This window comes from Lissotriton helveticus, chromosome 3_1, assembly GCF_964261635.1.
Source record: "Lissotriton helveticus chromosome 3_1, aLisHel1.1, whole genome shotgun sequence".
Taxonomy (NCBI): Eukaryota; Metazoa; Chordata; class Amphibia; order Caudata; family Salamandridae; genus Lissotriton; species Lissotriton helveticus.
In genome coordinates, this window is record NC_136061.1 from 1564134568 (window position 1) to 1564278746 (window position 144179).

At 43.4% G+C, this 144179-nt stretch overlaps 1 protein-coding gene across 1 annotated transcript; it reads right to left on the reverse strand.

The window, feature by feature from the left end:
• Positions 1-1109: 1109 nt before the first annotated feature.
• Positions 1110-114222, reverse strand: POU2AF2 (POU class 2 homeobox associating factor 2). The gene is made up of 6 exons (XM_078683408.1): positions 114198-114222; positions 110587-110706; positions 106539-106684; positions 45874-45916; positions 6220-6518; positions 1110-1600 (listed from the first exon to the last, which is right to left on the reverse strand). Exons 1-6 carry the CDS (start codon positions 114220-114222, stop codon positions 1193-1195), a joined length of 1041 nt encoding a protein of 346 aa, XP_078539534.1. The 3' UTR covers positions 1110-1192.
• Between the last annotated feature and the right edge of the window lie 29957 nt (positions 114223-144179).

The window sequence follows — 144179 nt, forward strand, 5'->3', positions numbered from 1 at the left end:
TGCGGAGGTGAGAGGACCATCGACAAGCATGCGGACGTCCTGCGGGGCTAGTTGTCGTAATGTCCTCGGTACCACAGCGGGGGCATGCCGCGTCCATGGAAAAGGGCCGCTCCCATGCAGCACATCCTGCATGTCTGAGCACCGCTTGCCTTGCACCAGAGGCGCAACTAGAGCCAAATTTCGAGGGGGGCTGAGGAAACATTTCGGGGGGAGCTGAACCTTTAATCAATAGGCAGAGTGGAGCTGCAGGGGCTCTTAGAAGGGGTGAAACAACAGCAAGGCCTCATTAACATGTAAATGGTCTTAAAGACCTGTGAAGTGCTCGGGTGCGGCGGTGTGTGTGCCAGGGAAGCTGTCTCATCCCGGGCTGCCACACACAACAGGGGGGGGCGCTGAAGCCCATTCAGTGCAATGGGTGTTGCGCGCCTGCCTTGCACCATGTCGTGCATTGCACATGGGGCACAGAGGTAAGTGGGGGCGCTACATGTGCCCCCAGGGACACTTTTCATTTGCCTACGATGGCCAGGGGCCCTTTTTAGGGACCACTGATCTCTTTCTGACAACCTTTTCATGGCGGAGTTCCAACCATGAAAAGGCTTTCAGAAAGTTATATCGTAATCCTGCCGGCGATGCCTCCCTCGGCAACGCTGCCATTCCTGGACGCTCCTCCGACTGCTGCACCTTTGTGATCTCTGATCCTGATGGAGGTGACAGTGTTGCGTCTGAAAGCTGTGGGTCCAAATGCCTGTTTCGTGATACGGTGTTCAGACCGAAGGGTGGTTGATGGTCGGAACACCACTGAGGAGCTGTTGGCAGTCTGACCGCCAGCATCGTAATGAGGCCCTTAAAAATATCCTTGGGATTAAATGTCCTGCTCAATAGATAGCAACTAAATAATTGCAGCATTTTGATATATCCAATATTCTTAATGTAGAATTAGTATGATTGATTTTTCCATGGTGAAAATGAACCCAATATTTTGAAGACTTCTGTTAAAGTAGCCTTGAAAGTTAAGGTCCACTCTGACAAGAAAGAAAAAATAGAATGAAGAAATATGGCTTACAACACCTACATTCAAACAATCACTTAAACAAATGAATAATCTCCATTAAAATACAACGAATTGACACTACTCTGCTGTTATTCACTAACACAACCTGCCCCAAAAAAAACCAAAGTCCAGTAATATTACTTAGTAGTTTCGCCTGAATTCATAGGATCCCCAAACAACACTTCCATCTTCCTTTGGCCAGGAGGAGGTGTCATGCAGTGTGCTTGCCTCAGAGTTCTCTTCAGATGAGAAATGGGACATTTTGGTCGTTAACTCATTTGGAACAGTCATAAATGGCGAGAATGAATAAGACGGTGTCGTGGAAAAGCTTGAAGGGTAGTGTCCGTCCTCGAGGGCATGCAGGGAGTACGTCTGAGTCCCAGGGAGGGCAGAACTCCGGCTTGAACTTCTGTACGATGAGCCGCTTGCTGGATCATGATGAGGTGTGAGGCAATTGGAGGTGGACGATGATACTGTTTGCAGGGTATCTGGACATAAGACATCTGATTGGCTGATGCTGTCTGGAACCGGCTGCTCCCAGGAATCTCTCTGTTGATGTAAGTGTAAACGTCAGTCATATGGGAGAAGCTGGGATCAATTACAACATGGAAAATATGTCTACCCTTCTTGTAGATGAACGTTAATTGTAAAGAATATGAATTTGATAACAGCAGAGAGAGTCAGTTGGGTATAGGCAAGAGCAGAGATGTTTCACTCTGTAGAGCTCTGGTACAAAGGTATAGGTAGGCGGTAGACTTTTTAAGGTATAGATATATAAGATATATTAGTGCATAGGTACGCTTGGAGTTTCTTGGGTACAGATAAGGCTTGAGCTACTTTACTGAAGGTAACATTAGATGAGAAAAGATAAGGCAAGGATGTAGGTTTGGGTGTTTACAATAGTGTTTAGCAATATGATTGTGCTAGGAAGAGTTTGGGGAAGTAAGATATTGTAGGGACAAAGGAACTAGGGTACAGACTGGGGAAGAGGTAATAGGATGTAAGTAGGGGTAGAGATACCAGGTTAGGATGGTGGTGGATGAGTAAAGATGTAGAAAAAAGTACAGATTTGAGGGAATAAGTGAAAGAAACAGACTTGAGTATTGGTGCAGACTGGGAAGAGGAAACTGAGGCGCACTAAGAGTTCCCCTTCTTATTATGGAAATAAGGTATCAATGGGAATCTGGAAAAATCAACTGCGTGGAAATGCATTAGGAAAAAAATCAGAAAATATGTTAGAGACGAATTATTCACTGGAACAGGTTTCTTGCATTTTCACCCTGAATGATATAGAGCCCATACACATCTCAAAGGTATGAACGGAAGAGAAAGAGGGTGTATTCAGGGTCCCACAATAAAATGGAAACAAGGGAATTATGGGAACCAGGGAACCAAGGAACCAGGAAAAATTAAGTACAGGGACATTTTATTGGAAACGTGGACGCCTATTAGAGATTCTCGAGAATGAGTACATTTTCCTGCAGAATCACCTACAGTCTATCAAACATGGGTTCATACAGCAAGTTACTGTGGACCCGAAAGAGAGTTTGGTTAACCAGTTATTCTATCACAAAAGTTGCGAATTATCCCATCCGTCATATTGTAAATACGTTATTTCGAACGCACTTTTAATAAAGCAGATAGAATATGTCACGTTTGTGATAAAGCACTCTTCAACCAGACTTAGAATGAGGCCTTTAAGCTTCTTCCGTGACTGCTCGAAACTCTCCTTGAAACCAACAGTAAAATAGTTCTGTCAAAACGTTGATTACAAAAAGATATTTTTACAATATGCAATTAAAAGTTACTTCGTATTCTATAGTACAATTGTTTTTTTGTTTTTTTTGCCTTCAGTCGCAGCCCACTAATTTTATTGCTCAGGTACAGAATGCAGATTTGCCAGATTTTGTACTGCAATATTTTGTACGCTGCATTCTAAATATTCACTTCAAATTGATTACAGCCCAGAATGTCTCATTTCTTATGGCAAACATCAGGGAGTGTAAGATTTGCTGAAGTGTTTACTCTTTTTTGGACCATCGTGTTTATTCCTGGGTTTAGCAAGAATGTTGGCATGAGTAGAAGGCAGCTTTCATTGCGGCTGATCAATCATTTCTTGCTAGTTGAAGTATGGAGCTTTACAGCCGTGTGAAATAAGGTAATGGGCACAAGACTGTGATATAACCTAACTGTAACTGTAATTGTAATTTATATTTAGATTGTGTTTACTAACAGGCATTGAAGCACTTTATGGCGAGTAAGCACCCTACTCCGGAATCTAAGGTTAGAGGTAAATAGGTAGTACATTAGTAGTAGGGGTTTCCGTTTCCTTGTAATCATTACAATGTGTACGAATGAGGGAAGCTAGTTCCCCTCTCATCCAAACAGTTGTGCCCGCCATCAACAAAGAGTGGTCGGGTGGGTAAAAAAAATTAAAAAAAGAAAATGTACCTTTTGCCGCCTGCTGCTCCAGCATCGCGTCTCCTCTTCCTGTCTGCTAGTTCCAGCAGCCCCCTGGGCCAGACTCCCTGTCCAGTCTCTGTGCTGCAGAGCAGCATAGGGATTGGTCTGAGCAGGCAGAAACGACGCCCTGCTCAGACCAGGGAGTCTGTGACGTTTGTCCAGCTCAGCTGCTTAATGCAGTTTTGCTGGAGAAAACCTAAGTGCGCATGTGTATTTTGGTCGGCCTGAGGCAGCCAGCCAAACACACATGAGCCCCTAGGGAGTGGAGTGCATGCAGCATTCCTCCTCCCCCTCCCATGCCTAGACGCTGCCCCTCCCTACACCGCTGGCTAAGAACCGCCAATTGTAAATTAAAACGATGTAAGAACATTCTTTTAATTTACATTTGCTGGCTCTGAGCCAGGCAGTGAGGTGGCGCTTCTCCGCCATTGCAGAGGAGCCACCATTACATCCAGAACCACTCAGCCAACTTGGCATCCAATAGTGTTGAGCCCATTTACTTGAAAGGTTTTCTACTGCTCCTATGTTCAGTGCTCTACCGCCGTCAGAGATTATGGTTGTGCTATTCAAATACTTAAAATTAAAAATAATTTATATAAAGTGTACACCTGTAATTTGTCTGTGTATTTATGAAAGCCTCAACCACTTTTTGGAAAGCAGGCCTTCTGCTACAGCCAGGTTCCTTGCCGTAGGAATAACTGTCAAAACAGTGTAACAGAGTTTGCTACATTCTGACAGCTGGATTGTGAGTCAATTGATTTAGCAGAAGGGAATGAGACTGTTTATTTAAGACAGAAGTAAACCACGTGAACAACATGACTGCTAGATATTTCTCATCTGAGCCCTGAACCATAGTCCATTGTCCACAGTGTCACATGCAGGTGAGAACTAAAGGAGGTTAACCCATTCCATGCCCATTAATTCACAATTTTCCTGATTTTATCTAGCGTCAACAGAGGTGGACTTAGTTCCTCACTTTGGACAAAAGCCACTAGCCAGACGTTCTCGTCCTTTGTCTGTTTCCAAAAGTCAGACAGTTGCCCAGAGACCAATTTTTTAAGGATCTTACTGAAAACTAAAAGAAGGGTGATGGGTCTATTAATACTGATCTCAGGGGTATCTAAATTAGACACTTGCAGAAATTGCATTCATTATAACCCTACTCTTCGAGATGTAAGATAACCAACCCAGCCAAATCACTGGTATTAAAGATGTCGCGTAAAGTCGAATAGTTGTAAGGGCTCAGAGTTTTTAAAACCATCTGGCGCACCATGTCCTATGTACTCTCACTGAAAAATGTTTACAAATGTCATACAGTGGTGGTCATTGATCCAAAAATGCATTCCTTAAACTAAATAACTATATACATCGTTTGATATGGTAGTGCGACGCCTCTCCTCGGCCCCTCTCAGTGCTTACTTGTGTGAAGGGCCTTGTGAGTTCACCAGTTTCAGTTTCAATGTGGAATTAATGTTTTCTCCCTGTTAAGTGTCATCTTTGCTGGTAACAAAATGAATCATCCTATGTTAATATATATGTATAACACAAAGAAAATATCAGATTAGGGGCAAGCATGTTGTGCCTGATTCAGTAAGAAAAATACACAAAGCCGGAAGTCTACAGAGCACATATTTCCTAATACAATTTGCCTAGACTTCCCACTGCTGGGGGATTTTTAAAAATCCAAAGGAGTACACAAGAAAATCTATTAAAATGTTAAATTTCCATGCATATTTTTTCTCTATATGTACTGCTGTGGATCCTTCTCGTACCTCGCTGAAATGACTTGGAACTCCTTGCCTCTACACCTCAGGCAATCACCATTGCTGCTGCAATATAGGAAAGAACTCAAGACCTGGCTCTTCGACTGATCCGCAGGCCCAGTCCTATCCACCCACCCAGCGTCTTGAGACTCTCAAGGGGGAGTAGTTGTACTTTACAAGATTCTGATTGATTGGATTAATCACAAAGCATGCGATCTGGAGTAGTGAGAGAGAGATATGCATTTGCACAGTACATAATATCCCTTTTACGCCAACCTGTCAATGTTGAGTAGACTTTCTACTACATCCCTTGAAGTATTCCATACCTTCATCCAGTTTTAAAGAACACTTAATCATTCTTTTTTGTAGAATTAACCATATAGGTGCTTCTAGGAACTATTTTAATCATGCTGGAGGACAAGCACCTTGTAGGTTAAGTGGGCCTATGACTTGAATTAACAGGCTAGCAATAGTCATGCAAATTGTTAGTCATTACCAAAAAATGTATGACTTAGTAGGCATTCCAACACATACTATAGCCACCTGCTGAAACTCATCAACTTTCCTTTTCCTGCACCTACTCTTAAGCATATGTATATGGAAAAATGTGTGGTTTATTCATTGCAAGTGAAAGTTGTAGTAAAAACAATCCAAACTCATACATTTGTAAATCAGGATTTTAGTTTTCCAATTACAGGTTTACCTTCTTGAGCACCAGAGTGGAACTTAGATGCACCAAAGGTATTGTGAATCTACTCCCTTGAGAGCAATTATTTGGGACCTATTACAACCCATACGTTGTTTCATATATGTAAGTATGTAAGACGTGGAAAAATGACTTACTTTACTTCACATGTTTATATTCAATAGCACAGAAAAATGGTGTGAAAAAAAAATGATCTACCTATTCAATTTTTACAATGCTGATAGGGAAATTCTTACTAGTAAGAAATGTGGCGAATCTCCAGAGAAGTGTGGCAGGATTGGTGGTAGTGCTGTTGTGCTGAAGACAGATCCAGTGGTAGCTGTTAGCGATGTGCTACGGTAGTCTCCGAAGGACTCTGTGAAATAAGGGTCCAGCATGGGTGGGTAGCCTTGAACCGAGGAAGTCTCACATGTTAATGACTTTGTGCCCAGTGCTGATGAGTAGATATCATTCGAGAGCTGTTTCCCTGAATGGTAGTCTGAATCGCATAGGTACGGCCTTCGAACACCATAGTAGCTTGACAAAGCAGGCGAACCTGAGGATAGAAACAATCTGTGTGACACAGCAGAATTGATACAGCAAAAAATGTGACTCAGCAAGTTGAGGAATTTGACCTGGAACCAACATGCATCAATTGCCAGATCCTGGCTGATATATAGGGACGTATTGAGCACACATTCGAATAACAGTTTTGCTAATTTCTCCGTAGAGTAGTATTGAAACTTCAAAATATAATTGATACATGGAATTTTAACAAGACATTTTAGGTGTTGGAAATTGCCCTTTCTAGGGGGCTTTCCCTCGAGCTTTTATTTTTCTCCTTCCCTGTTTTCTGCTGATCTAGGTGTTAGCCTTAAGACTTGAGCACATTTAACACTGCCATTCAGTGTCAAAGCACTGTGCTTGTCATATACATACTGGTGATTGGTGAATACATGATTGACTGATTCGTATTACCTGTAAGTCCCGTATCTAGGGGTAAGACATGTACCGAGGGGCATGTGCATTGAATGCTACTCCGTGGGCCTGCAGCACTGGTTGTGCCATCAATGGAAGTAGCTTATTGATGGTGCCACAGGTTTTCTCTGGTTGGGGCCTATGTGTGCAGGTTTCTGTTACTCGGCTTGGCATTTAAAAAGTTATGTGGCAAGGTTCTGCATGTCTCTTGCTACATCTGAGTACTCCCTGGGAACAGGGTGCGGTGGTGAGAAGAGGTAGGGCATATGCACATTTGCGTTACATGCAAGGGTCATGACTGGCACCGCTTGGTGTGTTTGGTACAACGGGGACAACTTCTAACATTGGATTAGAATGGGTGAATGTAGAGAAAAGACAATTGCCTGGAAGTTGCTGACCTATATCCAAGTGACAACTGTTGTGGACCGAGTCCCTAAGTAATCTCCAAAGGCAGGTTGGGTGGCCTACTGTCCACGAGATCCCAGGGGCACAAAGGATCTCTCAGTTTTCCATGAGATCATAAGGATTACGCAGGGTGTTGCATTATCAGGTGGAAGTGATCATCGGTTGAGACAAGGAATATCCTGATGTACATCGTCATCACAATGTGCAGAGGAGTGTGTTTGTAAAGATCAGCAGCCCACCTGAGGTGCCGAGGAGTGTGGGGGAAGTTTACAGAGTCTGAGGGACCCGTGCTTGTAACCAGGGGACCTGTTCTAGTTTAGACTCCAGTGGGTGTGGTGTCCTAGTTGTATTTGGGGACCTGGGCTGGAAACCGAGACTGTCTTTGACCTCCAGATCAGGAAGAAGACAGTGCCTAACATTGTGGCTTCCATCTGAGGTTGCAGGATCCGACTCCCTAGACCCATGCCACAGGGTACTTTGCTGTGGAGAACATCATGATCGGCCCAAGGGGTATTTCCTATGTGCAGAATAGTAGCAGTGTACTGTATGATACTGGTGATTTCATAATGACAAATCCTCTCTAGTAGTGTGAGTGGATCCAACATTACGCATGTGATGATGTTACTTTGGAAAAGTGGGCATTTTGATGCTCTTGGCTCTGTGTGCCTGTCTCCAATGCAAATCTGGATGCTGGCGGGACAGCTACATGTGTGCAATCCTGAAAAAAGGACCCCATACAGTAACTAAAGCTGGCTGTCAGGAGCTACATCAGCTTGCACCTCCATCTGAGGGGCAACACTTCTCCATACTTGGAAACACACAAGTTTCCTGGGTCACAACCTTTTGTCTAGGGGGAGACTAGTGATCCTGTATTTGTGCAGGTGCCACCAGGTGCCTGGTTGTCTAATCCAGATGGATGAAACTAATTCGCTGTTTCTTTCCATTTTAGGAAAAAAAAGTGTAACACAGTACTCGCAGTGGCAGGCTGGCTGGACTGGCGAACCAAAATCAGCTTTTGTGAAATTACTCAAACCACCCATTCTTCCTTATTCCCCCTTTCTCGCTCTTTACATCTGTCTGCTATCCCTTTCTCTCTCTAATCGTCTCCCCCCTCTCCCATCTCTTTCTCTCTAAATTCTCTTGAATTACCACTATCCCTGCAATTCTCCTTGGGAGCTGAGGAAGTGAGATGCACCTGCGATGGGCTTGGGATTTCAAAGTCAGCTTTCAGCCCCCCTCACTGTATAGAAGAATGACCATTTTCAATGTTGAGAGGTGGAGCATCACAGATTCCCTAGCGGAAAAAGCGAGTTCCAAGATGTTAACAAAATGTTTATTGGGCAAACTGCCAAATAAACATTTTGCAAGCAAATGGCAAGTTTGAGAAAGAAGCTACAGCAGTTATAAAGTGCACCCGAGATGATTCAAGATTGAAGGGACACAATCACATTCATTAGGCTTGCTGAGGAATCTCAACAACCATTAGATGTCAGAAAAGTATGCAGCAACCCTAATCATCTACTGCCTCAGTCTTTGCTTGGTTCTACAGGGGTTGGGAGGTAGGAAGGTAGTGATGGATGGATAGCATGCACCAATTTTTGATATCACCTTCTGCTCTCATCATTGTATGCTTCCCATTTGAAACTCATTCATATGAAATTATCTGTACTTGAGTTCCTTCCTGTCCAGCTTACTCCAAACCCCAGCAGTAGCCTCCAGTGACAAGCTCTTGCCTTTGGATTTTGGGGTTCCTAGGCATTCTGATTATAACTAGACATTCCTTAGTAAAGTTGGGCCAGTTCTAGCATTTGTGGGGCCCTGCACAGAACAAGAACATACAAGGCCCCTCTAAGATGTAACATCACAGTACGTGACATCACAGAAAGCGACATCAATTGAATATTAATTTTCGGGCATTGTTGAAGCAGCTTCACAAAATACTACTTACCTATTGTGGATCTCATTAAAATGGCCACAAATATAATATCTATGATCTCTGGATCTCTAGTCAGGACATGTGTAAGAAAAGGTCCTACTGGGAGTGAGATTTCATAGAAAGATCAAGAGGTGTAATAGAGTACACAGAGAGCAGACTGTAATTCAGCGGACACATTAAGGATGGTTCAAGATCAAAACCCTGTGTGAAAGATGATACATGCATCTCAAAACTAACATTTTGCTTTTTTACATTTCTAACAAAGAAAATATAGAGATAGTGTATTGAAAACTTTGGCTGAAGGTTCAACTGACTTAGCAGCACACATTGGTCCAAAAACATCCTAATCTCTGCCAGTCTCTTGTTGTTTTTGCTGATTCAGCCTACTTGCTCTACTTTCCACCTCTTCTCTTGCCCAACTATGACCTACTCATACTGGTTCAGCCCCCTTGTATATCCACTTTACCCCAGCACTATTCCCTCTTCACACCTCATCTCACCCCAAACATCTTACCTTCTATCTCTGATATTGCCACACTTACATCCACATTTTCCATCAATGCTCTACTCCTTTCCTCTCATCTTTCTACCAAGCCTCTCACCTTCTCGTACCGCAACTTTTTTTAGCTGGTTCTGCCCCCTTTATATCAATCTCTCTTTTCTCCCCAGCCTCTTGTTCCTGGTTCTGCCCCTCTTACATCACATCTCCCCTCCATGCATTGTTCTTCACCACTCTTCTTCCACTAGCCTTTTACTTTGTTTCAGTCGTTCTCTTCCTTTGCATCCACCTCTCCCCTTCCACTCTTCAACTCTCTGAAAGGTTTTTACATTTTTGAAATGGTCTTCCCCTCTTCTCAGCTCTTGGAACCTCAAGCTCAAATGAGCTCAGCTTTTACAGGAGGAGATGTGGTCTAGCAGATACAGCTGCCCACCATGCATCATGGGGAGCCAGTCTCAAATCTTGTCCTTGGCTCATCCTCCTATGAATCCACACATATCTCTGTGTTGGAACAAAAAATAAGTATTCTTTGTTGTGGAGCACTCATATGTACATGGCAAGGTTGTGCTATTTAAAGCTTCCCAAACTACAATGTGGACCCTGCCTGTCATCCATGCTCTATTCTCATCAGCCAAGATTTACATACAAAGCCTTAGAATTTAAACTGAAAACGAGATACCCATCTAGTGGCTAAATTGCACAGTGAGAAACTTGAAAATCTGGGATCAATCCCAGCGTTCCTGCTTGACCAACTTTAGTGAGCCTAGGCAAATGCTTTATTCCACCAATCCCAATTTTGTTTCTTTATCACACATCAGAGAACTTTCAAATATGTGCATTCAGAGTGTGCATTGTACCGACACGTATGGTGGTTGATTTATATCCTATAACTTTGATCTCTGTTTAAAATAATCCATCCCGCATATAGGGTGCACATGAACCCCAAAGTACCTTAGTCAGGGCCACATAATTATGTAGTTTTGCAGTTGCTGCATTTTACACATAATTATGAATTGCCGACATTTGCCACATAATCCATCTTCTGCATAATCTACAGCATTTAACAAAAATATTCTATATCATAACATCATTTTGTTTCCAGCTCAAATGGTCGAAAAGTTTCTAAAAACAGGGTGTTGTTGTAGAGTGGAAAGCACATCTCAAAGTTTGACTGGTGATCTTTCCGTTTATTACTGTATTTGGGTATCATATCGGTACTAATGGGATTATACCTTTGCCCAGATAGTAATAACACTGAATAAAATTACCAAAAATATAATATGTCAAAATGTGCTGCATTATGCTAAATAATCCATCTTTTCTTCTTGCATCAGTAGGTAAACTGCCACATAATTTGGTCTTTTCCTTTTGCATAATTACAGTGGCCCTGCTCTTAGTTCACTAATACCAATATCAGGGCTGGGGCAATAATGTTTCTCAGTTCATATTTACTAGCTCTCACTTTTACTGAATACATCTAAATGCAGTGATATGACGGATCACTGACATAATATCGAATTCACAAATATAGAATTAACAAAATATCGAAGAAAAAATATAGAATGCAAAAATATCAAATTCCTATCTGCATATAAGTAAGCACAAAATTATCCAATCAAAAATATAGTTTTAAAAAATATAGTTAGTCAAAATATCGCTTTTTTTAAATGTCTTGAAAGTAATTTAAAATTAATGAAATAAAAAAATATAACATTTACTATTAGCACTCCAGTGAGTGCAACAGTCGGGAACGCGTTGGATGGCGTAGGGGTAAAAATGACTATTCCCACTCCAGAGAGTGCAACAGTAGGGAAAGCGTTGGATAGTGTAGGGGTAAAAATGACTATTCCCACTCCAGAGAGTGCAACAGTAGGGAAAGCGTTGGATAGCGTAGGGGTAAAAATTACTATTCAATATTAAATTACTTACCTTCATTTCGATATTTTTCACCACTATATTCTGTCCATTCGATATTTTGTCCATTCTATATTTTGACTTCGATATGTTGGTAATTCTATATTTTGAATTCGATATTTTGTCTTGTTACCGATATGACCTAATGTACTAAGGTAAAACGCTATTGTGTGAAATTTGCTTTTTTGAATCTTGAAATTTAATGGTGTCAATAAGCTCCTCACAGAACGTGACAGTACTTGGTGGCGGGTTACCGCGGTACCTGCTGGCAAGGCATCGGTCTTCACTGCGCAAACACCTATACAACAGCATTGGGTTCCTGTGAAGGGTTTGGGAGGGAGCAGGACAATGGCGCTAAAGCAGAAGATTGAGTAGCAATGTGGTGGTAGGTTTGAAGCAGAAGGTATTACTGTGCTGCTAGTGCAGAGGAAGACCCTAAACCTCTGGATGAGTGAAGGGCAGGAGCCCCTAATCCGACAAAATATACAACAGGTACTGGGCACACGTATAGGTTACACAGTATAGATACAGTGAAATCACTCATAAGAAAGTTGACACCGGTAGTTCATTGTAGGTTGTTTATGTAGGTTGTATTCATTAGAAGGAAAAACAACGCCAGCCGACACGTGTTTCGTCACCAGGTCAAAGCGTGTGACTCTTCAGGGTTGCAAATGATACAATGAAATGAGAGCCAAATATATACATCAAATCATACTACATTCATGTGCATGGTGTGTCAGGATAGACACAGAAGAGTGATCACATAAAAACACCCTGATTAAAAGTGGAAGCCTTAACAGCCTATGATGCAAATTAGTGGTGATAACGTTAGGTGGTTACAAATGGAATGGACCACCTGAATGCATACAGTGAAGATTGTGGGGAAAAACCCCCCAGAAAACAACATGGATAAATATAATAGAGCGGTAAATCTGTTTTTAAAGCGAAGGATAAAACTTTAGAAATTATTAACGATTCTTTGTACATTTTAGAATGGTCTGATACTAGAAGAAGGTAAGCGCTGTATTTTTTTACCAAGAGACAAATTTTAAAACATTCTTATTTGGTCATATCAAGGCAAATGGAACGGGCAAAAACAAGAGAAACAAAGCGTCACATGATCTGCTGTCGAATTAAGGAAACTAGTGAAAGCAATAATAACATGCTACCGTCGGTCACCAAAAGCATGATGCAAAAGAAACAATGTGAGATAACACCTACTGGATTGGACATTTAAAAAAATTACCTAATGGTTCAAGTAGTTAAAAAACAAGGTTAAGTCAACACATCATGTTGGTAATGTTTAAAGAGACATATCGGTAACTCCAATTACTGCATCGAGAAACGGAGAACGATGGAGTGTCACAAACATCATGCATCAAGAGGTCACAGAGTATTGCATGTGGTCAATGTAGGCTAAACTAAAACATGATCCTGGTTGGTGCAGCGTGAGGTCGTGTGGAAACGAAGGTATTGGTGGGGCAGCAAGAAGAAAAGTTGATTGAAAACATGCATGGATGCCCAAGTGAAGAGGGTAGGGACATCTGGAGTTAAGACGTTTTACCTGTGCTTGCGTGATAAATGAATCTGAAAAGGAAAGAATGGGCACAGAGCTGTGATGAGTATACGGGTGACACCTGACAGTTGCAAAACAAAGGCTGGCAGGTTGGGAAGTTAATGGCGTTTCTGAACTCACCGTAATACCGGTGATAATTCCGACCCGGTGTTCGGGTTAAGAGTATAGCCGCAGTTGCGTAGATCAGGATCTGAGAAAGAAGGGGGGCAGGGATCCGTCAAGAATGTGCGAAAAACACACATGAATGGTAATGGGCTAGTAATTGCAAGTAATAATTACAAACTACTAGTGTTTAAGGAACTCACCGTAGTGCCGGTGATAATTGCGACCCGGTGCGTGGTGACAGCGAAAGCCTTGGGTAGGGCAGGTAATGGATGCAAAGAAATGGAGCATGAACACGTAAGTTCCTGTGCAGCTTGGACCTGTAAGATAAGGGAGTGCGAAGGTCAGCACTCAAGAGAGGCTGTAGATAGAAACTAAAAGAACGTGACATGGCGGCAGGCAGTTACCTTGAGGTGCCAGGTCCTTACAGTGCTCGTATTGCCTCAGAGAATGGGAGGCCGAGCATGTAGCGGAAGTCCAATTTAAGCAAGGGCGTGTCTAAAAGACTGGAGCGATAACCTCCATCACAGTCTCTAACCAGAAGTGAGTCGGAGGCCGGAGTAGGGCATGCGGAAAGTGTTGGTACGGAAACTAGGTATGTGCAGGAAGTAAGTGAAGTATTAAAAAAACAGAGCCAAACCTCAACGATGATCTCGAGAAAACGTTGCGGGGGATGGCAATCCAGGATGAAGTGTATGGACGAGGGGGACACAGGATCATGTTTGTACAAAAATTAAATTTCCTAGGAGACATGTTAATCATATCAGAAAAAGCACCGATCACGATTGGAAAACAAAACATAATTAAGATCACTTGCTTCTGGTACATCATATATGTATTGATGAACAGGTTGTTAACAGTCACATGGGTAGATAATCATTCAAGTTGATAAGTAACACTGAACATGAAGGAGGTTTGAAAAAGTCACAACATAGCTCACAGCAAAAGCTGACATCGAATAATTCAGAATGTGTGTTGAGACCAGGTCTGGTGGCCTGCGAAACGAGAGAATCTCAGGAATAGAGCTCACTCACAACTAGGAGATGAAAGTGGCATAGCTGAAGGTGAGCATAAGGAAAATTCAATAAGTCTAGTATTCAAGGCAGAAGTTAAAATTTGAAGGGATGAATGAGTGTCATCGAGTTGGAGATTAATGAAGTGTTACTATTCCCTTTCTTTTGAGAAAACTTTGATCACACCAGCGGCGTGCTGTTACTTTCGAGCAGGACGGCAAATTGAGAGCACATTTCCAAAAATTAAAAGAAAGGGAATAGTAACACTTCATTAAGGAGCCTACCTTCATGGTGGTGTATCACATATAAGAACGCCGGTTGGCGGCAGTCGACAATAGCAAGGTTGTCCTGCCTGGCCACGTTTAGAATTATTCGGTTTGAAATCTTTTACGCCCCAATGCCCTGCTCTACTTTCAACCAAGTTTGATACAAAGAATAAAACAGCCCTGATGAGAGATCAGCGACATTGTGCCTGATCTCGAAACGCGTCGGCACTTTCATAGGGTGGAATAAAATGTCATCTCCACGATACTAGGACCGGCTGGTCCAGTATTGATTTGTTTAAGAGCCATTCATTTGCTTATGATTCCCCCTAGGATTGGTTTTTCCTATTTTTCTCATTTTTGGATTGTAATGTTTGTTCTAATGTTGTTTGTGATGTATTCTTAGTTTTTTGTAATGTTTGATGCAAGGAATTTTCTTTTTGTACTGTGTAAAGAATTTGTTTCTCATGTATGTACAAAGTATATATAGATGTGTAAATATTTAATGTATTGTTGTTTTCTGTCATATAGCTTGTCATAACTTGAAAAAGATAAAAAATATTTACACTAAGTAGGATGTCGAGGGTGATCACAATAAATTGATCTTTTCCCTATTAATAAGCTTGTGGAGATTTTGTTGTTCGGGCAATTTGTGTTATACATTTTATAAAAAGGGTCTAGCCCCCACCACGTGTTTATGGACCTATCCCCTTTTGTTCTTAAAATACAAAATGAAGGCACGTACGGTGACGCTGAGCCGGATGGCTTAGGCATCAGCGTGCACCACAACGTCCACAACATCCAGGACCCTTGAGGGAACACGTCACAGAGGATTGCATGGAGGAATGGCAGAGGAGTTGTGAGAAGGTAAGACAGCACGTTCAATGTACGTGCGTTGTAAACTGCTCGTGCCATATTTTAAATGTCAATAAGCAGTTGAACTGGCACAAGTTAAGGGGCAGAAACTAAAAAAAAATTTAGACACACGCATGGCTCATGCGAAAAGTCCTCAATCAGCACAACCCAGGCGTTGAACTGTAGGTTGAGAAGCACCACCTGCTGACGTGAGCAAATCCTCATTCCTGCCCATTTTGCTCTCAATCAACCGGCACAGAAAACATAGTCACTGAAAGTGAACTGCTCCCTTTAAACAGCCAACACAGTGAGCCAGTGATAGTCATCAGGGTCAAATCGAAATCCAAATGAGGTGCCAGGCGCACAGCACAAGTTATAATTCTACCAGAATGCCTCTTGATACGAAGATGAAGAAATCCGAGCAGGGAGCATTAGCCCAGTCAATGGCAGCATGGTGTCAAAATGAAGACATTAGATGTTGTCAGTAGAAAGGGAAACAAAGCACTGGAATTGAGGCCAACCAGAGTCGCAGGAACTGGCATGCAGGCAGGAATCGTAGGCAGAAACTGGGTGGCAGCAGGATCTGCAGGTAGGAACTGGCACTTTGGAGTTGAGGGCGACCAGTGGAAGGTCACTGGTGGGGCTCTTGGTGCCAGTAAGCTTGATCTGCTTTTCAGAGGGTTTCCTTTATCTTGAAGTTCCTTATCTTGAAGTTTCTTGAGGGTAGAAGTGCAGGTTCTTTCCAATCGTCGTCAAATGAAATAAGTAGAAGATGTAGTCTAGGTATAGTAGTTAAGTAGGTTTATTGATAAAGTATAAGTCCTCAGTACAGGATTACAGAAAACCCCACCAGGAGCAGCTCCCTTGCTGCTCAGCCCTTTCTCTCAACTGACACTCATCCATCAGGAGTCCCCAACATTCTATCATGTCATCACACATACCAACATTCCACTGATCACCCACACTGGCTGAGCAGTAAGACAGATAAACAGGGAAGATGCATTGCACTTAAACCAAGATAGAACAATGGTGTAATGCTGGATTGGACTATGGCAATTAAAAAGTTAATGCTGAGGGTTAGGTGGTGGGGGACACAATGAGGAGAGGTGCTGTCACACAGAGGAGTAATGGGGACAGGTGAGCCATTAGAAGCTCAGCGGTGGGAGGTTTAAAACGTTTAAAATCGTATGGGGGAGTGGGATAAGCACGGACAAATTAAAGGAGGACAGGAGCAATATCGAAAGTATGAGGGAAGCATCACATGAAGGCGAGATCGAAAAAACCACATGCATGTGTGTGGAGTGATGAAATAAAAAGAGAAAAGCAAATCCCTGAATATATTGTGTTTTAAAGAAGGGACAGAATAAACCTCAAATAGTAACTCATTAAAAAACATGAGTGATTGACAAACCTAATAAAGTAAAACTATATTTAAAAGCTAGGTAGACCACGAGTCTTTTGGGCAGAGTGTACCATGAAACTTTGTCAGTTTACGCTAATGGCAAACACCTCATTGTCCTAAATGTCAAAAGAAACATCTGCTGATTACTTTTAGCAGCCTTAGTCAGCGGGGAGATGCCAAGCGTGGGGTTAATGGATTTATATATACTTTATTCCTGATTCCATCAATTTTGCATGAAAAAAAAACTTCCATCTGAGTGGTGTAAACAAAAAATCATTGATCTATCAATGGAAGGTACGCATGCGTATTTATACAGTGTGAACTTAACTGGCCAATAATGGACCACTGCACACCAATGGGAGAAGGAGTGTGGAGAAACGGTACAATGGCAAACACATTAATTTAAGTTTACACATTTCAATTGCACAATGCCCTTTTACATATTTACAATTGCCTTACATTTCACTCATCTTTATGATTGTCAGCACAGAGATATTGTGAGTTTTTCCAGAAATCACAACATTTTCAGTCAAGTGCCAGCGAGATTTAGAACTCAGGTCACAAAGTTAGCAGTTGGACCCTAAGATCAAATCTAGGCAACTGCTCTAAATATATAATTAAGTTGTTACTGAAATGACTCTGCAGTGGCCTTACAAGGAGTTTTTATGCAAAGAGGGTGGTACAAGGAGCAAATTCAGGTCCAAATGTTTACTATCACATTTAAGGTTCAGAAGAGTTTTTAAAGTTTAAACAAGCCTGAAGACATTTTGTGTGTGTTTTAGCTTTAAAGGAAACATGTCGTTCATGACAGAAACACTAATCTCATAACATAATGCAGAGAGTGTTGGCTGGATGCCAACAATGTATACAAATGATCAAAGATGACAGAGATCTAAAAGTGGATTGCTATTTTTAGCGATTGCACTCACCTGTTCTGCATGTTCAGTCTAATATTTTTCAACTTTCACTGGAACCTATTTTATATCAGGACTTTGTGCACTGTAATTCTGTCACAGTGCATGTGCTATCCTCCTAAAATGGTGCAGTCAAAATTAGTTTCACCCAATTGATTTATTTTACGTTCCTATAAAGCTATGGGGGGGCCGATTGTGCTGAAAATGCATCCATGACATAGGTGTTAAATGTTATAGGTGGAAGCTATGGTGTGTATTCACACCACTCACATATATGACAGTGGTGGCTACTGGTTAAAATATATGGTGGGGCGCGATGTCACCAAACTCACCATAAAAGCTGCACTTCTTCTCCCCAGCATGGCACTTCTCTCCCCAGAACGCATTAGCAGGTATGGAAGGACTTTCTTCCTGCTCACTGGAACGCAAATCCAACCAATCTTGAAGCTCCTCTCATCATTATGAGAACACACCAGGATTGGTGGGAGCAGGCTAACAGGCGCTCATTTTGAGGCTGGGGGCCTGAGCCAGCAATCGCTGGGTCTACGTGGAGCATGTTGGGCTGGCTGTAGGTAGCCAGCCAGCGAACCAAACAACTGCACTGAAAGGGGCAGCAGTAATCCGGGAATAGCAGGATTCAGCCCTGCTCCCTGCCTCACACTCACTCTGTACACATCATAAGCTGGTGTCAAAATAAAATGCCATTATTATGCCTTTTAATGTATGTTTTTTTGCCTGCTGCGCTTGCAGCAGGCAGGACTATGCTAATCTGCTCTTGGAGATGAGCCGCCACTGATATATGATAAAAAATATATGACAGTCAGGAACACCACGACACTCGGTGGGTCTGCAGTTTAAACTCACTGCAATGGCACAGGGAAGGGAAAAGTGCCCTTTGTTATGATGGAAAACCTATTTTATATAAATGGTATGTCACCCCTAATATGTGCCCTATAAGCCCACAGGGATGTGTGTTTAATATAAAAATAAAGTGGAACACTACATATTGGATTGCTTCTATTTAGGACCCAATTACAATGCGATTAGGAAATCTTCCCGATCTAATTGGTTTGGAAATGGTTTGCGACTGACTCGGATCGGGAGAGTCCGACCGACCGAGTATGATGCATCTGGGTGCTTCCAGATACAATTTGTTTGGACTCTCATTGACTTCTATGGGAGCCTATGTTCCTAACCACATCGTAATCTGGCCCTCGGTCGGGAAGAACGTTCCCGATCCGATTCAGAAGGAGCAAATGCCGTTGGGAGGCCTTCCAAACCGCATCGTAATCTGCCCTAGATGGGAATGCTTTCCTGACCGCATCATTATCGTGCCCTTAGTGTTTGAATATCTGGAAGCTCATTTTCACTGTCTAGTTTTTTCTGGGTTCTCCATGAGCAGGTCTTGGTTTTATTAAAACCCTAATGCATATCTTGGAAAATGAGAGAAAAATGATTCAAAAGAATTTTGCACTCAGTTTTCAAAATCATAGAGGCTGATTCACAAGGGTAATCTGAGAAAAAAGTCTAACAATATGACTTTTGGTATTCACAGAGATCATTTATGAGTCGTATCTTTACGTCTGCAGTAGGGCCGTACTGTCCGTACCCGGGCCGTACTCTCTGCTCCTGGGCTGTATGCTTCGGCTCAGGCTGTACTCTGCTGATCGTGCCGGATGAAGCGTAATCAATGGGCCAGAATGCAATATTTACAAAAGGGACCATTGAGAACAAGTGATAAATGGTAGAGGAGGTCATGAAAATCAGTTTGGGCAGGGAAAATGGTGTAGCTGGACACTACATTATATCCCAGAAAAGTTTGCTTCTTTGTCACATGTACACCTGGTGCACAATTTGTGCTCCACTCAGTGTTGATTGTAGTGTCAACACTCCAGTCAACACTAAGGGGAGCACCCTTAGTATTGACTGGAGTGTTAACACTACAGTCAACACTGAGGGGAGCGCAAATTGTTCCATGATGCAAAGGAGCAAACGTTTCTGGGATATAATGTAGTGTCTGGCCAAACTCTTTTCCCTGCCCAAACTGATTTTCATGAGCTCTACCATTTATCACACGTTCCTAATGATCCCTTTTGTAAAAATTGCATTCTAGCCCAATGATAACATTTCATCCTGCCCAAGCCGGAGAGTACTGCCCGAGCTGGAAAGTACGGCCCTGGTATGGAGAGTACGGCCCGGGTGCAGAGATTCTGGGCCAACTGAGGACGTAAGGATACGACTCGTAAATGATCTCTGTGAATACCAAAAGTCGTAAAGTTAGACTTTTGTCTCAGATTACCTTTGTGAATCGGCCCCTAATTTCATGTTGAAAGTACATTTTTGATACCTTTAGTGAAAAAATATACAAAAAGTGATGGAGGGAATGCTTGACTTAATCTTAGCCACTGATAATTACTCTGGCCTCCATCCCAGTCCATAGTATTTTGGCTCACCATGTCACCTCAGCGTGGAACCAGCCATATGCAAAGCAGTCTTGACACTTCTCCAACCCAACCTGCCCTACATGGTCCTCTCTGAACCAGAATAGAAGCAATCCAGAGGCTCTCCAGAATGATTTGCATATGGGTGTGCCCAAACTGAGGTGACATGGTGTGCAAAATCACAATGGAATGGTATGCGGCCGAAGCAATTACCAGTGGCTGAGATTAATTCAATCATTACATCCATCTCTTTTTGTAAACTTTGCAGAGAATAATGGTGTGGCTTCTTGGAACAGGAAGGCAGATGTGTTATTAAAAGCTTGCCACTTAACAGAGGTTAGTCCTGTGAGTGGGCAACTGAACAGTTGGCAGAACAAAGAGAGTCTTTACATTAAGCCTTCACACTACCTCATTTGACTTGGAGATGCCAAATGGACCTGATCCAATTAATTTGCAGGGCTCACCTTGACTTTCTGGGTCTAGGCTCAGTAGGGCAAAAAACAATTCTTGGCCTGGATAGAGGGAAAAGATCAAATATATGCTGGGAAATATTTTTGTAACAGCTAGATCCCTTTCTCATGGATGAAGAAGTTATCTATGTTTTATTTAGAATTTTTGGGAATTCGAAAAGGAACATAGAAAGGAAGTGCTGCAAAATGAGGTAGGCCTAGAGTGAGGAAGTAGACTGGACTGGGTACAACAAATTCTCCAATCACTGAGAGTTATACAGGTTACGCCTTATGCCATCACCTCTTCAGAACATTTCTGGATCTGGGAGGACTATCTCTGAAAATGAACTTCTTGTTGGAAGAAAGAAGTATCAGAAGCTCCTCACTCGAGCTGGCTCATAGGTACTGGAATTGCTCTCCAAGGGTTACATGTCTGGGCTCTGCTTTGCTAGCTCCAGGGACATAAAAAGCAGAACAATGCAGGTCTCCAAGATGACAACAGAGGACGGGACCCTGCAAGAGCTCTGGCAATAGAGAAAGTTAGTCCCCAGAAGTTTTACCAAAGGAACTGGAGGCTGCTCAAGTTGAAGCAGGGTCTATTCACCTTTGCCCTGGGCATGGGGCTATAGGGATTCCACATCCCAGGGCACAGTTTGACAACTATGATTATTTTGATTCCCAAAGGTGTTACTGTGACGGAGATTTCCAACTATGTTTGCTGTTGGAACAAGCTATATTACAACGTTTTAATTCTTCTTTTATTTTTGGAGATAATGGATTTCTTCTTAAAATGTCATACAGGGATGGCAATATATTTTTTAGGCTCTTTTCTTTATTTGGAGTTCCCTTCTTACCTCAGCTGGAAAACATACAGCATGCATCAGTAATAGCACAACTATTGAAAGGCCTATTGCTATTAAAAAGAGTTTCAATTGTAGAATGTGCTGCACACACCTCCTCCAAGGACTATGTATCATGAGGTAAAGAATGTATTGAAGCAGATGTAAAAAAAAAAAGGCAATATCTTCAGTAACTGGTTGTATGTACACAATGGTTCAATTTGCTTCTACTCCACATGATATCATGATATAAAGATAAAGGATAATGATATGTACTATGTCCCTAAGTATATTATTGAAAAAGGGTGGAAGAAAAGGAAGAATGGGAAAAGGGGAGGATGAAGGCAAACAGAAGAGGGAATATGGATAGGCCCAAATGGAAAGATATGTTTATCAATGATAATGCTTGTTTCCATGGCCCGTCTTTTTCATGGTTTATCACTTGTAGGATGTGATCAGACTGTTTTTCTAAATGCTGGTACTAAGGTTAAATTGGAAAAAAGGGTACTTCCTCTACCCTAGGCAACTTTTGGCCCACATGAAATGGACTTCTTCAACATAGCCCTCTATTGAAACTGCAAGTACGTGTTGGTACACCGATCCAAGAACTGAAATGTATAAATTATTGCCAAATTCCTCCTGAAGGAGTTCATTCCGCACTTTTAAGTGCCTATGCTTTTGTGTTCTGACAATTGACCACCGTTCATCTCACACGTGATTGAGGGGTTGTGCAAGGGGCTAGGAGCTACACAGAGACTACAATGTGCCTGTCATCAGCAAGCAGGGTGCAATGTTGAGAGAAAGAACTGAGTGTTGAAAAATCATATAGGGAAGATTTGTGCATCCACTGAACTGACCTGGATTGATGCACTTCCACTTGCTCTGTTGTCCATGAGTAGCACTGCAAAGACTAACATTGTTAGGTTCTGTAAGGCTTTCCTGAAGAGGGGACACCAGAATAATATATGGCCTCTAGCCAGATGACTGGGTCTGGATAAAAGCACACACCAGACAACACTGCCTCCGGCCAGGTGACATCCTGGATCCACAGCTCCCACACCAAGAAAGGAGCAGGGCCAGACAAAGGAGGGCAAGCTCGACCTGCACCAATAGTGTCATCTGAGGTACTCCACAGGTACAATATTCACTCCAGCAGGGCAGGCCTCCATCAGTAAGCTCAATTTGACAGAGGCATATCCCTGTTCGCTGCAGGCCAGGCCTCCAGCAGGAAAGCACAACTCAACTGAGGAAGCTCCCTGCTACCCAGAGCAGGCCAGGCCTCTGGATACTATCATCCAAGGACCCCTACGTTCTCTTCAAGTGCTAGTGACTGACTTCCTTGATCCATGGTTCTCATTCAAATAAAGCAGTGACTCCGCCGCAACAAGAAAACCTCTAGTGCCTTCCCCTGCTTCGCATCCAGGACAGCCTCATTACAAACTGCGTCCCATGAAAAGTACCAAGTGGGAATGGTATCCCAAGCTCATCCTGATGGGTTGCACGTGCTACACAGCAGAGAAAGGAAGAGTGTAAGCGGACCCCAACGATACATCACCTAAAGACGTCTGGAACTTCAAATGCCCCAACCCCTCATTCTACAAGTTGTGACAAAATATCTTTTCCTTCTTCATCACTTTGTTTTCTTCATTTTTGAAAGTGCCTAGGTAATTGAAGTGCTTGAAAACCTCTCAAATTACTTGAAGACAGGCACCAACGGTTACTTTTTTCTGTTTACAGAAATGATCACTGAAGCTCTGCATAATTTTTCAGCTTAATTTTGAAAAGACTTAAAATACAGCAGAAGATAAGACATTCTTCCAACTAGTCACACTAACCACATATACCAACGATTGGAACAATGCCTCAAGACTTTCAGAACAATGAGTAAAAATGACAATGGGTGCTACTAGCAGTATTGAACACTATTACTGCCATTATAATGATTATACATGTATTATGATCACAGTGCTATACCTATGATACTGCTTAAATGACACAGAGATATTGTACCAAATTGAATAAATAGCCATTGATAAAGATGGGACAAGGGGACAGGTGACAGGGCAGGATGTTATGTTTGCACACACTGGCCTACAGACACAGAAAACAGCATGTGTCATACTTGTGGGCTGTGTCCTAATGAGCATTATGCTCTTTAGCCAGCACCCCATGTCCGTAGAACTTCCTGCACTTCGTGAGAATAGCAGATTTAACACGGGGAGAGCGAGGATAGAACAGGGAATGTGACCAACTTAGCACGTATAATTTTTGTTCAATAAAGAAATGAACAAAAGGGGGGAGATGAAGCAGGGTCTATTTTTTACCCCAGGCCAATTCTGCCCACCCCTGAGGCATGAGACCCTGTTAAGCCCCCACCAGATAGCATAAAAGGAATCTGTTAAATTGACCAAATTGTCCCAGCTGTTCTTTTTCTATGAATAGGCCCCAAAGTGTCTCTCTCATACAAATCTTCTCAGCGAGGCTCAGCTCCCCCCGACCCCCCACTTCCTAGATCTGCACCTCTTTTCTTACACCCACGTAGATACCGCAAGAAAAGCAATACCAAAAGAAAAGGGAACTTCCCGAGCTAAAAGAGACTTCACACAATACCTGATGGTTGGGGCCACGTGCCATCTGTCATCTTTCATATTATTGTATCTGTTGCTAGCTTTAAGGTAACTAACACATGCCACCAATATCTTCCTAAATGTTCCTCTTTCTTATAAAGGTTTCCCTGAAGTGACGCAAATCCTGGTCAATAGATGTTCAATTTCATTATGATTCATGGTCAAACATCCTGTGACCTTTTGAGAAACTTTTTGTAGTGTGGGTGGCACTTCTGTTTTCTTAAATATTTTCCAGACGTGACCAAAATGTGTCATGTCCTATAGGTTAAAGACACCTGATAATGTCGTCATTTTGTGGTCAATGGTTCATCATTGAAAGAGTATAAAGATCTGCTTCTCAGTCCATTCGATGGACTACCTCGCTGCAGTGACCCCTTGGGTCACTGACGCCTGTGTGGTCTCCTTCAGCCCTCTATCTAAGCATCTTTGGCTGAAGCTCTAATTGTTTCTAGCACTTTAAAATTGTCCTTTTCTCTCTCCTCTGCGTTGCCCTTATTTTAAACCATTATTGCAATTTCAAAGCAATAATGTTGTTCCTCCTAACTTAACATGTGCATTACTAGCATTGCAGTCAAGTGTAGTTTGCATTTTGAAAGGATTTCCATTGATTTAAAATATTTTTGCATTGCCTGAGTTTCTCCTTCACTCCAGAAATGTGTGTTTCATTCCCTAAATAATTTAAATTGTGCCTTTTTAATAATTCTGGCCCCTCGCATTCTGGGTCTCTTTAAAACGTTTAGCCTGCATGAATAATTCTCTTCAGGAAGGCTTGTTTCAAGTTCTCTATATTTTCATAGAATGTATTCTGTGTCTTTCTGAGTCTCTAGCTGATTTAAATGTGATTTTTAATGGATCCTCACTCCAGCTTGCCTTATAGTTCTTATCAGAAAGCCTTGATTATAGGCACTATAATTTTATAACAAATATATTCAATATCTTTGGATCTCTAGCAGTTTTCCCTTATGCCTTTTTTGAAAAGTCACTTATGTCAGCGTGCCTTGCAACATTGTTAGCATTTACTCCTGACAGATTGAAGTCGGGATTTCTTCAATGGCTTTTACTTAGTAGTATGAAATGATATGCATTCATTGTTTTGTTAAAAGATACGCATTTATTGAACCACTTGTGCATTAATAATAAACGTGCCACTTCAACATGAGTTTTCGTCATCTCATATCTGTGTTCCTTGTCTCTCAGTGAAGTGTTGCGCCGGTGGCTTGTGACTCACCTGTTGACGTGACCACACCCAAAACGGGCTTCAATTCTCCCTTTCTCAAAGTGACCAGAAAGAAGTTACCCAGCATTTTTAGAAAAGTGGAACTTGGCCATTATTTCCCACCTCCAGAGGACCTGCATAACGTACGGAGATCTACCAAAGAAAGCACACCCTAGGTGGGAAAGAAATCTGATTTGTGCCATTTCAAACTTGTTACAGTGTTAAAAACTGGTTCAGCAGGACTTCATGGTCAAGGCATCTGGCCTTGTGCTTTCAGCCTTGCCTCTTTGGTGGATTTTGAGAACCAGAAATGTGACTAAGTCCTAAGAGATTAGCTTGAGCTGGGGGCTAATCAATCCCAGTGACAAAACTCACTCAGAAGCTTTAAAATGCAGCGTGGTCCTGCTGAAAGCCTTTGGAACCTTAACCAATGGCTTCAGCTGCAGCTCAACAATGACATATCCACCTTCAAGTGACCCCTGTCGGCTCTGCCTTGGAGGACATGCGGTGGTGGAAGACTTTGACTTCCAAAAAGTAGACTAAGGGCTTGATTTATATATTAGCAATGGCAACGAAGTATGCTCACCACCAACATAATGGTCTGCCTGCCGAATTTAGATGAATGAGAACCCTTGGCTTAATCACATCCGAGACTATTCTGTCATTAGTAGGGAGGGCCATCAGAGGCAGATTTCTAATTCTTTCTACCTAATTGAAATGGGTTCCGTGAAAAGCGCTAAATGCGCCCCTCATCGTGGGAGCATTTTCTTTAGCGTTTTCAGAAAGAAAATCCCACCTCAAGATTTTCTTTTTGAAAAGAAAAAAGAAAACAGTTTGGTGCAGGGCTCTGTCATGTTGACAGAGCCCTGCACCAAACTGCAAAAAGCATGGCCAGGAGTCGCTATGACAGTGATTCGTGACAATGCATTAAGAAATAACTTGCTGATCATTTCAAAATCTCGTGGCCAGTGCTTCTGTCGCAGTGATGGCACCCTGGCAGAGAAATTAGTCATCCGCAAGATTGGAAATCTGGCCCTTAGTCAGAAGGAAAAACATGAAACAGGGCAACCCGACTGGTGTGTCTGACCTCTGATACATTGTGATAAGTCTGCAATCATGCGTAGCTCCTGGCGGACTGCTAACTGAGACTTTAGATTGGAACTTTTCATGTTCTAAGTGATTGTTACCTTAAAACTTTAAAAAACAGGAGTCCATTCCCCTAGCGTAATTTTGATTGTTTTTGCTTCCTGAATTGTTCTCTCTTTTTCTAATATGGTTTGAAACTTTACTAAGGGGATTTGTTGGTTTTAGGATTATTGGTACTGCTTAAAATAACACAGTTGCAGGGGGAATTGTCTGCTGCTTATGTTATAGCTGCTAGGGTTTAGCACAGTTTCACTTAGACTTGTAATGCCATTACCAGGGTGATTATATATTTTGTTGGCAAGGGTTCCACTTCCCAAATTATTAGCCCACTTTCTGACAGTGATATTGTTGTAAATAAAAGTAGCGTGGTCCTTGTAGTTCCTTGTAAGTAGTTTATTCAGCAGGAATAAGTACAACAGATATATAATATCCTTTTTCCAAAACATTTCCAATAGATATCAATCTTTACCCAACTGTGGATTGAGCAGCAAATGTCTGTGTGTGAGTTGATAGTATAACTTGGCAGCCCACATTCAAGATCATGTGTAGTGAAAGCTCAACTGTATGGGTTGCTGAACGTATATCAATCTACATTCTGTCATTTTGTGTGTCGACCTAAACATTTTCATGTTCAGACTGGTGTTCTACAGGTGAAGTAATTACATAGAGATCAATATCTGCTTTATGATTGAGAGCCCTAAATAGTGTCAGGCATAACATGCCAAAATTCACACATGGAATAGAGGTCAGAGACGAAAATTGAACCTTACACAATGCAATATTTTTGTAACCCAAGACAACACCCTTCCTTGCCTTTTATAATTTTTCAGTCGTGTTTAGTATTTTTACCTCTATTAGGGATAGGACTCTGTCATCTGAATATATGTTTTGTTTAAACAAAGCAAGAGTTTGATACCTGTTCTATAATCAAACCGTACATCCTGGATGCGGGGTCTTACTTCATAAAAGCACTAGCCAGATCACTATGATCATGAAATGGGAGCATCATATTCCTATTTCTGAATATCATTTGGATGAAATTGTGTTGGGATCGGCATAGTTTTTATGGGTTGACTTTAAATTCCTTAATATTTCATCACTGTGTTATCGGCTGATTGCTTTCCTAGTTAAGTAAAAAAACAGGCTTTTGTCATATCAATAATTGTTTTTTACTTAACTAGAAAGCAAAGGATGGAAATGCCAGGCAAGTAAATGTGGCAATTAGTTAATTTACTTACCTGGTATTTTTATCCTTTGTTCGAACTTTAAGTCATTTTCTCTGCCCTTTACTGAAAGAGTTACATTAGGATTGGTGCAGTTAAATAACCTAGATCGCAAATGTTCAGCCGACCCCAACTTTCTTTGAGATTTCTTCCGGTAGTGTTAAATTAGTGCAAGAGGGCAAAAGTAAGGTACGGTGGGGGGAGGGAACTGGGTAAAATCTCTTCAATTTTTGTGAGGATTTGGTATACCTTTTTCCAAGTTTTTGAACGCCATGAATGAAAAGAAAGGCCGCCAAAGAACACTGGGGGGGGGGGGGGGGGGGGGGGGGAAGTTCCGAGTTTCACAGAAGAAAAGTGAAATTTTGTCTATTAGTCATTTACCTTTATGTCAGAGAGAACAGGCATTCTGAATTTGTCAAGACAGTGCTGGTTTTTCACAATTCTGGCAAATTTCAGAGAATTTAGCACATATGTTTTCAGAATGGGTTGACTGAATTCAGAGCGAGGCAAGTTTTCCAGTGCAAACTTACTAGCAGAAAGCAACTTGGGGGCTGATTATGATGTGGGACAGAAGCCTCTGACCAGCTGTTTGAGGCTTTCCACCTGGCAGCGTAGGTTTCAGACCGACCACTGTATTAGGATGATGGCGGTCAGAGTGAAATCTGCGTGGGCAATCCGATGCTCTTCGATGGGCTCCTTAAGGAAGCCACCATAATCCCCTTATAGGGATTATAATGGCACTTTCCCACAGCCTTTTCATGTCAGCCTTTCCAACATGAAATGGCTGTCGGAAAGTGTCTTTGGGGGCCCCTGCACCGTGTTACATGCAGCGCATGGTGCCTGCCACCGGGTGCTAGGTTGTTTGAACACATCTATTACCCAATGGCAGCTTGTGCTGTGGGCCTTTTCTGTCCACTGCACAAGCTGCCATTGGGATATGGATGCATCCAAATCCGGCAGTCGGAACCGCCAACTTATGGTCAGTCAGTTCCAGATCGCAACGGTGTCGGGCAGGCACAAGTCCGCCCGACATCGTAATTAGGCCCTTAGTTACCAAAGATGATACTAAGTGTAAAAGTTGTATTTTGGTTCCTCACTGTGCTTTCCGTGTTGGGTAATGCTTCATTGAAACCACTTTGTGCCCCACAGTCGATGCAAAATTGTAGTCCTTCTTTGTTTGTGAAATGTCCCAGTTTCTGGCTTTAAAGTCTGGTCAACGGACCTAATGGGGTGGTGAAAAAGGTGGGAGGCTGTGAACATTTTGAGTTTTCTACTACCCTCATAAACTGTAAGATGATTTTAAGGTATGTGCTTATCTATGTTTACCTATGCACCACTGATCCTTCCGTCAGGAGAAGGGAGAGAAAATGCTCTGGCGGAGTCGCTCAGATCTGTCATGCATTCCAAAAAAGACCTCTGTGCTACCTGAATGTTGTGACCCTTACGGAAGACTGCAAGTGGACACATGCCTCTCTACAGGTCACTGCCAGGCTACCATAAAAGAAAATGAGTGACATTGCCTAAAGAGTGAACAGTGCTTCCTGACTGTCTCAGGTTTCTGGCCTACAGTACTATATCACCTGATTTGTGGTTGTGATGGGGTAAAAATCCAGCTTTTAATTAATTTTGTTTGCTCAGGAATTTAGAGTCGAAAAAGTTAATACAAAACATTCAGGGCCAGATGTAGGTAGCCAAATACCGGTCGATCGGCCGTTACCGACTGGTATTTGGCTTTTGAGATGTAGGTGGGTAGTTATTTACAGAATCTGTATATTTACCGAATCGGTAAATTTACCACTTCGGTATTTTACCGAATCGGTAAACATACCGATTCTGTAAATCCATATGTAGCTGACACTCCTAAGAGTGCCACAGGCCCTTAAGAGTCGGTATTTTACCACCCAATCCTATTGGGTGGTAAAATACAGAATTCAGGTGTGCATGCACATCTGTGCATGCATACCTGTGCAATGTGACACACAGACATGCCCTTAGCATGACATGCCACATGTCACACAAGCCTGTACTTGGGGTGCTAGAGGGTGTCAAAGTGACACCCCCTGCACCCTGGCAGGATTTGGTATTTACCGATTCTGTAAATACAGAATCGGTATTTCACATTGATTCCTATGGGCTTCAAGGCCCATAGGAATCGATGTGAAATACCGATTCAGTATTTACAGAATCGGTAAATACCGACTGTTACAGAATCGGTAAATAAGAAATGAGATTTAGCTACATATGCCTCCTTCTTATTTACCTACTCTTAAATACCGATTAGGTATGAGTCGGTATTTAAGAGTAGGTAAATCGGAATTACCTACATCTGGCCCTTAGTATTTAAATTCAGACTGCACTAAAAGCAAAGGTTACAAATATTTTGCTAATCATATAGACAACAAGGATAGCAAAAAGATGGACGTTCAGGTGTCAATCCCTTCTGTACAGAGATTGAATGAAGGCTATCTGCCCACTTGGCTACCGATCTAAGGTCCATATTATCAAGAAAGGGCGACACATTATTACTGCTTTTATCTGCAGGAAACTGCCGCTAAAGCGGCGATAATGGGCTTGATAATATGCCCTTGTGAATTCCCGTAGAAGCCCAGGTTAACACCAGAACCTGGGCTTCTATGGGAATTCACAAGAGCATATTATCAAGTCCTTTATCGCCGCTTTACCGGCAGTTTCCTGCCGATAAAAGCGGCGATAATGTATCGCCCTTTCTTGATGATATGGCCCTAATCATGTTGCTCTATTTTCATAAGTTGATACCAAAATGTACATATCTTTTCCATATTGTATCAAACCCACTCATGGTCCCAAATTGCTTAGCATAATAACCCTCAAGATTCCTGGTTCGAAAAAGTTTCTAAAGTGACTTTGCATTTGTGTGAGATTAGGGAGCGGGTAAGCAGCATTCCAAAAAATAACCAGTTGCATTACTTCTCTCCAGTGCTGCACGGGGGTGTCCCACTTGTGGGACACCCCCGCGCCGCACGGCCACCAGCTGCTGCGTGTGCCCCTGCCCGCCCTCTGCCTCGCTACTGCCTCGTTTTGCCGGCTGCCGGCTGCCCCCGCAGTAGGGTTTGTTTTGACAAACATTTGTGCCTGTTTTCTTTCCTTAACTCCGTGCATCTCCTTTATTCTTTCCTTTTTTTTCCTGTTTTGTCCAACAGTTGTGCTTGTGTAGTATTTTCCGTGTATCTTGGTATCTTTCCCCTCATACCCCTTGTTTTGTAGCAGATTTGTGCCTGTTTTGTTCATCCCCCTCCTTCGTGTTGTCCGCCGCCCTCCACCCTCCCTTCCCGCCACCGCCGCTTGTCCCCGCCCCTTTCTTCTCTTCTGTATCCCTCCCCGCTCCCGCCTCCCAGCTGCTCCGCCCACCCGCGCACTTGGCCTTAAATGGCGACCGTGCGACGCAGGTGAGTGTGACCCACTTGTGGGACACCCCCGCGCCGCACGGCCACCAGCTGCTGCGTGTGCCCCTGCCCGCCCTCTGCCTCGCTACTGCCTCGTTTTGCCGGCTGCCGGCTGCCCCCGCAGTAGGGTTTGTTTTGACAAACATTTGTGCCTGTTTTCTTTCCTTAACTCCGTGCATCTCCTTTATTCTTTCCTTTTTTTTCCTGTTTTGTCCAACAGTTGTGCTTGTGTAGTATTTTCCGTGTATCTTGGTATCTTTCCCCTCATACCCCTTGTTTTGTAGCAGATTTGTGCCTGTTTTGTTCATCCCCCTCCTTCGTGTTGTCCGCCGCCCTCCACCCTCCCTTCCCGCCACCGCCGCTTGTCCCCGCCCCTTTCTTCCCTTCTGTATCCCTCCCCGCTCCCGCCTCCCAGCTGCTCCGCCCACCCGCGCACTTCGCCTTAAATGGCGACCGTGCGAACGCGCAGCGGTCACGCGCAGCGGGCGCGCCGATTGTGCGCCGAAGGCGCGCCAAAGGTAAGCCCGTCTGCGCCCGTCCGCGACCGGACCGCGACCAGCGCCAGGACCCCTGGACCTCGACGATCCCGACCGACCCGCAGGACGTACTCCGCCGCCACCCTCAACGCACTCAACACCGGCCGACGCCCAGAGTGCCACCAAGCCACTCCACGACGCACCCACGGACCTTTCAGCTGCCACGCCTGCAAGTTCGCCTGCATCCGGACCTGCCTCACACCAGCACCCGCCAAATCGAACACCAGCAGCACACACCTCAAGTGCATCCTGCTCAACACCCGTTCCGTCCACAGACACGCCGTAGAACTCTGGAACCTCCTAGACGCCACAGCCCCTGACGTTGCCTTCCTCACGGAGACCTGGATGAACGCCTCTTCAGCTCCCGACATCGCCATCGCCATCCCAGAAGGCTACAAGATCGTCCGCAGGGACCGCAACGCCAACCAGATGGGAGGAGGCATCGCCATCATCCACAGGAACACCATCCGTCTCACGACCAGCACCGACAACACCCTGACCAGCGCCGAACACCTGCATTTCCAGATCCACACCAACCCGAACACCACCCTCAGAGGCACCCTGATCTACCGACCCCCCGGACCACGCACACATTTCAGCGAGGACATCGCCGACTTCGTCAGCCCGCATGCCCTCCCCTCCGCTGACTACATCCTCCTGGGAGACCTCAACTTCCATCTGGAAAACAACAACGACCGCAACTCCAGCACCCTGCTCGACAACCTCGCCAACCTGGGACTCAAGCAACTGGTGTCCACCCCCACCCACCGCGCCGGACACACACTCGACGCAGTCTTCTCCTCCAGCAAAGACGTCAGCTTCAGCCACGCCACTGAGCTTCAATGGACGGACCACAGCTGCGTCCACTTCACCTTCAAGAGAACGACGACCCACCACCACCAGCAACAGACCGCCCGCAGAAGCTGGAACAAGATCACAGCAGACCAGCTCGCCACGTCCCTGAGCCAGCACCCTCCTGCCAGCTCAGCAGACCCCAGCCAGGCCGCCGACAACCTCACGAAGTGGATCAGCATCTGCACGGACGAGCTCGCCCCTCTGAGGCTCTGAGGACCCCGCCTAGCAGACCCGGCAGCAAGAAGGCCCCATGGTTCACCGACGAACTCAAGAGCTCCAAGAAGAACTGCCGAGCCCTCGAGAAAGTCTGGAAAAGGGAACCGACACCGGACAACAGGACCTCCTTCAAACTCGCCACCCGGAAACACCACCAGCTGATCCGCGCCGCCAAGAAAACAGCATTCAAGGACCGGCTGGACAACAACGCACACAACTGCAAGGAACTCTTCAACATCGTGAAAGAGCTTTCCAACCCCAGCGCAGGAAACAACGACATCACCCCATCGCAAGACCTCTGCAACTCCCTCGCTTCATACTTCCACAACAAGATCACGGACATACACAACAGCTTCAACAACCAACCAACGCACACCATGACCGAACAACCACCCCCCACCACCACCCTCCACGCCTGGACCCCGATCAGCACCGAAGACACCATCCGCACGATGAACTCCATCCACTCCGGATCACCAACCGACCCCTGCCCTCACCACGTCTTCAACCAGGCCGACGCAGTCATCGCACCCCACCTGCGAGACATCATCAACACATCCTTCGACACCGCCACCTTCCCGGAGAGCTGGAAGCACGCCGAACTCAGCGCTCTACTCAAGAAACCAACAGCGGACCCCACCGACCTCAAGAACTACCGCCCCATCTCGCTCCTCCCGTTTCCAGCCAAAGTCATTGAGAAGAACGTCAACAAGCAGATGGCCGCCTTCCTCGAGACGAACGGATCCCTCGACCCCTCACAGTCCGGCTTCCGAGCCAATCACAGCACCGAGACCGCCCTCATCGCCGCCACCGATGACATCCGAGCCCTGATGGACAATGGAGAAACAGCGGCCCTCATCCTCCTTGACCTCTCCGCGGCCTTCGACACGGTCTGCCACCGCACCCTAGTGCAGCGCCTCGACAACGCCGGAGTCCAGGGGAAGGCACTGGAATGGATCATCTCCTTCCTCGACGGAAGAACACAGAGAGTCCGCCTACCACCGTACAAGTCAGAGGCCACCGAAGTCATCTGCGGCGTCCCCCAAGGATCCTCTCTGAGCCCAACCCTCTTCAACGTCTACATGAGCCCCCTCGCGGCCATCGTACGCAAACACAACCTCAGCATTATCTCCTACGCCGACGACACCCAGCTGATCCTCTCCCTGACCAACAACCCCGCCGCCGCCAGAGCCAACCTGCACGAAGGGATGAAAGAGGTAGCCGAGTGGATGACGACCAGCCGCCTGAAACTAAACTCGGACAAGACGGAGGTCCTCATCCTGGGCTCCTCGCCCTCCGCCTGGGACGACTCCTGGTGGCCCCCCGCCCTGGGTACCGCACCCAAACCGACGGACCACGCACGCAACCTGGGCTTCATCCTGGACTCCTCCCTCTCCATGACCAGGCAAGTCAACAACGTCTCCTCGGCGTGCTTCAACATCCTGCGCATGCTACGGAAGATCTTCTGTTGGATCCCCACCGAGACCAGGAAGACCGTCACCCAGGCCCTCGTCACCAGCCGGCTGGACTACGGCAATGCCCTCTACGCCGGGACCACCGCCAAACTCCAGAAGAGACTCCAGCGGATCCAGAACGCCTCAGCCAGACTCATCCTCGACCTCCCACGAACCAGCCACATCTCCGGACATCTGAGAGACCTTCACTGGCTCCCCGTCAACAAAAGAATCACGTTCCGCCTCCTCACCCACGCACACAAAGCCCTACACAACCAAGGCCCGAGCTACCTCAACAGCCGAATCAACTTCCACGCTCCCAAACGCTACCTCCGATCAGCCAACCTCGCCCTCGCCGCTGTCCCCCGCATCCGAAGAGCGACATCAGGAGGAAGGTCCTTCTCCTACCTGGCCGCCAAGACCTGGAACTCCCTCCCGACCGACCTGCGCCTGACCCAAGACCACCTCTCCTTCAGGAAGAAGCTGAAGACCTGGCTATTCGAGCAGTAGCGGCACCCCCCCCCCCCCCAGCGCCTTGAGACCCTTCGGGTAGGTAGCGCGCTCTATAAGTGTCATTGATTGATTGATTGATTGACTGTGCTATCCATCCAAGTTAACTAATCTGTGGATTAGGTTCAAGGTGGATAGCTACAATGCTGTAAACAAAATCTAAATGTTCATTCCAAATATTTACAAATTTTGACATCACACAAATCATACGGTAAACAACTGCCAATACTCTTGAAAAGACACTTGGGTCATTTGTGTGAGATTGTGATCTAAAGTCTCCATAACTTTTCCAGGGTTAATATATTATCCAGTTAGAAAGAAAGTGCGTGCAAGTGAGATTTGCATATTTGCTCCCCTAAGACAGGTACTTCAAACATCACAGACCATGTAAGAGATGGAAGCTCTACAACCATGCTAACATGCTATATTTCCATCAAACCTTTTCCAAGCAGAGGTTTGGTGGTGTGAGTGAATGTGTGGCCTGATGCATCAAAGGGTTCCACCCATTCTGTGTCTATTGGGAAATGTGTTGATATGTGTGGACCCTAGTCCATTGTCAAATACCGGAACAGGATTAATTCAGAGGAAAAAAAATTGATGCAAAGCCTTTGCTCTACAATGTATGATTTTGGGAAGGTTCTCATGAAGCTCACTTCTTAATGAAGAGAGGAAAAGTTGTTCCCTCTGCACATGACCTACCACTGCTGACAGCTTGCGGATGACCCCACTTGTGATGCCTCCAGCTCTGAATGCAAAGTGAGTGTCATTGAGCCTGCGTGGAAGAATAGCAAAAGGGGATAGAAACTAAACAAATATTTTCCGCGGCTAATTCTGTGTATTGGACACCAAGACGACCTGCATAGGTCCCATGAGCCTCTGGGGTGTACAGAAGATATACAAGTTGCACAATCCCACATTTTCACCCAGCGGAATAATTTCCATTTGTGGTCTTGGAGACATGTGGGCACATGCCTTAATGGAGAAAGGAAAAATGTATGTGGCCCCTCTCAGTGTGGGTACTGCTACCCAACTTAATACGCCGCCACCCACCTAAATGGGAGATATTGTTTGCATTATAGGCGCTAATGTGTGTAACAAAGGAGGCCTCTTCTTTTACATACGAATTCAACCAAAGAGTTTAAGTTGAATGTAGACTGTCAAACCTACAGAGCCATATCCAACGCAGCAGTGTATTGCTACAGTCATTGGCGTGATTTTAAGCAGCAGAAATAGATTTCCACTACAACTGATTCCACCGGAAGAAGTTCTCATTAGTTGGCTGAGTACAGACTGATTTCAGCACCTCAGTAACATCAGCTAGCCCTATACACAAAGCTCCTGTTCAAGATAAGAGTCGATTCTGTGTTTTTTCAGCGATCTCACTTGTTTTTTCCTGTATTAATTCTATTTTGCGGTAAGTACTTCGGATTGTCAATACCACCAAAATGAGCACCTATGAGAGTGGTGATCTAGATAAAGTGATGAATCATTTGCTGCGGTATTTAGATGAATTAAGTGAATAATTCTCAAAAAGCTCATATTTCTTATTTGCTTTTTGCTAATTTTTGCAGCTTCTCATTCAATTTTTATGATTATGGTCCATTCATTTCTTTTAACGTTGTGTCATTGGGGTGTAATGATGCTTATCAGTCTCCTCCGAGAGGTGACACACCAAAACATCTCCCACCATACATTGTACTGAGTTACTCTACAGTCAATGACACATTAAATTGAAGAACAATTAGGAAACCCACATTACGTATTTTGTATGATTATTCGTGGAAAACATAACAAAATATCGAAAAAAAACGGTTTTCCTTAAATTTTTGAAAATGGATTTGGTTTAAAAAAAACTCTTCGTTCTGTATCTCAAAATTGTCGCTCTCTGGTTTGTGCCTTGCATAGTTGAATATAAAAATGACTGAACAAGTCTATTATTTCAATCGTGTTGCCTTTCAGGGTCAAACAGAAGTAGCTATATTTGTATATATATATTTATTTCGCTAGAGTTTTTTGCCATCTCCGGTAGCACAGTCCCAATTTTATGCCCTTTTATCCAGTGAATTTTGCTTGTCTGCATGGTTTTTTCCTGTGGAGAAGAATATTATTTGTTACCATTTAGCAATTGTCTCTATAAATACCAATTCACATATTCGATCTCAGGATTGTAAAAGCCTGATGTGCCATTCATCTAACTGTTTTAAAGAGTGTGAAAGGTGAATCTCTTTGGTTCCTGGCATCCTTTTGGCAGCAGTCCAACATATAATCATCTGTCCCCTAATGTAGGTCTTGAGAGCATCCAAAACTGATAAAAGGGCAGATTTGATATACATTAATATATTTCACTGATGTCTCTCTGAAGTGTTGGACCTGCCCCCCTCTGCAAGGTCACCCCCCAACATTTTGCCTTTAACCTCCACTTTTTGCTGAATTTGTTTATGCTGGCCCTGGGATACTTTGCATTTTACCACTGCTAACCAGTGCTAAAGTTCTTCTGCTCTCTAGTTAAAACATGTCAGAATGGACTTATGCCCAATTTGCATATTTAATTGACTCGTAAATCCCTAGAAAAGTGGCACTACTTGTGCCCAGGGCCCGTAAAATAAATGCTATTATTGGGTTGCCAGCACTGAGTGTGCCACCCACTTAAGTAGCCCTTTAAACATGTCTCTGACCTGCCATTGCAGAGCCTGTGTGTGCAGCTTAGACTACCATTTTGACCTGGCAAAATAAACCTTTTTCCAGGCCCAAACCTTCCCTTATAGTTCATATAAGCCACCCCAAGTGGAGGCCCTAGGCAGCCCAGAGGCAGAGTGCAAGGTATTAAAAAAGTGTGACATGTACTTTTAAGTTTTACATGTCCTGGTAGTAAAGCACTTCTAAATACATGTTTCACTACTTTGAGGCCTATCTCTTCCATAGGATAACATTTGAGTTGCCTTATTTTCAAATGAGAAGAGATAACTGGTTAATGTTTGGTATCTCTGGAATCCTAATTTAAAATTATAACTTCTGGTGAAGCTGGATTTTAAATTATAATTTTAAAAATGCCACTTTTAGAAAGTTAGTCAAGAAAAGACCAGTGCATAGTTTCACACCAGATTCAAGCCGCACTGCGATGCAGAAATTGCATGATATAAACTAAGAGTAATACAGAAGTGCAACCAAGTAATCCATGTTTCATCCAAGTTTATTCCATTTTTCTCGGAATGTGCACTTTCACAGTCAAACAGTAGAATTCCAAACTTTAAATGCCCATCCAGGCGTCTTTTATCGGCACGGAGTGTGTTCATCCGGGGTAATTATGCTGCTAACTTCACAATGCATTTTGGGCATTTATGACCTTCGTTTGGGGAAACTAGAACCAAAAAAAAGCCCATCAAGAGTAGCAAAGGACCCCATTACACATATATGAAAACCGCCATGGTGCGTGCTCTGAAAGAAGTAATTGTGCTCAAAACCTACACCGCTATGTGCCGAAAGTCCAGAAATGTGTTCAATCTTTCTTTTCTTTTCTTCAAACTTTAAAGAAAAGCGGCAATGTCATGATCAAGAAATGTAAACAACTAAGTGCAGAACTCAAACTAGACAAATAACTCACTGTGCATACCAGCACGACATCTACATGTTCAATATTTCAACGCCTCAAACAGCGTCTTGGCTTCAGAAACCGCGAAGTTTTTTTTTGCCCAAAGTGAAATCGACGTGTGTGAACCAATTGATAGTACTTAGCTCAAGTGTAACCATTCTTATCACGTGACAGAAAGACCCCGTCCAAGAGAAGAACATAAAAGAAATATGCTAGTGGATACTGCAATTGTCAGTCCGTTTGAACAATTAACTGAGCTCAGGATATGAACTCTCTACGAAAATTGTTTACATAACACATGTAAAACAACATAAATAGAATGTGCTACTATTTTTGGAAAATAATAGTGAATAAACACATACATTAAAAATCATCATTAATACATGAATGTTACAAAACATCAGTCCTCTACTGATGATATTTTGAATACTTTGACGATGAAAAACAAGACTCTCTGGTGCTATCCCAGGAATCTCCCAAGTTATTTTTCAAATAGTACTGTATCTTATATTCACATACTAATTTTGGGTGCAGGGACCTTCCAGTAGAGGATTGATGTTTTGTAACATCCATGTATTAATAATGATTTTCAGTGAGTTATGGGCCCCCAGTTTGTGCCCTTCAGGTCCTGGACCCTTGGTGTGATTCAGTGGGCTCCTAAATCAAGCTTTTGGGCTTTTCTTGGCCACAAACGGGCCAGTTCACACCTGAACAGAGCCACTTGCACATAAATTCAGCGCGAGCCACCAACAGCCCATCTCCTTGCACAGCAAGCTTCGCTGTCTCAGAGGACCATCACAAGGAAGCTCCAGCCCACCCATCCGCGGTGCCCGGCCTGCTATTCGCACCATGCTGACTATCACGAGCAGCACTTTCCTTGGTGCCCACAACCATTTCTGACACAAGCCGGACTCTTGGCACAATACGTGAAAACTTCAGCAGAACTAATCCGGGACTGTACCCAACCTGCGCGCCATCATGCTCGGCTTGAACTTTTGACTTTGACCTGGTCTAGCATGACCTTCTAGCCGCGGTTGGAGCTTTCTGTTTCCAGGCACTATTTTACAGTTTATTCTTTATAAAAGTTATAACTTCGTTCAACTAATTGAATTTTTTTTTGTTTTGGTCTTCTTTTATTTATGATGAATTAACCCCTTGTTGGTGGGGGTTCATTTATATTTTTAGGGCCCCTATTGACAGGTTTAATATCAGAGTGACCAGAGGATTAACAATTTATTCATTTGGAATCTTCCTTCAGTCATAATATAAAGGCAGGTAACGCTCATTTATAAAATCTAAATTTTGCCAGTGCCATGTTAATAGCCATATCCATACTGAAGGGGTTAACTGCATGGTACTCTTAAACTGTACTCCTATTTTCATTTTGTTCTTATTAATTGACACCAATTGCTTTCTCTGTTTTATGGTACCTTTCTATTACATCTCACTTCTAGTCATGGATGGCTCTGCTGCTACGGTGGAGGAGCGTCAGAAGAAAAATAAAATGACAATAAAACTATATTATTATCATTTTATTTTTCACTTCTAGTCCACCAAGATTAAGGTGGGTGGGGCTATGTCGCAGTGTCAGCAGCAGGGGGAGTGTAGGCACTGAAAGTGCTCATTTCGATTTGGCTGGCCGACTTAGGATGGCCAAACCAACATGAGCAATTGGATATCTCCAGGCTGTTCCTTGGAGATATCAGCAGTGCTCAGGAGCAGAGGCTCCCAGTCCCTGCTAGAGCCTGACATTTGCCTGCTCTGCTCAATCCCAGCACTTCTCTCATGCTGGGTAATAACATGAGAGCAGTGTTGGGACTGCGTGGGGAGTCTGGGAGCATGTGCTCAAGGGGATTTCAGTGCCAGGAGCAGAGGATCAGCAAAGTGCAAAGTGGGAGCAGAAAATCACCAAGGTGGCGGCCGGCATCAAAAGGTATGTGTACATTATTTTTAATATTTTTTCCCCACGCTGCGCTCACTTCAGATTGGCAGCAGCTGCTGCTGCTTCTAGTTTTAAGAAGTCAAATCAATCGTAGAATCACGTGTGGAGGTGTCAATAATGCATGGGGTTTATCACCAATAAAAATGATCATCATTTTGAAACAGACTTTTACTCTTGTATATGTATTTTCATTTTACTTGCCTTGAAAAAGCCCTTGGCTTGCATGGCCCAATAGGGCGAAACATGTGTTGGCAAATCTTGAAGTCACTTCGAGACCAAAACTTTTTTCTTTATATTGAACGGAAAAATACAAGTTGGAAGGTGTCCTTCTTCCAACAGGCAAAGAAAAATGAATCAACCTATAGTGAAAATCTTGAGGGATTAGACTCATTTCTAACCAGGCCTTGGGTGTACTTTCATGCTGACTGTCAGTTGCGGCCGCCATGGATTGGGGCTGGTGGGGAATGTAAAAAAATAAAATAAAACTTACCTTATCATCACTGCGTCTCTCCAGCCTCTCCTCCGTCTCAGGACTCAGCCTAAACAGGAACAAGGAAGCACCCACGTTCCCCTGACTAATCACAACACTGCAATACAGCGTTGTGATTGGTCTGAGCATCGTGGTTTGGCGCTCAGCCAGGGAATGGGGGCCTGGGCAGGTTCTCCACGCAGGCTGTAATGCAGCATGAGTGGAGAGCATGCACAGTACGCATGAATTGTTGGCCAGCCCCAGAAGGCTGGCCAAGCATTCACAAGCACTTGGAGTGGACAAACCACTCCTTCCCTGCCCTGCTCTGAGAGGAGAGCAGCCCCGCCCATTAAAGCATTCTGTGCACTCCTATTTCACCATGTGCATAATTCTAAATATTGCACTATCAAGTCCATAAAACAGAGAAAACTAGACAAATGTATATTTTTTTGACTCCGGGACATTTTTACCTTACACTCCATCAAATCTGGGCGTGATTCATTTTCCTTCCCATCCTAGAAATGGAATTTTTCCAGTTACTTGCTGTGGTAATTCTTTGATCCTTTCTAGGATGGGAAAGATCGGAAATCACTTTGGGAAAGTCCACAAAAATACATGCCTGTGGGTATTCCCAAATATAAAAGGCTGACTGCATCTTGTTAAGCCCACTCTTTAACCCTTGTCTGGGCCTACAGTTGCTGATTTCTCCACACTTGTGGCAGAGGAATATGGGACTTTACTTGCATGCATTTACAGCAAATGCCATTACAACGTCGTCGTTACAACGACCGTGTTGTTATATCGCATACCTTTACAGCACAAGTCGGAACAACGACTTGCTGTAGGGGGTGCTGGATGTTGGAATAGTATAATTTACTATTCCAACTCCAGTCTGTGCAACAGTAGGGAATGTGTTGGATTTTAAATCCAACAACTTTTGCCCCCTATAATGCAAGTCGTTGTTCGAACTTGCGTTGTAATGGTTTGCGATGTAACAACTCGGTCGTTGTAAGTACCACATTGCAATGGCATGCGTTGTCTCGCATGCCTGCCACTTGGTGCAGGGAACTGCAGGGGGGAACCTTGTGTACCCCCATGCACCCCCCCCAGGGGGCCCACAACGGGCCCCCAAAGCAAATCTCCGCCTTGGAAAGGCCCATCAATCACCCACATCCTAATATGGCGAGCGGTTCCTGCTAGGCACGCAAACATATTAGTGGCCCAGCCGGCAATCGTAACAATTTGTGACTGGCGGAAAAGCGGCAGACGGACTATGCATCCGCAGCGATACCCCCACCATCAAAATATGGCAGGAAGTATTTCTCATCACGATGGCGTAATGATCTCCACCGCCGTTACGTCATCGTAATGAGCCCCCTAGTAGGTGCCCATTGGGGATGTGCAATAAATTTTTGCTTGCACAGTTGGGGAATGGGAACACTTTCAGCCTTTGCAAATAAGATTAAAGAACTTTTCTAAAAAAACGCTTCGATTATACCCTACCTTATCCCCTTCACTCAGAAATCCCTGCAAATTAGTGTTATGACCACTGTTCCTGAGTGCCAATGGTGAAACACAATTGCTGCCAACTGAAAAACTGCTCCTTTTCCTTTGGCCACTGTAAGAAGTTCTGTCATGGGACATCTAGCAACAGGAAAGGTGAAAGACCCACCTCCCAAGCTGTAGTTCATATGTGGCTGCACTAGAAATGAGCAAGCCAGCAAATTAACAGGGAGAGCTGAGTCAGAGCAGAGTGAGGGAGCGGCTCTGGCTATGAAAGCCTGTGCACGAGCTCAGCCTTGAAAATATTTGGCAACAAAAACATACAACAAACTTCATGTTTTAATATGGTATGGTGTCTTCAAAATTCTAAAAATATATTTCTTCTTTCTTAGTGTATGAGTTATCACTTCTTTGAGAGTATTCATTAAAAGTGAGAGTTTTTTTAACATGAACTTGGAAACATTTCTGCCCACGCCCTGGTGACCAGCAGTGCCAGAAGGGCTGGTCAAACAGGCACTGCTTGGGCTGGTGTTTTGGCTTTTGTGGCCTGTTTTATTGTCTGGTGGGATGATTTTTACTGTTGATTTCCCTGATCTTACCACAAACATTGCTTGTAGTAAACACACATGCAAGCAGTTTCCCACATTTTGCAAAAACCTATTCAGTGTGTCTTAATAAACCTAATTTGCAAATGTGGTCCACTGTTTTAGCTTTCTCGTTCACTAATTGGGGGCCAACGCTATTTTAGTTCCCGGGCTGATTATCTGTCATAGTCTGATCCTGCTGATGACAATGCTATTAGTGACCTAAGAGGCAAGTCAGCTGTCATGTGTAGCTTGTATGTGGTCTAGATTATTTTTATGGTGGAAAAAGAGTTTAGACTATTAAATCAAACAAAGATTTTTGTAGAGCGCAATATGTTGCACGCATATTTTGAAGGTGCTCTTATATTTCATAAGGAGCAAAAAGGAAGCTTTGTGAAATAAAAGAATTTGCCTAGAAACATACAATTTTGTCAAGCAGAGAAACTGTGATTGACACCAGATTTCAGTACATGATTTAAATGTTGGCAGAGAGGGAACTCTATTGTAAATGTGTTGGACTTTCCTCCCCGCAAACATAATGGTCAGCCCGCGCAATTTAGAATCGGGCGAACCATGGGGCAGATTTACAAGCCCCTTGCGCCACTTTTGCGTGACTTTTACATGGGAAAAGTGACGCAAAAGTGGCGTAAGGGGCATGTAAATCTGCCCCCATAGGTTTAAGAATGGAGGAGACTGCGCCATCTCTACTATGGTCAAGGTTTGGCTATATGGCCACACACTTAATTTATATAGGCGGTTATGGAGACTATTTTCAATGCCTGTCACTGCCTGGAAAAAACGTGTCGGTAAGGGGCATTGAATAGTGCTCGATTCCCCCCTCGCCATGGTAGAAAACAACGTGTTTTTTATGAAAACAAATCATGCTTTGGGAGTTTCTTTTTGAAAATAAAAAAACCTTGTCATGGAGGAGTCTGCAAACGTTTTCAAAATAGTACAAACTTGTAAGCCGTGAAGCCTCGCACATTCACACCTCCCTAGCCATATCTTTTTTCAAAAAAGTCCTTTTCTATTCAATTAAAAAATAAATTCAAATTCAATGCCTGCACATAGGAGGCAGCAACCTAGTCTGTTTGTAACATCAGGCGCAGGAATAGAGAAACAACAGGAAACCTCTTTGTTACGGATAACACAATGTCGTGTTGGGCTGGGTATTTCTGAGGAATTGTTTGTCAGGCGCCATAAAGGAGGAATTAGCTGGCTCGTAAGGAGAAAGCTGTCCCGTATACATCCTCAGCTGGCTGGATTTCTGCATTAACAAAGAACAGTATTGGATTGTAGTCATTGGAGTCTTTGTATCCTTAGATGTCACCAGGCTGCATTTCCATGCATCCTTTGTTCTTGTGATTGTGATCGAGTGATGCCCTTTCGAGTGCTCGGGTTTGTTTTCTCAGCACTAACCCCCGGCATAACCTGTCATCCAGTTCAAATATTCACCTGTATTCAAATACAGGCGAGCGAATATAATTATGAATGATTCAAAGAAATGCACCCATTATTAGCTCAATCCATTTTAAGTATTGTGCAGTGGGGAAGGGGCCAAGTATAAATACAGCCTTAAAATGAAAAGTTAGCTTGGTGGGTTAAGTGCCAAGTGCAGCAATCTATGTGCCGTGAATCCCAGAGGGGCTGAATAAGTCTTTTATCCTTCCGAGATCAATGAAATATTTACCTTCAACTTTGGTAATAACAATACGCAAAAAAAAATCTAGCAGCTGTCTTTACTGTAATAGGAGACATAATCACGATTAATACATTTATATCAAACCATTTATCACTCAGCCCATACATGACAGTGAATGGTTCCTTAAAACCCCGCAGCACTGATCAGAGATTAGTATAATCTTCAATCACTGGGATTGTGGGGTAGAAGAGGGCCAAATTGTGAGGCAGGATTGACTAAATTATGCAGCAAGAAAAAGCGAATTATGAGGCAAAACGCTGCATATTTTGTGATAGTATTATTTCAATATTTTGTCATTTTTACACTTGCGAACACTCCCTGGGCCTAGGTTGCACCTCACTGGTACCAGTTCAACAGAAATATACCAACCAGTCAACCTTTGGAAAGAGCGTTCTACTGTCTAGCAACGCTGTCACTGCGTTTTTAAGGACTTTTGATACTTTCGAGCTACAAACACATTCGTTTCTTTGATACAATCTGCAGGTTATGCAACAGATAATGGATCATGTAGCAAATGCAGCAAATCCACAATTATGCGAAAAACGCCACTGCAGCACAATCGCATATTTACAGTGATCATGACAATTATTTATATGACACTTGGCTATTTAATCATAAATATGTCTAGTCTAAACCGTTGTCTAGTATTAGGATTGAACCTAAGAATGATGCATATACAAATGATACTGTTTCATATCATTTATTTAGAAACTTTATTTGTTTAAAAAAATCTGTAAATCTTGGGGGTCCCCCTTTCTCCTCAATCGTTCTACCTTCCTCCTTCTGCCTTTTCCTTTTTCTCTTCCAAAATGGCAGAGTGGCCGGCCGTGCCCCCATTTACACCATACAGAACCCTTAACTGTCTGTACTATTTTTCTCTTGCACTCTTGAGCCAATATTATTTTGCTTTATTATCTAATGATCTTTTTTATCGACCCTATTCCAACTCTCATTATTTGATTAATTTGAGGAAGTTGCTTATTACCCGTCTTTTGACTGATTTGATACAGCCCTCCAGACCCACATGCCACCCAGGCTCTGAAACATTATCCCTGTTTGCCTCATTGTGAAGAAATCGGATTACCAAAATAATCAAACGATTTTGAGAAGATTAAAATTTCAACAACTCTATTTCTCCTTTTAGTGCAATCTACTAATATCATTGGCTACTACGTCAATCAAGTTCATAGATTGCCTAAAGACATTCGATTTTGTATGCACCACGAAAGAAATGTGTTCAATTTGCAGTTAGCTAATTCTCCTTTCCAAGCAAAAGTATCTCAAGACACTGTACTGAAATGATTAATGAAATGGGATAACAAAATACTGACCTGACATTTGGACGAATTGAGTTTGAGATGCGTTGTTGCTGCCCTGAAAAAAAAGAGACATCGTTTTTTTTTAAAGAATGTTTACTAGTTAGGTCCAAGAACAAGATATAGATATGTTTTACTCGACATTTCACAGAACCTGACGGGCGGACAGAAGTAATTACTTAGAAAATTCAAAGATAGCGAAAGTGTTGAACAAGTTCAGTGCCAAAATCCAGAGTTTCTTTCCAGGTGTTTTTTCATCTGTTTGCAAGCAACTCAGAAATGGCTTTCATACGGTAACCATACTGATGGTCTATGTGTTTAAAGAGCCAGATGTGCACATTCGAAATATATAAATCTTGTTTATTGCTCAAACAAAAGTATGGCTAGGTGTGCATGTGAGAAAAACAACTTGAAATAATGTTGCTGTGAAATTAGCATATTACCATTACAACCGTTCCCATTGTCTAACAGTACCTGTGCTGCTTTACATTGTATAGGTGAATGAATACACCTAGCATTGCTGGTATAACAGTGTCCAGTGCCTACACATTGATTTTTCAACACAAGAACAATTGTTTTTGCCATGACCCTGGGTACCTACCTGTCTTCTTCACGACAGATAAATGCACGGTAGCTCTAAGTCAATACAGTATGTAGCACATAGCAGTTCTTGAAAACTGGTTCTTTTCGTGTGACTGCCTACTACTAGGTTCTGGTTTATGCAGTAGCATTTACCCAATGTGAGGGACCATTTACTTCTGTGATTGGGTCCTTTTTAGTAGGTGTAGTGGTGTTTATGGTGGAAAAGCCTTCGATTCTTTGTTATTATTGTATGTTTCGGCATTATCTATAAAGTTGTGATGTAGTGCCTGGTATTATAACTTCTGGTTAGTGAAGATGGGCAACTTAGCTGTGTAAGGCTATTATGAAGTCTTAGCAGTCTCCCTATGCCAACCTCACAATAAAATGCCATTCTGATAATTCTGTGTTATGCAAGTTACAAGACAGTCGTTGTCCTATTTAGTCGATGATTTAACAGTAGCTCAAAAATGATTCTGTTTCAAGATGTGTTGTTAATACTCAGAACTTCTTCCCGTAGAATATGTCACCTACTGGGTTTATTGGCAGAAAGTTTCATGTATGTATTCACTTTATGCTTACTCTATGTGGCATATGTACAAGGGGATTGTGCCACCGGAATGTTACTTTCACTGACGTTCCGGTGGTGCAATGCCCTGCTTCACATTTACAAAGTGGCTTTAAGCCACTTTTTGTGGCTTCACACCGCTTTGTAAATATGGTGCCCTTTCACACAGGAATCTCTGTGAAAGGGGCGTGCAATGGGTGTTGCTGTGGGCGGTCCATGCCAACACCCATTGCTTTTTGATGCTGCCCCAGATTTACAAGGCTCTGAAAATCTGAGGCAGTGTCAAAATTGAACACCATGCAAAGCAGGCATTAGATTGGTGCAACGTGGAGAAATACTTTTACTTTCCTCGTTTTTGCTTTTTTCTATATGTGCTGCATTCTGCAGAACACAATGTAGAGCAAAACACCATTAATGATTGTTTTTGTGCAGGAGGGTGCCACTTCAGGCACAACAAATGATCATTAAATAATGGTGATTTGCTTCTTCTATGTGTGCTGCAGAATGCAGCTCATATAGAAGAAGCAAATCGCACAGAACACCTAGAAGTAGCAAATTACCATTACTGCTTGTTTATGTGAAGGAGGGAACACCTTAAATTAAGTTTTGGCTTCTTATGAGTGAATGTTATTTTTTTAATGCTAAGTATGATCTTACTACCATATTTAATTATAAATTCACCTTGCGCCCAACCCCACCAGGAACAGCCAAACCCACATGCATGGCCAGCCAATGAGAGCACTCATCACAATATAAAAGGGTGTCATTTTAAATAAGGCTAGTCTACTGGCTTTGTCAAGGATCACCGCAACAATTTATAAAAGACAGACCTATAGGCTTTGTTAAGGGGTAAACACATCATTATACAAGGCAATCCGATTGGCTTTGTGAAGGGGTCACCCCATCGTTATATGAGGGCAAGCATACTTGCTTTGTCAAGGGGTCAGCACATCATTATATGGAGGTAAGCCTATTGGCTAAATCAAGATGTGGCCAAACCAATATACAAGACACACCTATTCGCTTCCTCAAGGGGTCATCACATCAATAAATAAAGGCAAGCGTACTGGCTTTGTTTAGAGGTCTCCAACTTAATAAAAAAAGCACTCGTTATGATTAACCTTTAAAATCAATAGAATTCAAAACCCCTTTTCAATAGCATTCATTATTAATAACAAGCATTGCAGAGACTGTCCATCAATCTATAAATAAAACGCACATATTCAAAACAACATTAAACATGTGTCAGAGCCTTTATATTGCACTCTTCCGGCCACATAATGGTGCCATAAGACAAACCACAAAGGGGCCCTGCAATCATGATCCGAAAAGCAAAAGCTCCAGTTCTAGGAATGCTTAGAAACACCATAAACGTTTTTTGGAGTAACGCTGTATATACCCCTAGAAACAGAGAGTTACTTTTAAAAATGATTTCTGGAGGGCTGCTGCACTCCTTGCAGATCCCCTATAACATTATTACATGGTGGCGGTACCCCTACCCAGATTATGAGAACCACAAAGAAAGAAAAAAGATGCCACAACTGCCGGGATTTGCCAGAGACACTGACTTGACCTCATCTTGGGGAGCCCAAGGGCCACCGTCTTTCAGGACCTGAGGAGCGGGGGAAAGCGGCACTCGAGCCCGCAAGCACACCAGGGACTACCACTCCCAGCACCAGCATCGCGGAGGTCGTGCTGAAAAGCGAGGAGCTGACCTGCGGTGCGGGACGCGTGCGGGGAGGCCCAATCGAGCTTTACCTGATATTATTATCTATGAATAGTTTTCAAAGCCTGCCCTCACGACACTGACTGTGCAAACTGGGATTATACTTGTAGAGTATAGCAGTAAGCAGGGATGAATAAACGAGGGGATAAAAGCATAGTGGGGACTCTGGACTCCCTCCTGGCTCGGGCAACATAGGTTCTGGCACATGAAATCGAACTGAACGCTGATTATCGCTGGAACCCCATAACCATAAAAGACTATTATTCGGAGGGTCAGGGCCGAACATCATCCTATGCGAAACCCGCCACTAGATAGGGTTAAAGAAGATACTGTAAGCACGGGATTCATACCCAATGATGTGGCAGTGGGTGGCACCCAACAAAGAGTTTCCTCAAGGGTGGCAGCCACGAAAAAACCTGTGAAGTCTAATACGGATGTCGTCCAAAAGAGAAAGAGGGGCAATGGGCCGCAGAGACAGAAACCAGCAAAAGTCCCGAGGACAAACAGACTGGATGGGGATGTAACTCCAGAAATGATTCAGCAAGATAAAACGGGTACGTAATAGCAGACTTGGCCCCTTGCCCCGTGATGCCTGAAATAATGTGGCAGAGACTTGAAACACTTGTCTGTACTATGTTAAACAATATCTTATTAAAATTAACTCAGATATAGCAAAAACTAACTGTATTTGAACGTCAAGCCACAGATAACCGATCCGTATTAGAGGCAGCATTAACAAAGTTTGGACAAAAAATGGACAGACAGCTCCTAACATTTCAGGAGAGGGCTAGAACTGATCCTAGTATAACACCACTAGATCATAATCCCGTAATGATAAATATGGGTCAACAGATAAGAGAAAATCAGGAAGGATTAATCCCAAATATACCACAAGGTACACATACCCACAAGGTCTGCAGCAACACAGGGCTTTTAATTTCCAATAAAGCGAACGATCCAGGTGAAAACAGAACTCAGGGAGTGGTGAACTCTAACGCAGTGCCTAGGGGGCAAAATAGCATACGGACAGGTCTGGGCAATCATAAAGAAATGAGATTGGGTCCGAGCAGCCAGCCGACTGACGTATAGACTCTTCACCTACCCCCAGCAGCTGCGCCTTTGGTGTTAATTTTGGGGAATGTGCCGCCGCTGCAGAAGGGGCAGATAGAATCAACATCCCAACTAATGTCCAAAGCGCTACACTGGCTAACTCAAAACCTGGAGGTGGTGGGGGGCATAGGCAAGAATATTGCAAGCCAGATGATTATGGTGTGAAGAGTATATTGGGTGGGTCCAGCTAGGAAAGTATTATCGGGAGTTTGTGTGGTTTTAAACTTTAAAAGTGAATCTGTTGTGGGTGTTCTCCTGGAGCAACTGGCCAATGATTATATTAAAAACTCATATATTATCGCTCTACCACTGGGCTTTTTTTATGAACCCCCCCATTTTACTAAGCCCAACGGGTCACTTATGGCCCACGGAAGGACAATGGGGGGACACCCCCGGGGGAAATAGTGAAACCATGGACTGGAGGTTTAAAAACAGATATGCTCCCCTGTCTGACCTCAATGCTTGTGACTGACTATACCCAGAACTCACAAGTCCACAGCCATGTAATGAAAGGCAATACTTACACATTCAGGTTAATAGTGTGAGCCCACAATTATCCCCTACACAAAAGGAAAGAAAAAAAAATATCTTGAACATAGCCTCATGGAATGTGGCTGGTATCGCAAATAAGTTGAGTGATACTAATTGGTTAAAGACATGGCATGATCAGGAAATAGCATGTTTCCAGGAAACATGGGCCATGGAACCTCTATTCATAAATGGCTATCGATTCTTTCAGACCCAGGCAATCCCATCCACCTCAGGAAGGGCAAAGGGGAGAATCTTGACTGTAATAAGGAATGGCGTACCAAAGAAAGGCAAAGATTAAATCATATCCCAATCGAAATTTTCGCATTTTCACATTGGAGATATACCAGGAAGGGGTATGGGTTCTGATACATTTTTATATTAACAGATTTGGCCCAAAGATACATACGATTGTGGGGGAAGTTGACAAAGCTATTTTAGAGATTATGAGCAATAACAAGACCTCTAATGTTGCAATCGTATGGCTAGGTGACTTCAATATTCACCAGTGGAATTACAAAAATTCACCAGTATGCGGGGTAGAGGACATGAGGTGGAACCCTACTTATCACTTCATAGATAGCAAATACGGTAACGGTTTAAATAGATTAATGGGCTCATTAAACCTAGAAATAATCTTTGATCCAGATCCTACAACAGATAGCCTCCTGAGTTCCTTTTTTACGAAATGGGGTGGAGTCCACGATAGATTACATACTCATGACTCCTTCTTTAGCTGAGAGGGCCTTAAGGACATGTAACTCCTTCACGACATATAGTGACCATGCTATGGTTTCGATGGAGCTGAAGGTTTTAACATCTGAGGGACAACCTCATAGAAATGCTGAAACGCCAATCGTGTCTAGGAAAAATGGGATACAGCCTAAATGTGCCCACATTGATGTAACAAAGCTCGTCCCTGAACTTATATTAAACACACAAGATGACATCCAATTATGTTCAGACCCGGAAGCAGAGGCAGGGATAGTGGTTCCAGCCTTTTGAAATAACCTACTAAAAATAAAATTGTCCCTAATTAAAACAAAAACCACAAACACTGGGAAAGATAGGGGCTGGTTCAATTCCCCATGCACAAAAGCTAGAAAGGCACTGCTGTCTGCCTTACAAGTTAAGCCTAGGAATCATGATCAAATACGAACGCTCTGGGCTTCATATAAATTGGCAAGGAAAACAGGAGAAAAAGAAATCAGGGATAATCTATGGGCTGATTTGGAAAAGGCAGCCTGTTCTGGAAATAGCTGTAAATTTTGGAAAATAGTCAATGCACCATACTTTAAAACCCCTATTGACCCTACAACGGATGTAAACGTAGATGAGGAGTCATGGGTCACTCATTATGAGAACATCTTCTCTTCAAATCCTGATACCAATAACCATCATGTGACTACCCAGGAAACGTCTCAAGTACCAATATCCTTTACACTTAATGAAGTAAAGGTGGCGCTGAACTCATGTAGTTCAGGAAAGGCCCCAGGAGCGGACGGGGTTAAAATAAATTTTTTCCAAACTAACCCCAACCTGTGGATCCCACTCTTAACCAATGTCCTAAATAGCATAGCTGCGATAGGCCCACCCCCTTCGTGGTCTTCGGGGGTTATTGTACCCATTCATAAAAAAGGGGATAGGGTCGTCCCTTCTCTCTAGATTAGAGAGCTGGGCCAAAGAAAATAAGATCTTGATTCAGGCCCGGTATGGCTTCCAGCAGGGGACGGGTACTGTGGACCAATGCTTGAATTTAGCATTGACCATTGAAAAATACACCAGCATGAAAGGTGGCATATTACACATGGCGTTCATGGACCAGAGCGCGGCGTTTGATTGCGTGGTCCATGACATATTTTGGGACATAATGGAGATGATGGGGGTTGAACCCGCTATTTTAAATGTTATTAGGCAATCGTATGTAAATGCAACGGCTTCAGTGCGTTACACTAAATCGGGAGATTGTACACGTCTTTTTAAAAATTCCAAAGGAATAAGACAGGGCTGTGTACTAGCCCCATTTTTCCTCTCCCTATATACAAATGGAGTGGTGAAGGCGCTCACAGTGGCTACTAGGGATGTTCCCCTCTTCGAAAACCATATGCTACCGATATTGTCCTATGCAGATGATGCGGTTTTAATTGTAAGAACGGGGATCGGGCTACAAAGGCTTATAGCAGCGTATGTCTCTTTTATGGACTCATTACAGCTAAAAGTAAATCAATCCAAGTCTTTTATAATTATAGCTGGGGGGACTAAAAGAGACAAAGTCCCGATTTTTAGCGCGGATGCAGGAAAAAATTGAGGTTGTAGACTCTTTCCCCTATTTAGGTAATCTTTTTGACAAAGATCTGTCATGGGCAAAAGTGATGGAAGGAAGGAGGCTGGTGATGGAGAGGGGTATCACTTCCGTAAAATCTTTTGCAAAGAAATTGGGAGCCAAACCCCTATTGCCAATAAAAAAACATATGCCAGGTTAAAGCAAAAGCAGCCGTGACCTATGGAGCTGGGGTCTGGGGCACGCTCGCATCTACACCCCTGCAAATTATCGAAAATACATTTTTTAAATCTGTAGTGGGCCTCCCTTTGTCCTTCACGAATGGGATCTTACACATGGAATTGTCCCTTTCTTACATATCAGATCATATACAACTATTTGGAGGAGAGACACGGTACCTCTGACCCAAATGGTAATTAGGAGCTGCATAGAGATGGATAATTGGAAAAGATCTAAGTGGCTAAGTTACGTGGAGACAGTTTTAAAAGAGATAGGCCTCCACGAACTCTTTAAAGATCCTCTAGTTTGTAAGAAGGTGTCCAAGCAGAAAGTTATTGCCATGTTTATGTTGATGGCTGAACACAAGCCTAGGGAACATTATAAAGAGAAACACGCAGCACAGGTTTATTACCTTAACCCACCACTAATGAAGGGAGATTTCTCCTACCTAGCCTACATAAACAGCGCACAACATAGATTTATATTGTTAAGATTCCGCACTATTGTGATTCCTCTAATGCTTGCTTATCCTACAAAAACGTATAATCACTCCAATCGAAGCTTGTGCCCGTGTGATAATCTATCACCCCAAACTGTCTGCACTTGGTTTTATTCTGCAGGCTCCATAAGAGTGAATGGAAAGCCCATTTGAAACCAATTTTAAATAAAATGGGCTTTAAGCAGTGCCGGGTAACACTATTCTTTCTAAAAACACTGCCCGACCCTTTGGTTTGCTACTCTGAACCAACATTCTTATGGGCCTGCATGAGGAAAAGGAAGGGGATGACAAGTAGTCAATTGAGTTTGATTAGTGAACACAATGTAACCAGATCCGCAATATGAAATGTCTTTTCTTTTATATTTGTTATGCATTCTCATCTTATTCCAGGATTGTTAGGAAATAGTTGTAATTTTAAAAGACAATATTTTGTAATAATATCTTCTTATTGATGTATTTATATGTGCTTTTATGGTTATTTATTTTATACGATCGAATAAAGATGATGATGATGATGCAAATTAGCCCACAAAGGACATTCTTGGACACTTCTCACAGAGAAGTGTGAATAATGAACGAGCGCTCTGGCCATTCACTTATTATTACTTTAGCATTTTTTATTATTATTTTATCATCTTGCCTTATTACTGGGGACCCTCAAGGGGAGGCCCAAGGCCCTTGCTGTCCTGCCCGCTTCCTAGCCAGTACAGATCCTGGGGTGCAGCAGGAACTGGTCATCCCTTTTATCCTAATTTTTTTTTTTTTTTTTTTGCAGAGTTTTATATAGCGCGAACTAGAACCGAACGGAATCAGTTATCAGAGCGCTTTACATAGCACCAGTTACGTTACATGAGGACACACTTTCATTTTAGGCACGGGGAGATTAAGTGATTTGCCCAGAATCACAGGGGGTTTTGGTGTCGTTACCGAGACTCGAACCAAGTTCCCCAGGTCCGAGGTCGAGCGCCTTAGCCGTTAGGCCAACCCCTCTCCCCTAATTGTTTTTGTGAGTGCCGTGGTAGCACCTCCGGCACACACAACACTGTGGCCAGTTGGCCATGGGGCAGGTCAAAGTCCCCTGAGGCCCTGCTGGCCTCTCAACCAGCACCCATACTCAGGTGCTAGCCTGGAAACCAACAATTCTTCTATATGCTCCTATCAGGTGGGAGCAACCTTTCTTTCTACTTCTGCCAGGTGGGAGCAATCCAGTGTACCATGCTCCTGCAGGAAGATGGAAAAACATAACTATCTTTAGTGTCCCTGGGGATGTAAGCGCTCCTCCCCACTTCACATCTGTTACAAAAAATCTTAATATGCCTACCTCCCAGCCTTTCTTTTAATTTTTTTTCCTGCTGGTCCTGTGGGAGTACCACAGGACTGCAAAATGCTTTTTAAAACATTTTAATTGTAGCCCGACAGAATCTTTCTACCCCCCTCACCCACCGCCACAAGGGCTACAGAGTCACGGTATCCCTGCCACAACATTTCTGTTCATGCTACAACCAGCCAAACAGATGGCTCGTTGTAAAAAAATCCCTCTCACCAAAGCAGAAGACTCAAATTTTTAAATTTTTACATTTCAGCCCAACTGTCAAAATATGTCTACCTTTTGAACCTTTATTTCTCCAAAACTACTGAACGGATTAACACCAAACTACAAACAATACACTTTCTGGGAAAAGATCTAGCTTCCTGCCACATTTGTGTAATTCTCTACTCCTGTACAGCTGTTTTGACTGTAGAGCAGTCTAAAATTAACTATGTAACCTTCGTGGTAATAATAATAATCCACATTTTGTATAGCGCACAATCACCCGTTAGGGTCTCTAGGCGCTGGGGGGCCGTCGGGAAGATTAAGCAAGCTATTGCCCAGAGTCGCATGGTGCTGGGCTAACCTGCCGCCGGAGCCAGGGATCGAACCCTGATCCCCAGATTCCAGCGTCAGTCGCCCTGGCCGCGGCGCCACACCTCTCCCACCGTGGTGAAAAATAATTTTGAGACCCCAACCATATGTTTCAGGGACATTATAGTTAGTTGGACATTTCACTCATACAATCCCAGAGAAATTCGGATGTTATAGTTAGTTGAGCTAACTATAACTCGCATCCCCACAATGCACTACTGATGACGTTACTTATTACATCATTCATGACATGGTCAGTGACATCACTGATGACATCTCAAATTACATCACTGATGACATTATCCAGTGACTGTATGTTTCTGTAAAGTTTAAATATGTTTTATATATATATATATAGGGCAAGGTATATTGAAGAATGAGTGGGTGTATGACTGTCTGAATCGATGATTTAGTAGGTGTGTGACTGACTGTATAAGTGAGTAATTAAACGTATCCTACTGAATGCATGGGTTAGTGACTAAACTTTGTGAATATCTGTATCAGTCTGTCTGTCGGTGTGTAAGCATTTGCATGGGTTGGTGAGTAGCTACCTGAGTGTCTGTATGGGTTATCGGTTGCTTGTCTGAGTATCTATATGGGTGCCTGATTGTCTGTCTGGGTGGTAGGGTGTGTGTGACTCACTGCATGGATGTGTGAGTGGGTGATTTACTGGGTGTATGGGTTCATCTGTGAGGGGCTCTATTGGTGGGTGAGTGTGTGTATGGGTGTGTTGGTGGGTGAATGGATGTCTCAGAGGTACATGTGTGAATAACTACATATGTGAAAGGCAGTATATGTGAGTGTTGGAGTGAATAAATGACTATATGTGAGAGTGAGTGATTGTGAGAGTGGCTTTATGGATGAGTGTGTGCTTGTATCAGTGATTGTAACAGAGAGTAAGTATGTGTTAGTATCTGTATGAATAAGTGAGGTAGTCTGTGTATAACTGTATAGGTGAGTAAATGGGAGTGTGAATGATTCTTTGCATGATTGACTAGGTGTGTCAGTAACTCTATGGATGAATGTCTGTATAGGTGTATGAGTGCAAATTATAGTGCTGTATTGATAAGTGACTGCATGTAAGAATGACTGTATGGGCAAATGAGTGGACGTGTGTGTAGACCTAGGAATCAGTGAGTGGGTATGTAGTACATGGAACAGAGGTGCAGACAGAGGCAATAGAGGTACAGAAACAGGTAAAAGGGGTGCAGAATGAGGCAAGAGGGATGCAGAAATTCGCAAGAGAGGTGTACAAATAACAAGAGCAGTGCAAAAGAACTAACTGTGGTGCAAAAAGAGGCAATTGACGTACAGAAGGAGGCAAGACAACTGCAGAAAGAGGCAAGAGAATTGCAGAAACAGGAAAAAGATGTATAGAAAGAGGGAACAGGTGGGCAGACTGAGGCAAGAGAGGTGCAGAAAGAGGGAAGAGGGGTGCAGAAAAAGTCACGAGGGATGAAGAAATTTGGAAAAGAGGTACAGGAAGAATCCAGAGCAGTGCAGAAAGAACCAACAGAGGTGCAGAAAGAGGCAAGAGGGGTACTGAAAGAGGCAAACGAAGTGCAGAACAAAGCAAAAGAGGTGCAGAAAGAACCAACAGAGATAGAAAAAGAGGCAAGAGGGGTGCAGAAAGGGGTGGGAGAGGTGCACAAAGAGGCAAGAGGGGTACAGAAAGAGACAGGAGGGGTACAGAAAGAAGAAAAGAACTACAGAAAGAAGCAATGGAGGTGCTGAAAGAGGCACAAAGGGTGCAGAAAGAGACCAGACAGGTGATGAAAGAAGGAACAGAGGTACAGAAAAAGGCATGAGTGAGACAGAAAGAAGGAAGAGAGGTGTAGAAAGAGGCAAGAGAGTTGCACAAAGAAGGAAGAGGGTTGCAGTAACAGGCAAAAGGGGTGCAGAAAGAAGTATGTGAGGTACAGAAAGAGGCAAGAGGGTTACAGAAAGGGGCAAGTGAAGTGCAGAAGGAAGCAAGAGAACTGTAGAAAGAGGCAATAGAGGTGCAGAAAGCGGCCAGTGAGGTGCAGAAAGAAGCAAGATAAATGTAGAAAGAAGCAACAGAAGTGCAGAAAGAGGTAAGAGGGGTAGGGAGAGGGGCAAGAGGGGTGCAGAATGAAGCAAGACAGGTGCAGAAAGAAGGAATAGAAGTGCGGAAAAAGGCAACAAGTGTGCAGGGTAGAGAAAGAAGCATATGAGGTACAGAAACAGGCAACAGACGTGCAGAAAGAGGGAAGAGAGGTGCAGAAAGAAAAAGAGATTTGCAGAGTGAGGTCAAGAGAAGTGCATAAAAACAAAGAAATGTGCAGAAAGAAGCAACAGAAATGCAGAAAGAGGCAAGAGAGGCGAAGAGGGAAGCAAGAGTGGCTTGCACACCATTGGTACCAATTTAACACCCAAATTTAGCAATAAGTAACAGGTGACCATTCTAGGTTTGCAAAGGGTCTTCCACCACGCTGAACACTTGTCACTGCATTTTTGGTAACGTTTGAGCCGTTTGAGCTAGAAACAAGGCTTTTTTTGTTCAAATCTGCAGATTAGGGTGAAGATGATGAATTATGTGGCTAATGCAGAAAATGTATGTGGATAAACTCCACTGGTGTCCTGAAGTTCTCAGGACACAAGAGGACCTCATCGCCCTACTAGCAGTGAGTCAAGGGGCGTGTTTGCAAATTGGTGTATATATATATATATATATATATAGTCCACCAACCCATTCACACTACGAAGGGTCCAAAACCAAGTACCAAGTGGAATTTATTAACACCTGATCTTACATATGGCATTACGTTTTAAAAGTCCGTGAAGTGCTTGGCAGACGCGTATCAGCCGTAAGGGTTTCCTCAGTGCCAATTCCACCACATATATATATATATATATATATATATATATATATATATATATATATATATACACACACACACACACACACACACACACACACTATTGGAAGGCGATCATAACTCCATTCCGTCCACGTTCCAGATTTGTTCCATAAACACCTAGAGACAATGTGGATATGTTTTCAGATAAGGTCACCAATGATTTGAGAGATCTATACCTGAAAGGAGAACATTTTAAAAAGCAAAGAAAAGTACAAGAGTATAGGATATTTCGGACACTGCACAAAATCAAAAAGGACACAAATACAATCATTAATTCGTTCGATAAAGGAGGGAATGTGCTGCTTTGGGGGAAAGATGTGTATGAAAAGGAAGCCCTACTTCAGCTAAATAATGTAGAATGCTACAAACGAATCAGTATGGATGAATATGAACATATCATAGAGAAATTCAATGAGAGGTTAAGACATTGGAAAGAACAGGAATCCCTGACTTGGGACGAATATCAGTTTTTGAAACAGAAACATCCAGTTCTCTCTGTGCTTTATATGATTCCAAAAGTCCACAAGAATTTAAACAATCTACCAGGGAGACCGATAATATCAGCCCAACAGAGTGTATTTGAAAATACATCTAAATATATTGACTTTTATTTGAACCCACTAGTGAGAACACTTCCGTCATATCTGAGGGATTCATCCGATCTTCTAAAGAAGATATATGACATAAAATGGGAGGAAGACATGGTGCTGCTGACCATGGACATATCTAATTTGTACACTAGTATCCAACACAAGGATGGATTAAGAGCTATAGAACACTTCCTAAGAATGAAACCTATGAGATTTGTCAGTCTTAATCGGATGATCCTTGAAATGATGTAATGGTGCCTGACCAGGAATATTTTTTGGGGGGGGGAATGAATTGTTCCAGCAGGAACAGGGAACGGCCATGGCCACCTGCTTCGCCTCCAGTTATGCCAATCTACATCTGGGCTGGTGAGAGGAGAAGGTGCTCGGGCCAATCCTTGAAATACTGGTCAGAGAAGATATTAATTTGGTCCACATTTATTGACGATGTCTTCGTGCTGTGGCAGGGCATGGAGACAAAGGTAGACCAATTCATCAGTGAACTGGACAATAATTAATTGAATTTGAAATTTGTGGGTCAATGGAGTAAACAAACAATTGAATTTCTAGATATTAGGGTTAGTGTGGAAGGGGGTAAACGTGAGAGCACAGTTTTTAGAAAGCCTACTGCAGGTAACACAATTTTACATGTGGAGAGGGCCCCCCTTGCTCCTTATCAGGAGTATCTCCTTTGGAGAATTTTCCAGACCTAGAAGAGCATGCAGCACCCTTCATGAGTATGATAAAATAGAACAGAACATGAAGCAATGATTTGTAGAGAGAGGAGAGGTTTTCCTCTTTCTATGTATGCTGAAAAATGCAGCACACATGGAAAGTAGAAAAAACAAGGAGGAATAAAAACATTTCTCCTAGTTACGCTTGCTGTGGGAAGGCTTAACGTTTTTGTGCTGCCCCAGGTTTGCATAACTTTGCAAATCTGGGGCAGCGTCAAACTCCATGGGTGTTGCGTGGGAACACCCACCTAACGCCCATGGAACACCTCCTTGATGCAGAGTAAGGCAACACAGTGACTTGCCCTGATTGCATTACTCCATATCTATGAGGCCATGTAAAGCCACGCAGGGTGAATTTGCGTTGCCTCATAGATATGATTGAGATGCTTGTGTCACTGGTGCTTCAAAAGAAGTGGCACTCCGGTGGCACAAGCCTCTCATGAATCAGCCCAAAACTATTTTGCTCATTTCTTTGGTCTTTCACCATCAGGTAACTAGATATTAAATAATGGGTAGCTTAAATGAAAACTAAACGTAAAAAGTTGTTACTCAGTGGGAAATGCACTTTAGTACATTATGAAGCCCCTATTTATAGGCCCCGAGGCCCCTAGGTTTCGGGCTGGACTTTTAGCAGTAGCAAGCTGGATGACAGACAACTGTCTCCAGCTTAATGCTAAGAAGACAGAGGTGCTGATCGTGGGCAAAGAGAGTGGCCTTTGGGGTGACGAATGGTGGCCTCCGGAGCTGGGTGCTACTCCAACCTTCGTGATGGAGGTAAAAAATCTGGGGGTCTGGTTGGACTCTGCTCTTAGCTTCGATAATCACGCTAAAAAAGTGGCAGCCACTTGGTTTGGAATCTTGCGAGGGCTCAGACCTATTCTGAAATTTTTTGACGCCCCTACTAGGCAGCTGATCCTGCAGGCCACTATTCTATCTCGGCTTGACTATGCCAGTTCACTCCTGCTGGGGGCCAATCAGGCTGTAATCACCAGGCTGCAGCGCATTCAAAACGCTGCCGCTAGAGCCTTGGTGGGCCTTCCGAGGTTCTGTTCCCGTGAGGGACACTATACGGTCAGTACACTGGCTGCCTGTGACACAGCGGATTGATTTTAAAATCTTGTGCCTGTCTTTCAAGATTCTTAAACAATCATCCCCTTAGATACTGGAGAATTTGCTTATTCCCTCTGTACCATCGCGGTCTCTTAGGTCTCTGGGCCAAAATATAGCTGTAGTTCCGCGGTTTAGGCTTTGCCGGGCTGGGGGACGTTCCTTTCGAGTTCTAGCTGCTAAGCTATGGAACTCACTTCCATCTCAAATTCGGGCACTGGATAATCTGTTGAAGTTCAGGAGAGCTATAAAAACCCACTTGTTCCCTTCTGTATCTTAGGTTCTCTGCTTTCTGTCATCCTGCCTTCTGATGTTCTGTTGTGTTGTGCCTTTGCCTGTCCTAAGCGCCGGGACGCCCCTTTGCTGGGGCAGCCGTGCGCTATAAAAATATGTATAACATAACATAACATAACATAACATTTAATGCACTGCACTGCATCTTGTAGCACTAAAAATACACAAGTCACTATTCTCCTCTGCACCAACCAAATTTAGGGGCCGATTAGCATGGCGGTTTTTCCGCATCCTCCGGGCCGGCAGAAGTGTCCGCCGTCCTGGAGGATGCGGAAAAACCGCGGCGGAGACTCCAAAGACCCACCGCCAAATTAGGATGGCTGGTGGGTCTGGAATTCCGTCCGCCGCTTTTCCGCGGAAAAGCTATAACATGGCAGGCGGTGTCTATGAGACACCGTCCGCCATATTATGATGTTGGTGTAAATATGCTTTTCCACGGCGGCTCTTCCGCCATGGAAAAGCATACGGACATTCACTTTGGGGGCCCGTTGCGGGCCCCCTGGGTGAATGGGGGGTGGGGGGTGCACATGGGGGGTACCTATGGTACCCCCCTGCATTTGCCTACACAAAGCAGCAGGCACCGTGCAGTGCCTGCCGCTTTGTGCATGTAAATGCAACACATGCATTTTTAACATTGCGGCGGGTGCAGCTTGAAGCTGCACCCGCCGCAATGTTAAAAATAGAGGATGTGACCGCCATCCTGGCGGTCACATCCTAATTGCCATGGAGGGACCGCCGCTGCCCATGCGGACGGTCCCTCCTACTCAGGGGTGGCGGACGGACGCAAGTCCGTCCGCCATCCTAATCGGCCCCTTAGTGCAGTGGAGAATTTTGACTTGTGTATTTTTAGTGCTACAAGGTCACCGCCTGTGACAGAAAGCACTGTGAATGTGTAAGCTATTATTTTATACTTTCAGTGCATACACTATAAGGTAGACTGCTACAAACTGTGCAAATCATTTTAGGACAAACTTGAGTTTTTAGAATTTAGAATTTAGTAATACCAGACCATAAGTAATGCATTTATTTTGCATAACTTCACAGCCCAGTTGTTAACTCTTTGCACTAGCACAAAAAAAGAAAAAACACATATTTGCCATCCATCAAAGTGCTTGGAGTTTCCAGCAATTAAAGCCAGAATCACTCCCAAGCACCATTTATATTTGCAACTTAACTCCTAGAGCACATTGGCATTTCATTCAGGCAAGCAGGCACCCTGGCACCTCACAACACAGCACGTGACACTCAAATAACTTCAGCTGCAGGATTTTAACGAGTGGAATGAAGAGTCCTGGGTGTATATCCTTGTCCAAAAGGAAGAGCACATGTTTTAGATTCCAGCAGGAGTCAGTTCTGGAAATGAGCAACCCCCTTCCCAGGACTCCATGGCGTCCCTGGGGGTCGCGCCCCACAGATTGAATACCTCTGCTCTAGAACAACTCTAATAAAGAAAATGAAATATTAAAGTAGCATATGCAGATTTATCACTACATACAACATGAGGCACGATGAGGTGAGAAAGGTTTTTATAGGCACTGGCACTTTATTACTTGAAGATCCAATCCTGGGGCAAAAGTGAGTAAGAGACCACAACTCACTTATAGAAAATCAAAGTCCTTGAAGGACTATTTGGTGAAGAGAGAGTATGGAGGGACAACCCCACAACAAATGTGGCTCAGACAACGAGAAGTATTTTTTAAATGTACAAAGTGTAAGGCGAGTCAACATGGGCAAAGCCTTGCATCTTTACGAACAGTTTTTAACAAAATCATTAAAATCAGAGAAGTTTTGTTGAGTAAAGTGCACAAGAAGAGAAGAGGTGGGGACAGAGAGAGAGAACTGAGAAAACTAGAAACTTTTTTAAATTCTTGAACTGGATGCTATAGAACCGAATGGTTTTAATCTGGATGCGGAATTGTAAACGTGCCTGTATTAATTATGAAATTCGAAGCGCCCGCACACAGCATTTTATTATCCATAAAAGCTACATGTGAAAGTTTAGAATTTTGCATAGGAGAAATAGTTTTTACAATCACGAAACTACAAGTATGAACAAGAGCACTAGCACTTTAAATTGGTAAATAGAACTTTAGAGTACAGGAGTTTTTATAATTAATGTATATTAGATAAGACAGACCAACTTGTTCTTATATTATTTTAAGGAGTATTGAACTTGTATATCAATATGAAAATGTTTTTATAAAAAACGACTATGCACAGTTAGGAAATTGGATATGCACTTTAAAATTGTGGTAGATTGTAGCACTAGCATTTTATATTCGTTGAGCACTAGCACTTTAGAAGAATATTCATGATAAAAAATAGGTTGAATGCTTGTAGTACCAGAATGTTTGAGAATCAAATAATTACACGAATGAAATATGTTTGCAAAAAGTTTTTTAGATATGCACAAAACACACTTTAAATTAAAGATACAGTAAGAAATTATGCATAAAATATTGAAGCGTAGAAATAGGTTATAATTTATTAGAAACTGTCCATTTTTTTCAACCTAAACTGCGTTAGAAGAACTGAAAATAACATGTTTTTTGCATTGTGTAACTGGATCATGCACTATGGTGAAATGTGATTGTCCTTTGTCAATGTCTATGCCCATATACTGCTGGTATTTTGTATTTAAAATGAACTTTTGTGTGGCTCAGGCATCATGAACATGGCTGTGAGGTAACGGCAGGAATGCGTGAATGTTTTGAAATAATCAAAATTGCCAGATAACTAACCTACGTAGTGATTTTAGTTATCTGCCAATTTTTATTATTTTAAAACATCCACGTGTTCCTGCCCTTACCTCACGGCCTTGTTCATGATGCCGATATTATATATAGGTTCAGGTAAAATATAGTGAAGTCATGTTTAGCATGGGTGAAGAAGTTTGCAAGTTATATGATTGCAATTCATAAATCACATACCATATCCCGTAAGATTACTACATTTGTAAATTCATCTGCCACATTAAGGATTGGGTCATAAGCATTCCATTTGGTGTGCAAGTTATAATTTGCATGTTTGTATGTTTCTTACCAACTCAAAGTACAAAGTCTATGACTTCCAGCATTTTTTCCCCCTTTCTTTAAGAACACGTTATATGTAGTGAAGAGCATGGATGAGAGAAGGATAAATGAACTGAGACAGGGCCTCATTTATCTTTTTCCGGGCATTCATCTAGCTAAACTGGTCAACAATTATCTTGGCCTCAGCCCCACTGACAAAGAATAATCTTTCAAAATTGCAGACTCCTGCCTGCATAACCTGGATGGCAATGACTTTGGTACATCTGTGATTTTGCTGAATGTAGTATAAGCAGAGATGAATGCTGAGTGAGAGTCCACTGTTTGTAGTTTTGCTCTGGTGCAAAATTGGCATCACATGTGAAAATCCAATTAAATAATGCTTATTTCAACATTGTGGGTTACTTCGATTCTATAAGTATGTTATCTAAATCCCTTTTTAGTGCTTGCAAGTATTCAATAAGAAAATCTTGTCTGATGTGTGGGGTACAACTGTATTCCCGTCCTTGAAGGAGACACTGAGAAATTTATTATATTGGTTTTGAAACTTCAATTGTAGCACGTCAGCAGGACCTAGGATTGATATAATTTCAGTCAATTCTTGAGCCATTCCCAACTTTGAGCCTGGTTAATTTAGTAACAGACCGTAGAATGAATATTAATTTATAAAGTATAGCTACTGTAATAGTAAATGACAGTGGGCCTTAGAAATATTTTTGGCTAAACCACGTACTATGGGCCCAATTCCCAAACTGTATTTTGTAGTAAGTAAATTAGTACTGCTGTAGTATTACTTACTACAAAATGCAATTCACAAACCTACAGTCGGAGATCTCCCCGCTCCTATTTTTTCTATGAGGAGATTTCCAAACTTGTAAATGTACTACTTAGGGCTCAATTACGATGCTGGACATCATTCCGACTGAATCGGATTCGGGGAGTCCGACCAACTGATTACAATGCTTCCGGATACCATTTGGTCAGACTCCCATTGACTTCAATGGGAGCCTGTGTTCCCACCAAATACACAGCCTCCCATTGAAGAAAGCGGTGGGTAGGGAAAATTGTGCACCCAGTGGCGGGTACCTCTCTGAAAGGGGGGTCACTTGGGTACCCCCATGGGCCCAATTCGGAGGGCTCCAAGTGAAGGGGGGCTGGCTATGGGTTGCCAAAGTTAGATTCTGACAGCCGATCCATGTCGGACAAACCGAATTTGGAAAGGCTGTCCGAATCCGACATCGTAATTGCTTGGTGGGATACTCGGTCTGTAGACCTGTACAAATTGGCTCAGAATGACTCGGTCCCTCCGAATGCCGTCCGGAACCGAGCCAGAAAATCTGAACACTTTCCAAACATTGTGATCGGTCGTTCCGAAAGCTTTCTGAATCTGTCGAAAAGACAGATTCAGAATCAGATTCGGCAGACCCGAATCCATTTGGGAGCCTTTCCAACCGACATTGTAATCAACCCCTTAGTATTATATTTGGGAGGGACAGGAGGAATGGTGGCAAAATGGATGTGGTTAATGGAAAATTAGGGAGGGGTTTAGGGAGGGGCAAGTTACTATATCACCCAACCACAAAAGAGCATTGCCCTTCACAAACTGCACTTCTTAAATTGCTTCAGAACCAAATGTGACAAAACAGTAAATGTTCTCCAATCCAGCTTTGGAGTAAGTCAAACACAACTCATGGCCACTCACACCACTCACAAGTATTGCAACACACTTCCATACAAAATAATGGGAGCAGGAACATAAGATAACACCCTGTAGGCAATAATGTTAAATACATTATTAATGTAGAAATAGACAAGTATTCAAGAATTATTTTATAAATTAAAAACATAATCATATACTTAATTTAAAAATAAAATTAAATAAAGTGTTTTACTAGATACAAATTACAAATAATTTAAATTCATACCAATCTTTAAGAACATTTTATGTATTAAATGAAAATATAAAATGTTACTATTGGTGGGAAATTTTTGTCTAATTATTCATTGAGAAATATTATTAAAGACAAATATTTAAATTATATAATTATTTAATTCAAATTTATTTTAATGAGTAAATGTGCTAAACATTTGAATGAATTAGTTCTAATAGTTAATACAATTAGTTTAACATATTGTACATTGATGTTATGTATTAAATGTGTTTATTAATTATTTTTTTAGAATAATAAACACAATAATTGTTTTTTCTATGTTCATAGCAGTTTGACCTAACTTGATTATCAAGACTTAACACTCCCCCTTAGGATGCCATGAAGTTTAGTTAGTAGAACAAACATATAAGGACGGCAACTGTGATTGAGTTATTATTGAGGAGGTAATGCAGTTTGTTCAGCTGTGTAGTCTTTATGAAGCACCCAAAAAGCAATTTTTTACACCAATCTTCAAAAAGTTCAATATTTTGGTAATAGGGAGGATAAATCATATAAACAAATAACAGGAGTGTTGATCAAATAAACCTGGTGATTTCTTTGTATAGTAATAATTATTGCACATGCATTTTTGGGCTTTTGTCTCTGTATTATTTTAGATTATTTTATTTACGAATTTCTTTCAGTTTTGAACTAATCATTTTCAAACTGTTGTAACCAACACCTATATTTTTCTAGCGAAAACTATCTATAAAGCAATCTTATTTTCCTTCTTGCACTCAATGCAAATGTTTCTACCCCTGGTACACTATTAGGGCTAGCTGCGTTATAATTTCAAGCAACATGGCTTGATCAACCACTACTACTATTACTCATTTCATCATCAAATACTATAACGACAACTGCTGCTAATACTGGTACAAGGAATTCTACTTCTGTCATTAGCAGTACCACTAACACTAGCAGTGGAAGCACAATAACATAATTTGTGACATTACTATTGCTATTGGTACTAGTATAAGTGCTAGCAATATTATTAGTGGTGCTTGTGGTATAATCCATACCAGTAATAGTAGAAAGCCAGTAGCAGTAGTAGTAGTAAAAGTAGGAGTCATAATAGAACCAATAGTTCTTCATGACACTAGTGGTAGCACATGTAGTAGCAGTAATTGTGCTACTAATACCCTTTACAAGTTGTAAATGCACTAATAATAATAATAATAATAATAATAATAATAATAATAATAATAATAACATTAATAATAATAATAATAATAATAATAATATTCTCAGAACGTTTAGCAGCAATAGTAATAGAATAAATATTAGTAAATAATCTTGTACTGTGATTATTAGTACCAATAACTCTGGCAGTAGTTGTAGTTTCATTTGAGATGGCCCTAATATCAGTTTTAAGAATACGTGCTGGTACCTGTAGATGTACTACTACATGTACATTTACCAGTAGTTAACATGGTTTATCATGAGGAGTAGGCAGACAAGATGCTCCTTAAATATGTCAACATTATTTGAAAGTTAAAAAATGGCAAGCTTATGTGTTTCAGTTGTGCTGATGTAATGGATTTGCGGACAACACACCCTTCTTCATGGTTTGATGCCTGATATGAAAATACAGGCCAGCTAAATAAAACATAAAATCTCTTAAAAACCATTGCAAATCAGCCATATGGAAAGTATTTGTGAAATTTAAGGCCAAAAAAACTTAAAGATGTATGGTAAGTAGTAGCAATTTAGGTAGCACTTGTGATAGCCTGTTAGTACTAGTAGTACTAGCACCGACCTACTTGTAACAGAAGACTCCTTGTAGTTGTATCAGTGCTATTAATGATAGTATTATTGAGTGCCACATAACACACTCTTTTAAGCATCATAAATATTTCTATCTTTGAAGCTTAGGAAAAGCTCTGGTAGAGAATATCTTCACGGCAGTGTCTGCGTTTACAACTTTTTTTTAAAAATAAATAAGCAGAGTATTCCAGGTCTCGATTTTATGGCTAAAAGACGGTACAATACACGAATGTCAACCTAATATTGGTCTTGTGTGAACCATGCTTTCCAAATAAAGATTTACCTAGTTGCATTGTGTTATGGTACAAATGCACGATGAAAGTTATAAGGTGCCTTAATAAAAGACATGGAGAATGGCATAGTTTGTTTTTCGCTATCCATATATAGGTGTATTTTACTCTCTATTCTTAGAATGGCAAGCATTTGTGGGGAACCTCTAATATTGTTTATTTACCTAGGACTACGTCGCGCGATTTGCCTACAGCAAACAGCAGGTTCCTGCGATGCTGGACAGCCAAATTTAGAGGTTAGCATTTGAATGAAATTTGAAAGTCTAAGACTTCCTTTTGCTAACACCAGAGCTTAGCAGCTGCCCAGAAATCCTTCTATGGAAATCAACTCATTAGAACTAATAGGTGAGGGATGCAGCAAAATGATTCATGCACTGATGAAAGAACCAGAGCTGACCTACCCACAAACATACAGCAGCTCATTGTATAGAAACTTCTTGGCTTTGTGCTGTGCGTTTTACAGCACAATGATCTCCACACAATGATACTGAGCACAATAGATGGAAAGAAGCACAATATCTGTGTTGTGTTTGCTAGAGGGGCTCCCAATGAATCATTTGCTCTTGTGCCTGGACTTTCAAGTGACTGCTATGTGAGATAGAAATGTCAATTTACAAACACATCTTCATCTTGCTGGGTGCTTTATGCACTTGTCAAACTGCCTTTCTCTTTCATGCCCTATATTGCACAAGATGGCATATAGGCGGCAAAACCTGACAGCACTTAGTGCTCTCCTGTGAAGCCCCTGTGAAGGATAAATAAATCAATAAACAATTTATAAAATGCCTGAATCACCCCCTGAGGGGTATCTCTGCTATAAAAGATGGAGGATTGGCCCAATATGGTCAGTTACAGAACAATTCAGTTTTAAGAAGTTTGCTAAAAATGTGAAGGTTAGTGCACTTGCGAAGGTGCATAGGCTAGCGATTACAGTAGAGGGGTTCCAGGTAAAAGAATGCTTTACCTCCCACTTGGGACTATTTAAAACGGGGTGTAATCAGAAAAGATTTCTCCCCTGAGCATAAAGATCTGCTTAGTATAGGAATATGGTAATTTATTGTTTTATAATAATTTATTAGTATACGTAAGGGAGAAGAATAACCAATTTACAAACGTTAAATTAGAAAAAGACGCCCCATTAGCAAAACAAGCTGCCACACCTTACAGAGATTAGTGAAAAAAATATAAGGTTAAAATATGCAAATTTGTTTGCTTATGAAATGACACAACTGAAATTAAAAATGTTCCTTCCTGATATAGTAAATACAAAATAAAACATCTTATCCACATTAAATTCTGTCATGCATCAGTAAATCCTAATAATAGGGACCAGTACTAAGAGAAACAAAACATAAACACTATCAGCATCTATCTTTGGAATCATTAAAATACACAGAGAACACATTCCACTTTTAATCAATCAAAATAGCACACGTGTAGCACTAAAATGAGCACAAATTTGCAAAAGTGAAACAATACTTCAAAGGTTTTGCTCAAAAGTACAGAATCAGTTAAAGAAAACATTGAATTGCTGTGGCTTTTGAAGCCATATCCAGACATACTATCTGTTTACAAGATCAGTATAATATACCAATCTGACACCACACACAATATTTTCTTTTTATTATCATAATGTTCTGACATCTGGAAAGTTTACTTGTTGGGATTCCCTCATCGCCTACTTTCTTCAGATTGGCAGGGGGGAAATTCAGAAATAAACCTACGTGATTCAGCACCTGCTGTGACCAAAACCTCAGTGTTTCCATCATACTAATAACTATAAATGTAAAGGCGAAGGACCGTTTTAACTGTACTTTTCAATCGCAAGTTTTGTCTGGCATCCATTTTGTTTCCATGAAAAGTGTATTCCTTTAACGGTACCTAATAAATGTTAGTGCGGAAAAGAGCTATCATGTTTTTGCATTTTTTGCATCAGAGTGTGATAGAGTAGGGACTGCCAATTATTTATTTTTCTTAAAAGCTTGAATGCAAATAGTAAAAGGGGGTCTTATTTTTACCAGAATGCGGGCATTATGACTGTGACTCATGGCAGATCCTCTATCAGAATTTTTTTTCAGCTCAGCAATACCTTGAGAAAAACTAAAAAAAAAAACGTTCATATAAAAATAAAACTGTCTCCTTTTTATCAATTTGATTTTCACGTTTTAAAAGCATTACTAGAGATTAACAGTCTCCTTGTCACTGACCATCAGTGGAAATAGGTCTAATGTATAATTTTAAAAAAAATCTTTAATTACTTTTATAGCAAGAATAAAAAATTAGTGAGATATTTGTGCTTTCCTTTATAACTACTTACGAAAAAAGTTACATGCTTTCATCTAAATATGTATTGCACTATACTGTTTGTTCGTGGCTCAGGAAAGTACAGGGAGATAGGTTTTGTCTTTGAAATGTAGATCTATATTGTGGCAGATCTGTGCTGGTATCTTAATTTCAATAACACTACAATTGGGAAGCTTGTGCTTACGCCATGTAATTGGATCTATTCCATATGTAATGCAGGCAACTGCTACTGTTTATCATTTACTTCCTGTGTGTACTGTTGCTATGTACCTGTGCTTACCACAAGTAATGGTATCTACCCCATATATAACTCGTTTAATCTGTTACTTTACCAACTATGTAAAGAGCTCTGATACCTTCAGGTCGAGTTTGCGCTATACAAAAATCTATAAATAAATAAATCATTCAAATCTTTTCAGTACTATTTAGCTGTACATACACCCAGGAATATCAAATATTCCATTTTCATATTCTCATATCGTACAGTCACAAATATTTCAGAGAGGATGCATATTGTGAGGTGATTGGGCACTTTATGTATAATAAGATACTTTGATGGTATGTTGTCATCAGAGACTGTCCTAAGTAGCAAAGCAAAGAATTGCTGAATTTGAGAATATTGTAGGCCGTGCACTGCACTGGGACAGCGTGTGAGATTTCTGTGAACTTCCTGAATACATGTTTTGAAGTGGGGGAGTGATAGTTCATGAAGAATACGAGGTAGGTTGTGGTGTATATGTTTTGTTTGTGAGTGTGGGTGTGTGTGTGTGTGTCTTTGTGTGTGTCTGTGTTTGTGTGTGGGATGCAGGTTCCTGTAGGCCAATTGCCACGTGTGAAAAGGCATTCCTTTAACACTAAACAGCAAGGGACATTTTGGAGTGAGGTAAGCAAAGGTTCACTTGGCTGGTTTTCTTCTGTGTCAGCGCTGAGTCATGTCATCTCTTTTGGAGAACAATTATAATTGTTCTAATGTCAGCTCTTGTGTAGCATGATAATGAATCTGGCAAAGCTATTTTCAACATAACATGCCATTTCACATTTTGGCTGTTAGTGCTACTAAAAGTTCATCCACTCTAAGTCAGCCCTATACATTTAAGCCTTTCAGAAGAATGTCAGGTTAAATTGCTGGTCTGTGGTAGGATATTGCCACCACAAACACCACTGAATTAAAGAATAGGCTCGATAACAAATTATCAATAATAAAAACAGATGTGTTTGTGAAATTCTCTCACATCGATCTACATTTCTTTTCTATTTAATGTTGCATCAGCCTGGGGGCAGGCTTCTATGCTTTAATGCCAAATCAAGACCATTAGCCTACTGCTTCATTCAAAGAGAAGGCAATCAAGAACTGTTATAAGTATTTATGGAATTTTTTATGATGTCACTTTTCCCACGAGCTTACTACAGTTGTGCAAAGAACAGAACAGAGTATGGATGCAAAATGATTATGCAAAATCAGTTTACAAAGGAAATTTGGTGGGCATTTTTAACAGGTGTATCAACATGGTACTTTGCTTGTGACTGCCTGTAATCGCTAACAGGATAAAGATAGCCATCTAACTGAAGTAAATTATTTGTGATTGAACCCTCCAGTGAACTCACCCCTGCTGGGATATCTAAAGCTAGATTAGGGGTGGGGTAAGAGGCTACTCGCTTTGATAGGCTTTATATGAGCTCTCACAAAACCATTTCTAGGAAACCCATACAGAGGCAGATCTGATCAACGACTCCTTTGAAATATCTATAGCTAACCTTGTCGGTAAACAAGCTGAGCTCACGGATTACTCTGAAATGATGCTAGTGGATGCAGGCATCAACAGCAAGTCATGCAATGAGAATAACAAATCATGTTTTATAAAAATGTATAAGGCTGTAGTAATTAAGTGATATTGGGCATAAGGAGCAATTGCAGATTTAAGAAAAACATTTTTAAAAAGCACAAAGAAAGAAACTGCCATTAATGATCAACCTAAACACACTGATAATTTACAAAGCCAAGAATGTTTAGAATATTAGCAAAAGATACATTTTGACAGTGTGTACCCAACATATTCAACATGTTGTATTTCTCCCTGCCAAGACGAGAACGATAGGGCTTCTCATTAATTACCTAGTAGAAAGATGCCAAAACTATGTTAACATGCAGGCAACTTGAAAAATTAAGACTGTTCTTAATATAAATTTGGAGAATAAATCACTGAGTTCTGCAGTGCTCAACACAATTTTGCATACCTCAAATTAATTTAGGGCTGCAAAATGAACACACAGAAAATGAAAATTTCCAAACCTGATAAAAGATTTTTGACCGTAGCGCATTTGCTGAAGCAACTATTAGGCAAAACCAAAGGTGGTGATGGACGGAGCATTGACAATACAAGCACTCACCATCAGTCAACTGATCTGGGTTTAATCCATCACTGTTCTTTAGCCCACTCTGCCACCCCAGTTCAGACATGGCCATATGCAAATCAGTCTGACCCTGTGCCTCATGGGAACAGTCCAGCCCGAACTGCCAAGCCATGCCTTCCCTGGACCGGAAACAAGCTTCCGAGGACCGGTTTCTGGCATTACAGCCGTCTTCAGCCCGGCTTGCTTAAATCCAGTGGCAAAGTGAGCAAGGGACTCACGTCTGAGCATACCCTGCCAACTTATGGAGAACAAAGCAAAACCAAAGGTGGTGAAGGACGGATCGTTGACAATACAAGCACTCGCCCCCAGTCAACTGATCTGGGTTTAATCCATCACCGTTCTTTAGCCCACTCTGCCACCCCAGTTCAGACATGACCATATGTAAATCAGTCTGACCCTGTGCTTCATGGGAACAGTCCAGCCGAACTGCCAAGCCATGCCTTCCCTGGACCGGAAACAAGCTTCCGAGGACCGGTTTCTGGCATTACAGCCGTCTTCAGCCTGGCTTGCATGAATCCAGTGGCAAAGTGAGCATACCCTGCCAACTTATGGCGAACAAAGCAAAACCAAAGGTGCAACTATTAGAGCATGGTTATATCTCTTCCAGCGCACATTATAAAGAATGGGCATGATTTTTTTTTGTCTTGGGAGTTTCACCAGTTGAATTTAGTGAACAAGTGTTAACTCTTACTTCTTGGAGTATCCACTAACAATTTGTAGGCTCTTTTGTTATAACATGTTATTTTAATGGTCTATAATTCTACTTTATGTTATGCTATTTTATGTTGTCAGGTTATGAGTCATACATGTAAGTTATTCCCCATGCTTCCCATCTCTGTCTTAGATAATGTATGTCAGGAATCTGGGTCGGCGTGTCCCAAGGAGAGAGAAGATATTGAGCCCCATCCATAACAATTGGGTAATTTTGCCAATGGTGTCTTGGGGTCCCATACTATGGAGCCTTTAACTAAGAACCAAGTACCCCTCTATAGCATTTGACTTTCAGGGTACCAAAGCTTACTCAGGAGAGGTGCTGGGGGCTAGAGACTAAGCACTCAGCAACACAACATACAACACTTAATAAATCTCTGTTCAGTTAGCCCTTTTTTTATCAAGAGAAACAATACATTATTGCACACACTACTGTACACTACCTACAAATGTGCAAATTTATACATAAGAGTAGATAGAGATGCCTATTGTGACACCCTATAAAGGGCCTCAGAAACAACAATTCGTACATGCATTGAAAGGTCCCACTTGCCAGGAAGCCTCCAGCTGTACCCAGTGCCCCTTCTGCTGGAGGCACCAGTAAAAGTCTGTGCACCAACAACTCCTGAATAGGCCTGGGTGGTAAACTCTGCTCCGCCCGTTCACAGACATTTCCTACTCTGCGCTCTGCTTGGAGAAGGGAGTTTGGCAAAAACTCCATCTGCTACTGGAGAAGAAGAGTTTATCGGTGCGCGTACACCCCTATTAAGGAATATGTTACAATTGCCAGACACTTTGCTTTAAACATCGCTCAACATCACAATACAGACCTACACAGGATCGGGAAACTTTTAGGAGAATGCTGGATTAAAAGTGTTTGTGCTCTGAAATCAACATTAATAAGTGTACTTTTAAATCAGACAGGCAGGTTGCCTAATTTAAAGCTTCCGAAAGAGAATACAGTGAGTCACACGACAAACCTCAGATTCAGTAAGTTCCTTATACGTTCACCCCTTTTGGGTGCTGGCCAGTGGAAAATATTATGTCTTATGAGTCTTGGTCTTCTCAAACAGTACCGATACAGTTGTATCGACAAACATTGACATCTCTTTGGTTTCAGCATTACCTTCTTATAAATTGTTTTCAACATGTACCTGAAGAAGGGGGGCAATCTGCCAGGTATCTTCATCCACAAAAACAACAGGTGATGGACCCTGTGTCCCATGGGAACAGTCCAGCCCGAACTGCCAAGCCAGGTCCTCCCTGGACAGGAAACAAGCATTCATAGACCGGTTTCAGGCTTTCAGCCCTCATCAGCCTGGATAGCTTGATTCCAGTGGCATGGAGAGCACGGGACTCACGTCTGAGCATACCCGTCCCACTCAGGGTGACAAAAACAACAGGTGATGGACAGAATGCAGAATGCAGAACAATGTCATACTTTTGTACTGCTTTTGGCCGCCATAAGTGTGGCGGGGTATGCTCAGACATGAGTCCCTTGCTCACTTTGCCACTGGATTCAAGCAAGCCGGGCTGAAGACGGCTGTTATGCCAGAAACCGGTCCTCGGAAGCTTGTTTCCGGTCCAGGGAAGGCATGGCTTGGCAGTTCGGGCTGGAATGTTCCCATGAGGTACAGGGTCAGACTGATTTGCATATAGCCATGTCTGAACTGGGGTGGCAGAGTGGGCTAAAGAACTGTGATGGATTAAACCCAGATCTTTTGACTGGGTGTGAGTGTTTGATTGATTCAGATGCTCCGTCCATTACCACCCCCTTTTGTACCGCTTTTGGCCGCCATAAGTGTGGCAGGGTATGCTCAGACGTGAGTCCCTTGCTCACTTTGCCACTGGATTCATGCAAGCCGGGCTGAAGACGGCTGTAATGCCAGAAAACGGTCCTCGGAAGCTTGTTTCCGGTCCAGGGAAGGCATGGCTTGGCAGGTCAGGCTGGACTGTTCCCATGAGGCACAGGGTCAGACTGGTTTGCATATAGCCATGTCTGAACTGGGGTGGCAGAGTGGGCTAAAGAACGGTGATGGATTAAACCCAGATCTTTTGACTGGGTGTGAGTGTTTGATTGGTTCAGATGCTCCGTCCATTACCACCCCCTTTTGTACCGCTTTTGGCCGCCATAAGTGTGGCAGGGTATGCTCAGACGTGAGTCCCTTGCTCACTTTGCCACTGGATTCAAGCAAGCCGGGCTGAAGTCGGCTGTAATGCCAGAAACCGGTCCTCGGAAGCTTGTTTCCGGTCCAGGGAAGGCATGGCTTGGCAGTTCGGGCTGGACTGTTCCCATGAGGCACAGGGTCAGGCTGATTTGCATATAGCCATGTCTCCCAAACTCCCAAGCCTTGACACCCTTCCTAGTTTTACCAGTTTTTCCTCTGTGTCTTTAGGGTTGCCAAGCAATACTCTGCCCATGCACAGTTACTCACTATTACTATCAATTAAGATTTTCATGTTTAAAACTTTGCTGTGCTTAATTGTTTCCTATAGCTACACAATTAGTACAAAGCATTTACAGGATCAAGAAACAAAAATCTCTGAGCTCTAGAGACAGAAAACTGGAAGACCCCATTCGAAAAGTTTTCAAAATGAAGATAGCTTTCTTAGGGTCAATCTTTCTGTACTCCATAACACTTAGGAAGCCACAAAGTTGAACTAGGGTGGTCCTTGCTTGCTGGGGAGCCTGAGGCTGGTCCTTGCAGCCCCAGCAACCCTTTCTGCAATGTTCCTTGCCTCTGAGAGCATGGCATGCAAAAAAAAAACTAATTTCTGCAGTCCTTCACTGAGGCTTATAGGGCAACTTTTTCAACAAGTTGGTATTTTCCCTCTTTGTTAATTTTTTAATATGCACTCTGGTATGTGTAATTATCCTTTCACTGTGTGCCCAGTGAGCACCACAGTCTTGTTGATACAGGGCCTGCAAGGGATCCAAAGCCCTTGCAGCGAGACAAGCCGCCATCCTCGCCCAAAACAGCTCTTGTGTGCCAGCATGGAGGTCGGCTTTATGCTTTTTAAAACCACAACCAGCGCTTGCGGGAACATGTGCACAGGCTGCTGCCCACTACCCTGGACATGAGCATAGGGAGCATGTAAGAAACCAGTAGTACACCTGAAGTTCAGATCATCCAAGGAGCCTGATGAACTAAAGTGCAGCTGGGACGATTGGCCTCCTCACAGGCGGGAAGATTTTTTGGTAGCGGGGAGCACCATGCTACCAAATTTAGTTTTGCTCTGGGGATTGGCACTCCCCATGGATGAAGTGAGAGGAACAAGGTGTACACATATGCTCCCCCTCCACATTGTCCCTTGAGGAGACTCACAAAGTCATGGGAGATCAATGAAAAAAAACACTCGGAACAGTTACAATTTACCGAGCTTGGCAGCCTCAGGGGACCCACTGGGCTAGATGCACATGAACAGCAGAAGCAAAGTGTTAGACCTGGCACTTTCTGCAGGGTCATCCCCAAACTTTTTGCTTTTAGCGTCTTCTTGAATACTCTTTTGTTGGCTTTTAGGACTCTGCACACTTTAGCACTACGAACCAGCACTAAGTGCTTGTTCTCTCTCTTAAAACATGTTGAAATTGTCTTACACACAATTCACATATTTAATTTACTGGTAGGTCCTAGTAAAGTGACACTACACATACCCAGGGCCTGTGAATTAAGTGCTACTAGTGAGCCTGCAGCGCTTATTGTGGCACCCACGTAAGTAGCCCTTTAAACATATCTCAGGCTTGCCATTGCAGCCTGTGTGTGAAGTTTTAAACTGCTATTTCGACCTGGCAAAATAAACTTTTTGCCAGGCCCAAACCTTCCTTTTAATACATATAAGTCACCCCTAGGGTTGACCCTCAACAGCCCAGAGGGCAGACCGCAGTGTATCTAAAAAAGTTGGAGATTAAACTTTAAGTTTTCATATCCTGGTAGTGAAAAACGACTACATTTTTCCCTACTGCAAGGCCTACTTCTCCAATAGGATAACATTGGAATTACCTTATTACATTTAATAAGTGTTAGCTTGAAATTGGGAGCAGGTAGAAAAGTTGAGTTTGGTGCCTAAAGAATTGCAATTAAAAGTCCTCTTTAATGTTAACCCGTTCCGTGCTCTTGTCGGCCAACAGCCGACGCGAGCACTACCTCCCTGGTGCTGCACACGAACGTTGACCAAGCAGCCCCGCCCACCTATAAGAACGCCCACACCGTGGCAGAATTTGCGCCGCGGTAAATGGGTTAAAGTCGGATTTTTAATCATCATTTTGAAAATGCCACTTTTTGAAAGTTGGCACTTTCTTCCTAACCATTTGGCACTCCCAGTCTGATTCTGGGTCACATTACTAGATGGAGTTGGCAGTGGGTCATTCTGCATTGCTCCCAGATAGTGAGACAAAGGAAAGCTAGGTGTTTGCAGGATAGGCCACTCTGAGTTAACGAGGGGGAGGAGCTGTCACATACTATACTTGTACATTACAAAGGCTCTGCCAAAGTACTCAAACAAAAGGTTTGCCACTGGTCTTTTGTGACCCCAGACAAGATGGGGCCAGGGCATAGAGAAAGGGGGGTTCCTGACACCTCATGAGGGGGAAACCTCTAGAAGCTTCCTCTATTTCAAAGCAGGCAACAGATATAAATATTGTAACCCAGACCTCAGCTCTTCAGTACACATATTGACCTATGGATGAATCAGAAGAAGGACTGCTGTGCTGCTCCTATAGAGGGACTGCAATGCCACTTCCCTGCTGCCTCCTGTTCTGCTAACTGAATGATCAGACCTGCATCCTAAACCCAGTGCCCCAGAGTGACTCCAAGGGCTAGTTAACTGGCCTCCTGATCAGAAGGCCTAGTGACAGAACAAACTTAAACCCAGCACCTTGACTCTGCCATCTGTGAGGCCACCCATCCCAAGTGGTGTCACCCTAATCCAGGACCCTTGGAAGTGGGACTGAACAGTCTCTGCCAACCCATCTATGGATTCAGCAGAGCCACGCATCTCCTCAGTGGCGCATGTCCTGTAGAACTGGCTCATTGCCTCTGATGCTCGACGAATCACCCTCTGAACTGACACATCACCTTTGCTGTGTGAGCTTCCCTGATACAAGGACTTTACGTCACAGCTCATCGGAACCGCTACTGCACAACACATCTCAATGTAAGGATATCGCCTTGCCCAACGCATCCCATCGGAACCACAGTGGTGTGACACATCTCCATGCAAGGACATTGCATTGCACTTTGCAACTCCTTGGAACTAATGCTGCATGACCATCTCCTTGCCCAGACCTTGCATTGCCTCTACTGCACGATGCATCCTTGACGTGGGACTCCGCATCTCTTCACAACCAGGATTAAGGTAGAGTGTTCAGCGGATCTAAGTAGGTCCTTGTAGCTGGACCAAGTTTCATTGCAGTTGGCCTGAACTTGTGGCTTTGTACCAGTCTGGTGCTACCAGATAACCACCGTTGGCACTTTCTATCGCTATTTTCAGTGAAATCTATAAACTTGCATATCTCTGATTCTACTGATAAGGATTGTAGTTGTGGCGTTAGTAGGGTTCATCCCAACCAACCAGTAACCCAATTTCTCACATATAGTAAGATACTTCAGCCCCAGATGAGCCAAATAACACAGTGCATTTTGTGTTTTGATCATGGAGGTGCTCTACAGGCAGTTGATTTCATGGCTTGTTGGGTTTTTCAGGCTGCTATTTAATGCCTCTCCCTCCAGTGAAAGAGAGATCAAGGCATTCCCTGCTGTCCATTAGCTCTTCACTGATTGCTGGTTATGTGTTCCTGGTGGTACCTGTTCAACTATCAGGGCTTCTGATGCATTTTAGTGTCCCTCGGGTTCTTCAGCAGCACCCCATAGCCCTCCAGACAGATTTATCCTTCCTGCCTGCAGTCCCTAGGCCCAGAGCATCCTGACCATTTGCATGGTGCCTACGTGTCTAGCAGGAGTCATGGAGTCCCCCTTTACGGTTCACTCTGCTTGGACCAGTCCACCGACGTTCCAGGGGAACTCTCTCCAGCAGGGTCATTAGCATATCCATCCCACTACTGTCCCCAAGAGTGAGTCGGAAGGCCATTGTCACTGTCCCTGGAGACATAGAATCACATCAGTACAGGCCCACCCCTACACCTACAGGTTCCTCCATGAGAGGTCCTTCTTCCTGTCTTTCACTTGTCCATGGATTTTTCATGGGTTTGTAATATTTCAGGAAGCAGGTATCTTTCCCCAATCTAATGGATGACACACCATCACTCTGCCCCTGGCCCATCCTTCATGCACAACACCTTGCAACTTTTCAATATGACAACTTCAAATGGTTAATGGTCACAGCTCTCTGAGAGCTTTATGCCTACCTTCACTCTACCAGTGCAAACTGGCTCCTTCCAGAAGAAACTTTAGAGGGTCCTTGGAGAGATTGGAGACAGTGGACTGGCTGCAACACCATTGGCTTAACAATAGCCGCTGCAGCCCCCATAGTGCGGGAATGCCTCGAGCTCCAGAGGGCCGCTCCAGCACTGTACAATGGCGACGGGCCCCTGTCCTTAGAGCTCCTGACTGCAGCACAGCCGCCGTCGGTAGTGGGATGACCTACAGGGCGGTGACGTGGCGAGGGGGAGGGGCAGGGTGGGGTTTTGAGATGTATGGATTACACACTTTAGCAGTTAAATTAACATATACATAAATAAAATGAATTTCGTTGCGTGCACTGCATTACCAAATGCGATGCAGTGTGCGCAACAAAATTCGTTTTATTTATTTATATGTTTACTTACCTGATAAACTCCGTAATCCATACATTACTACCCCCCACCCTGCCGCTACCCCTCCCCACGTCACCGCCCTGCAGGTCATCCCACTACCGACCGCGGCTGCTGCAGCACCGGACTGACATTACCGGGCACCAGGCATTTTCCCTGGAGGCTGGAAGAGTGGGGGACTTTTTATTTTACTGGGGGACGATTTTGCAGCAGTGATGCAATATTGTCCCAAAGTAATTAAATCAGCAGGCCAGCAGCATCAAATCCAAAATCTACTAGTTCCCCTATCCACTCACTCACTTTCCAGCCTTCCGGAGACAGCACTTCTTCAAACGCAGAATGCTCTGCTGCTGTTTTCAAAACATTATAAAATGTAGCAATATTCCTAGACTAGGGGTGTTGTTAAATTTTATAACATGTTCAAAACAGCAGCAGTGGTATGTGTTGTTTGCTTTGCTCACAGGGCCATCAGTCTGCTGCACAGGAAAGGGCTACAGATGGCGGCCCTGGTATTAATTACACTGGCCTGCCCCTGCGCTCCCCACCCTCCCTTGCGACAAGGTGAGGTGCCTTATCACCACGTGACACGATGTCACACAGTGAGTCCTACTTTGACCTCGTTGTCGTTATCATGCAGCAGGGAAGACAGATGCAGCCAGGCCCAGGCCCCAGCTAGAAGCAGTAGATTAGTAGTCCCCAGTCTGCCACTGCTTCTAGAGCACCCCAGCAGAAGCTAGACAGATACCTTGGTAAGAGACTATGAGATTGACAGGCATTGTAATCATTATCTTTACAATCGTGAGTAGTTCACCCCTCACAATAATCCCCATCCTATAAAATGTCCACCATCGCAGAATCAAATAAATCTATATCTTAATCCAGGCACTCCATTTCACCCTGCTTCTTTTGTACTTCTTTTCTCTTTTTGAAGTCGTTTACAGTCTGTATACAAGCCTCACTTAATTCTACAAATATTGAGGCAGTAGGGGAACTAAGGGGCATATTATCAAGGAGGGCGATAACAGATTATCGCCGCTTTAGCAGCCGTTTTTGGCCGCTAGGCGGCGATAATTCTATCGCCCTATTAGCAAGCTGTCGCTAACAGCAGTTAGCGGCAGCTTATAGGCGATAGCGAGGGGTTTGGGTCCCGCTTTGCATGTCAGCCATATTTATCGCTAATGACATGCAAAGTGGGCGTACCCAACCTGTTAGCGACTAAAAACAGTCGCTAACATCGCTATCGCCTATTATCAATGCAGGCGTAGCGATGGAAATGTTCGCGCTAAGTGCGAATATCTCCAAAAGCTAACGCCTGCTCAAACCAGTTCTTAGCCATTATATCCAATGGGAGGTGGATATTATGGCTAAGACCCTATTGGAGTTAATGCGTGAATATCACTGTATTCTCAGCAATATTCACACATTTTGCCGCTATCGCCGGATATTTTATCGCTTTAGAGATAAACGTTGCTAATAGCACGTTATCTCTGCGATAATATCCGGCGATGCTTGGGGATAAAAAAACTCGCTAAGCCCATTTAGCAATAAATATCGCTAGTTGGTAATATGCCCCTAAGCCCCAAGACCAACAATGAGATGAAAATATTCAGTAGATTTTACAGAATTAGCTGAAGGGGGAATAAACCATTCACCTTGGTTACTATTAGATTGCACAGCATTGGCTTGAAGAAAATGCACATCTTTGTGAAGGTGCTGAACGTCATCCAAGTGGGGGGTAGTCAGGATAGAGATTGAATCATCTTGTAGCCTGTGTTTGCTATTTGATGTTTCTGGAAGCCCACCCCTCCCTTAAACCACGTGTGTTGTGAATACAGGTCTCACCACAATTAAAGCTGTTTCTCAGCCTTTTCTGTAAAGTATGTCAATTATTTCCAGCCTGTATTGCATGCTGGTTTCATTCATCCCCAAAGGATGAAAGGCTGAGTCAGTGCTGTTGGGATTGAATCCATGACATGCACTTTATACATACATTTCTGCAAGACGCATACACCTGCTGGGCTCTCTTTCTGTCACTTATAGCAAACATCCTGCAGGTGGCGCAGGTCTCTGCAGCACGCAGAGTGACGCAGCGCCACCTGGGAAAGAGTTGTGTGGGGAGTATATGTTATTTGTTCCAGCCATGTCTTCCTACTTGTCAGGCTGATGATGTCAGGGGGCAGCAAAGACGGGTGGGTCAACTCTAATGCCCCCTATGGGGATGTAGAAAAACTTGTGCCAGCTGAGGCCTGCCTTCCCATGCAGTCTGCCAATCCTTTGCCTTCTGGAAAACGGGCCGGGATTCCCATAAGTGCTTTGGGATACAGTGCCGATTAAACGTGCTTACAGTGATCAGGTGTGCACTGGATGCGAAATGCTTTAGAAGAGTTCTGGGCGCAGAATACCAGTAGGTTCTAACGTTGTTTGCTAAAGTACATATTTAGGATTTTTAAAGTTCTTTTAGATGCAGTGTAGCCGTGAGGCTTGAAGAAAAATGTTCCGAGATGTCTGGGTAGTACTAAATTGCTTCACCAAAGTTTATCTCTAAAGCTTGTGAAGTGCTCAGTCATGCAGTGTTTATATTGGAGGCTTGGATTTAAAATGCTCTGTGGTGCATAGTTTCCCGAAGTGCTTTTAAAGTGCTCAGTGGTGCAGTGCATGATTGACTTGTAACATGCTTTGGCATACAGTGCCTGAGATGCTTGCGGTGTACTCTGGGTTCCAGCCATCAAGGGCTTCAGAGTGCAAGCACCTCATATGCACGCAGGGACAGAGGGCTTTTCAAGCATGTCCTGTGCACTATGCCCCGGTGCACTCTGCAGGCTCCTCATATTCACTGTACAGAAGAAAGGGTATGTGGTAGGCTTGTAAAGTTCTCAGTAGTAGAGTGCAGTCCACCACCAGCCAACAATAGCACAGCATTGGAATGTCAGCTACCTTTATTAAGTGGCTTAGACATTGACACATAATCTTACTATGAGAAGTAAAGCCCCGGTCAATGGCCCCAGCAACATAAAACATGCCCAGGAATACTCAGGCAGCATGTGCATTATGCATTCTCTTGGCCTCTCAGGGTGATTAACATAAGTGTTGAGATTTATTGGAGGACTTTGTCACAATAACATCAGGTACGTTGGCGCCAGCAGAGAAGTATCAAATATTTTAAGAGTTGTCAAAGAAGAGAGGCCAGTCCTTTCGTGGGTGGGCATGTAGGGTGTCCTCGCATGAATGGCCTGGGTGCTGCGTGGCACAAGGGGACAGCACTCCCTTACTGCAAACATGTCTCTGGGTATTACTGGGTATCCTGGTACACTGTAAGGCCATCTTTTAATATGCTTTAAAAGTTAGCAAAATGCATCATTTTTAAATTTTTCCAAAATTTTCCTGGAGGGAGAACCCCCCAACTCCTCATGCAGGGGTCAGGCTCGCCTGCTGTGCTCGCTTGCTGCACACCATATGGGGACTGGGCTGTCTTATTTTTGGTGTTGTCTGTAAGAATGCATATGGGTATGACTGGGTATCCTGGTGCACTGTAAGGTCATGTTTGAGTATGCTTTAAACGTTAACACATTTGAATATATAATGAAAAATATGTTGTATTATGCCCCATTATTATTTTTTCCCCACATTTTCTTGTGTGGAACCCCTCCCCACGCCAACCCACCCTTGCAGGGTCAGGCTCGCTCGCTGTGCTTGCTCACTACACAACGTACGGGGGCTGGCCAGCCAAAATTTGCCTAGGCTGCTTTGAGTTGTCAGTACGGCCCTGCCTGACTGGGTCAGGAGGGTGGAGGCCTTTGCAGAGGGGCCCTCTCCTCTCAAGTTTCATTACGCCACTGTGTAGCACTATTGTATGCCAAGGCTTGTCACATAGTGTGACTATGATTTACCTAGGGAGATTCTACACCCAACTTCTACCTCAAACAGCACCAGGATTAATCCTCATGTGGAGACCACTTTAATCTACCTACTGGCCAGCAGTGTCGGAGGGCCCGAGCTAATGGATCAAACTTAAAGTTGGTTCTTGTTTAGAGGCAATTATGTTCTTGGGTAAGTGAAAGTTTGTCCATGCTGAGGGGGTAATGATGTGGTTCAGATCGAGAGTAGTTGGTGCTTCATAACATTTGTCCAGAGTTTAGCATACTTATATTTGCAGCACTGTTGTTTAAGCTTTTAAGGTTAGGTTGCTCACAGTCAGACTTTAATATTTATGCTGCAAAGGATGTTACCAAGTCATTACGGAGGTAAACTGGAAGTGGAATGAAGATCAGTGGTAAAAAGGGAGCTCATGAGGGATTCAAACATGTTTCCAAAATTGTTTATCCTTAAATCTGAGGAGGGTGTTAGAGCAGCATAATTTATATTCTACTCTGAGATACAGTAGGAGTGCATTATATTCATGTGTAGTCAGCACTCAAATATATTCTGTATGATTAATGTTATTTAGAGAAGATGGGGTATTGTATATCTTTTTTTTTTAGTTCAAAGAAAAGTTTATTAAGATAATCAAATAATGGCAGCATAGTATACAAAGTGAAAACAACAGGAATAGCATGGGTAGTAACTGAGAGCATTATAAAAAATAAAAAAATAAAAAAAATAAAAATTGTGATAAAAGAAAACGGGGGGAGGGACAAGGAAGGAAGGGAGGATAGGGAAGAGAGAAAGGAAAGGGAGATAAGAATGAGGCTAAAACTTTAAAAATTACAAGCATTGAAGCTATATAACAGTAGATGCAATGCACAAATATGCAGTTGAATAAGCATTAATGAATAATAAGGAACAAAAGGTCATTCAAGGGGGTTTCGAGACTTCTTGTTGAACTGGGGTCAGTTGAAAGGAACGTTTGGCACATGTATCTAGGTAAAGGGTAACGGGGAGCCATAATGAAAGCCTTTTCGGAGCTAGGGAAGTGGGATAAACAAATGCAGTATCTAGTCTGTGATTGTAACAGACATTGAACCACCAAGCTTTAAAAGTAATTCCCTTGGAGTCTTTCCAGTTAACAGTAATTTGCTGAAACGCAACAGCCAATAATAGGTCAACAATATGAACACTTGCTGCAACATCAGTCCAAGAAAAGGAAAGTGAACCAAGGAAAATGTCAGGGATAGAAAAAGGGATGGAGGTATTGAAAATAGAATTGACTTGATTCCAGACTTTAGTCCAGAAGGCATTCGTGGGAGGGCATGTGAAAAGCATGTGAAAAAGTGTGGCGTTGGGGTGCGAACAGGACCAGCAGAGATCTGGAGTCAGGGGAAAACGCTTGTGGAGGATAGATGGTGTGTACAGAAGGCGAATGTAGATGAAAAAAAGGGTTTGTGTGAGAGAAGCAGCCCTGGAAGACTTGCGAATTTTAGTCCATATTTTATCCCACAGGGACGTGGGCCACGAGACAGCAAGATCAGATTCCCATTGCTCCTCAACTTTGGATTTAGGCCTAGGTGATGGAGGATCGTAAAAGGAGTGATAGATGGAGGACGCTGATGGGTTAGAGCGTAGTTGAGTGCGTAGAGAAGAGACGGGAGCAGTAGGGGTCACAGTCGGAGTAGAGTTGGAGAGAGAGTCATAGGCGAACATAACTGCATGTTTGAGTAGGGTGTATTTATGAACAAAGGAGGCAGGGAGAGAAAAGAGTTGACGAAGAACCGGAAAAGGGGTAAAGACAGATCCAGTGAAAAGTTGGGAGACCCAGATTAAAGGGTATTGTATATCTAAAGCACTCCACATGAAAACTAATGAGATTTATACATTTTGTGCCTAGAAATATGATTAATAGAAATTCTTACAATACTTACATATTAATGTTTTAAGAGAAAGATAGGCTTATAACGTGGTCTCATGTGAGGCTGATTATATGATGTGTATGCGTAGACTAATGTTTAGGCATTTCTACATATAATGAGGAATTATATTTATACTGATGTATCTTAAAATGACATCCCTTACATTTATAATTTGCAATGTATTAATTCGTTAAGAAACTGCATTTGCTATGTGTTTAGAGATGTGCACGCATTTGTAACCTTGTGCACTATTATGTTGACATGATTTGTAGAATGTGTTGGCTTGCATTTTTGTTTCCACTGCAGGTGCTGACAAAGCTTCATTAGTTAGTAAAGAAGGGTTTGTGTTTTAGTAAGATAGGAAGGTATGAGAAGATGGATGTTGGCAAGGAGTAACGCAGTAACAAGCAAAGAGATGAGTTCCTATAGAGGAGAAAAAGCATGCCCAAGGACGTATTAAGTAACAACTTATCAATGTGGAAAAGATGGTGCTAGTAGCCAATTAGTGCCTGGATCATGGAAAGTTACCAGAGCTGATCACGTAGTTTACCTTAAATGCAGACTACTATCTTATGCTGTAACGTACTGAGCGTCATAGAGACATTTTAGGACTTCATGAGGTGCAGGCCTCTTTTTCTGATTTTGCATGGCTTCATGCTACATGACTCTCGGTTGGAGTTTCCTCTACTGAAGACTCTGACAGCTGACACCTTTCATTTCCATTCTTATTCATGCTTCTTAGTTTAGAGTTGTCCATTTTAAGGTAGTGTAGGGAGAGAGGGCGTGTTCATTCTTACCTTTGATAATCCGTTGATACAATTTAACTTTAATTTTTTTTCCTTATTACTTGCATCGTCATAACCGAATTAGTTCTATGCTTTTTGTTATATAGGGTAAATCTCTTTAGGAGATTTGGATTCTTTCTGTTTGTTCTATATTTCTATACTGTAATGCTGAGACTATCTAAATCAATCTATTTTTGAACGTGTAATTAAACCTTACAAATCTCAAATGTAGTTGTTGAGTAGTTATTGTGTACCTAAATTGATTATACTGTATTGATATTTTATCCTGGATTGCTTCTCCCTCTTACCTCTCAAACTGCTAAAAAGACCATCTGGTTGAGTAGGGTCGTTTAAGTTGGCCCGAGCTTTCTCAGTGTCACCAATTTGGGTCATGTTTCTAGTGAAGGTGTTTCTAGTGCTGGTGTGCAGTTAAAAACACTGTGGTGAAAAAGACAAGGAAAATGAGGCTCAAATAGAGGTAGGCAGGATCAATCACTTTCTTTCACACACAGTCATGAGGGTAATTAAAGGCTTGATTTAGAGTTTGACAGACTGGTACTCCATCACTAATGTGACAGATATCCTGCCCGCCTTATTACAAGTGCATTATATCCTAATGCACTTGTAATAAAGTGGACAGGGTATTTGTCATATTTGCGATGAAGTTATCCTTCTGCCAAACTCTAAAACATACCCTAAATCTAAAGGAATTGTTGAAAGTAGGGGTGGCAACCAAGGGGAGGGAGAAATCATAGGGAGAGACAATTTTGAAGCTAAGCATATACCATAAAGGTGTATTCAGAAGTTCAACACTCCCAGAAACAATATGTGCTCTGCTAAAAGAATTCAAGATTCACTGGGTTAAATGAGTAGGAAATAGTAAAATGAAGTGACTGAGGGAACTTAAGGGTGGAGATGATGCCTTTTCTTCCTTCACCATGAAAAAATGTTACAGAATGATGTATGTATCCCCAACCTATGTTAAAAAAATAAGCTATACCAATCGCTCATTAAATGTTATCTGCATGGGCTACAAAATTAGGACCACAGAGAGTCTCACTGAGAGATGCATTGAAAATAAGCATTCTTCACTGACAGCCTTGACATTTTATCTTGAGCTTCTCCAGGGAAAAAGGCGGATTTTAAAATATGTTTTACAAGTAGATTAATACCTTGAATGTTGTTGTTTAGAAACATCAGAAACTATTCATTCCAGTTTCTGTTAAGCAGTGTAGGATAACTATTTTTTAAATATGTTACAAATCAGAGATGGAATCACCACAACGGTGCCAGCTATCACTAGGGGCTTGATGTTTGCGAAACAAGCTGGGCTGAAATCCGGGCAATAAGTAAATTAGGTCTTTCTTTGCTGACACATTTGTATATATACATTCTGTATTTGTGGGGCCTAGTTATACATGAGGTATGATCAGCATCCAGGCCTAATTAGGTTTTTCAGTTTTTTTGATATTCCTAGTTCACCTTGATGGCAGAACCTGGAAGGAGCACAGCCCATCTGGAACTTCAATCAGGTGGGCTGGTACATTTTGTTTAATTTGGCATTTCACCAACATAAATGTTTGACATTAAACATTGCATTTATCTTGCACTACCTGCGGTAGAGCTATGTATTTCTGTGTATCAAGCCAAGCACAACATATTTGTAATTAGATGTGCGCCATTATTCTCTGCACTTCCATATAGGAGAGCCCATAATTCGTTTTTAACACTTTGAACTCAGAAAAATAAATATGCTATTTTCTCTTTGCATTTTTTGCATGTATTTTTCATGAGTTGGAATGTTTCATATGGGCTTGTTCATGGTATTTTAAGCAGCTGTCTTCAGACAACGTCAGGACAAAAATAACACAAAGCAATGTCAGCATAATTGTCTGGGTCAGGTACAGCTGCATTACTTAGGTAAATGTTCTGGCAGCCATCTTGAATGTTCCTCAAGGCTTCTTAGTCTGATAAAGAACATTGGGGCATATTATCAAGGGGGTTTATCTCCGCTTTTTTGGCTTTAAAAGCCAAGAAAGCAGAGATAAAATGATCTCCCTATTACCTAGCTGTCGCTAACACCAGTTAGCGACAGCTAGTAGGAGATAGCGACCATCTTGGGCCCCACTTTGCATGTCAGTGATATTTATCACTAATGACATGCAAAGTGGGCGTGCCAAGATGTTAGCGACTGGAAACAGTTGCTAACATCGCTATCTCCTATTACCAACTTATGGAGATATTCGCGCTAAGCACGAATATCTCCAAAAGCTAACACCTGCCCTGAGCAGTTCTTAGCCATGTTATCCAATGGGAGGTGGATAACATGGCTAAGAGCATTAGCTCGGTAATGCATAATTATCGCTGACTTTTCAGCGATATTCATGCATTGCGGCCGATTTTTATCGCATTTGCGATAAACCTTGGTAATACCAAGGATTATTTGCGATAAAAATCGCCGCAGCTCAGCGGTAAATTTTTGTCTCTAACCAAGCAATAGCGATAATTATCGCTATTGCTTGGGAATATGCCCCATTGAAAGCCTAATACATTTTATTTATTGGTGGGCCCCTTTTACACCTAGATGGAGAACCAGGTCAACCGATGCTATGGCATGTTTTGCCAAGGGGAGGACCAACTGCTAATTTTAGAAATCCTTGTCAAACAGGAAAGGATCTCTGTGTCTTCGATGAATCTGTAGCTGCAGTCTCCCCGCTGAAGACACTGAACACTTCTGAGTGGCCACTATGCTCAATGCTCACACTCAACAGAGTACTTTGTTGAGCCAGATCAAACTCCCATGCAGGAGTTTGTTCTTGCACAACAAGTGACCAAAGGCCCCATTGTGGACCATTTTGTGATTTCTCTAAGCTTGACTGCAATATCTTGATTGGTGGTCCCAGGTAGAAATGATGGTTGCACTGCCTTAACTATAGCCGGAAGAACATCAATGTAACCTGGCAATCCTTTAGCGAATGAGCCATCAGGTTCGGAATTGACAATGGCAGAGACTGTTGTCGGACAGCTCATTAGTTTCGCAGAAAGGTGTAGCTACCAATTAATGAGAATGTACTGATCCACCAAATTCTAAATGATCCTCCTAGTAAGAGTGCTTTCAAGCCAGCAATGCATGATCAGTAAGTGGCTGACACTGCCCAAATCCCACCAGCCTTGCTGAGGCAACGCCAAATCAGGACATCTCCAAATTTCAGTATGGGATTATATTTCCTTTGTTTGGCAGGCCTGGAGCAGAGTCAAGAAAGGGCCTACATTTTACGCATAATGCTTCACTCCTATAGTTTTTCTAGGGGCACAGTTCAATGGGAAATTTACCTTTGTGAGATTATATGCCTGCTGCCGACATCTTCATAAATTGAGCTGAATCTAACTAATAATATTGGCAAAATAGTTGGGAACGTTAAGGTTCCTGCTGTTGAGACATGCATGGTGCTTGGTCCTCAGTAGTTTGTCTCGATTGCCCAGGCACAGCCTTCTCACCTTCCATTTCACGTGAGGGCTGGAGCTCAGACTATCCGTGGCCGAGGTGTTTATTTCAATTCGGTGATGGTGAATTTTCCATTGATGCACGTTTCTGGTTGAATCCCCCTTCAGTTGTAGCTGATTTCGTGCAACTTTTAGATTTTCCTCCATAATCTGGTTTGGATGGTTTTGTCTGCCTTCCCCAGGTGGCAGGTTTTGATGCAAAAAAAATATAGTGATTTTGCTACCTTCAAGCTTGACTGCTTCAGTGGTAGGCTGTCTCTCTTTTTCATATAATTGGTACGCTCCTCCCCTGAATAAAGAGCTGTTGTATAGTTGGATCTATTTCGCTACTAAGCATTTATAAGATTAGGGGCCCGATGTTGGTAATCCCAGATTACCGATTCTTAAATACCGAATCATACCGATTCGGTATTTAAGAACTGGCAATTGGGATGTAGGTAATTTTACCAAATTAATTACCGAATCGGTATGATTCGGTAATTAATTAATCGTTATTTACCGATTCTGTAATTGGCATTGATTCCTATGGGCCTTGAGGCCCATAGGAATCAATGTCAATTACCGAATCGGTAAATACCGATTCGGTAATAATACCGAATTTGCAAGGGGGACAGGGTGTCACTTTGACACCCTGTTGCACCCGATTCTGGCTTGTGTGCTCTGTGGCACACATACATGCCCTTAGGGCATGTATGTGTGCCACATGGCACAGGTGTACATGCACAGATGTGCATGTACACAGGAATTCGTTATTTACCATGACATAGTAGGTCATGGTAAATAACGGATACTTAAGGGCCGGTGGCACTGTTTTCAGTGCCACCTACATCACAAATGTGAAATTCGGTATATTTACCGATTTGGTAATTTACAGAATCTGTAAATTTACCGATTCTGTAAATATACCGAATTGGTAAATTTAAGGCCCCCTACATCTCAATCACCAAATACCGACCAGTATTTGGTGACCTACATCTGGCCCTTGGTGGTGTCAATGGGCTGGATTTGTTCTCACACTAAGCACATCTCCAGGATAATGAGGACCTAATAGTTAATTCCTTGCCAGCTTATGCTTTATTGAGTGTCTTTCCTGGATAAAGAGGCGCTGCATAGTTGAAACTGTTCATGTCATCACTCTAATGCATTACACACCCCATTTGCACATGCATAGCTGCATAGCTGAATTGGTCCCTCATAGCACATATTCTATGGTTTTCATTTAATTGTACTCAGACGAGAGAGAGAGATGCATTGTTCTCCAGTTTAATCGGATGAACATAACATTGTTGTGAATTAGGTAGCTTAAAAACGCAGACATATTAATTAATGAGTCCACTGTTGAACCCCTAACCCAAGTTAACTTCCCATAATTTACCATTGATAACAGTAACCATAATCCTGAACTCCTGTGAAATATTATGCTGCGGCATAATGTCATATAGCCTTATAGCCCACCGTAGAGGGCTATACCGGCTATTAAAGGCCCTCTCCAGCGTTAAACAAGGGAGAGGGACTTTAATAGCCGGTATAGCCCAGCTAGGAAGGGCTATAAGGCTATTAGAACATTCTGCCACTAGAGGGCAGAATGTTCTAACAAAAAAGAACAAAGCCTTATGGGAGCGTAAGGGGATTGGAAACCCCTCAGACTCCATGCCTTTGTTCACAGCCAGAGCTGTGAACAAAGAAACATTGGAATGTTGGAGCTCCAGGCTTATACCAGCCATTATATGCCAGGGAAACACTCCATTGTTTTCAATAGAGCTCCCAACATTCCAATGTTCTAATTAGGTTTACATGATTGATGGTGCTTGAAATGTGTCCAGCCCTTTTTTCACACCTGGACACACCCACGAGTAGTTGTGCGCTGTACAAATCTCTATTCATCATCATTTGAGTTCACTTAACATCAGTCATCATTTTGAATTCAGACTCTCTTCAGATGGTCCTCAAAAGAACAGTGACAGGGCCAATAATAGAAAGTATTTGGGACAGACACGCAGATGAAAGTTGCGGTTACCTTGAGAGAGAATTAAGGAAAAGGAGTGAAAAGTACTGAGAAAATAAATTTAGAAAGAAGGTTCTAGAAAAGGATAAGAGAGAAGAAGGGAGAAAGACATGCAGAAAAAAAGCAATAGTGATACAGGTACGAGAAGGATACAGAGCAAACAACCAAATATAGATGAAAAGGAATAGGTGGGAGGGGAGAGACAGGTGCAGACAAAAAAGAGATCTGTTATATGGCAAAGAGCCGGAGAGAAAGAAGGGTTGGTTGTATGATAGACGCATATATGGCTAAACCACGCATTCCTCTTCAATGCTGCCCTAACCACAAATGTGTCTGAACAACGCATTCCCTTACCATGCATGTCTTTACCACACTTGCCTTTACCACATCATTTTGTGGTGTAGGGATATTTGTGGTAAAGTTCACACCAAGCCCTCCCCCTGAGCCCTAAATACCACCCTGCCCTCCAAGCCCGTAAAACTACGCTGACCCCCCCCTGAGCACTAAAAACGTCCCCGACCTCCCTGAGCCCTGAAAACGACCAAAGCCCTTAAAAACTACCCTGCCCCTGAGACATAAAAACTAACCTGATCCCCCAATCCATAAAAACTACCCTGAGCCCCCCGAGCCCTAAAAAGTATCCGGGGAAACGGCCCATGTGGCTCTGCCCATGTTTTAAAGGCCGTTTCCCAGAAGGGACAGATTGTTAAAGGGATTTGTATTAACCGTGTGCACTGCACACCGCTCCTCCGGCTGAGTTCACGGAGCTTCCTTCACTTCACATTTCGCTTTTTGTTGCGGAGTTCAGGACAAAACGAAGCTATTTCCGCAGTGTAGCGGAGTTTACCAGCGTTCTTACTGACAATTAGAAATATGCATCTCTGCTCAGAAGACTAGTAACAGTCACTAACAGTTCATTCAACTTTGAGCAATGTGGATTCTTTCATGGAGGTGATATTTTGCGTTTCTGTGGTAAAGTGCAAATAGGCCACCTTTAAAGAGCCTTCTCCATGAAGAATATGCTTCATCTCTAACTGGCGGCTCCTCTGTTAAGGCAAAGGAGGGTCGCCCCCTCCCCACCACCCTCAAAAGTTGAAAAATAAGACGATAATAAAAGAAGCTTATTATCGTTTTATTTCTCAACTTGTACGTGCTACGTCCTGGGGGCAGGGCAATCGTGAGGCAGGGGCAGTCAAGCGAGGGAGTGGTGGGCAGCACTGCGGCTGCCCAAACCCACATGCGCACTGAACTGTCTCTAACTCAGCTGCATTTCTGGCTGGAGACAACAAAGCACAGGCTCCCAGTCTCTCTGGGAGCGCACATTCCCAGCACTCAGGCCAATCCTTTTTGAAGGAAATTTTTGAAGTGTTGAACACCCCACCACATGCCTAAGGCTTCTTTTTCTATCGGCTTGAGCCCGTAGCTGGTGCAAAAAACCTTGTGGACGGTTGCTTGTCCAGACTCTACCTCTGTCCAATGAGGATAACATTTCTGAGTGTGATGATTTGGAAGTTGTTTGTATGGTGTGTTCTTTAGAAGGCACTGTGGGTTGTGCCCTTTCCGAACGAGAGTGGTTGGAGGGTATTTCTCAAGAAGCAGATGTTGTGAGAGTCATCGACCTGTTAACTGGTGTGTGGCCCGGAGATTAAGATTGCCCTTCTGAGTTTATACCCTATGAGGGATTCAAAGATGAGTTATCTGTGGTGGATGGGGTGTTAAGAAGAGGTGGTTTGCTAGTTGTTCCTTTTCCCATTCGCAAGAGAGTTTTGAATTTGGTCAGGAAGGCCAGCCTGGCATCTGAGCCATGAAGCGCAGGGTGAGACAAGATTTTTGGTGGCCAGCCCTAGATAAGGATGTTGAACATTTTGTCCGTGACTGTTGTGCGTGTGTCATCAGCCACAAATCTCAGATTACTCGTCCTTCTCCTGTTAAACCTGTGGTAGTAAAGAACACTCCCTGGACTAAATTAGCATTTGACATTGCTGGACCGTTGGGCCTCATTGGTAGTTCCCCAAAGTATGCTCTTGTCTTAATTGACTAATTGTCCAAATGGCCAGAAGTCAGATTTGTCGACAATGCTAACTCTTTTTCGGTTTTCAATTCTTTGAAAGATATTTTTCTTAGGGAAGGTTTCCGGGAGGAGTTAGTATCTGATAACAGCACACAACTTGTCTCTTCCGAGATTGAGAAATTCCTCAAGGATGCTGGTATAAAACATATCCTTACGTCCCTTTATCACCCTCGCAGCAACGGTTTGGTTGAGCACTTCAACAGTGTTATTAAGGAGCACTTACAATTGGCCTTAATTAATGGGTTGCATTGTCGGCGGGCTGTCAGTGACATGTTGTGGGCAGTAAGGACCATTCCCCATGTTTCCACTGGAGTTGCTCCATTTACTTTATTGCCTGGAAGGGTGGCTGGTTCTAAACTGAACGAGGAGTGGATGTCCAGGAGAGTTGTGGATGTCAAGAATTTGTCAGATGTGACTGATGTCAGGGTTGCCGTCCAAGCCAAGTACGACACTAGGCCCCCCTTTCACAGTTCGCTCATGGTCAAAGTGGGAGATTGGATCAGAATCAAAAAGCCTGGATTTCTTCGCAATGGGGAGTCTCGGTTTTCTTCTCCCAAGAAAGTGTCTGTTGTAAGAGATCATGATGTTGTGTTGGAGGACGGGAGGGTTTGGAATAAGAGTACCATTTCCATTGTGCCAAGACCATGCTTGATTGTGTCAACAAGAAATTAGGTATTCATTCCCCTCCAGTTGTTGTACCTACCAAAGCTCATGGGAAGGGGATTGAAGTTTGTTCCTGTCAAATTTCAAGATAATAAAATGTTGTAATTTGTTTTCCTTCAGTTGTTGCTCTTTCTGTTTTTTTTATTTTCTTCTCTTCTTGTTTTTTCCTTATCTTTCCCTTTCTCTTTATCTCTGTTTTCTTATTGTTAATTATGAAGGAATGGGGGTGTGTTGGGATCTCTCTTATACTCGTGCTGGTTGTAGGGTTCTACTTTAGATTCCCGTAAGGTTCTACCTTGTATTCCTGCATGGCTTGTAGATTCTTGGGCTGCAGTTGCTGCCGAGATCTGGAGGACGTTGTAGACAATAAACACAACTCTTACTCACTGCGTTGTGTCGTCTTTTCACTTATGTGTTGCACTCCTTTAATTGTCAGATGTCTGTGAAGTTTGCATCCAGTATGTGGAAGAGAGAAGGTAAATCTGTTTTAATAGACTGTTGACACCTCTTAATCTCCCAAACGGGAAGCACCACACAAGCCACAACTAGCTTCAATGGAGCAGGATCCTGTGAAACTGACAATCGCAGGCAGAGCCTTAAGTTGAATTCCAATGATATTTAGTTTTCCTCAATGTTACAGCTTAATTGGGTCATTTTGATGCTTTTGGGTGTCCTGGTAGCCAATAAGGTCAACAGAGGCTAAGGTATCTGCCACCCTGGTGGAAAACTTCCTTCAGATTTAGAGATCCCTGCCATGCACATATGGATTTCTATGGACTTTGCCAAGCAGGTGCCTTGTTTGTTGTGTATGCTCAGCAACATTTTTTTTTGTTTTTTTTGTTTTCAAAACAAAATTATGAAAGTGAAAGTTTGTTTTCGGGAAACATAAAAAACACTAGATATGGTGCACAGAGTTATCTTCCTGCACATCAGGTCATTGTTTAACTTGCCTGCCAGGGACCAGCCCTAAAAATGGCATGGTGACCACCAATATGACCTGGCAGCCCAGCGGTAATCAGACAGCCATGTATAAATAAGATTTATGCCGGTGGAACCAGCTGATACTCTGCTGATATAAACCTGGTGCCGCCCCTACCGCTAAATAGGGTGCAGGAATGGCGGACCCCTGGGACATCCTCACGTGCTCAAAGAACACAATTTGTCACTCAGTTTTCTCAAATATCCATTGAATACCCTATAAACCCACTCTAAAGTTGCATATTGTGTACCAGGTTTTGGTTGGGTGGATTAACATGTGCCATTTTTTGCATAGTAGTGCGTGACTCGAAAAAAGACAATAGCAATCAAAAAACCACAATGCTATTCATCTTCAAAAAACCTGAACTTATTCTGTGATTTCTGTCTCTAAATTTCAGATACGGAATCCACCCTTAGTGCCACTCTTATTTTTCGCTGTCATTACTGGAGCCATGACCCGCTATAAACAATCCTGCTGGCCACTTCCCTGCTCTGTCCGTTACTACCTTGTTTGCTATACACTCAAGGTCAACGAACCACTTGCTCAATAAAAGAACAAAAAACAGGAACTATAGAATGATGCTGGCGTGAAACGAGGAATGAACTCTTGCCAAGTGGACCGAATGAATCAATTTGAGGTATAGGCAAAGGCATAAAGGGGAATCAAGGGGTAGAAATGCTGCACTTCAGCCATTCAACTGTTGATCTGAACGACGTCTGCATTTAGTACTTCCTAGCTATAGTAGCTTGTCAGTCGTACCTTATTAGTCACGGTTTAGTACCACTTTCTTTTATATGTTTTCAGTGCATTTCTTAAGGTTTATTTGTTGTACCTTCCTGTGTAAGGCATCAGCTTTAAAATAACTTTCATTTTAGATCTTCCCATTGCGCCTTCTTTCGTTTTTGTATGTAGGCCTCAATCGCCATCTTTGGAACATTCACTTTTTAACTTTTCTGACTTGAAAACATTTTCTCTATAAGATGTGATTGCTTACACCTCCCACCCATGCCTTCCCCGGGGACATCCAGGAGTGAATCTCTTGGAGCAGTGATTCTCCCATCCTTAGACAGGTTTACACCCTTGCCAACAGGCTAAGAGACACCGTCAATAGGACGTTGCCCGTTCTGATTCACATGCTCCTAATCTGAGACTGGCAATGGTGTTATGCCTTTTTGGTGTCTTTCTAAATGGTACCAACCTACGTGGGCAATATTGTGCTACAAGATGCAAAGACATCAATTGCCCATAGAGTCCGCACTAATGCAATGTATTCCCCTTGTTGACATGGACAATTAACTATATATATATATATATATATATATGTGTGTGTGTGTGTGTGTATATCTTTTTGCATACACCGAACTCAGACGAATTGCCTTGGGGGTGTTGTTTGTCTTCAACAAAAACCCTCACACTTGCTCTTTCTATAGATTTTGTCCTTTACAAATTTCCTTGACTTCACCGCAAGTCCTTATACATACAAATGCTGGTGACAAAAGGATGACTGGATGTTCTTTTCATGTGGCTGCTTTGAATATCATGTGCTGCGATGGGCTTTGGGATTGGTGATCAGTGGGGGGCAGGTACTCCTCCAGACGCTGATTCAACACTGGGAGCCCAATTGATGAAGGGCTTAAGCTGAACTAATAAACTGGGTGCTGTTTATAGTCATGTCTGACTTGAGCCTCGCCCTGTGCTGTAACTTTCTTTTAAGAACCTATTGTCCTACCTGGCTCAGCAAATTTGATACTGTTTGTCCTGTTGATGCGCTGGTCTTTGTCACTTACGGCAGGCAAACAAAGAGGGAAGCCAACCCAATGTGCTATTGTGTTGACGGGCCATAAATAGCGTGCACCTGCACAGCTTGGAGACCAAAATATTGCCTTGCTGCCTCTGCTGAATACTTCAACTTAGGTTTGTTTTTGGTGAAATTGGCGGAGTCATTCCACAGGCTTCAAAACATCTTGTTTTTTGTCACTAAACAGAGGGCCTGATTAGAATATAGTGTACAGAGTGCTCCATTGCAAATGTGATGTAGTAGCCTTTCCAGATAACTCCCACTTAGGAAATTTGTTTGTGAAAAACAAAAGCTTTGGAAAAGTTTGGTGAACAGCCATCAAAACCAAAGGTGGCCATCCACCAATTTTTTTGTACATTGTGAGTGCTAAAGAGACAGTGATTCCTTTCAATGTAGATAGATGACTGATAGGTCAGTGGTCATTTCTAAATTTGGCAGGCATAGTCCATCAAATGTTGGAGATAATGTCCTTCACCTCCCTGACAAGACGGGGAACCATCAACCAACTTTAAGTCAGGCCCAAAGTCTGCTTTGATACACTATTAAAAATTTAGCAACCGACCCATTGTGTCCACTGGGAGATTTATAAGTTAGAGGCAAGAACAGCACATATTAAAATGATGTCTACTGGAAATGATAAAATAATTCAAATCAAATGGATTTCAATGGATCCTCTGAAAATCAAGACTCTTAAAATACGGAAGCATTCCGTTTTGGTTCTGTAGTTTTGAAAAGGGAGGACCTCCACCACTGACCCTTCCGTAACCCTCTTCTTTATCTTTTCTGCTGAAAACTTTTTTTAGGATTTTTGCATACAATTGTGTTATTCCCAATAAAACCTAAGTAATATCTCATATAGTCCAATAGCTTTTTCCCTACACAAAAACACTTTTCACTCATCTTCTCAAGTGGCCGACCAATTCTTGCACTCAAGTAAATAATACAAAATTCCCATTTTGCTGAAGGTTTTAGGTTTATTTTAATTCAAGCTCGAAACTAATACATAGCGAATGGAACTTTGGGTCTGCCCCCTTCAACGATTAGCTTTGTTGCCAGTGTCCATCACAGGGATCAGTCTACGGGGCAGGCATTTGATTTATGGCATGACAGGAAGTGTGAGTGAAAACAATGTATCTGTTTCCTGTTTGAGTTTGCATTGACCTGGTAATGGGTGTGGAGAGACATAATAGAACACCTTGCTCTTGCCTGCACTAGAGGAAAAAAAGACACAACAAGGGCCACTCCGTGCAGCCATGAGATCTCTGGGTGCTGGGGAAGATCTGCCACTTACTATCCGGTGGCTGACAAATGTGTGAAATCTTTATTCATAGTTTACCATCTTCACGTTCATCGCAATCTATATCACTCTCTTCTATCCTCCCCACCTTGTGTGCTCTGTTCCTTGCAAGCAGGTGCCTCCCTGGGTAGGTCAAACATGCAAACACTGTGGCAACTGACTCATCGCCAGGGTCAGTGGGATTATACCACAGAAAGGAAAACATTATGCACAGGGTTGAGTAATTTATGTAGTAAGAAAAGGCAAATTATGCATCATAATGGTTGCACATTTTGAAGCAGTACTTCACTCTTTTGTCATTTTTACATGTTAATATTATGTGGGCAAGGCAGATTGCACCACTTCAACCACTGCTCTACCCTGGTGCGTTGTTTGGTGCTGGGGACAAGATATGGTTGGTTTAAAAACCTCCGGTGAAGGAAAAAAACACCAGCAACTAGGCACAAACAGACTCTGTGATTAGCAAGAAAAGAGGCTAGTGAACAGTTCCCACTTCCTTCAGGTAGTATATGATCCCTGTCACAGTCTGACACAAATAAACATACAAAAATTGAATTTTATGCTACATAAGTAGGATGAGTATTATTATAGTTATCAGGGCCTAGAGACCAGACAAATGCTACTGTGTGCTACATTAGTGTTATTATTCCTACAATCATCATCACAGCACTTCTAGCATCACAAACCCAAATCCTGGTTTCTAGCATAGCATATTGTAATCATTAGTAATTTGTGGCATTGCCTGTGAAAGCACGTACTGGCTGCGGCACACTCAGTCAGCAGAGGAATTGCTGCACGCCAATTCCCCCCCAACCCCCCCCCCCCCCCCAAAAAATAGCTGTGCCCAAGGATAGAGAAACCGATTCCATGGACTGCCTGAGCGGGATAGATGAGAGCCCCGCACTTTTGACAGGTGATGAAAAACTTAGTTGCACGGCTGATATATTTACAATACAATTCTCGGAAAACCAGCGTGACACTCGCACTATCGATTTATACTTTTGATACCTTTTCTCAATACAAAATACCCGTTCCCCTACTAAAGGATGAAGGGGCAGATTTATGTTAACTGGCGCATCCCCAGGGATGCGCCAGTTAATGTGCGCCACAGTGCGCCACAGCTCCGCCACCCATGGTGCGCCGCATTTATAATGCGGCGCACCATGGGGCAAAAACGGCACAGATGCGCGACGCATCTGTGCCGTAAAGGTGGCGCATTGCTGGAGTTGCGTCGCAAGCGTGACGCAGCTCCAGCATGGCTCGGGGGTGCCCCATCTTAACAATGCTGCGTCAAGACCTACGCCTGCTTCAAGCAGGCGCAGGCTTTTGACGCAGCATTGGCCTGAAAGTGACTGAGTGAAATCTTATAGATTTCACTCAGCCACTTTTGCGATGCGCACCTGCCCCGGAACGCCCACCCTGCGCCGGAACGCCCACAAGCGGCGCAGGGCTTTACAACGTGACGCATCTGCCTAGATGCGTCACGTTGTAAATCATTCGTAGGGATGCGCCACGTTTACGCCGCTTTGCGTGACGCAACAGCGGCGTAAACGTGGCGCAAGGGCCTCATAAATCTGCCCCGAAGTACTTTTTAAGTCACTGCATACTGCTTTCCCTGATAAGTATTCGCATTTTGGACACTGCTGACAGCCACCTCATTTAAAATGCAGCAGAACCTTTAAAGCTCAGTGGAGATGAGACGAACACCTCCATTTGTGGTTTTAAGCAGCTACTCAAAGAATCCAGACTCAGATCACTTCTAACTAAAGCCAGAGCCGGACTGGCCGTAGCGGGCACCGGGCAATCCCCCGGTGCGTGGCACGGGTGGGGGCCGGATTTCGGCCCCTGGGGGTCGATTTTGTTACAGGGCCGTTTTTGCGGCCCTGTAACAAAATCGCCTGAAACCCGGCCCTGGCAAAGATCTCGGCGGCACCCACAGCCGCCCGGGGGGAGAGGGAGCGGGTCGGCCGACCACTTTGCCAGGGCTGGTTTTGGTTCCCAGTCCGGCCCTGACTAAAGCATGATGAATTTGGATGAGAACTGCTGATTTAAACCTTCCTTCTTCAGATTTGCATAAAACGACATGGCGTTTGAGTTAGGCGGTGCTGGTGCGTCGTGACTCGTGCGTGTGTGCAGGGCGTGGAATTTTTTAAAAGGTTACGCACGCTGCGGCAGATGCCGCAGCCCCACAGTACCAAATGCTGGCCAATCAGTGGCAAATTGGTATGCATTTATTGTAGGCGCTGTCTTTTATCTTAAAATATACACCCATAACTGCTGTTCGAAGCAGGTGTGCTGCCTTCCAGTCACAGGCCTTAATTATGCCGGGAAACTCCTTTTCCTAAGTTACAACATCTTGATTCTTTTGACATTCGACAATGCTAATGCAAACAATTAAGCCCCAGTGTTAACAATACAAATATTTGCAGTTTAATGTACCGAACACATGCCATACTACGAGTCTCTCCTAACTCCACTGATCATGGAATTCCAAGTGCACGGCAGCACAAAAAATTATGTTAAATCTATGCATTCGGTGAAATCCGATCCGTCAGCCAAGGTCTCCTGCCCCCACCTCAGCTCCAAACATAAATGTTTGAAGCACGGCACTGCCTCAGCAGCACTCTTCACCAGGGACTCGGGAGAAAGAGTAGGAATGCTGCAGTCATTTCCTGTCATGCAGTGGTTGATGTGAGTTGGCACTCAGCTGTAGACCCGGCTCTAATAAATAAGTGCTGGTGCTAAGCACCGGCACAAATTAAGCACTGGGGGTTTTACCACATTAATATCAGTTTAACACATAAATACTGCAATCAGGAGCTGAAAGGTGACATGCCTGTGCATGCCAAAAGGCCTACCACTGTGCGGCAACATGTACTGCAGCGTTTTTCGTAAATTGTGATCCGTTTTTACGAGAAACTACTTTTGTCATTAAAATTGTTCAGACGAGTATTATATGCCAAGTGCAGCAATGCCATAATTATGCTTAAAAGAAAACGTCATAGCCACAAAATCATGTATTCCGGGCTTTGTTCACAGCAACAGCAGCACACGCCTGGGCGCTGGACATACATACTGAGAGAGTGATACCTGTGTATTAGAAATAGAGAATGATGGAAGTTTGGTATTGGATGAATGAAGAATTATGATCCTTTAGGAATGTGATTTGCAAAAGGAAATCCACATGGGGGATAGGATGAATAATATGATGTAATAAATGTTTTTCAGTATAGGTTATCAAATGTTTGTGTATATATATATATATATATAGAAAAATTGTGTGCAAACCTTTAATAGTTTTTTAAACAATGTTTACAATCGGGCCCATATAGGTACATAGGCATGCGGGGCAAAGTTGTTTTTTAAATAATGTGAACAAAATGTAGGGTGATATTGTGCCCTGGGGAACAGGAATTGTCATTGGTTGAATATGTAGCCATGTAATAGTGGCTTTGGTAAAAGAGAAACAAATCCTTCTATAATGATAATGAAAAGAGGACAATTAAAAATGGGTTTGTTAAAATGTAATGTGAAAACAATAATGAACACTGAATAGTTTTGTATAGTCATTGTATAATAACACAGCCTGAACAATTTCAAATAGCCGATGTGTAATTTTGTTTTTATCTTTTTTATTGTTTGTTTAGATAAAATTTGTTCAATCAAATTGTGGGTATTAAAGAGACAGAAAGAACATTTAGTCTTGATAAAGGTGGTGCACATTAAGTAACACACCGAAACGCGTCGCGCATCTGTTGCAAGTTAAATTCAAGGAACAATGTGCCAGAACGGATCTATTTAATTCTGGCGTTTGCTATTCCGATTCCTATGAATTGACATACCGATGATTGTATATTACATTACGGATTTCGAGTCTCTTTCTTGTTTTTTAGAACTGTATAATGTGCTTAAATACTGATGAAGTAATATTTCTGCTGTATTGTTTTTAATGTTTTTAATTGACATTTGATACTAATAAATACCCACACTGTGATTTTGAATTGTTCAGGTTTGTTCACAATTATAATTGAGGGGTGGTTTATATTTAGGATCTTTGAGTATACGTATGATACAAGTGACGAGTAAAGGGTGAGGTATGAATTTGTGAGTCCAGCATGTATGACTAGGATCTTGATTGTCTTACCCAAGGGATATTTTATTCTTTGACATATTTTGGTGCCCTGTCCCTTGGATAGCCGGGCCATTCCCTTTATTCCTACACTATAGTTATTTGAGACAGTAGGATCTGTGTTATTTTTTTTTAGAAGTGGCAGAATATTGGCCTGCTTCCAAACAGAGGGAATGATCCCAGCACTGGGTTAATAGCATCCACTCCCTTTATAAAGATAGACGGAGGACCAGGGTCAGATAGAGAGCCCGATCTGAGGTTTAAAATGGCAATTCTCGAATCCTCAAGTGGAATTGAGTAAATGGAGGAGAGCTCACAGTGGTCAACATTATAGGGATGGAGACAAGAGTCGGCAGGAGTCGTTGCTGCAAGGCTACTTTGGATTTCTGCAATTTTATCCATAATGAAGGAAGCTAGTTGTTCACACCATTTGGTCGAGGGAACTTGCGCTATGGAGACATGCTGCAGGAATGAAGAATTTTTTTACAATTTAAAAGATCTCAGTTAATTTGTTTTCTGCCTTGTTTAGAGTTGAAAGTGTTATGGTCAACTGTGTTGAGGGCATTTGAGAGGTCCAAAGGAAGTAGTGCAAAGACCCCATTCCAGTCTATTGTGTTTTTACAGTCGTCCCAGATGATGATGAGGACAGATCCTTTACCTCTTCCTGGGAAGAATCCTATTTGGAAGTTGGAAAGTATGGAGTTATCTTGAATGAATTGTGACATCTATGCGAATGCTGATCTTTCTGTCAGTTTGCCCATGGAAGGTCCATTTGTAATCAGTCTATGGTTGTTTGGGCCATGAGAGTCCAGGTTTGTTTTCTTTAATAATGGGCGTATGTCTGCTTTTTTACGTGTTCTGGAAAGATGCCTGCAGTTAAAGAATTATTGATGATTCTTCCTTCAGGTGTGGCAGCAGAGGTAGTTAAAAGAATGTTCTTGAAGATTTTTGGTGGACAAGCACCAGAGGACATCTGGCTGGCCTGCTTCCTTCACTTTGTGATAGTTGTTTGAAGGAATACAGAGTCTGGGTTAGCCTACCCTATATATATAATATATAATATAATAGCTAGTCCACCTATAGACATTGCTTTTTGGTGGAGATGTGGAAACGTGTTTTGTAGAAGAGTAAGAAGTAATCTTTGAACTTGTAGCAGGTGTGTTATTAGTGCTGGTATTAACGGTATGAGGATTTCAATACTGCTGTTTGTCTATATTGCAATTGTCGTCCAGCAGCCTTAGAAGGCATTTTGTTGGGTTGGCGTGTGCAGGTGGTGGAGATGGTGGTTGTGAGTGAGTTGGTGAGCTGTGTTGTTTTTGTAGAGTAGTTTAGGTGTGTAATTGACAAGGAGATGTAAGTTGTGAAAAGTGTTCTGCTGTCTATTTAGTTTGCCTTTTTTAGGGTGAAAGATGTATGGGTTGAGGGTGATGGTGATAGTGATGGTGAAGCATGTGTGTCATGTGTAAAGCCTCTAAATTGTGCAATGGATGAGAGGCGGGTGAATGAGAGTTGTTGTGTTGGGGTATTTGTGGTAGGTGTTGGTGAAGATAGAACATTTGGGAGTAAAGTTAGTTTAAGATCTGAGGTATTTCTGTAGTCATGAGGGTAGCAGTGGGTGTTTGTCTATATTTTGTGACAGAATTTAGTATGAAATTGTTTTTGGGGGAGATTTTGATCTGCTGATGTGTGTGTTATGTTTTGTTTTTGTGGAGTAGCGAGATGAGATAGGGATGTAGTGAATTTCTTTGAAGGATTTGGATGTAATGTACTGCTGGTAAGCGGAAGTTGAATGGTAAAGGTGATGTGATGTGCCTTGGAGAAGAGTGTATGTGGTATATGAGAGGGGATGGACCGGCCTTATGAGTTGTATTAGATTTTTTAGCACTAAGAGGTCATATGTGGGGTGGAGTAGAGTGTAGGAATTGTTTGGGTGCATGTTTGTGGTAAAAAGAGGAGGAGGGTGTTGTTGGCAGATCACATGAGAGAAGGTTGAATATAGGATTGGTGGTGATGGAGTGGGGTCTGTGAGAAATAGAGCGTAGAGCTGGTGTTTTGTATGAACAGGGAGTGTGTGTTTGAAGGGATTAATGTTATGTATAATGTGGGTTTGTGTTTTGTTGGTGATGTGTGGATTTGATAGTGGTATAGGACAGAGTGGTAGTTTGTATGAGAGTGAAGACGCCATTTGTGTGGCAGTTGGGGTGTAGGGGTGCATAGATGTGCTTTTTGGGGTTCTGTAGTGGTTTTTGAAGCATTGAAATGTGGATGGGGTTTGTTTGGAGTAAGAGAGTAGTGTGCATTTGATGAAAGTATGTCATAATGTTTGTGGCTGGGCTAAGGTGGTGACTGGTAAATGTAAAAAAGGGCAGCATCTCTCGCCCTAGGCCAGATTCGACCAAACCAGGCAAATGCCCTTGTCCTCTCTGTCCTTAGCCTCAATTCCAGGGCTGACACGCCCTGAGCCCTAGGGTTAAATAGCCCTAGGTCAGGAGACCTTCTGCCAATGGGAAGCCTAGCTCTAATCCTAACCAATCAGAACACCAGCCAAAACCTTAGAGCCAATGGGAGATCTGACCCAAACAACGAATCACACCCCTAGCCCTAGCAACCAATCAAACCCAAACCCTAAGCCCTAGGTCCAATAGGAACACTAGTACTAGGAACCAATCAGAACCTTAGCCCTATCAGCCAATCAGATCTCAAACCCTAAGTCCAAAATATCCCTAGTTATAGGAGCCAAGCAGTACCCTAGCACTAACCCTCAATCAGAACTCAAACCCTAAACTTTAAGCCCAATAGAAAACTTAGCCCTAGGAACCAATCAGAACCCTTGCCCTGTCTGCCAATCAGAATTCAAACCCTAAGCTCTAAGTCCAATAGTAACCCTAGACCTAGGAACCAACGAAAACAATAGCCCTGTCAGCTAATCAGAACTCAACCCCTAAGCCCTAGGTCTAATAGAAATTCTAACCCTAGTCAGAGCACAGATGCAACAACCAGTAAGAAACTTATATAAGGGGCTTGTAACCTTAACACAAACTGGTGAGCGGGTGGGAGGAGCAAGGAGGTGCTCCTGAAGTCAGAATCTCCTTGGATACAGATAGTCTCAATCCACACTTTGTAGTTCCTGTTCAACACTGCAGGTGAGGCCCACTCAGCAGTTATAGTTCGGTGCTACCTTTCTAAGAAAAATGTTGATCTGCTGCTGTTTTTTATAGGTGTAGTATTGGCAGGAGAGGTGTGGCACAGCGGCCAGAGCGGCTGACTCTGGATCGTGGGGCTCACAGTTTGACCCTGGCAGCAGCTCATCATCATGTGACTCTGGGAAATAGCTCACTTAATCCCCCCGAGAGCCCCCAGAACCTTGAAACCTTAAGGGGTGATATGATTTGTGTTCTCCAAATATGCAATATTATTTATTATAATAACCACTTACATTAAACCTGGAGCCCGGTGTCTGCCTGGATCGTTTCTCGGCCAGAAGATCTTTAACAGTATGCTTTACTCGAACCCCTTGGTAAATTCGTTTACTGTAGTCTGCAGGGACTGAACACAAGAAAAAGTATATCAGAAAACAGAGCACTTAAAAACAGCAAGCACATGAGAAAAACATATTAAAAGGATATTTTATGGAAGAAAACCCCAGTATACCATACATTTTTGCAAACATATCCAGAAAAACAAATATTGTCAGAAATTTCCCACACAATTTTTGGGGGAGGCGTCTTCAGCTTTCTTTTTCACAACTTATTGATGTGCAAGCTGTGTACACTTTGTGATTGTCCCCCGCTCAAATAAAAACATAACCATTCGATACCCAATCACGAGATGTAAGGGCAGGGGTTGGAATTCTATATAATAAATTTGTACGGGCCTAATTATGACCACCCAGATTTTTATTCGGAGCTGCCGGCTAAGATTGTGACATACTCGGGAGGAGAAATACTCTGGGGGGGGGCGATTTTAACATGACTAGACACCCACACATAGACAGATCAGATGGACCAATCCGCCGCCCGTCTGCTGCCTCCAGGGTTTTGGAGGCACAGATGTCCCACATGGACCTACGTGACATCTGGAGATATAGATACCCAGAGTGGGGAGGCTACACACACTACTCAGCACAATTCAACATCCACACAAGAATAGATTATTGGCTAGCCACACCTTATTTAACCTCCATCATTCAAAAATGCGAGATACTCCCCCGCACATACTCGGATCACTCACCGATCTTGATTTCAATGAACACGCCAGCGCGGAAGGTACCTCCATTTGCCTGGCGGTTCCCCCCCTACTCACTGTTAGACATCGCTTTTAAGGAGGAGCTGGCGACGACCATCGAGACGTTTTTTGACACAAATGAGGGCTTGGTGAAATCGGTGCAAAGTGTGTGGGAAGCATTCAAACTATATATTAGGGGGTCACAATGTTGTCCCCTAAGGTCGATTAGGGGCAGGCTGCAGACACTTGAATCTAAACTATGGGACTTGGAGAGTAGGCAATTACATGATTCTGATGGAGATCTAGCGAAAGAACTGGCTGCAACGTTGCGGGAATACCATGAGGAGGCGGACTCAGAGGTCAAACACCTAGGGAAATACGCCTCGCTAGGTCGTACGGTGAAAGCGAGCGCCCAGGGGCGGTATTGGCACAGATGGCACGGCGAGCCAGGAGAGAGGGGGGTTCCTGAAATGAGATGTGCTGTGACGCAGTAACTTCTCTCGGACACGCAGGTTGCTGACCACTTCAGGGAATATTACTCCGCTCTATATGCCTCAAGAGGTCCGACGTCCGAAGAAAGTATCCTAGATTACCTTACGCACATTGACATGCCTTGGTTATCTGACACTCATCGGGGATTCCTAGTTCGCCCGATAGAACGGGAAGAGATAGTATGGGCACTGACAGCCATGAAACCTGGAGGCGCGCCTGGAAGCGATGGTCTCACAGTGGCCTTTTATAAGGCCTAAAAAAAAAGCATAACCATCCCTAACATGAGTGTTTGTGTTAATTTGTGTTCGTTGCTACAGCTATTTGTGCTTTGCCCAACCGCGCCCCGTGCAGGTAAGAGCGGTGGGGCTTGGTGGGTGGGTGGGGGGGGAATTTCGATAGACGATGACGTGGGAAAATTACTTATTTATTTAATTTTCCCTTGTCATCATCCATAGAAATTCCCCTTCACCCGGCCCTACCCCCCCACCGGTGTTACCTGTTCAGGCCACAGCTAGCATTACCCCTATGAAGCGAAAGGCCATCTTCCCGTCACATACAAGATATATTCTCTGTTCACAGCCTGTTGCTCGGAAGATATGGAAATCCTGTTGACCTGTATAGGATGTTCACAAATAGTTGAAATTTAGGAGCTACCTTCTGGTGGGTGTCTACAAATAACTGGACATATGTTATGTTATGGCATTCAAACTAGTGGGAGTCCGAAGTAAATAAGATTCGCTTGGGGCATGCATGATATTTCTGAATGCACAGCAAGGGCACTTCTGTAACACCAAAAAAGCACCAATTCAAACATCTTGGAGCACAGTTTGCAACATGTCTCAGGTAGTCATTGAAAATCTTTTGACTGGCGTCACAATTAATTCCTAAGAGCGTGTTCACAGCAATTCCCAAACCAGAATATTTCCATCACCTCTCCACTATTTGGACGTATTAAGTGCGTTATACCAATGTCATCATAAACCAAACCGATTTTGAAAAAATCTATTACTACCCTCTGGGTATTTGTGTTTTCAGAATTTTTTTTATTCTACACAATGTTTTGTTGGAATTTCCCTAAATTCTGTAATAAAGCACGCACAAAGGTCTGATGTTTCCAACTTTAAATAACATTTAAACTGCTGGCAATCTAAAGTATTAAAATAACCAGCACACCATAATCTACTCATTTGTATCCCAAAAAAAGTGGTATGAATTTATTTGACAACATTATTTTGCAACATTATTTTCCAGTCCTAAATATCAATTAGCCATATTTTTTAACTATATCGTGCTTTTTCAAAGTTTTTGTGCTCCTCCAACCCCATGATTCTGATTAGGCTAATAGGTTATTGTTTGTCCCTACTACTCCCACATCTTATTACAAAGCCCGATCGGTTTCATACGTTTGCAGTGTCAAAGCACTTAAAAGTATGTGGTTCTATGTACTTCCTATTACATCTAAATGGTTTAACTCCTCTCGTTCAAAAACTATTTCTGTCTGTCTTTCTCAAGGTTCTCTAAGCATTTTTCCGTATTGAGGCTGCGTTCCATTTTGGGATCTACCTTTATGCCCTTAAGCAAGAAGTCTCATAATACGACTGCAGGAAGTACAGGTCCAACGTTCCTTTATAGAAGGAAAGGTGCCAAGTATAGGTTTGCATTTTGCTTTTGGTGAAAACTTAAAGAAAACCCCACATTCTTCTTTGCATCTTTGCTTTTTCTGTTATAGAACTTCACACTCTACTCCCCATCATGCTCTGCTGTCATTTCTGGCTTCAAAGTTTGAAGAAATTCACAAAGTGGAGGACATTTTGAGTAAAATTAATTAAATGAGAACCTCCTAATCGTAGAACTATCAATGTCTAGAAAATAAAACACAATGGCCCACAGAACTAAAAATGTAGACATCTTAAAACCATCATGAGGCCCAGGTTTTACCATTTTAGTAGCATCAAGTCTTGTTCCAGTAGAGGGCATGTAACATACACATATAGTCAATGCCTCAGACTACAACTCAATGATTGACATAATGAATGAAGGAATGCCTCTCACCTTGAAAAGAAAAAATACTAAAACTATCTGACCATGATAATCAGTAACTTTAAACACAGAAAAAGTGTTACACTCTTATTGAAACAATGTATTGAAACAAAAAAAAAACAACACAATAGAACAAATGCGGTTGTTAAATAATCACACGGTCAAACAAAACAGGGGAACACTCATGGTCAAGGGGCAGGAGAGTCAGCCCAACCAGAGGGACCAGTACAGTTTCAGAAGGACCATAGAACGAGATAGCAAGTAAACAGAAAGTATGAAATTCAAACAAAACGGTATAAAAGAAGTATCACATCCATATAGAGAGGAGTCCAGGGAAGGTAAGCCAGGTTAATGCAGCTGATGTTCACTCAAGATTAGCCATTTGAACTGTTTGAAAGATGCAGTGGATGTGTTTGATCTTATCTCTAGAGGAAGAGCATTCCAAATTCTTGGAGCAAGACCAGTGAAAGCAAGATTGTAAGTTCTTTTCTTTTTGAATTTGGGTGGTTTCAAAAGTAGGGTGGTCGAGCTTCTTACAGACCCTTCAGCATTTCGCGATTTCGCGATTCACAAAAAAATCGCGAAATCAGCCGATTACCGCGATGGCCGCTATATTTACAATTATTGCCGCAATATTTACAAAAAAAAGTGTCAGCAAAACAAACAATGCTCTTTCATTGGCTGTGGGCGCACACGTCACTACGTGCCGCCGTCCAGCCGTCCAATACCTGCTTCCTCCTGGCCAAGATCCAAGCCTTTAGCTATCCTGAGATCAAACAACACAAGTCTCAGAGAGCGGCGTGCTTTATTCTTCAGCTCCGGGAATGTGCTTTTCTCTGTAGGTAGTACTGTACAGTGAACAGTTTTAAAAATGGTAAAAGCTCCGAAGTAAGGCTTTTTATGTTATGCAGGGGAGCCCAGCAAACTTCGGGAACTTGTTACGGGAGCAGGCAGTCCTAGCAGACGGAGCCCGGGGCTGGAACTGTGGGAGCTGGCGGGGCTGGGGCACTGCAGCTGAGGGGGGCTCGAAGAGAGGCTGAAGCACCGGGGTATTTAAAAAACAAAATGTGCTTTGGGTGAATCTAGCTTGCAATTCTGAACTGGTAGACGAGGAAAGAATAATATTATCGAAGCACTGCTTGTTCGCACTGTACTTTACTTATAAACTGCAAAGCGGAGTTAAGACAGGCTTTACAAGCTTCTTTTAACATTTAATGTTGCTAGTTCACCGCAAGTACTGCTCTCAAATACAGTGTTGTTTTAAAGGAGTATACGTATAAGCAGTGTCGTGTTATGAAAACGTCAGCTCGGCAAAAGAACAGAAGGGAATGCATGGTTTCATTACCATTACAATAGCGACTGCCTAGCGGAAAATAAATGGTTATCTCCTATCGGTTATTCAGAAGAGAGCGTTTTTTGAATAGTTGGAGCTAGCTCAGCAGCAGTCCCCGCCTTTCATGCATGAGGTTGAGAGTACGAGTATGCAAGACGTCCAAGCATGTCAGGCTGACCCGGTGCCTCCCGTGCATTACATGCTTGCTAGATCATGTAATGGATCGAGTGCTCGATTTCTGAATTGTAGGAATTGTGGGTCCATTTACATGTTTTGTTTACTTGCTCCAGGACATACGTCCTAAAAAATAGAAGTGTGGTACCAACTAAGTTGGGCAGTATGCAAGTGACATGATGTGTGGCATCATACAGCCCATGACTTCTCAGGAAGTGATATCACAAGTGACATCAGATCTTCAGACCTCACACATGTTGAGCAGGTCTATCAAAAGCACATGTAAGCGCATTAGGAGATTTTGCGTTGAGTTTTTGCCAAAAAAGTGACGCAACCCTGACACAAAATCTAGGCCTCAACTTATACATTAAAAAAAAAAAACCTCTGCAACAATGAAATTGGCAACAAGGAGAAATGTGGTTGTAAATCTGTTCTGTTCAATTGGTTGCAAAGTCTGGATCTTAAATTATCTTTTGGGGTTAACACACCTGCTGCAGAGGTCTTTGTGTGCCCAGTAAATCCCAGGGAATAATAATAATGAAAAAACTCTGGAAGTTAACCCCTTCGGCACTGCTGAATAATGCTCCTGCTGTTGCGAGATCAGCGGTTTTCATGATAAAATAGGGCAGAGGATTGTTATGCCTTCTGCAAAGTATGTGAATCAGGTTACAAAGGCACTTGGCTAATGTCCTTCCATTTCTAGTACTTTGCTGCAGTTTCAATACATTCTTAGGGTTTCTAATTGCTCAAATGGCGGTAATTTCTGATATTTATCTGTTTCCCTAGACTTCATTGCTTGATTTTGTTCAGGAGAAAATGTCAGTCATAGTCAGTGAATGTCACTCATATTTACACTGAATTTATGAAAATGTCACACATAAGCAATCTGAAACCTTGGCAGCTATGTACCCAGCAGCAGTGCTTCAGAACTGCTGGGGATATTTTAATGTCCCTTTTAGACCATTGGGTTTCAGAAAAGAGGATAGTTTTTTTAATGAATTTCCTTGCCTTTGTCCACTCACAAAGTGTCACTTAAATTGTCACACTTAATTTGCTGCATTACTTTCTAGTAAAGCGCTCTAGCAGCAAAGCAGGACTTCCTGTATGGGTCATATTGGTGTTATCAATATATTTTCAATGTTAAAAAGGGTGATAGAAATGACTGTTTTTTAAAATGGACGGGTCGAGAAGGTAGCTGTGCCCCGGCAGGGGTGCATACATGAGTGCTAGAAAACTCCAGGGAGAAATAGGGCTCCCTCTCACGAGGTGCAGATTGGAGCTGTGCTTCTGTAGAGCCGCAAACACTTTAACTTGCCAGTTTCACAGTGGAATAACTTGCTAAATCAGTTTACCTTGATTTAAGGCTGAAAAGGAATGATTACGAGTAAAATAAAGTGCCGCAATAATGCAGCTAAAGTTCCATTTTTGTGCCGCTAAATTTCCATTTTTGTGCCGCTAAATTTGCACATCTATGCCGCAATATCCTGGGGGGTCTGTTCTTAAGTTCCGACTCGAGCCAGATAGTTCAAGTTTTTTAGCCAAGTAAACCAGGGAGTTGTAGTGGATAGAATGAATTAAAAATAAAAATACAAATTTCCCTGTCTGCAGCTGCCACCCCCCTATCACTGCAGCTTCCACTGAGTCCTCTTCTGCCCGCTTCCAGAGCAAGAAGCAGGAAAAAGCAGGAAGCAACCAGGTCCCAGCTTCCCGAGAGCCATTCACAACACTACAATGCAACAGATGAGCGCTCAGCCAGAGAATGGGAGGCTGGGCATGTTCTCCATGGAGGCTGTAATGCAGGCTGCATGGAGAACATGTAAAATGTGCATGACGGTTTGGCCACCCCGAGACAGCCAGCCAAAGCCTCCTGCGCCATTGGATTGGGGCAAACCACTCTTCCCCTGCCCTGCTCTGTGAGCAGAGCAGTCCCACCCCTACCCACCTGAGCAAGGAGAAATATAAAATGATAATAACAATGAGTTATTATCATTTTATTTTTTCCTTTTTCGACCTGCTCAGTGGAGTGACGCCCCCTGCTTTAGCGGAGGAGCCACCACTGTAAATATTGATGTTAAAATATTGTCACCCAATCAATATAATTGATCCTTTATCTCGTATTTATATTTATCATTGATATATGCTTTTAGACTCTGCAATTGATTGGCAAAAATGGCATGTTCTAGCTGCTATAAAACTATATTATGAAGTAGAAATGCTTCAAAAATTGAAAAACGAGAAAATAAAAAGTATGTGAAAAGATATGGCTACCCCTTGGGCCTGATTCACAAAGATAAACTTACACTTTTGTGTTTGCTATTCAAAAGTCCTTTTGTTAGTAGTACCTTTACTATTATGTAGTCTCTACACAGAAAAAGATAGGACAGTCTTATCATTTGTGAACTGCAAATAATGGTAAACTTACACAAAAACACACAGTTACCTTTGTAAATCGAGCCCATAATTTTCATCATAAAAAAGTTATTTTGAGATACAAGCCTGATACAGGGCAATTAGCAGTGTGACCTCTGCCAGTGAAAAGGAAAAAGCATGTCATTGGTTTTATTTCATTTCTAAATGTCTATTTATCTTACTGGAGAATTTTCATGTTTAGAGAGAAGGCCAGGCTTTTAATAAGATATCTGGTTTCGACTGTGGCATTGAACTAAGCACCTTCTAAATATCTGCTCACACCTCGAATTTTTTATAAAAAGAGAAGTTTGCTTACTCAACTTCCTATGTGTCTTGACAAAATATGAAAGAGATTATCAATAGACCCTCTTCTAATGTAAACATTCTCAACGTACTATTGATGATATTAATGAAAATACTTACCACATTCCTTTAGGAAGGTGCACATTGTTGAAGATTAAAGTGTTTTCTTTAGGATTTTACAGAAGCAGGGCATCTGCAACTAACCAACTGATATACTGCTTTGCCAAACTCGTGGTCCCCTCACCACGCTTGGAGGATAAAAACTGCTTGGTTTCAGAGAAAGAAGCCTCAGGTGGCTCTGCCATCAGGAGCCTTTAGCCAGCCACATATCCACTGCAAAGGTTCCAGATACAGTACATTACAGTGGAGAAGTGTGGCTCAGGGGTTAGAGGCAGCAGACCCGGAAGCTGAGATCGGTCCTGGACCAGGGTTCAATTCCCCGCCTCGGCGGGGTCTTGGGCTAAAAATTCCACGGACTCGATAATTCTCACCCCAGTGCCTCCTTGACTCACAGGTTCACACTCTGCGACTCTGGGCAATAGCTTGCTTAATCTCCACAACGGCCCCTCGCGGCGGGATGCCTGACTTTCACCTTGTGGATACCCTGCTATCTCACAGGGGAATACCAGGAAGGGTTCCCTAAGCAAGCGCCGGGACACCCACTGCGGGTAGCTGTGCGCTATATAAGCTCAACTACATTTACATTTACATTTACATCAAAGGGCCCATCCTTACAAGAAACAACCACCCACTTTGGGGATTTATTTCTGAAAAACCAAAGAAATTCTGGGCAAGTTGCCATTACATGATGACAAATCTGGCATTGCAAGCTTGATAAAAGTGATCTGACTCAGCGGAGTGCTTTTTAGCTACATATTCTTGCCAACATGACAGGGAACTCCCATTTGGGTAGGTAGATTGTGGTTAGGCTGGCACAAACAGAGCCTTTAGCACCCAAGCAGTTTGGCGGCCTGGCAACCAAGCTGAAAATGACCCCCAAAGTCTCCTCCAGGGTCCATAATTTATAGTGCTCCTCAAAACACCATCTTACAACTACCACTAGCATATATGTGCCACTTTGAAGTTACCAGCTCAGATACCCAAACCACACAATCCACCTGTAGCCTGATGATACCTTCTCTGTTTATCTAAAGGAAAAATTGTGGAAAAACGCACTGCAACCTAGCTGTCACGTCACCACCTAAAGTTGAACCTGCAAAAATGAAACTCATTCTTTTTTCCTCACCCTATCTGGATCATAAGCAACTAGAATTCTCTCCAAATAGTAACCAATGCGAAATAACTGAGGTCTACTTGGTAGAATAGACTGCAAACAGGTATAAAGTCAAAAACTTGGTAAGAGGAGTCTAATTTCAAGTTTGCATGATGCAGCTAACACCAACCACAAGGTGAATTACAAAAGTCGCTAAATTAACCTGTGCCTAACCTTCTGGTAGCTTGGCACAAAAGCTGTTAGTATTAACTTAGAGACAATATGTATAGTATTTATTCAGCTCTTAAACAGTAATAAAGTGAAAACACAACACATGAAAAAATATATATATGTTGTTGCGGGTCTCAATTTTATTAGACTCTCCCCGAGACATACTACTACATGATATAAGAATTCAGGTATACTTCGGAAAATGTTGGACTGTGATCTATTATTAATTCAAATGATACTGAATTATTTGTCTTACAATGATTGCTCATTCAGGGCCTAAGACAAGGTTGTAATTATTTATTTTGTGGAATGCAGGATCGAACACCACATGTATATTTTTTCCAAAAAAAATCCGATTTGTTATATCTGATTTGATGAAATTGTGATTTGGTTTAGCCATTACAAGATGGCGCTTATGATTTGGACAGTGGTCCGTTTTTTATTTTGATTATATTTTGCCTTTATCAACTTCTGCCTCGCCGTCGCCAGCTGACACTGATGAAGGCAAGTGCTGAAACGCGTCTGTTTTATTGTTTTTTTGTGCAATAAACCTAATTGGGTTTAACCTACTGCGAGTGCTGGTGTGTCAAAGTTTGTTTTGACAGTGGAGGAAAAATACGTTAAGCGGCACGCCGCCGCTTTGACCAGCACCCGCTCGGACTGAGTGCCGATTTCAATTGGCGAAAACTGGAGCAAAGAAAACGAGGAGAAGGAACCCGAACCGCCACGAAGGGTCGGCGAAACCTGAATCTGTCCCGAGGAACACGGGCTCGAGTAGAGGTGCGCGGTACACAGTGACGGACGGACAGAGGTAGGAGATACCCGACATCTTCTTCATTTACGGACACGAGCGAAGTAGGAGGCACAATAGATTTACAAAGAACTTTAATATTACTAAATGTTTAGCACACAGCGCGCCGGGAGGTGGCAAGTGGTATCTTTAAAGGGCGCCCTGGGATACAAACACAGGACGCAACTCAGGCACCCGACACAGATCAAACCAACGTGAAAAACAAATACCAACAGCTTGAGAGACTCTACGAGTGGGAAACAAGGAAGTGGTGGGAGGGCACTTCCTTGCAACATTATGTGGAGGTAAAGAGGGTCCCTCACGGTCTTCGTATACATACGATTTCGGCGTACGAAAACCCAGACCCGGATCTACTAAGCGAGTGGGCAGATTACACAGCACACTCGTCGGAGGGGATGCTGAGGCTCCTGATAAAGTTCGCCTGGAAAGACAGAGAAAAGGCATTGAAAGACATTGAATCTTTGGAACAGGAGATCTTGGAACTGGTAGATCAAGGGCAATTGGATAGTGAGAAGGAATCCACGAAGAAGCGGCTCACTGTCTATGAGAAAAGAATACACCAGAGAAAACAGCAAAAATTTGAACGCGACGCTCGTGATTACGAGCAAGGAAGAGTACTGACCTTTGCGCGGAAGTACGACGCACTGCGCCGGGACCTGAGGGCTAAGAACCAGAGGCCACAGGTATCTAGAGAGACCTCAGAATCGGAGGTAACAAGTGCAGAGCAATCAGAAGACGAGAACTCTAGTGGAGGACGTCAAACGGGAACGAGATCTTAGCCTTCTTTTTGCAAGGAGTTCGATCTAATACGCCAGAGTTGGTTGAGGGACGGGAAGAAGCGCCCACCAGAACAATCAACCAATACAAGCGGAGGCGCATCACGAGGAGAGGAGGGAGGAAACACAGGGAGAGGCACCAGACAATTGAGAAACCGACAGGCCAGGAACAAGAGGAACTAATGGAAGATCTTAATATAATCAATCTTTCTAGGAGAGTCCTGACCACTAGTGAAGAGAGCGTGCTGAAGCTGGGACTAACATTCTGTTCAACGAGCTGTTATGAGTACACGCAGACACGCATAGACTTATTTCTATTTATTCGGAAGCTCAAGCTCTGGACATTTTTCAAACAAAAGGCCCTCAGAGAAACCACACAGAGACAAACAATAGAGGGAAGCGTTGACCCACAGGATCCCTTTGATATTAACATCAGAGATCTGGAAAACATGGCCGTACTTGAGGAACTACTAGAGGAGAGTGGATCCCAGGTAGTACCGCCAGTGGATGTAGTTAGTAGAGGCGCAGCCATTGGTATTGCCCAAATTGGGGAACGCAGCAATTTTAAACCTCCCTCACGTTTCCTCCCCAAGACACCAATTGATTCTGTCGATATTTTCTCAGAAACGGTGAGCCAAGAACTACAAAAACTATCAAAACAGGAATAGACTAATAAGTATAAAATGAAATGGAACCTATCATCACACCAAAGGGATGCACTTCTGAGCCTTGAAAGCGATGACTCGATCGTGATAAAGCCTTCAGACAAAGGCGGGAATATCGTGATTCAGAGCCGCCAGAATTACTGCAAAGAAGCCCTACGCCAGCTACAAGACCGCGAAAATTACCTACCCACAACAGAACAAGAATATCAACGAAGTATACATGAATACCATACCTTGATCGAACACTGGTATGGCAAGGGAACTCTGTCCAGAGAAGAATACCTATATCTGCAGAATAAACAACCGAGGTTACCTAGTTTTTATCATCTTCCTAAAGTACATAAAGACTCCACTAAACCACCAGGGAGACCTATGGTATCGTCCATTGGAGGACTGACGGAGAACATGTCAAAGTTTATTGACTCGTTTTTGGCCCCATGGGTAACTCAACTGAGTTCATACACCAAAGATACCGAGGACTTTCTCAGACAGATACAGAACGTGGAGTGGGAAAATGATTTAATAATGATAACTCTAGACATTTCCAGCCTATATACGAGCATTAGGCATATTGATGGGATGAGAGCAGTGAAGACTTTCCTGGACCTTAGATCTGCCAGATACTTGGAACACAGCAGGATGATTATGGACTTTATATCATTCTGTCTCAATAACAATATCTTTATTTTCCAGGACCAACGGTACAGGCAGATCAGGGGGACGGCCATGGGCACCTGCTTCGTCCCCAGTTACGCGAATTTATTCGTGGGCTGGTGGGAGAAGCAGGTGTCCTGGGCGGACGACAAGGCCGAATGGGTGGACAGGGTAATCTGTTGGAGGAGATACATCGGCGATCTCTTCCTTATTTGGAGGGGATCGGAATCCTCAGCAGAACAATACGTAGCAGCCCTAAATATCAATGACCTGAATTTGAATTTCACCCATAACATGAGCAGGAAAGAGGTTAATTTTCTGGACCTCAGGGTCTTCGTTGACTTGGACACAATTCAGACTGCACTTTACAGAAAGGAGACAGCGGGGAACTCAGTTCTACATGGACGGAGCAGTCACCCCGAAACCCTCGTGAAAAGTATCCCCTACGGGGAATTGTTGAGAATAAAACGCAACAGTTCCCTGGACAAGGACTTTGAGGAGGCAGCTGAGAAAAGCATAAAACATTTCAAATCAAGTGGCTATTCTCATACGGTGCTTCAACAAGCTAAAGGCAAAGTGTCAGCTATTGACAGACAGACAATCCTGATTGAGAGGCAGAGCAGAGCACGAAAAGGCGGTAATGGCATAGTAAGACTAATCACCAACTATTCGGTGGCAGCGAATAGGGTGAGAGCCATTATGGGAAAGAATTGGGGTATTCTTAAATCTGATGCTGTCATCGGTAAGGATCTACCGGATCATCCAATGATAACATTTAGGAAAACAAAGTCCCTGAAGGACAAGTTAGTACAAAGTCACTTGTCCAAAGAAAGATCTAAAGCAGAACTAAACGCCATGCATGGGTCGTACCCATGTGGGAAATGCAAGGCCTGCAGTACGAGCCAGAGGGTGCTATCATATCAGGTACCTCATAAGGAAGCTAAAATCAGAATCCCAAAATTCATAACCTGCTCTACTACATATGTAGTATACTGCCTGAAATGTCCCTGCGGACATCGTTACATAGGGAACACAACAAAAGCAGTGAAGCTAAGGATATTATAACATCAACGGGCCACCGCTGATAAGGATGAGAACTACCTGATGGCTCGCCACTTTGCCATACACCACAATAGCGATAGAACTCTTCTTAGTTTCTTTAGCTTAGACTGCATCCCACAAGACTTGAGAGGTGGTGATTACAAGCGGAAGCTAAGACGCTTGGAGTCGAGGTACATCATTGAACTCCAAACAAAGTCACCTGGAGGTCTCAATGCGGGGGAAGAATTAACATCACATCTGTAATCAATGATATAAGAGAGTCACTATGAGCTGTGTCGATGCCAGAGTATTTTTTTATGAATAAATTAAAGAAACCAAGATAGTAAGGAGTTAGGGGACACTACGATAAAATCCATAATGCACACTTCCATTTAGAAGATACAGTGATTTTAGAACGAACTATGAATAGTTTAAATATTGTTTTCACTGATCGCCCATTCAGGACCCTATTGTTGTTGCGGGTCTCAATTTGATTAGACTCTCCCCGAGACATACTACTACATGATATAAGAATTCAGGTATACTTCCGAAAATGTTGGACTGTGATCTATTATTAATTTAAACGATACTGAATTATTTGTCTTACAATAATTGCACATTCAGGGCCTAAGACAAGGTTGTAATTATTTATTTTGTGGAATGCAGGATCGAACACCACATGTATATTTTTTCCAACAAAAATCCGATTTGTTATATCTGATTTGATGAAATTGTGATTTGGTTTAGCCATTACAAGATGGCGCTTATGATTTGGACAGTGGTCCGTTTTTTATTTTGATTATATTTTGCCTTTATCAACTTCCGCCTCGCCGTCGCCAGCTGACACTGATGAAGGCAAGTGCTGAAACGCGTCTGTTTTATTGTTTTTTTGTGCAATAAACCTAATTGGGTTTAACCTACTGCGAGTGCTGGTGTGTCAAAGTTTGTTTTGACAGTGGAGCAAAAAAAATTAAAAAAAAATATATATATATATATATATATATATTCACTGAAAAAACCATAGGTTAGAGACCATATATAGTTAGCTGGACATTTTATTGACATAAAACCAATGAAATTCCATATATAGTTAGTTGCACTAACTATATATCGCGCACCCGCAATCCACTGCTGATGATGTCACATATTACATCATTCATGACATGGTCAGTGACATCACTGATGACATCACTGATGACATCTCAAATGACATCACTGATGACATCACTGATGACATCTCAAATGACATCACTGATGACATCATCTAGTGTCTGTGTGTTTTTGTAAAGTTTAAATATGTTTTACATATTGAAGAATGAGTGGATGTATGGAAGACTGAGTGTGTGTGTGGCTGGCTGGGAGGTGTGTGACTCTGTGCATATCAATGTGTACTTGTATCAGTGATTGTATAAGAGAGTAAGTATGTGTTAGTATATGTGTGAAAAGTATGGTGTTCTGTGTTTAACTGTATAGATGAGGAAATCGAAGTGTGATTGATTCTTCACAGGACTGACTAGGTGTATGAGTGCATATGATAGTGTTGTAATAATGAGTGACTGTATGTATGAGTGATTGTATGGGTGAATGAGTGAATGTGTGTGTAGACGTAGGAATCAGTGAGTGCGTATGTAGTAACTGGTATTGGTGTGTCATGATGTCATCAGTGATGTCATTTGAGATGTCATCAGTGATGTCATTTGAGATGTCATCAGTGATGTCATCAGTGATGTCACTGAAGTATGGTGTTCTGTGTTTAACTGTATAGATGAGGAAATGGAAGTGTGATTGATTCTTTACAGGACTGACTAGGTGTGTGAGTAACTCCATGGATGAGTGGCAGTGTGTGAGTGTCTGCATAGGTGTATGAGTGCATATGATAGTGTTGTAATAATGAGTGACTGTATGTATGAGTGATTGTATGGGTGAATGAGTGAATGTGTGTGTAGACGTAGGAATCAGTGAGTGCGTATGTAGTAACTGGTATTGGTGTGTCATGATGTCATCAGTGATGTCATTTGAGATGTCATCAGTGATGTCATCAGTGATGTCATTTGAGATGTCATCAGTGATGTCATCAGTGATGTCACTGACCATGTCATGAATGATGTAATATGTGACATCATCAGCAGTGGATTGCGGGTGCGCGATATATAGTTAGTGCAACTAACTATATATGGAATTTCATTGGTTTTATGTAAATAAAATGCCCAGCTAACTATATATGGTCTCTAACCTATGGTTTTTTCAGTGAATTTTCAAGGTTTTGTAAATGCAAATTCCTAACTATATATGGTCTATAACCTATGTTTTTTTCAGTGAATTTCATTGGTTTTTTAAAAGCTAATATCTATAGCTGTAAAATATATTCTTTATTACGTGACGTATCACGTAGCCACGTGAGACGCCTCATGACGCGTCGCATAACCGTGACGTATCGGCTCTGCAGCGCAAACAAAACCCGTAACGTAAGCGTGCCGGAGCACGCTTACAGATATATATATTTTTTTTAACCTTAATTAGACAAAATCCACACGTGCACATATCTTGAGGCCTTGCAAAGGCACATCAAACAAACAGTCCCTACAATTTTGCCAAGTTTGCTGGAAATCTATTCCCTTAATTTTTTTTTTACTGTTTCTCTTGGTTTTCCCCTTGTTACGCTTACCGGGACGCTACCCGGTACGCGAACCGGACGCTCCAAAAACACAAGATGGCGGACTCCCGTTACGCTGCCGGTTAGCTGCCCGGTTCGCGTACCGGGAAGCGCCTCTACCGCGAAAAATCGCGGGGGACTTTAATATCCCCCTCATCAATCCTAGGGGGTCAGGAGGGGTTTACCTTGCCCCCTTTCCTTCATTTCCCCCTTCTTTTTTCACCACATCTTGTCTCTCGAACCTACCGAGAGACAAGATGGCGGCCGCTCCGGACTGTTTACAATGTTGACAGCTACGCTGCCGGTTAGCTGCCCGGTTAGCTGCCCAGTGAGCTGCCCGGTGAGCTGCCCGGTTCGCGTACCGGGACGCGCCTCTACGGGGTAAAATCGCAAAAAACATTTTTTTTTATTTTTTGCCCCGCGGGGCACTTTAATATCCCCCTCATCAATCCTAGGGGGTCAGGAGTGGTCTACCTTGCCCCCTTTCCTTCATTTCCCCCTTCGTTTCTCACCACATCTTGTCTCTCGATCGTACCGAGAGACAAGATGGCGGCCGCTCCGGACTGTTTAGAATGTTGACAGACACCGGAGAGCCAATCAGCTTCGCTTCCCGAAGTTCCGTTACGCATCAGGTACGCGAACCGGGGCGCTAACCGGAGCGCTGTCACAGATATATATATTTTTTTAAACGTTAATTTCTCAAAATCCACTGGAGCACATATATTGAGACATAGCAAAGGCACGTCGGGCAAACCATATCTACAATTTTGCCAAGTTTCATGTAAATCTATTCAGCCGTTCGAGCTAAAAGTGAGTCCAACCGCCCTATGGAAAAATGAATGGGAAAAACGCGTTTTGGGACCCCCCTTTTTTCTCGGCCCCCCCTTGACGAAACCCCCCCAAATTTTCAGGGGCTGCTCAGAAACAAAATGTGCCATTTTCCTGACACTTTCAGCCAATTCCGTCCACAAACGCCAAAGTTATTAGACATAGAATTTTCAGAAATCCCATAGAGAAAAAATCCTAACTATATATACCCACTGGCTATCGCCAGTAGGTAATATACATATATAAACATATATAATCTGCATATCTATATAAATATAAATGCATGCATACATATACATATATGCATACATATGCATGTTATTTACATGAAAGTTTTAAAAACACTAATAAAAGCAAAGCTAAAAAGCCACCTCATTACAAACAGAATGGCTTTAACTTAAACGAGGGCGAGATCTATTGCATTTTCAATGCTTGTTTACTTTGGTTCTATCAAGAAGGCATTCAGATGTGTCACACATTTGCCATAAATTCTGAATGTTAGCACTCTAGTTGCTCATTAGATCACTGTAGTAAAGCTAGTGCTCACCAGGGAAGTCTGCTGCTAATCATGGTTTGCAGCCATTTTCCCGCATTTTTTATCCCGCAGACTTTCAGTCCGCATACCATTATCCCGCAAGGTCATTGACCTCGCATACCATTATCCCGCATTTTTTCAAAACGCATGTGCATTTATCGCGCATGCCTTTACAAAGAATTACGTTTTAAAGGCATGTATGGTAAATGCATTTGCGTTGTGAAAACCACGATGACGAGAGAGGTAAGTGGGTTTGTGTTAATTTTTTCGTGGGTTAGTGATTGTGTAGTGTAGTGTAGTGTTGTGTAGTGTAGTGTTGTGTTAGTGTAGTGTAGAGTTGTGGTGGTTGTTTAGTGTAGGGTCATGCTGGGGGTAGTGTTTTAGGGTTTAGGGTTGTGTTGTAGTGTTTGCGTAGTGTAGGGTCATGCTGGGGGTAGTGTTTTAGGGTTTAGGGTAGTGTTGTAGTGTTTGCGTAGTGTAGGGTCATGCTGGGGGTAGTGTTTTAGGGTTTAGGGTTGTGTTGTAGTGTTTGCGTAGTGTAGGGTCATGCTGGGGCTAGTGTTTTAGGGTTTAGGGTAGTGTTGTAGTGTTTGCGTAGTGTAGGGTCATGGTGGGCGTAGTGTTTTAGGGTTTAGGATAGTGTTGTAGTGTTTGCGTAGTGTAGGGTCATGCTGGGGGTAGTGTTTTAGGGTTTTGGGTAGTGTTGTAGTGTTTGCGTAGTGTAGGGTCATGCTGGGGTGTAGTATTTTAGGGTTTACGGTAGTGTTGTAGTGTTTGCGTAGTGTAGGGTCATGCTGGGGGTAGTGTTTTAGGGTTTTGGGTAGTGTTGTAGTGTTTGCGTAGTGTAGGGTCATGCTGGGGGTAGTGTTTTAGGGTTTTGGGTAGTGTTGTAGTGTTTGCGTAGTGTAGGGTCATGCTGGGGTGTAGTGTTTTAGGGTTTTGGGTAGTGTTGTAGTGTTTGCGTAGTGTAGGGTCATGCTGGGGTGTAGTGTTTTAGGGTTTTGGGTAGTGTTGTAGTGTTTGCGTAGTGTAGGGTCATGCTGGGGGTAGTGTTTTAGGGTTTTGGGTAGTGTTGTAGTGTTTGCGTAGTGTAGGGTCATGCTGGGGGTAGTGTTTTAGGGTTTTGGGTAGTGTTGTAGTGTTTGCGTAGTGTAGGGTCATGCTGGGGGGTAGTGTTTTAGGGTTTTGGGTAGTGTTGTAGTGTTTGCGTAGTGTAGGGTCATGCTGGGGGTAGTGTTTTAGGGTTTTGGGTAGTGTTGTAGTGTTTGCGTAGTGTAGGGTCATGCTGGGGGTAGTGTTTTAGGGTTTAGGGTAGTGTTGTAGTGTTTGCGTAGTGTAGGGTCATGCTGGGGGTAGTGTTTTAGGGTTTATGGTAGTGTTGTAGTGTTTGCGTAGTGTAGGGTCATGCTGGGGGTAGTGTTTTAGGGTTTAGGGTAGTGTTGTAGTGTTTGCGTAGTGTAGGGTCATGCTGGGGTAGTGTTTTAGGGTTTAGGGTAGTGTTGTAGTGTTTGCGTAGTGTAGGGTCATGCTGGGGGTAGTGTTTTAGGGTTTAGGGTAGTGTTGTAGTGTTTGCGTAGTGTAGGGTCATGCTGGGGTGTAGTGTTTTAGGGTTTTGGGTAGTGTTGTAGTGTTTGCGTAGTGTAGGGTCATGCTGGGGGTAGTGTTTTAGGGTTTAGGGTAGTGTTGTAGTGTTTGCGTAGTGTAGGGTCATGCTGGGGTGTAGTGTTTTAGGGTTTTGGGTAGTGTTGTAGTGTTTGCGTAGTGTAGGGTCATGCTGGGGGTAGTGTTTTAGGGTTTAGGGTAGTGTTGTAGTGTTTGCGTAGTGTAGGGTCATGCTGAGGGTAGTGTTTTAGGGTTTAGGGTTGTGTTGTAGTGTTTGCGTAGTGTAGGGTCATGCTGGGGGTAGTGTTTTAGGGTTTAGGGTTGTGTTGTAGTGTTTGTGTAGTGTAGGGTCATGCTGGGGGTAGTGTTTTAGGGTTTAGGGTAGTGTTGTAGTGTTTGCGTAGTGTAGGGTCATGCTGGGGTGTAGTGTTTTATGGTTTTGGGTAGTGTTGTAGTGTTTGCGTAGTGTAGGGTCATGCTGGGGGTAGTGTTTTAGGGTTTAGGGTAGTGTTGTAGTGTTTGTGTAGTGTAGGGTCATGCTGGGGGTAGTGTTTTAGGGTTTAGGGTAGTGTTGTACTGTTTGTGTAGTGTAGGGTCATGCTGGGGGTAGTGTTTTAGGGTTTAGGGTAGTTTAGTTGTTTAGTGTATGCTAAAGGCATATTCGTTCTAAAAGTTTTCGTTATTTTAATTTGCGGCCTAATAGTACATGCGGGATTTTTTTTGCGGACTGATGGTATGCGGGATTTCGTCATATATTCGCTAATCATACTTTCTATGGCAAAATTAACCCCCTCATTTTGTTCCTTTTTAAATTAAATGTTTTAAGAGTTACCACTTTATTCCAATCAAGATGGCTTCAGGTGTGCCATACCTTTGTAATAAGTAGGACTGTTAGCACTCTAGTTGTTCTTTAGAACACTCTGGGACATTCTGTCATTGGGCTATAGTTGGGCTACATCTGGCTGATATTTGGGCTACATTTGTTTTTTTTGTCTCTGGTGGCCATCTTTGGGCTACATTGGGCTACATTGGGCTACATTTGGGCTCCAACATATATATAGCCCAATGTAGCCCAATATATATTTTTCAAAGTTAATTTTCGTAAAAACCACTGGAGCCTATATCTTGAAACATAGCAAAGGCACATCGGGCTACCAGTCCCTACAATTTTGCCAAGTTTGGTGTAAATCCATTCAGCCGTTCAGGCTAAAAGTGAGGCCAACCGCCCTATGGAAAATTGCATGGGAAAAACACGTTTTGGGACCCCCCTTTTTTCTCGGCCCCCCCTTGACGAAACCCCCCCAAATTTTCAGGGGCTGCTCAGAAACAAAATGTTCAATTTTCCTGAAAATTTCAGCCAATTCTGTCCTCAAACGCGAAAGTTATTCGACATAGAATTTTCAAAAATCCCATAGGAAAAAAATCCTAACTATATATACCTACTGGCTATCGCCAGTAGGTAATACATATATATATATATATATATATATATATATATATATATATATATATATATATATGTATATATAGGAAATAGAGTACCGTTTAAGAAGTACAATTACACCAAAATGACAAAAATCGAATCTATAGAACCAGAGATTTGAGCTTTTACATTTTTAGGTGAAAATACAGCCAAAAACAGAACAAAGAGCCACTCGATAAAATTAGGACGTGTTTCACTGGGGAAAAGTCACAAGTTCAGGTCAATCGAGATGAAGCACAGGTTGGATACAGCAACCAGGTTTGTCCTGCTGAAGAGGTGCCTTCTCAAATCCATGCAAAGAGCTGCCATTTGCATTGGCAGAGCTGCAAGAAGGTTGGTGTTGGCATGAAGAGTGGGCCGGGCATTGTGGATGGTCACTGGTGTTGTGCGAAGAGCCGTTTGTCATGGGAGCTTCTCATTGGTGGTTGACGCAGGATGGCACTGCTGGTGTGAACAGCAGGTCCCACTGGAGCTGTGCATTGGCGGTTATCGTGGGCAGCCATTCTCGGTGCACAGCAGTCACTTTCTGGTCATGAGCAGTCCAAAACATTTGTGTCTTCACCTTTTCTTCAAGATGAGTACACTCTGATGCCAGCTAAGAGTCCAGGACCTGAAGGGCACATGTTGGGGTACAGGACTCACTCCAGAAGAGGCCAGCAGAAGGGCGCAGCCAGGTCCAGTTTGTGCTGGTCAGCTTGGTAGTTATAGGGTGAGCTCTGGAAGCTTGTTGTTTCTCTGTAGTTCAAACAAGAGGTCAGTCAAGTGACTATTGGAGTCAGGGTCCTTTGTGTATGCTGCAGGCATGGTCCTCTGAAATGTAATCAGGACAAGGCACAACATCTCCCCATTAATCCTGTCAGCAAGTCCCTCTCCCCTCACACCCAGGCTTCCTTTGTCTCACTGTATGGAAGCAATACACAACACAGCAAAGTTCCTCACAGTCATGTGACCCAGGACACTGGCAGAACGGCACTGGTGGTTTTAGGCAGAAAAATGTCAACTTTCTAAAAGTGAACGGAGGAGTGGGAAAACCCAGTATACCCTTGGAGGCTTGGGCAGTCAGTATAATAGCAGGTAAAGGTGCCTACAAGGGATTTTCTTCCTTTCGCTTGATGAAGCATTCATAAACAATCAATGGTAGTAAGCTTTATCCAGTAACCTACATCAAGCTGTTCCAGAAATTAAATTAAATTATTTCAACTTGAACAAATCCAGCACAGATTATTCTACACAGGTGTAAACTTTTAAGAACATAGATTTATAAAGAAAACACTTTTTAGAGGGTACAAAAAACTGTTACATAAATATACATCAACACATAGGAAACACTGACTGTAGAGACAGCGGACTGTTATACGGAGCAGTGCCTGTCCCGTCAAGGAATAAAGTGACGGGCTACGCCGTTAATCGAATTATTGTTTTTGTCTGGACCGACAAAGGATTGCAAATACGTTCGTGTTGCAGTTTTTCGGGACCGCCTAGGAATATTGCAAGCAATTTATTAGCTATCCGCTTAACGTATAATACACGATTTTAATGAATAGGACTACATCCTCAAGTCACCTATGTAGTCCTTTAAAGGGTCATTCAACATATGAATTTGCCGTCCTGATGATGGTCTAACAGATGTCTTCACGACCTAGACCGAAACATCGACAATCACACCTACTTTCTTTGTGAATTATTTTGAATAGGATTTGTATTTTCTGTTTAATCAGTTACAATTTCCTTGTGTATATATTGTTTGAAATAGGTGTCCACATTAGTGACAATGAGATGTTTATTACAAAAAATTATTTTTGAATCTCTGTCACTATTTGTCGATGTATATTTATGTAACAGTTTTTTGTACCCTCTAATTAGTGTTTTCATTATAAATCTGCGGGGCATATTATTAAGGCGGCCGATAAGAGATTATCGGCGCTTTAGCTGCCGTTTTCGGTTGCTATGCGGCGATAATACTATCGCCCTATTAGCAAGCTGCCGCTAACAGCAGTAAGCGACTGCTTGTAGGCTATAGCGTGCGGTTTGGGACCTGCTTTGCACCTCAGCGATATTTATCGCTAATGACATGCAAAGTGGGTGTACCCAACCTGTTAGCGACTGAAAGCAGTCGCTAACATTGCTATCGCCTATTATCAACGCAGGCGTAGCGATGGAAATATTTGCGCTAAGCGCGAATATCTCCAAAACCTAACGCCTGCTCAGACCAGTTCTTAGCCTGTATATACAATGGGAGGTGGATATTCAGGCTAAGTCCCTGTCAGTGATAATGCATGAATATCGCTGGATTTACAGCGATATTCACGCATTTCGGCGCTATCGCCGGAAATGCTATCGCTTCAGAGATAAACGTTGCTAATAGCACGTTATCACTGCGATAAAATCCTGGGTTGCTCGGCGATAAAAAAATTTCGCTAAGCCTATTTAGCGATAAATATCACTAGTTGTTAATAATATGCCCCTATGTTCTTAAAAGTTTATACCTGTGTAGAATAATCTGTGCTGGATTTGTTCAATTTGAAATAAATTTTATTTAATTTCTGGAACAGCTTGATGTACATTACTGGATAGAGCTTACTAGCATTGATTGTTTATGAATGCTTGATTAAGAGAAAAGAAGAAAATCCCTTGTAGGCACCTTTACCTGCTATTAAACTTTCTAAAACTATTATTTGCAGAGTAGTAACTTAAAATCTGACTTTACCACTAAAGATTATTTTAAATTACAATTAATTTGAGTGCAAACAGCATATCTCTATCTTGTCCCAAACTGAAGTTAATACTAATTAAGTAAAATAAGTTAACCCAGTGTTCGCCTTTGGGAGAAATTGGCCTTACATTATTGAAGAACTATGTTAGGTGTTTTACACTGTCAGGGCATGAAAAACTTAAACACACATGTCCTATATTATAAAATGAAGAATACTAAATGAAGAATAGGGCGCACTACTTTTTTAACAATCTTCTAGTTTGTATGGTTCTCCGGGGTATCACTCTCCGCTACGAGTGTACAAAGTAATCCTGTGGTTGCACCCCCATATGAATTTGGGGTATGGCCCCCGGGATCCTATAGCCCTCCTATATCGAGGTTCAATGAAGTTCATACCATGGTTTGGTTATAAAACTCGATGTTTTATTGAGTTACAAATCCATTTTGTCAATCTGACGTTTATTTTTACTCATTCCATTCATGAATAAACATTTGTGTTTTTATACGCTATACATTTCGCTTCTGGGAGAAGCGAAATGTATAGCGTATAAAAACACAAATGTTTATTCATGAATGGAATGAGTAAAAATAAACGTCAGATTGACAAAATGGATTTGTAACTCAATAAAACATCGAGTTTTATAACCAAACCATGGTATGAACTTCATTGAACCTCGATATAGGAGGGCTATAGGATCCCGGGGGACATACCCCAAATTCATATGGGGGTGCAACCACAGGACTATATTATAAAATGCCATGCACCCTTCCCTAGAGGTGGCTAGGGCTTAACTTAGGGGTGCCTTCTATGTATTAAAACTGAAGGTTTAGGCCTGGCAAAAGGTTTATTTTGCCAAGTCGAAATGGCAGTTCAAAGCAGCACTATAGGCTGCGGTAGCAAGCCTGAAGCATGTTTTAAAAGGCTATGTTAGTGAGTGGCACAATACGTGCTGCAGCTCACTGGTAGAATCGAATTTATGGACCCTGGATACATGTAGTACCCTACACAAGGGGCCTTCAAGTAAATGAAATGTACAAGTCAGGTGTAGGCCAATATTACCATGTTTAAAGAGACAGCACAAGCATTTTACATCTGGTAAGCAAGTAAAAGCACTAAAGGTCCTAAAAACTAGCAAAACTGGGATATGTAAAGGGAGGCAAAAAATCTGAGTTGACCCTGCAGAAAGGACCAGGTCTAACACTGCCTTACATGGCATTCCATTAAAAGCACAGCAGTACTTAGTGTACAAATTCACAGTCTCAGGAGGAAGATGATATGTCTGCATAAAAGCGAGCCGTACGTAACGACCCTCAAATTCAAGAAGCAACACTTTCTAAGTCAACAAATGTCAGCAATTTTTCCGGGCTCCTTGCTCTTCTAAGAACCCTATTTACTTCTCCCCACTAAAAGCTTCAGTGATTGTCTATACTTACCTAGCCCTCTCCATCTCATGCTATTTAGGCATCATTGAGAAATCTACTTAATATGTTGCTACTACTCGCAATATGGAATCCTTCATGGCCACCTAACTCTGTTTTGATTGTCTCTTGATTCCTTCTATTGCCTGTCCATCCTCTCTTCAACTCTGGCTGGAAAGCAGCGGCGGCCGGCACAGGTAAATGCGTTGCGGCGGGGCGGGACGAGAGCAGAGAAGTTGGCACAGCATAGGTAAAAAATAAATAAGTAAAAACTATTTTGTTGTCTTTCAACTTCCAGTCCACCACGCTCCGCTCCACCGCCCCACCGTACTTACCTACACCAGCCACGACTGCTGGAAAGTGCTTGTGCTGCATGCCTTCTGGCATTTATCCCTGCTAGAATTGATTTGAACACTGCACTGCACTGAAAATCTCTTTAATTCTCCCCAGGTCTTGTCTCACCTGCATCGTTGCGACACAATTCTGAGAGTTTCTCTCTTAAAACCTTTAAGGGTTCAAAATTATAGAGCATGCCTGTTGTTTAGCCTGAATGACATGACCACCTCACACCACCCTTGAAGCCTTTACTTTGACTTCTTGGAAACAAGAAGAGCAGCCGCCTAAAGTTTCTGCCAAGTCCATGACAGACTCCATGTTCAAGGCATGCCAAACCTCAGAAAACGTTATCTCCTACTCATCAATTCGAACCTCAACTGTGCCAACAGCTGCCTCGTGCCGCCTGGCGGCACGTGCGCAGTGCGCTCCTTTGACGTACGGACACTGCTGACGGCCCTGAAGGGTGCAAGCAAGACTTCCATTTCAGAATCCTCTGCCGGATACACTGATGAATTATAAACAAGCCACGATGGATTGCGCAAAAGTGACGCAGCAGATACAAGCTGGCCGTTTAACTCAGTCAAGACCCTTTCAAGATATACCTGTTCATAGGTATGAAGAGACGCCATTTCATGTGGGACATTCTCACCAATTTCTGACTTTGTTGTTTCTTTTTTTATCTGCTTAACTAAGATATGTACTGCAAATCGTTTATATATAATGTGGTTGATGCAGATTTTAACACGCGATGTTATCCTTTCCTCTCTTCTCGTTTTAACACTTTTTGTACTTTTCCTTACTTTGTTATGTAGATAATCAAATAAGAAAAGGATGGAAGGAAGGACGAATGCAATGAATGCAGAGTGTAGCGCAAGCTTTAGAACATCAGAGTGGAGCAGGTATAAATTCTTAAAATCGCCTGGATGCTAACGGTGGCCCTCAACTTTGCCCGTCCTAATTTAAACATTTCTTCACTGCATTCCATTTGAACGCATGCCTCTCTACTGATGCACTCTCATCTACTATGACGTGTCCATAAGTGTACATGCATTTCTCCATTGAGCATTGAGATTCTGTTATTATTATATGCGCTCGGCTGGTTACAGATTGTCATGTCTTGTGTGAAAGACACAACAAACACATCCTTGCTTTTTAGCTTTTAGCAAATAGAATTCTGGGGCTTGGCGTTTCCCATGTAAGCGTAGAATCAAAAATTCCGCTATGAAAAGTGCTGGCGTTTAAAAAAATAAAAACAAGCATTGGCAATGGCTGTCAGTCTCACTTTTCTTTAACTTTGGCAGACTTTTGTCTTTGACAATGCTTGTTGGCAATACTGAACAGCATTGGTAAAATGAAAAAAATATTCTTGCTGATGAATAGCATGGGAAAAAGTCAAATGGCTAGAACCTGCATATGCACATGTATGCATCATGACCTTGAAGCAGTCGTTTTGGCTTTTTTAAATGTACAGTTTCAAGATGTTGGACGACCATCTTAGAGTGGTAAATGTAAAAATACAAGAAAAGAAGCACAAATGCTCATTATAATGAAAGGATTCATTCTGCTGAGCAGCATAGAGCAACAATGCTGAGCAGGGAAATAATAGAGGTGCAGGCGGGTTAAGAAACAAATAAAGTAAAAAAAAAAAAGGCAAGGTGGGTTAGGGAGGATCAGGGATGTAACAGACAATCCGATGGAGGGTGGAAGGGATAGGGCAACACAGAGGGTCTTACTCAGCAAGGTACATTTACATACGAGTTAATTTACATGCGTAAATTACTCACTCTTTTTTAAATTACTCTTACACTTTGTAGTAAATTTACAACTTTTACCTATGCACCTTCAAGTGTAAATTTACTACAAAGTGTTCATGTATTACATGTCAACATCCCCTGATACCACAGGTGGGGCCAAATATCCAAATGTAAAGTTACAACTAGTACTTTTCACACGTAGACAGAAGTCTTCGCCACCGCCTGTCCCCCTTTATTTGCTATGGGAGATTGTTGCAATACCAATGGTTGTCCATGTGTTATGCTGGACTTACCCCAGATCTGAGCTGGAGGTCACTTACCACTCTTTTGGGACCTTTTTGGCTGTAGTACCTTTAGAAGTGCAGTTGTGCGAGGGTGCATACATCTGCCTAAGAACGTCCTTGTCTCGCATAAGACCCTACTCACTGTCCCTAAACCCCGCCTACTTAGTGGTAAATATTGCCCATTTTCCACTCTTCCCTGTCCCTCCCACATTTGTTACAAAAAAGTATATGCACATGTGTGGAGATCTCTGTAAACTGGGTGGAAATATTTCAACATAATATATAGGCGAGACGTAGACCTTCACACGTAGGTTTGTGAATAGCATTTTGTAGTACGTGAGTAGTACTATTTTAGTACTACTAAACATACTACAACATACAGTTTGTGAATAGACCTAGAGCATGCAGGGTGGGAAGGTGAGGGGGAAGCTGCACATGCATGCAAGAAAAGAAAAAAAGTTATCTGATGTCAAACGTGGAAGGATACTAATCATTCAGCCAAAAGGACGGCAAGAAGGTATTCTCAGAGAGAGTGAGAGAAATACAAGAATCGGAATAAAAGTCAATAATAATCATGTAAATGAGACAGACAAGAAACCCACCCTATAAGTAGCAATGGGCTTGTCCAAATCTCATTCTATGTGTTGGTATTGTACACAGTAGATCCTTTGATGATAAACACTTAAGCTGTCTGTAGAAGAGACCTAACCAAAAAGCAGGGCTGATTGAAAGTGTCACACATGATATGAGACCACATGGCAGCTATGTGCCCACAGAGCTGTGAGGCGCATTTATATTAAAGTGATCCATTCAAGAGTGCAACATTTACTAATCTAAGGAAGAAATGTTCTGCACTTGTACATTTTCTATGTGAAGAGAAGAAGTGGAGGCAAGAATTGTCTGTAATTGTCAGACTTCCCTTTTAATTGTTTATTATTGCCCTATGTGCACATAGTGTCCTTGGGTGCTTTTATTTTAATGTTGTGTCGTTTTGCTTTTAAAACTGTAATCTTAGGCTCAAAACCCAACTTGAAAAGGTATGTTTCCTACAAAGTCAAGGATTGCTGAGAATGTCCTCCATAACTACGGACAGTTATATATTGAGGAGTACTTGTATAATGTTCCATGAAACAGAAAACATGTGCTCCACACTCTGCCTGTAATTGAATGATGCCAAGGGGAGGCAGCAGAAATTGCAGCAGAATTTGCAGATGAGGATGACACCTTCTATGCCCTAAGGATGCAGTGACCCATGTACTGGGCTGAGTGCTGTGCAGTGTCCTGTCTGCTGTTGATACAGTCTAGGAAACAGGAGTGCTGCTTGGCTAGGCAGCTTTCAATATTGAAGTGGTAGGGAGTAGTGCCACATGCTCTTGCCACATTTCAAGAAGAAAATATGCTTCTTCACAGCTGGTGCAGACTGTTGCTGAGGTGCAGTTTCCCTGTTGCTGCAACTAAGTTACAAGATGCATGGATGACATTTGGCAGCTAGAGCACAGGCAGTATATTGGTATGCAAAGTCCTGGTTACTGCTTAGCAGTTCATGTTTTTATGCAGTGCTTTAGCTACAGCTAATTAATAATAATAATAATAAAGACATTTATAGAGCGCTATGGTTACGCCATCCCGGCGTGTCCCCGCGCTAAAGAGAGAAGAAAGCTCGCCAGGGGGAGAGGACAGTGCAAGGCCAGAGACTCTAAATGTAGATTTACAAGGAGAACAGATGTGTTTTCAGTTGACGGCGGAATTTAGTTTCCGATGGCTCCAGGCGGAGACTGGTAGGAAGTTTGTTCCAGCCTATCGCCGCCGCCACTCTAAAGGACCGACCTCCCATTTTTTCTCTCCTGTAGCGGTGGGTCACAAGCGTGCCCATTCCGCCCAGCCTAAGCGGTCTGCGTGGCTCATACCAGGTAGCCAGACCCGCCAGATAGCCGGGAGCTTTATGCCAAAGGATTCGATGACATATTAGGAGGGCTTTGTACATAATTCTTTTTTTCACTGGGAGCCAGTGGAGGGCCTCCAGGGCGGCTCTGGAATTGGCTCTTCTTGGGAGTCTAAGTACTAGGCGAGCTGCAGCGTTTTGCAGAATCTGGAGTCGTCCTATACTTTTACTAGAAGCTCCCAAGAAGAGGACATTCCCATAATCGAGGCGTGACATAATCAGTGCCTGGGTCATAGTGCGCCGAGCCTCCAGAGGAAGGAGGTCCAGGGTTTTATTGAGAGTCTTTAGGACTCCAAAGCACTTGCCCACTAATCGATTGATGTGTGTCTCGTAAGAGAGTGTGGGATCCACCCATATCCCTAAGTTCTTAGCTTCAGGACAGGGTGTAGGCATAGAGCCTAGACAACTTGGCCACCAGTCACATGTCCAGAGCCGTTGATCACCACCAACCACCAAGACTTCTGTCTTGGAGCCGTTCAGTTCTAGACAGTGATTATCCATCCAAGTGGCCAATGCTTGCATGCAGGCTCGGAAGTTATTGGCTCCAGCTGCAGGTGTTTGGGTGAGGGTGAGTAAGAGTTGCGTATCGTCGGCGTAGGAAACAATCTCTACGCCGAACGATTGAACTACCTCAGCCAGGGGGGCCATATATAAATTAAAAAGAGTAGGACTCAAAGCTGAGCCCTGTGGCACCCCCTGTTCCAATACCATCTCCTCAGACTGAAACGAGCCCCGCTGGACCTGAAAGCTTCTACCCGTCAGAAACGATTTTAGCCAGCCGAGTGCTCTATCAGTCACACCTCCTCTGTTCAGACACTGTAGCAAGGTGATATGTGCTACAGTGTCGAACGCTGCACTAAGGTCTAGCATGACAAGTGCCATAGTTAGGCCTGCGTCAGCCCCTTGGCGTAGAGTTTCGGTGGCTCGTAACAAGGCCGTCTCAGTAGAGAAACCCCTTCGGAACCCTGATTGTGAGGAGTGCAGGAGATTTGTCTTCTCTGCAAATGCCATCAATTGCACATTTGCAATTTTCTCTGCAATTTTTGCAGTATAAGGTAACAGAGAAATGGGTCGTAAGTTCTCCAGGACATCATGGCTTACATTAGGTTTTTTCCTAATAGGTAGCACAATGGCCTTTTTCCAGTTTATCGGAAGGGTCTGGGAGTCAAAGGATGTTACAAGGACATGTCGGATGTAAGATTCTAAAGCCACTATGCTTGCACCCAGGACCCTCGGGGGAGCGGGATCTCGTGGAGAACCCGATTTTATACTAGTGCAAATGGTTTCAAGTTCTTTGCTGGGCGGTACGGTAAAACACTCTAACCTCAGCTCAGAATTCAGCAGTGCCACTTCCTTCAGTTCTACGAAGGTTTCTCCATCAGCAGGACAACTGGAGAAAGAGCTGTAGATTTTTTTAACCTTGTTGGCAAAATATTCTGCCACCTTATTACATTCCATGACGGAGTCAGTCTCCGGAACGTTGAAATTTGAGACGGCTGAGATTTCTTTGTAAATTTTAAACAATTCTCTAGACGAACAGTCCGCCTCACTAATTCTGTTTCCATAAAATGTGGCTTTAGCAGCTCTAACCTGTTTTTGATAACTTCTCTGAGCTGTTCTATACCGAAGTTTAGTGCGCTAATTCATATCCCTGCGCCAAAGTCGTTCCAGCTTTTTACATTCTGATCTGATTGACTGTAGGTCTGTCATGTACCATAGGGCCGATCTCCTAACTCTGTTCCCCTGTTTGGCCTTGGCTAAAGGGGCTACCCTGTTCAAGGCAACCAGGATCTGGGTTTCTAAGTTTTGATTAGCACTTTCACTATCCGTGCCTCCCGGCATCCCACCTAAACTAAGCATCTCACTGAAGATAGGTTGTGAGAAATGTTTCCATTTACGGTATGGGTAACTATTGTTGCCTCCCAACTGGGGGTCAGTGCTACCTGAAGTGCAAATTTCAAAAGGGACTAGAAAATGGTCTGTCCAGGGAAGTGGGTTAGGAATACTCGTGGTTATGCCCTCCCAGTTGGCAAACACCGGGTCCAATAAATGGCCATGAGTATGTGTGGGTGTTTGATTTATCAGTTCCAAATCCGTATTTCGTAATTCCTGCCTCATCTCCGAGGCTTCCTTTAACTGCATGTCATCAAAATGAATATTTAGATCACCCAGAAGCAGGACCTTAATATGTCTAAGCGCCAGGTGAGCAAGGTGTTCTTGCAGACTTTGCCTAAAATTTTCCAGGGTCCCCGGAGGTCTATAAAGGAGGATACCCGAGATATGGTCCTGAGGGCCAAGTTTCAATGCAAATTTGCCGGCCTCGCAGTTCTCTACTCCAAGAGGTTCAAGGGAGCACACCAGGGGGGCCTTGCTGATTACTGCAATCCCGCCTCCTCTGCCTGACGGTCGATCCACCCTAGCTAAGCTATATCCGGGTGGAAGGGCTTAGATAATCTTGGGGTCGAAATCTACCCCCAGCCATGTTTCCGTCAGAAAGAGTAAATCAAGGCACTCCTCTAAGAGCAGGTCCCAAATTTGCAAGGCGTGCCTCGGGAGGGATCGACAATTCAACAAGCCTCCCCTGAGGCCCCTTGTCTGCTCTTTGTTGCCTATCTGTTTACTGGTTTTAAATGGGCAATGCCGGCATTTAATGGAAGATATAACCTCCATTTTGTGCCTGCAACACTCATTTATCGACGGACATAAGTCCCATAGGTCCTGTCTATTATAAGTTATCGGGTCAGCAGGAGAAAGGGCAAGGGTTAGGGCCCTGGACCGCGCCCGACCGCGGACGGGCGCAGACGGGCTTGCCTTAGGCGCGCCTTTGGTGCGCAAACGTCGCGCCCGCTGCGCGACCGAAAAATACATATAATTTATGTTGCTCCGGGGTTGTGGGTCGAGGGGGCGTGGCCTGAAAGGGGCGTGGCCTCCGCTAGAGGCGGGAGGGCGCGAGGGGGAGTATGCGTGCAGTGTCAGCGCTGGCTCCGCTGCGTACACCGACTGTTTCTTCAGGTAGGTGAAATTTAAGAACACAAGCAATCTGTGACAATAAATTTCTAAAACACAAGCAATCTGTGACAATGTTATTAAAAGATGGTGCCTCGCTCCCGGCTTTCCGCCTCAGGAGCTTACCTCTCGGTTTTGCTAGGTGCCCTGACACGGCGGCTTTTATTCAGGAGTGGCTGGGGGCATGGCCTGAAAGGGGCGTGGCCTCCGCTCGAGGCGCGAGGGCGCGAGGGGGAGTATGCGACCGGCGTGCAGCGTCAGCGCTGGCTCCGCTGCGTGCACCGACTGTTTCTTCAGGTAGGTGAAAATTAAGAACACAAGCAATCTGAGACAAAAAATTTCTAAAAGCAATCTGTGACAATGTTATTAAAAGATGGTGCCTCGCTCCCGGCTTTCCGCCTCAGGAGCTTACCTCTCGGTTTTGCTAGGTGCCCTGACACAGCGGCTTTTATTCAGGAGTGGCTGGGGGCGTGGCCTGAAAGGGGCGTGGCCTCCGCTCGAGGCGGGAGGGCGCGAGGGGGAGTATGCGACCAGCGTGCAGCGTCAGCGCTGGCTCCGCTGCGTGCAACGACTGTTTCTTCAGGTAGGTAAAATTTAAGAACACAAGCAATCTGTGACAATAAATTTCTAAAACACAAGCAATCTGTGACAATGTTATTAAAAGATGGTGCCTCGCTCCCGGCTTTCCGCCTCAGGAGCTTACCTCTCGGTTTTGCTAGGTGCCCTGACACGGCGGCTTTTATTCTGGAGTGGCTGGGGGCGTAGCCTGAAAGGGGCGTGGCCTCCGCTCGAGGCGGGAGGGCGCGAGGGGGAGTATGCGACCGGCGTGCAGCGTCAGCGCTGGCTCCGCTGCGTGCACCGACTGTTTCTTCAGGTAGGTGAAAATTAAGAACACAAGCAATCTGTGACAATACATTTCTAAAAGCAATCTGTGACAATGTTATTAAAAGATGGTGCCTCGCTCCCGGCTTTCCGCCTCAGGAGCTTACCTCTCGGTTTTGCTAGGTGCCCTGACACGGCGGCTTTTATTCAGGAGTGGCTGGGGGCGTGGCCTGAAAGGGGCGTGGCCTCCGCTAGAGGCGGGAGGGCGCGAGGGGGAGTATGCGTGCAGTGTCAGCGCGGGCTCCGCTGCGTGCACCGACTGTTTCTTCAGGTAGGTGAAATTTAAGAACACAAGCAATCTGTGACAATACATTTCTAAAACACAAGCAATCTGTGACAATGTTATTAAAAGATGGTGCCTCGCTCCCGGCTTTCCGCCTCAGGAGCTTACCTCTCGGTTTTGCTAGGTGCCCTGACACAGCGGCTTTTATTCAGGAGTGGCTGGGGGCGTGGCCTGAAAGGGGCGTGGCCTCCGCTCGAGGCGGAAGGGCTCGAGGGGGAGTATGGGACCGGCATGCAGCGTCAGCGCTGGCTCCGCTGCGTGCACAGACTGTTTCTTCAGGTAGGTGAAAATTAAGAACACAAGCAATCTGTGACAAAAAATTTCTAAAAGCAATCTGTGACAATGTTATTAAAAGATGGTACCTCGCTCCCGGCTTTCCGCCTCAGGCGCTTACCTCTCGGTTTTGCTAGGTGCCCTGACACGGCGGCTTTTATTCAGGAGTGGCTGGGGGCGTGGCCTGAAAGGGGCGTGGCCTCCGCTTGAGGCGGGAGGGCGCGAGGGGTAGTATGCGACCGGCGTGCAGCGTCAGCGCTGGCTCCGCTGCGTGCACCGACTGTTTCTTCAGGTAGGTGAAAATTAAGAACACAAGCAATCTGTGACAATAAATTTCTAAAAGCAATCTGTGACAATGTTATTAAAAGATGGTGCCTCGCTCCTGGCTTTCCGCCTCAGGAGCTTACCTCTCGGTTTTGCTAGGTGCCCTGACACGGCGGCTTTTATTCAGGAGTGGCTGGGGGCGTGGCCTGAAAGGGGCATGGCCTCCGCTCGAGGCGGGAGGGCGCGAGGGGGAGTATGCGACCGGCGTGCAGCGTCAGCGCTGGCTCCGCTGCGTGCACCGACTGTTTCTTGAGGTAGGTGAAATTTAAGAACACAAGCAATCTGTGACAATAAATTTCTAAAACACAAGCAATCTGTGACAATGTTATTAAAAGATGGTGCCTCGCTCCCGGCTTTCCGCCTCAGGAGCTTACCTCTCGGTTTTGCTAGGTGCCCTGACACGGCGGCTTTTATTCAGGAGTGGCTGGGGGCGTGGCCTGAAAGGGGCGTGGCCTCCGCTCGAGGCGGGAGGGCGTGAGGGGGAGTATGCGACCGGCGTGCAGCGTCAGCGCTGGCTCCGCTGCGTGCACCGACTGTTTCTTCAGGTAGGTGAAAATTAAGAACACAAGCAATCTGTGACAAAACATTTCTAAAAGCAATCTGTGACAATGTTATTAAAATATGGTGCCTCGCTCCCGGCTTTCCGCCTCAGGAGCTTACCTCTCGGTTTTGCTAGGTGCCCTGACACGGCGGCTTTTATTCAGGAGTGGCTGGGGGCGTGGCCTGAAAGGGGCGTGGCCTCCGCTCGAGGCGGGAGGGCGCGAGGGGGAGTATGCGACCGGCGTGCAGCGTCAGCGCTGGCTCCGCTGCGTGCACCGACTGTTTCTTCAGGTAGGTGAAAATTAAGAACACAAGCAATCTGTGACAATAAATTTCTAAAAGCAATCTGTGACAATGTTATTAAAAGATGGTGCCTCGCTCCCGGCTTTCCGCCTCAGGAGCTTACCTCTCGGTTTTGCTAGGTGCCCTGACACGGCGGCTTTTATTCAGGTGTGGCTGGGGGCGTGTCCTGAAAGGGGCGTGGCCTCCGCTCGAGGCGGGAGGGCGCGAGGGGGAGTATGCAACCAGCGTGCAGCGTCAGCGCTGGCTCTGCTGCGTGCACCGACTGTTTCTTCAGGTAGGTGAAATTTAAGAACACAAGCAATCTGTGACAATACATTTTTTAAAACACAAGCAATCTGTGACAATGTTATTAAAAGATGGTGCCTCGCTCCCGGCTTTCCGCCTCAGGAGCTTACCTCTCGGTTTTGCTAGGTGCCCTGACACGGCGGCTTTAATTCAGGAGTGGCTGGGGGCGTAGCCTGAAAGGGGCGTGGCCTCCGCTCGAGGCGGGAGGGCGCGAGGGGGAGTATGCGACCGACGTGCAGCGTCAGCGCTGGCTCCGCTGTGTGCACCGACTGTTTCTTCAGGTAGGTGAAAATTAAGAACACAAGCAATCTGTGACAATAAATTTCTAAAAGCAATCTGTGACAATGTTATTAAAAGATGGTGCCTCGCTCCCGGCTTTCCGCCTCAGGAGCTTACCTCTCGGTTTTGCTAGGTGCCCTGACACGGCGGCTTTTATTCAGGAGTGGCTGGGGGCGTGGCCTGAAAGGGGCGTGGCCTCCGCTCGAGGCGGGAGGGCGCGAGGGGGAGTATGCGACCAGCGTGCAGCGTCAGCGCTGGCTCCGCTGCGTGCACAGACTGTTTCTTCAGGTAGGTGAAATTTAAGAACACAAGCAATCTGTGACAATAACTTTCTGAAACACAAGCAATCTGTGACAATGTTATTAAAAGATGGTGCCTCGCTCCCGGCTTTCCACCTCAGGAGCTTACCTCTCGGTTTTGCTAGGTGCCCTGACACAGCGGCTTTTATTCAGGAGTGGCTGGGGCGTGGTCTGAAAGGGGCGTGGCCTCCGCTCAAGGCGGGAGGGCGCGAGGGGGAGTATGCGACCGGCGTGCAGCGTCAACGCTGGCTCCGCTGCGTGCACCGACTGTTTCTTCAGGTAGGTGAAAATTAAGAACACAAGCAATCTGTGACAATAAATTTCTAAAAGCAATCTGTGACAATGTTATTAAAAGATGGTGCCTCGCTCCTGGCTTTCCGCCTCAGGAGCTTACCTCTCGGTTTTGCTAGGTGCCCTGACACGGCGGCTTTTATTCAGGAGTGGCTGGGGGCGTGGCCTGAAAGGGGCGTGGCCTCCGCTCGAGGCGGGAGGGCGCGAGGGGGAGTATGCGACCAGCGTACAGCATCAGCGCTGGCTCCGCTGCGTGCAGCGACTGTTTCTTCAGGTAGGTGAAATTTAAGAACACAAGCAATCTGTGACAATAAATTTCTAAAACACAAGCAATCTGTGACAATGTTATTAAAAGATGGTGCCTCGCTCCCGGCTTTCCGCCTCAGGAGCTTACCTCTCAGTTTTGCTAGGTGCCCTGACACGGCGGCTTTTATTCAGGAGTGGCTGGGGGCGTGGCCTGAAAGGGGCGTGGCCTCCGCTCGAGGCGGGAGGGCGCGAGGGGGAGTATGCGACCGGCGTGCAGCGTCAGCGCTGGCTCCGCTGTGTGCACCGACTGTTTCTTCAGGTAGGTGAAAATTAAGAACACAAGCAATCTGTGACAATAAATTTCTAAAAGCAATCTGTGACAATGTTATTAAAAGATGGTGCCTCGCTCCCGGCTTTCCGCCTCAGGAGCTTACCTCTCGGTTTTGCTAGGTGCCCTGACACGGCGGCTTTTATTCAGGAGTGGCTGGGGGCGTGGCCTGAAAGGGGCGTGGCCTCCGCTCGAGGCGGGAGGGCGCGAGGGGGAGTATGCGACCAGCGTGCAGCGTCAGCGCTGGCTCCGCTGCGTGCACAGACTGTTTCTTCAGGTAGGTGAAATTTAAGAACACAAGCAATCTGTGACAATAACTTTCTGAAACACAAGCAATCTGTGACAATGTTATTAAAAGATGGTGCCTCGCTCCCGGCTTTCCGCCTCAGGAGCTTACCTCTCGGTTTTGCTAGGTGCCCTGACACGGCGGCTTTTATTCAGGAGTGGCTGGGGGCGTGGCCTGAAAGGGGCGTGGCCTCCGCTCGAGGCGGGAGGGCGCGAGGGGGAGTATGCGACCGGCGTGCAGCGTCAGCGCTGGCTCCGCTGCGTGCACCGACTGTTTCTTCAGGTAGGTGAAAATTAAGAACACAAGCAATCTGTGACAATAAATTTCTAAAAGCAATCTGTGACAATGTTATTAAAAGATGGTGCCTCGCTCCCGGCTTTCCGCCTCAGGAGCTTACCTCTCGGTTTTGCTAGGTGCCCTGACACGGCGGCTTTTATTCAGGTGTGGCTGGGGGCGTGTCCTGAAAGGGGCGTGGCCTCCGCTCGAGGCGGGAGGGCGCGAGGGGGAGTATGCAACCAGCGTGCAGCGTCAGCGCTGGCTCTGCTGCGTGCACCGACTGTTTCTTCAGGTAGGTGAAATTTAAGAACACAAGCAATCTGTGACAATAAATTTTTTAAAACACAAGCAATCTGTGACAATGTTATTAAAAGATGGTGCCTCGCTCCCGGCTTTCCGCCTCAGGAGCTTACCTCTCGGTTTTGCTAGGTGCCCTGACACGGCGGCTTTAATTCAGGAGTGGCTGGGGGCGTAGCCTGAAAGGGGCGTGGCCTCCGCTCGAGGCGGAAGGGCACGAGGGGGAGTATGCGACCGGCGTGCAGCGTCAGCGCTGGCTCCGCTGTGTGCACCGACTGTTTCTTCAGGTAGGTGAAAATTAAGAACACAAGCAATCTGTGACAATAAATTTCTAAAAGCAATCTGTGACAATGTTATTAAAAGATGGTGCCTCGCTCCCGGCTTTCCGCCTCAGGAGCTTACCTCTCGGTTTTGCTAGGTGCCCTGACACGGCGGCTTTTATTCAGGAGTGGCTGGGGGCGTGGCCTGAAAGGGGCGTGGCCTCCGCTCGAGGCGGGAGGGCGCGAGGGGGAGTATGCGACCAGCGTGCAGCGTCAGCGCTGGCTCCGCTGCGTGCACAGACTGTTTCTTCAGGTAGGTGAAATTTAAGAACACAAGCAATCTGTGACAATAACTTTCTGAAACACAAGCAATCTGTGACAATGTTATTAAAAGATGGTGCCTCGCTCCCGGCTTTCCACCTCAGGAGCTTACCTCTCGGTTTTGCTAGGTGCCCTGACACAGCGGCTTTTATTCAGGAGTGGCTGGGGCGTGGTCTGAAAGGGGCGTGGCCTCCGCTCAAGGCGGGAGGGCGCGAGGGGGAGTATGCGACCGGCGTGCAGCGTCAACGCTGGCTCCGCTGCGTGCACCGACTGTTTCTTCAGGTAGGTGAAAATTAAGAACACAAGCAATCTGTGACAATAAATTTCTAAAAGCAATCTGTGACAATGTTATTAAAAGATGGTGCCTCGCTCCTGGCTTTCCG

Bases quoted from the DNA above. Each gene is read 5' to 3' on its own strand.
- POU2AF2 (XM_078683408.1), bottom strand. From the start codon at position 114,222: ATGTGCACCTTCCTAAAGGAATGTG. The intron at 6,519-45,873 runs GTCAGTATTTTG...TTCTATCCTCAG, and splicing joins TCAATTCGTCCAAATGTCAG to GTTCGCCTGCTTTGTCAAGC. The intron at 1,601-6,219 runs GTAAGAATTTCC...TTACATCAACAG, and splicing joins ATTCGCCACATTTCTTACTA to AGAGATTCCTGGGAGCAGCC.